Below are 144,179 nucleotides of genomic sequence, written 5' to 3'. Positions count from 1 at the left end.
CCCTTTTTCGTGCGTTGAGAGTTTGTAAGTTCATTAAATTCATCGGTTACTTTTTGCCAAAACATAGTAGATTTTTGGCAATTTCCGACAATCGCATCAAATGTGAATTTCAAATAAGAATTAGTAAGTACTATATCTTCATTGATAGTATACGCAACCCGTTTATTATATTTCTTGGTTGAAGTCGTTCCTTCAAACTCGCAAGAATCATCTAAAGTTTCATCTACCGCCGAGGGAACTCGTGAAGAATCATTAAAAGTTTCCTCACTTTCAAATTGGCTAGAGTGATAACCGAGATTTTGATTTTGAAGGAGATTCATAAATAACTCATTATTATTGAAGGAATCCATTGAAAATGATTGAAGAAATTAGTAAGAGAGTTGGAGAGATAACATGAAAAAGAAAGAGTTGAAATAGAGTGAAATTAGAGAGAGATGAAGGATGATTTTGAAGGAGATTCATAAATAACTCATTATCATTGAAGGAATCCAACGGCCAGATTTGCTCTCCAATGTGACCGTTGGGGAACCCCAACGGTCCCTTCGGAAGCAAGGGGCCGACCCTTATTTTTCTCAGCCCTCTAACCGTTTGTACTCCAATGAGGAGGATGGGGTGCCCCTGGCCCTTAATTTGAATGAAGGGTCCGGGACCGCTCCCCATTGGACTTGCTCTAAGCCTTTGCTCCCATCGGAAGAAAGTTTTAATCATACCAAAGATTAATTTTATTAATTAAGAGTATTTAACAGCTGGAGTAAGATTAATATTTTATTAATCAATTATAATTTTGGTGTTAGGTTGTATATGTGTACATGCTGGAGAAAGGAGATGGTTGGAAGCTGACAAATTTATTTTCTCCACGTGAGCTTACTTAACTAATTAATATTTTAAATAGAATTTAAAAATACAATTAAACTTGTTGCAATTGAGCTCAACTACTTTTTTGAAACATACTGATTAATCATTAGAATAAGGTTTAACACATTTATCTAACCAATAGAAAGGAGAAAGAATTTACAGAGTCGGGAAGAAGACCCTTTGGGAAACTGAATTTAGTGAGAAGGTCGTGAACATTATTAGATGGGTATGAATTTGATTCAATTGATATGGTTTCTCAGACGATAGAAGCTTGGTGATGATGGGTTGTTGCTAGAAACAAGAGAGAGAAAATATATTCTTTCATCAAAAAAAGAGAGAAAATATAGAGGATGGTTAGTGTTTTAGAGAGAGACAGTCTTTCGAAAAATGCCATCTTGTTTCTGATGTAGTTGGTGGAATAAGTCATCCAAAATCATACCGAAGAACAATCGTTTTTGGAATCTTGGCCGTCACAATCATTTCAGGTATGTCAAATACAATCTTTATATTTTTGTCAAAAATAATAAATCTAAGTGGATAAACTCAATTATTCATCATTGAGGGAGGTAAAGTTAGTTATCAATTAGCGACGAAAGGGTAAACTCAGGTAATCCAATTTTACTAAAAAGAAAATCTTTCTGCTAGTATCCATTTGCATTAAATCGAATAGATACTTCTGATTTAGATGTTCCGTCATCATTATTTATCTTACCTGAAAAAAAAAACAGACTAATATTTGTAAGGGTGGTTTCCGGAGACGTCATTTAAAATAAATAACAAAGATGCTCATCAGACTTTGATATTTGAAAGTTGATTTTCATAGGCCCAACAAAAACGATGAGTAATATGTAATATGTAGTTTTCAGTTTGATAGTTGGTATTCACATTCTCCACATGAATTAAATTGGAAATGTGTTTCCGGTTCAGCTTTTATCCGCAGGTACAGACCAGAGCCGTGTTTGATGGGGGGGGGGGGGGGGGGGATCCTCCCTGGAGCCCCCACCTCAAACGGGCCTACTTTTAATTAATTTATGTATATGTAACGTGGGCATCACAGGTCATGGGTTCTGGTATACATATCTTGCTGACTCAATAGAAATGTGAAAAAATTAAGAAAACAAATTTTTTTTTGAGTTGAACTAAGAAAACAAAAGTTTACCAGAGGTCCTTTTAATTCATATTTTTGTTTCTCGGTTAGAGAACATTTATTTGTATATTTAATTTTGATCGACAAAAAATCAAAGAAACATTTAGGGCCTGTTATTCGTTAAGGTCTTTTCAATAGATCTTCAAAGTCCGGATCTTCAAAGATCCAAAAGTTTTTTTTGTGTTCGCAGACATTTTTTATTAAAATTTTGAAGGTCCAGAATCTTTTAGGTGTTAAAACTTTTTATGTTTCGAGACATTAAAAATCCCAGATCTTTAAGTTCTGGACCATTCTTATTAAAAATTTGAAGTTCTAGATCCTTTTTTGTTAGAAATGTATAAATCTAAGTCGTTCAAACAAATGGTTAAGATCAAAACAAAAGTTATATAAATATTTGTTGTTTCTTTCATTCTCTATTCCTCTCTCTCTATCTAACACTTATGTAAATACAAGACAACATAATTTTTTTTATTCTCTCTCTCACTCTTATGTAAAAAACGAGACGACATAGAAAAAATATCAAATCTCATTTATCTCTCATTATTCGTGCGCAAACGCGAGATGCTATAGAAAAAAGTGAAATATTCTATTGTTTTATTATCGTTACATTTTTCATTTAGAGCCGGAATAATAACTTGGTCATGGTACGTTTTTGCGGTTTTTAAAAGGGAGGATAATTATAAAACCCAAAATTTAAGGGATATTAGGAAATTAGGCCCAAAACTGAATAATATCGTAAAAAACTCATTTTGTGGAAATACAATTTTTCGCTCAAATCAACTTCAAAAATATTTTTGCAAATTTATGAGCAAATCTTAGTTTGCTCTTAACAATTTTGTCAATTTCTGAATTAATTCGTTTTTGCTCAAAAATTGTTTTGCAAAAATGTTTCGCATTTTGCCTTTCGCATTTGAGATACACAATCTGACACTAACATTTTGGTTAAAGTATTTTCCGATTTGTCTAGGAGTGGGAATCGGTCCGTTTCATGTCATTCACCAGATCGGGTCGGTCAGACTTTAAATCTCTCTGTCCATTCAGACTTTTGGGTTTAATCGGGCGGGTTATTTAAAAAAATCTAGTGTCCGAAATCCGTCAAACTTTTCGGATTTCTCGGGTATCGGGCGGTCGAGTGTCGAGTTTTCACAAAAAATATTAAAATATCTCGGTCGGAATAACTAAAATATTTCTATTTCGATGGTACCGAAATTTCTATCGAAACTAAAAAGTTAATTAAGTCTTTCTTAACAATGATGTGTCAAGACCACTTCGCACTTGAACAACAATATATGTATATATATCTATATCTATATTCAGGGCCGACCCAAGTATATCGGGGGCCCCAAGCGAAATTAAAAATTGGGGCCCCATAAAATGGATATTAGAGAAAAGTTAAATAAATTTAAACAGTGCAAATGGTAGGAAGCGAATCCTTCACCTTTTATCCAAGATCTATACTCTTTACCACTAAGCTACACCTTAAATTATTTTCGAAATTGGTTTGAATTATAATTAGTTTTTCTAAAGTTACATACGAAATTGAAATATGAGGTCTTTGATTATTTGGGGCCCAAAGCGATCGCTTTGGTGGCTTTGGTCATGGGCCACCCCTGTCTATATTATACACTTTAATGCTTAAAAATATATATATATATATATATATATATATATATATATATATATATATATATATACATACACACACTAGGTATAGCCCGTGCCCATAGGGCACGAAGAGGTGGGTTCATTACACAATGAGAGATTTTAAATGAAAAACAATAACTACTATCACCATTCAACTTTACGAACTACTAATTTGACTTGTTAAGAAAGTTTGATATCGTAATTGTATGGTAATACTATAAGCATCTAAATTACTCCATAACATAGTTGCCCCGATAGTCTGTTAGAAATTGAGAGGCTAAGGGCGAGAGAAAGAGAAGGGGTTTAGAGAAATAATTTCTATGTGAGAAGGGAATTTGGATGGAGAGATGGAAGAGAGCTGGGGTGGGTTAAATGAGGAAGGATGTGGAGAGGCAGATGAGATGGTTTCGTTACATGGGTTAAAGAGAGAGAGATTGTCTGGACGCTATTAGAGAACCTCACCTTCCGTCCATATTAATTGGGTCATTTGGGTGTAACTCCTCATTGGTGCGATGGTGTCAATTAATGTTCAAAATACTGAGGTTTTCATGTGCCAATATTCCCTAAATTTATTGGGAGGGAGAACCAATAATTTTTCTGGTAGAGTTATATAATTTCATGTTAGTATATTATAGAGTAACTAACAATAAAATGGCTACAAGTTTGTTACTTGCACGGTAGCCCTCTTATTCTCTATAAAATATAGAATGAGAAAGAAATGTAATATGAGATCAATTATCTATCTACACTATAAATGAGAAAGAACTTATACTCGTGTCATTATAACAATTTTTACACTAGGTCACAACCTCGCATTTTGTTTGTTTGTGTACGATAGATAATAAACATACAAGGTCTTCAACAATTTATATATTCGATATGTTGACTATACAAGCATTTATTCATTGTGCCCTCCAAAATGCAAAGCGTGACTTGGAAATTACCATAATTACATGAATGTCTAACTCATCATGATCGTTGTATTTTATTTGTCAAGTGAAGTGTGAATGAGGCTCTGAAGTGAAATTTGAGATGTTGATCCAAGTTGTTCCCTTCTGAATATGATAGATTTCTATCTGAAAGAGGCAAGACCAATTTTCATTTACATCAATACCAAGAAATAAAAATGCATAACAAACACCACAGCAAAAACAGTCTTAAGAGACAGAATTAGTACAAGAAAAAAAGATAGATGTTTGGGTGAAAGATCTTCGAAAGTCAGAGATCACCAATTCAGTTCCTGTTTCATTTCTTGGCTGTTTAAAACAAGAAAAAAAAGTTAGGAACGTATCTCTTGAAATGCATATCGATGTTTTCAACGCTAACATATTAAGTCCCCTTATATGGTTTTGTGTTCTAAGGGTTCGATCTCTGCTAAAACCGTTGGAAATATTTTCTTTCATCTGATTTGGTTGTACAAGCTCAAAGACACAAACATTACCTACTTCAATATCGTTACGCCAAGTAAGTGCACATCATTGCTTCATTGGGAACGTTATGATAGAGTTGAAATATATATACTTCAGAAAGTGAATTTCGCTTCTTACCTCACGATCCATAAGCATGTCCATCAGACTTGTTATTCCACGAGGAATGGTAAGGATTGCTTCTTGTAATCTAATATGGGAGACCAAAAAAACTTCAAATCCGAGATGTTACAATGAAACAAGGATTCTAACATATATACGCAGGGTTATATAGGATAATAAGGTACCTATTTTGAGAATGTGTAAGTAGTGCTGTCAAAAGCTGAAGTGTATAATATCGGACATAGAAATGTTCCTCTGCCTATTGAAGTACAGAAACAAAAAGATGTGTTTATTGAGAAGCAATCCCTAAATGCATAATAATTTAGACACAACTGATACTTAGCTGAAAAGTATAAAAGCAAGAAGATCTCACCAACAAGCTTAGAAGAAGAGAATTGTTTTCTGCTTCTCTAGATAGCAAATCAGAGTTCATCAATGTCGACTGAACCTCATTGTTTGGTCCACGTGCAGTAGGGATAGGAGTTAAAGCGCTTAAAAGTGTTTCTACAACACCTCGGATCTGCATAAGCTCAATGTAAGAATCAATTCAACACTAGTATGTAACTAAAAGAAACATTACACAGGTAAGAGCAAAACAAGCATGTGTTTCGAGACTTGTTCAATCAAGCATGTGTTTCGAGAAATAAACCAGGCGGCGGACTATCTGTCGAAACTGAGGACACATGAGGGAATGTCAGAATATACGGCGCATGATCTTCCTCCCGAGCTGCAGAAAATAGTGAGAGATGATAAAAGGGGTGCAATTAGAATGCGGTATACTTAGAGTTTTTTGTTGGTGATGTTTTTCTTTACGATTCTTTTGTTACTTTCTTATTCTTAGTTGTTTTTTTGTTCGGGGTCGGGCCCTTTAAACCCGTTGACAAATTCAAATAAAAAAAAAACAATTAAAGAAGGTTGATAATGAAAATTTCCAAAAAGTAAAAAGAAGGGAGATAGCATTGAGTTATCTCTGAAAACGTCATCTGAGGTAAGAGACAATCTGTTTTTCATGTGACACCGAATAAACAGTCGCAATAACGATACTGCTACACAAGTAGTATATAAACAACACTCCTCAGAAGCGAGATACTGCATATCTTCCAAGGAAACCTTATAAGGATAAATTGCTTTAGGAATTGCTTGTCGGACTAATTTTCTTTGAGAGGAAAACTATCGAGTTCACAAGCTGATAAGAATGGTCGATCAAAATATCAAATCAGGGAACTGAAAGCAAAGGCAGATAAAAGGTAAGATCACAAACCATCTCTACATCATCACGCTCTTCCCTTAAGACACTCATAAGCACAGGAAATCCTGTCACAAGTAATAAGTGAAACGGGTTAGACATGTATGGAATACAAGGGTAGGAAACACTAGTTAGTGAGCCTCACAAAATTAAGAAACATACCCATTGCCCCAAATGCTAGCTAGGCAGAAGGGCTCTCTGCGACGATAGATTGAAGTTCAGTCATAGCAGCACGTCTATCCTCTGCTAGGACACCATTGCTTATCCGATCAAGCAACCGTTCAACATGGCTATCAAAAAATAAAAGTACAAGCCAACACAAGATATTGTTTCAAACCCTGCTATTGGTTTGAACTTTGAAACAATGACAACAACATGGAGTCCATATCTTTAACAAGCTATTGGTTCAATACCAGGTCTTGTTAAACTAAGTTGTTTATTTGTATAGCTATTGGTTCAAACAAAGTTTGCTGTAATGGTAAATTATCAAATATGATGAAATTGGTTCAAACTCAGCTTGTTGTCATTCCCAATTAAAACCCTAATAGATTCATCTTTTAATTCAACTAAAAGTAAGAAAATTAACAAGCTTAATTGCCTTTATCTCTAAGAATATTACACCTTTACAAATCTCTCACTGAAATCTCATCAATACATCTCCATCAACATTTCAGATCCAATAATAACAAATGAATAACTAAAATCAAAATTAAAAGAAACTAAAATTTACAACTCAGTTATTGATGACTCGAATTAAATGTTGCTTAGACGTCAAATTTCTCCAGCCTTTCAGATTATGTGCTTCGAATCTAAAAACCCTAGTTTCTTCGCAGTCTGATAGATCCATTTCTTTTTGTAATCGCAACGAAGATTCCAGGTTTATGGTCTGAAAATGACCTTCGATGATGGTTTGGAGTCTTGACAAGATTGGGAGATTCAACAATGGCATAAAGTGAAGAAGACTTCAATGGAGTCTAATCTGCCTTTCTTGCTGGAAGACTTTAATGGAGTCGTAGAGAGAGAAAAAAGATGAAGAGTACTCAGGGTCATTTTTGGACTAAAACAGTTATAAAATGACCCAAATAATAATTACACATATGATTTCAAACACAAATAACAATTACACATATTATAATCACACTTTTTAGTTATTTGAAAATTTTGAGTGTTTTTTTAGTTATTGTGTAAAATATTTTGACTCAAACAATCATATTCCCTTTGCCGAATTCGTGGAAAAGGCCGGCTTACTATACATGTGAAATTATAATACAGATATTTCACCTATACATGTGAAATTATAATACAAATCAAGTTTATCTATTCATAAAAGTGGTTTTTGGGAGTCCACGGTTCCAAAAAAACAAAAGATTCACTTTTCAAATTCACCCTTGTGAATGTTATTGTCAACCGATGATGCGCAGAAAAATAATGGATTAGAGTTTACTCCCTCTATTCAACATAACTCGTTAGAAGATGTTTAAATTGAGCATGTGAATTGCAAAGAGAAGTTTCACTATCCTTTATAGAAAATTAGGGTTGGTGCCCACGTGATGCTTGCTTAATGAGCAGGTGTGTGGATTTCAAAACATTTCCCCTGAAAAAAGTCATCACAATTATTATTCCCCCACAAAGTTAGTCTTTAATAATGAGGAAATCAGCCTAAAAAAGTGTATATGAAATCAGGCTGATCCTTAAGTTTAAGACGGAAACATCAGTCAACAGTTGGTAGCCCAAGTGATTCCAAAGTGTTGACATAAATTCCAGAAAGCCTTGGAGGTCCTAGGTTATTTGAATTTGGATTATGAGGGTATAAATAATGTTGTTGGGCTTCAGTCCATTATCTTGTTGGGCTTCAGGCCATTATCTTGTTGGGCTATAGACCTGGTCTCGTTAGTGTTTGAGTGCGCGGTTATCGAGTTTATCACATCTATGATGTATCAAATGCCAAACATCACGACTTACGTAGATCGTAGTCGTCTTTCCAAAAAAAAAAAACAGACGGAAACATCAAATTTGGAATGACTAAAGTTAATTTCAAATGTGATATGCCACATTTGGTAAAACTGTAAATTATATGTATTGCACATGCGTAAAATATCCTATTATTTAAACAAAATTTCAATATATATAGTTCACAAACTCATAAACTAAGCGAAATACTGAGGACATTTGTAATTGCATAGCCTATGGAAGTAATATTGCGTTTTGCGCTTTACATTTATGTGATGTACCAGAAGAGAACTGATTCTCTACAACTCTATTTTTTTGAAATAAAATACATTAAACATCAAAGCATTTTACAACAAACAACATAGAAAAACAAAATTACAGAACCAAAGAATTGAATAATATAATTTTGATTTGCATAACATTCTTCATTTTGTATCCTGCGAGGTCGACAACTCATCCTGTGAATGATATGGAAATTGATCCTAGTAGTCCTCCTGGTTAATTGAAAGATAAACTTGTACCTAACTTCCTGTAACATAGAAGATGGATTAAATAGACACCCAAAGTTCCAAAAAGAAACGATGATGTCTGCAAGAAGGAACTAAAAAATGATTCTGATTTATCTCGTCAGTACTCTCCAAACACAAAGACCATATCAACTCGAGTTCTAATGAATAGAAACAAGTCAGATACCTGGTACTGGGGATCACCTTCATAGCATGAGTATAAGTACAAAGCTAATCCAACAAATGAATTGCGCATAAAGGTCGAAGTGAAAATGTTAAGGAATTTGGATAAAGAGTTAAATCTATTCGATAACCGAAGACAATAGTAATCGACAAAAAATGATTTGAGACATGAGAAACCAAAAAGGGCCGACAAAAGTGGGAATTAATATCTGAAACATAGTGTCCTCCAGAATCGAAGATGAGATAATAGTAACCTTAAAGTGCTCGTAAGAGAAAGGATATGGGCTCATAAGACGCAAGGGCAATGATAAAGATGTATGCAAATGACTGACACAATAAGAAACCAAATCATGAAGAGTAAACATGGTTGATCAGTAAAGTGGATATCCGATGGAACTAGGAAGAAGACATATGATATCACATAGGGTAGTAATAAATAACTATTTTCACGATAAAATGAGACTTTCCAATCTTAGAGATTAAAATAAAAGACGATAAGATCTATTCATTAAAGAGAAAAAATTCATTATATATACATAAATATATTCCTTCTCTATATATCTATTATAAAAAACGCAAAGTTTTTCGCTGACTGGGACAAGTCGAAAGACAAATCCGGTCGTTCGTTGTGTTTTTCTACAAGTCTTGACCATTAGATCTATTACCTCCCTTAAAAATGAAAATATGTTAATCCATTCAATGTAAGTAAGTAAACAAGATTATTTATTCACCCTCACAAATCTTAACCATCCAAATCTTAAAACAAAATTAAATCCCAGCCTTTGAAACAAAATTAGTTGTCAAAAGTTATGGCCAAATAAAAAACGTACCTTCTCACAATCATTATTGAACCATTAGTGCTAAAAAATAGTGGAGAGAGGGAGTCTTACCACCAGTGAGTAAACCCATCTAAAAATCTATTATATAAAACGTAAAGTTTTTCGCTGACTGGGACAAGTCGAAAGACAAATCCAGTCGTTCGTTGTGTTTTTCAACAAGTCTTTACCACTAGATCTATTACCTCCCTTAAAAAGTGAAAATCTGTTAATCCACTCAATGTAAGTAAGTAAACAAGATTATTTATTCACCCTCGTAAATCTTAACCATCCAAATCTTAAAACAAAATTAAATCCAGCCTTTGAAACAAAATTAGTTATGGCCAAATAAAAAACGTACCTTCTCACAAGCAATATTGAACCATTAGTGCTAAAAAATAGTGGAGAGAGGGAGTCTTACCACCAGTGAGTAAACCCATCTTAAAACCAATTTATGCTGGGGTCCCTCCTTATATAAAAAGGCCAGCGCTTTGGGGAAAGCTAAATAGTTTCCGGGGTGTGAAGACTTAGTCAAAAATTGGTCAATTTTGTTTGACAATTTTATTTAGGGGGAAAGCAAGATAGCTTCTCCACCTCAGCTCTCTCTCTCCACCTCACTTCTCTCCCTCCACCTCAGCTTCTCTCTCCACCTCATCTTCTCTCTCTCTTCTCCGATAGGTCGCCGGTCGGAAAATTTCCGGCCGGCGACCATGAAGAAAAAAAAAAAAAAAATTTTCTCACATCTCTCTCTCTCTAAACTCCGGCGAAGGGGGTTTCCCTTCGCCGGAGTTCCGGTCTGTTGAAGACTTCAACAGACCGGATCTGTTGAAGAACAGAACAGACCGGACTGGTCTGTTCTTCAACAGACCAGTTCCGGTCTGTTCTTCAACAGACCGGAACTCCGGCGAAGGGAAACCCCCTTCGCCGGAGTTTAGAGAGAGAGAGAGAGATGTGAGAGAAAAAAAAAAAATTCATGGTCGCCGGCCGAAAATTTTTCCGGCCGGCGACCTATCGGAGAAGAGAGAGAGAAGATGAGGTGGAGGGAGGTGAGGTGAGGTGGAGGGAGGTGAGGGGGAGAGTTTCTTATTTTGAGCCATATTCCCCATAAAATATGTTTCCCCGGAAATTTTTCAAAATTTTGCATATTCCCTTTAAAATTTCAAACCCCGGAAACTATTTAGCTTTCCCCAAAGCGCTATTCCTAGTTAGAATAGGATTTCCCTTATTCCTTATTTAGGGAGAAATAGAAGTTTCTATTTCTAGCCTAAAAAGGAATCCTATTTCTAATAGAATACCTCCTTATTTATCATAATAAATAGGGAATGAAAGGGAAGAAATTATTCATACTTTCAGGTTAGAGAGTATCCTCCCAGTTGGGAGAGTTACAAGAGAATCCTCTCAGATATATCTTCTCAGGTTAAAGAGAGATAAGAGAGATGAAACAACTTCCAGAACAAAGAGAAGTCAGAGAAAGAGAGATTTCTGAAGTGGTTCTTTCAAGAGAGATTGAAAGAGCAGAATATTGGTTTGAAGAAAAGAAGATTATTAATCTTGTGAAGCAATTTAGTTTGTGGTTATCTTCTTCAACCTTTAGTAATCTAAGGAGTAAGAGATTTTTATTTCTTTGTTTCTTTGTTCAGTTTATCCACCATAGGTTTGGTGAAGAGTTGTGTAACCCATTATTTAATTATAGTGGAAGATTTCTGGACTAGGTCCCGTGGTTTTTTACCTTCTAGTTTGGAGGGGTTTTTTGCCACGTTAAATAATCTTGGTGTCTCTACTTTTACTTTCGCATCGTTTATCTTCATATTCCTGAACAAGTTAATTAGGTTATTTTTCCTAACAAGTGGTATCAGAGCCAAGGTTAGATTTATCGTTCAGAATATGGAAGGAAAACATGAGTGCACTTTACACATGATTCAAGCGAATTCGTGAATAAGAGTTGAATGCAGTTGGAATGTGAGTGATCAGGGGATTCAAGACGTATTAAAGAAAAAAGTGTTGGATATCAAGAAAATCCATATAGAAGACAATACTTCAGATATGATGGCAAAAAAAAATTGTTCAACGGGAAGCATGAGCTACATAGTAGTATTGTTGTGTTTGGAATGGTGGGACCCATTACTATCATTATAGTGGAAGATTTCTGGACTAGGTCCCGTGGTTTTTTACCTTCTAATTTGGAGGGGTTTTTGCCACGTTAAATAATCTCGGTGTCTCTGCTTTTACATTCACATCGTTTATCTTCATATTCCTGAACAAGTTAATTAGGTTATTTTTCCTAACAAGTGGTACCAGAGCTAAGGTTGGATTCATCGTTCAGAAATATGGAAGGAAAACAGTAGTGCACTTTACACATGATTCAAGCGAATTCGTGAATAAGAGTTGAATGCAGTTGGAATGTGAGTGATCAGCGGATTCAAGACTATTGAAGAAAAAAGTGTTGAATATCAAGAAAATCCAAATAGAAGACAATACTTCAGATATGATGGCAAAAAGATTGTTCAACGGGAAGCATGAGCTACATAGTAGTATTGTTGTCTTTGGAATGGTGGGTCCTTTTCATAAGTCGGGAGGGGGAGTTTGTCGGGGTCCCTCCTTATATAAAAAGGATTCCTAGTTAGAATAGGATTTCCCTTATTCCTTATTTAGGGAGAAATAGAAGTTTATATTTCTAGCCTAAAAAGGAATCCTATTTCTAGTAGAATACCTCCTTATTTATCATTATAAATAGGGAATGAGAGGGAAGAAATTATTCATACTTTCAGGTTAGAGAGTATCCTCCCAGTTGGGAGCTCCCAGTTGGGAGAGTTACAAGAGAATCCTCTCAGATATATCTTCTCAGGTTAAAGAGAGATAAGAGAGATGAAACAACTTCCAGAACAAAGAGAAGTCAGAGAAAGAGAGATTTCTGAAGTGGTTCTTTCAAGAGAGATTGAAAGAGCAGAATATTGGTTTGAAGAAAAGAAGATTATTAATCTTGTGAAGCAATTTAGTTTGTGGTTATCTTCTTCAACCTTTAGTAATCTAAGGAGTAAGAGATTTTTATTTCTTTGTTTCTTTGTTCAGTTTATCCACCATAGGTTTGGTGAAGAGTTGTATAACCCATTATTTAATTATAGTGGAAGATTTCTGGACTAGGTCCCGTGGTTTTTTACCTTCTAGTTTGGAGGGGTTTTTTGCCACGTTAAATAATCTTGGTGTCTCTACTTTTACTTTCGCATCGTTTATCTTCATATTCCTAAACAAGTTAATTAGGTTATTTTTCCTAACAAGTGGTATCAAAGCCAAGGTTAGATTTATCGTTCAGAATATGGAAGGAAAACATGAGTGCACTTTACACATGATTCAAGCGAATTCGTGAATAAGAGTTGAATGCAGTTGGAATGTGAGTGATCACGGGATTCAAGACGTATTGAAGAAAAAAGTGTTGGATATCAAGAAAATCCATATAGAAGACAATACTTCAGATATGATGGCAAAAAAAAATTGTTCAACGGGAAGCATGAGCTACATAGTAGTATTGTTGTGTTTGGAATGGTGGGACCCATTACTATCATTATAGTGGAAGATTTCTGGACTAGGTCCCGTGGTTTTTTACCTTCTAGTTTGGAGGGGTTTTTGCCACGTTAAATAATCTCGGTGTCTCTGCTTTTACATTCACATCGTTTATCTTCATATTCCTGAACAAGTTAATTAGGTTATTTTTCCTAACAAGTGGTACCATAGCTAAGGTTGGATTCATCGTTCAGAAATATGGAAGGGAAACAGTAGTGCACTTTACACATGATTCAAGCGAATTCGTGAATAAGAGTTGAATGCAGTTGGAATGTGAGTGATCAGCGGATTCAAGACTATTGAAGAAAAAAGTGTTGAATATCAAGAAAATCCAAATAGAAGACGATACTTCAGATATGATGGCAAAAAGATTGTTCAACGGGAAGCATGAGCTACATAGTAGTATTGTTGTCTTTGGAATGGTGGGTCCTTTTCATAAGTCGGGAGGGGGAGTTTGTTGGGGTCCCTCCTTATATAAAAAGGATTCCTTGTTAGAATAGGATTTCCCTTATTCCTTATTTAGGGAGAAATAGAAGTTTATATTTCTAGCCTAAAAAGGAATCCTATTTCTAGTAGAATACCTCCTTATTTATCATTATAAATAGGGAATGAGAGGGAAGAAATTATTCATACTTTCAGGTTAGAGAGTATCCTCCCAATTGGGAGCTCCCAGTTGGGAGAGTTACAAGAGAATCCTCTCAGATATATCTTCTCAGGTTAAAGAGAGATAAGAGAGATGAAACAACTTCCAGAACAAAGAGAAGTCAGAGAAAGAGAGATTTCTGAAGTGGTTCTTTCAAGAGAGATTGAAAGAGCAGAATATTGGTTTGAAGAAAAGAAGATTATTAATCTTGTGAAGCAATTTAGTTTGTAGTAATCTTCTTCAACCTTTAGTAATCTAAGGAGTAAGAGATTTTTATTTCTTTGTTTCTTTGTTCAGTTTATCCACCATAGGTTTGGTGAAGAGTTGTGTAACCCATTATTTAATTATAGTGGAAGATTTCTGGACTAGGTCCCGTGGTTTTTTACCTTCTAGTTTGGAGGGGTTTTTTGCCACGTTAAATAATCTTGGTGTCTCTACTTTTACTTTCGCATCGCTTATCTTCATATTCCTGAACAAGTTAATTAGGTTATTTTTCCTAACAATTTAAATCTCAGCCTTTGACACAAAATTAATTGTTAAAGTTATGGCCAAATAAAAAACGCCTCTCTGCCCTCATTCATACAAACGTTATTGAACCATTAATGCTAATATTAGTCGAGAGAGTATAGAAGAAAGAGTGATTCCTTCGGTTATCATCTCCATCTAGCTCATATACCGTTCTTCTTCTCCCGAAAACCCTAATGCCTCTTCCTCATCTCTATCTTCAGCTTTCTTCAACTTCATTCCCCTCATTAACTACTCCAGTTTCGTTATTATATATCTCCTGAAGATGCGACTTTCCCTCTCCATAAAGTTCTCCACTTCCCGTATTTCATCTCCATCTTCGTCCCCCCAGGTATCATTTTTTTTTTCGAATTTGATCTTATTTCATCTTCATCTCCTTCTTTGAAGGTATGACTTTTTTCTTCATTTAGGTAATTGTTTAATACATCTGTGTTAATAGATTTGTCTAGGTAATAGATTTGTATAGGTAATTGTATAATAGATTTGGTTTTCGAAACAAAACAGAAAAGTCTTGCACAGTTACAATTTAATAGATTGAGTTTGATAAACTTTTGATTACTCTTTTCTCAATTACTTCAAAAGACGGAAAAACCGATTACAAAGCACTCTTCGGTTTGTCCCTCATAAAACTTTTGGCTGCTTTCGGTATTATTTTCTACTAAATGTAGGGTTATTGACACCATTAGACCTTAGGAGTGTCTGTGTATCGGTGTGTGTTGTAGTAGGTTGTATCTTAAAGCCTGTGTTTTGCGGTTGATTCGTTTTCTAATTTCTCTAGCGTATTGGTGATTGGTGCAGACAAACACTATTGCAAAAGTCATATCTGCTACCATTACTGGTGATACGGTGCTTGCAGCTGCTTACGCGCATTAGCTTCCCTGTTATGGCGTTGAAGTTCGGCTTACACACTATGTCGTATGTATAGATATTGTAATCGTTCTTATTTGTTTGAAAGAATTTCTTGTGCATTCTGACAACAATTACGGACAGTTGGACACTTCATCTTAGTACCAGTAGTTTTCTTAAAAACACTAAAATTGGATGTTGGGTACGAGGGAAATGTTGAGGTAAGTATTGGAACTTAGTTTAACCTAATTGGTCATGCAAATTATAAAATGTCCTTGCAGAAGCGTTACATTCCATTACCACTTTTAATCACTTAAACTCATGTAAACAGGTCTGATAGATCAATATGGGTTACAAATATTTAGTCACGGAAGTCTGACAATATAGATCCAGTTTATAAGAGAAGTTTTTTCAGAAGTTGCTTAAGATCAATGACTTTAGGCATATCTCCAACGCTTGTATGGAAAATTCGGAAATGTTAATTACATTGCATCTTCACCATCGTGTACGGCAGGAGGAGATGAAGCGAGGTGTTGGGTTATAGTTTGTAGGGAAGTATAGTATAAAGAAGGAACTGAGTAAAAAGAAGTGGTTGTTGCTTGGAAATCTTTTGTGTTCCTTAAATGCTTAAAATTTATGTATCAATATAATAAGATTAAAAAAAAATGACTGAACATCTCAATAAGTACTCATTACATGTAGACAATCATAATTTGTTCAAAAAACTATGCACTTTTCGGTAAAATCTCAATAAACTCAACTTAGTCTATGTTATGCCAAAGTTGAGTAGTGGTTGTCACTGTCATCTAATTCTATGTAAAGTCTATTCTTCTATATTTTGAGTTGTAAAGTCTTTTCTTTTATATCTACATGTGAGTTTGTAATTTTCGAATTTGTTTCAAATGTTTCATTTCCCAAATTATCCATCTATATTGTAATTTCTTAGAGTTCTATATATTTGCACAATTCTGATCATCAAATTTTTTGTTTCTGCATAATTGTGAAATCTTAATGAATTTTAATCTCAAGAGTGTAATCATGTTCTTACTAAGTTCAAATTGTAATAAAAATCACAATATACAATCTATAATCTAAAAAAAAAAAATCTATATAATAAAAACTATGACCGAACTTGAAGTTGATTTATTTGAATATTTTAGAGTTGTTTTAGATTGATGAATCAATTCCAAATACCGCAAGAAATTATTTAAATTGTTATTGGTATTTAAATTACGAGTTGTTTATTATCTCAGTTTCGTCTGATGATGTTTTTACAAATATGATGAAGAGTGGAGAAGCGAAAATAAGTCGAAAATGGCCTATATGTAAGGAATGCGATTCACTAATAACATATAAATGTTTGGTTCTTTTTATTTGAAAAGATTGGCAGTTTTTGTTCATCTAATATTCTTATTGAATGTGTAGTTTCACAACCATTACTCAATTCTTTTTAAAAAATATGAATTTATTTTGATTCTTTAGTTGAAACCGTAATCTTTATTTTGATTCTTTCTATAAAATAAAAAACAGTAAGATCTATTCATTATAGAAAAAAAATTCAATATATATAAATAAATATATTCCTTATCTATACATATAAAGAGTGGCGATTCTAAATTAATTATAATAATACTTTCTATAAAATAAAAAACTAGTAAATCTATTCATTATAGAAACAAAATTGATTATATATGCATAAATATATTCCTTATCTATACATATAGAAAGTGACGATTTTATATTAATTCTAAAATTACTTTGAGTTAATTTCTACTTGGCCACCTACTTTGTGACCAACTTCTTTTATGGCCCCTTATTTTTCATAAATTCAAATATGGTCACAAAGCAGGGGGCCAAACAGGAATTAACTCAAATACTTTCTATAAAGATCCGTATAAGTATTTTTTTATTGTTTCTATAATTTCATCATGAACAATATAATTAATTCAAATATGGTAAATTTTGTTTTAGAAAGATTCTTAACTTTAATCAAATATTTCCAACTTCTATACGACATAATATAATATATATACACCTAATACTTCCAGGATTATTCAACACGAATAAGAAGTAAAACAAAGTTAGAGAAGCAAAAAGAATCGATAATGAGTGGTTCAGCAGCAGCTAGTTCAACAACAGGTAGTTCGGCAACAGGGAGTTCAGCAACAGGCAGTGAACTTACTCTACTTAGACCAAGTGATTGGCCAATACAAAAGAAATTATCACAACATGAGATAACTAACAATCGTGTTGCATTACCAGTTAATCTAGTTAGGTCACAGATCTTGCCCTTCTTGGGTACTACAGAAGAAAAGAATGTTAATCTTGTTATATGTGATTATGATGATGGTACTAAATATGATATGATATTAAATCACGATCATACCACGTTTCATTTGAAGAAAAGTGCTGGAATGGCACTCAATGATATCAAGAATTTTGAAAAAGGTCAATTCTTTAGAATGGTTTGGAATGCTAAGAATTCTTGCTTTTACTTCTCTGTTAGGAACGACTAGAGAGTTTAGGGATGAGAGAAAGAGAAAGAGAAAGAGGCACTTGTTTAACTATCAATTTATTAGTATTAGTAGGTTATCAATTTATTAGTATTAGTAGAAAATGGTGATAGGATCAGAACTAGAAAAATATGAAGATTTGATTCTTTAGGTCTTTCCTTATGGTTTGTTTTATTTTATTTTTTTGTTGAACAATGGTTAGTTTTAATTGAATAAATAAATGAATATCAATTTCTATTTTATGTTTTTTTATTGTGTTTTTCCATCGGTGATCGTTGTCGAATACAGTATTCTTCTCTAATGGTTCTAATTCTTTGTATCTATTACATTTACTTCTACATCAATGTGATTCTCTACAACTTTCAATATTTTATGGTTTCTATATCGATTATTATTTTATGATTATGTTTTTCAGACAAGCTTAGTGCCATTTACTTGCTAATTTGCTCTGTTTTACAAATCAAGTTTTCTATTCATAAAAGTGGTTTTTGGGGAGTCCACGAAAAAAAAAAGATTCGATTTTCTAATTCACCCTTGTGAATGTTATTGTCAACCGATGATGTGCAGAAAAATAATGGATTAGAGTTTACTCCCTTTATTCAACATAACTCGTTAGAAGATGTTTAAACAGAGCATGTGAATTGCAAAGAACTGTCCTTTATAGAAAATTGGGGGTTGGTGCCCACGTGATGCTCGCTTAATGAGCAGGTGTGTGGATTTCAAAACATTTCCCCTGAAAAAAGTCATCACAATTATTATTCCCCCACAAACTTGGTCTTTAATAATGAGGAAATCAGCCTAAAAAAGTGTATATGAAATTAGGCTGAACCTTAAGTTTAAGATGGAAACATCAGTCAACAGTTGGTAGCCCAAGTGATTCCAAAGTGTTGACATAAATTCCAGAAAGCCCTGGAAGTCCTAAGTTATTTGAATTGGGATTATGAGGGTATAAATAATGTTGTTGGGCTTCAGGTCATTGTCTTGTTGGGCTATAGACCCGGTCTCGTTAGTGTTTGAGTGTGTGGTTATCGAGTTTATCACATCTATGAAGTATCAAATGCCAAATAGCACGACTTACGTAGATCGTAGTCATCTTTCCAAAAAAAAAAAACAGACGGAAACATCAAATTTGGAATGACTAAAAGTTAATTTCAAATGTGATATGCCACATTTGTAAAATTGTAAATTATATGTATCGCACATGTGTAAAATATCATATTATATAAACAAAATTGCAAAAGATATCGTTCACAAACTCATAAACTAAGCGAAATACCGAGGACATTTGTAAATGCATAGCCTCTGGAAGTAATATTGCGTTTTGCACTTTACATTTATGTGATGTACCAGCAGAGAATTGATTCTCTACAACTCTATTTTTTTGAAATAGAATAGATTAAATATCAAAGCAGTTTACAACAAACAACATAGAAAAACAAAATTACTGAACCAAAGAATTGAATGATATAATTTTGATTTGCATAGCATTCTTCATTTTGTATCCTGCGAGGTCGACAACTCATCCTGTGAATGATATGGAAATTGATCCTACGAGTCCTCCTGGTTGATTGAAAGATAAAACTTGTACCTAACTTCCTGTAACATAGAAGATGGATTAAACAGACACCCCAAGTTCCAAGAAGAAACAGTGATGTCTGCAAGAAATAACTAAAAAATGATTCTGATTTATCTCGCCAGTACTCTCCAAACACAAAGACCATATCAAATCGAGTTCTAATGAATAGAAACAAGTCAGATACCTGGTACTGGGGATAGCCTTCATAGCATGAGTATAAGTACAAAGCTAATCCAACAAATGATCACAAATGAATTGCGCATAAAGGTGGAAGTGAAAATGTCAAGGAATTTGGATAAAAAGTTAAATCTATTCGATGACCGAAGACAAAAAGTAATCGACAAAAAATGATCTGAGACATGAGAAACCAAAAGGGGCCGACAAAAGTGGAAATTAATATCTGAAATATAGTGTCCTCCAGGATCGAAGATGAGATAATAGTAACCTTAAAGTGCTCGTAAGAGAAAGGATATGGGCTCATGAGACGCAAGGGCAATGATAAAGATGTATGCAAATGACTGACACAGTAAGAAACCAAATCATGAAGAGTAAACATGGTTGATCAGTAAAGTGGGTATCCGATGGAAAGGTGAGGTCGAGTATGGCCTATGACGGTTAATGGTTTTCATTGGTCGGATCTGAGTACTAACACAAAAGAGTTAAGAAAATAGAACTTGCGGAAATTAGAATGCAAGCGCAAAAGGTATTGAGATAGAACTAAGCTAATACAAAGGTCAGGAAAGATTTAACATGAATAAAAGAAAATAGTTAGGGTTCATCATCATCATAGTGAGCATGCAAGGAAGATGAAGTATAGGTGCGAAAGAAGTCGCATCAACTTCAATATTGGATGATATTAAAGAGAAACTGTAAAGCTAAAAATGAAAAGAGTGAGGGTCAGATATTTACTTCCCTGGAGTTATCAAGTTTTGAGCATTATGGGTTTCATCTTGCATCAGTTTCCATCTTCGTTGGTCCACATGGTCAGATCTTCTTTGCGAGTGAGTAAGCTTGTACAGATATGAGTTTTCCGTCTGATTCACGTCTTCTTAGCAATTTGATGATAAATCCTAGATCTATGGTTTGTCTTTTGTGTGTTTTTGTTGGTGGTAAAACCTTAGATCTTTGATAATGAAAAGATAATACAGTAAGGGGTAGTTGATTTCTTTTGAGATAGGTAGAGGAATAAGTAAATCAAAGATTAGGGTTCATAAATTGGATTTGGTTTTGGGGGTTTTCCCTATCTCGTTTTTATGTATGTACCTCTACAACTATTATGTATGATTTTTTTGTTCATGGACTTTACATTTTCTTTTTGTCAGTTCGAACTTGACATTTAGGCCCCGCAAGTTATTCTTATTCCGACTTGGACCTTTATCTTATTTATCTTATCCTTTTAGACCCTTTGCCCAATGACCTTAAACAAAATCCCTTTAAATAAATCATCTCACTTTGAAAACCCAAACAAAATCAAACTTTGTACTCTGAAGAAATTCTATAGAGGTTAACAAAAAGGAAGGGTTGGAGAGAGAGAGGGGATTGGTAGATGGAGTTAGCAAATAAGAGTGATCAAGCAACCCAAGCCAAATTTGAAAGCATATCTATGGTTTTGTTGAACCACTAACCCTAAAAGCATCAAATAGTTGATACAATTCAAAATCATGGAAAATTCATGACTCTAACTGAGTTATCTTCTCAATTATCAAATCAACCAGTCAACTCGGACAGATTATACCGAGTCTTGCGTTATTTAGTTCATATGAAATTCTGTCAGAAACATGAGTACTCCATTAATGGTGAATATAAATACTCTCTTTTACCACCTGTAGAGTTTCTGTTAAAGGGTAGTGAGAAATCAATGGTTTCATCAATTCAAGCAAAAACGCATAAAGATTTCTTAGCTCCATGGAATTATTTGAAAGAAGGGTTAATGGGAAATTGTGATGCTTTTGAGAAAGCATTAGGAAAAAATATTTGGGATTATACGAGTGAGAATCATGAAATGAATCAACTTTTTAATGAATCAATGGCAAGTGATAGTAATTTAGGATCATGAGCTTTGGTTAATCAGTGTGAAAATTAATAGGATACGTGATATAATAAGGATCAAGATGAAGAGATCCGACGATGAAGATGATGCAGCCGCATAGGCGTGTGGGCCCACGTCCACGCGTGCCCACACCCTATTAAGTCTATTTAGTAGAAAAGAAGTTACTATAATTTGATATTTCTTTATTTTAAAGTTTCTATGTTTGAGTAGTTTATTATTTTAGGAATCCTAGTTTGAGTCTATCTAGGAAGGTTTATTATCTTATAAAAGGGGGTCTAGTCTATGTTATTATTCACCTTGAAGAGAAATACAATTGAATTATTAAGAATTTAAGTTTAGTTTATCGTTTCTTACAGTTTTCTTTAATTGTTCTTAGTTTATTTTATTGTTCTTTAATTATTCCGCTGCGTCTACATCAAGTGGTATTCAGAGCCATTTTTTTTAACCAATCACAATGGTTAATTCTACCGTTCCTACTCCAACAATCAAAGAGAAGACACCAACTTTTGCCTCCGAATGGGACAACATCAACAAGAAGTTATCCTCGGTTACAAAATTGGAAGAAGCTTTCGAAAATTACAAGAAGGAAACTATGGAAAAATTCGATCAAGTCAATGATTCGATCATGAAGCTATCTAAACAAATCGAAGGCATATGTAAGTCTCCCTCTTTTACCACTACTCCTTCTTCTACTACTTCCATTCAAGCATCATTATCACTTCCAACCACAACACCAACTTCAAATTCCCTACTTGGACAACCTAACACAACCCCGATTCACATCAACCCTACATCACCACTATCACCGGTTTTCCCACTAACATACATAAACCCTTCAACCTCCATGGTCGATACTGTTGAAAGAAATTTTCTTCATAAAATAAATACTAGTTTTTTAATGAGGGATGAAGAGAAATTCGTTGAGACAAACAAAGAAGAAGATGTCCAATTAAATAACACAAGCTCCGACAATTTATTTGATCCGTATATAATTTCGAGAGAAGAATTAGTTGTTTCGAATCACAAAATTCTTCCACATCAAATTGTGTCGTCATTGGTGTTACCTCCTCATTATCATGAACTTATACCGATCACGTCTTCGATACAATGTCCCTTGATGGGGTTTCACCTACTCGATTCTTTCCATTCAAGGAAGAAATTAATAGGACACCGGTTCTTGCTTCACAAAATACTTCTACTATAAAATTGAATTTTTGTGATATACTGGCTAAGGTGGTTCCAAACGTGACAATTTGTGATGAAGTTTTGGTTTATAAGCTTCACGAAGATGAACGTGGGAAAATATCTAAAGTTTTGGTCCATTATTGTCTTCTTCTAATTTTCAGGAACTTTCGTGAAAAATGGGAATTAAGGATCGGTATGGCGAAATTCATCGTATGCGGTTGCATCAAATTGTTTTCTTCATCGAAAAGGATCGGTATGGCGAAATTCATCATATAAAGAGTGGCGATTCTAAATTAATTATAATAATACTTTCTATAAAATAAAAAACTAGGAAATCTATTCATTATAGAAACAAAATTGATTATATATGCATAAATATATTCCTTATCTATACATATAGAAAGTGACGATTTTATATTAATTCTAAAATTACTTTGAGTTAATTTCTACTTGGCCACCTACTTTGTGACCAGCTTCTTTTATGGCCCCTTATTTTTCATAAATTCAAATATGGTCACAAAGTAGGGGGCCAAACAGAAATTAACTCAAATACTTTCTATAAAGATTTGTATCAGTATTTTTTTTATTGTTTCTATAATTTCATCATGAACAATAGAATTAATTCAAATATGGTAAATTTTGTTTTAGAAAGATTCTTAACTTTAATCAAATATTTCCAACATCTATACGACATAATATAGTATATATACACCTAATACTTCCAGGATTATTCAACACGAATAAGAAGTAAAACAAAGTTAGAGAAGCAAAAAGAATCGATAATGAGTGGTTCAGCAGCAGCTAGTTCAACAGCAGGTAGTTCGGCAACAGGGAGTTCAGCAACAGGCAGTGAACTTACTCTACATAGACCAAGTGATTGGCCAATACAAAAGAAATTATCACAACATGAGATAAATAACAATCGTGTTGCATTACCAGTTAATCTAGTTAGGTCACAGATCTTGCCCTTCTTGGGTACTACAGAAGAAAAGAATGTTAATCTTGTTATATGTGATTATGATGATGGTACTAAATATGATATGATATTAAATCACGATCATACCACGTTTCATTTGAAGAAAAGTGCTGGAATGGCACTCAATGATATCAAGAATTTTGAAAAAGGTCAATTCTTTAGAATGGTTTGGAATGTTAAGAATTCTTGCTTTTACTTCTCTGTTAGGAACGACTAGAGAGTTTAGGGATGAGAGAAAGAGAAAGAGAAAGAGGCACTTGTTTAACTATCAATTTATTAGTATTAGTAGGTTATCAATTTATTAGTATTAGTAGAAAATGGTGATAGGATCAGAACTAGAAAAATATGAAGATTTGATTCTTTAGGTCTTTCCTTATGGTTTGTTTTATTTTATTTTTTTTGTTGAACAATGGTTAGTTTTAATTGAATAAATAAATGAATATCTATTTCTATTTTATGTTTTTTTATTGTGTTTTTCCATCGGTGATCGTTGTCGAATACAGTATTCTTCTCTAATGGTTCTAATTCTTTGTATCTATTATATTTATTTCTACATCAATGCGAAGATTCTACTTCTCTACATCTTTCACTATTTTATGGTTTCTATATCGATTATTATTTTATGATTATGTTTTTCAGACAAGCTTAGTGCCATTTACTTGCTAATTTGCTCAGTTTTACAAATCAAGTTTTTTATTCATAAAAGTGGTTTTTGGGAAGTCCACGATTCCAAAAAAAAAGATCCACTTTTCTAATTCACCCTTGTGAATGTTATTGTCAACCGATGATGTGCAGAAAAATAATGGATTAGAGTTTACTCCCTCTATTCAACATAACTCGTTAGAAGATGTTTAAACTGAGCATGTGAATTGCAAAGAAGAAGTTTCACTGTCCTTTATAGAAAATTGGGGGTTGGTGCCCACGTGATGCTCGCTTAATGAGCAGGTGTGTGGATTTAAAAACATTTCCCCTGAAAAAAGTCATCACAATTATTATCCCCCCACAAACTTAGTCTTTAATAATGAGGAAATCAGCCTAAGAAAGTGTATATGAAATCAGGCTGAACCTTAAGTTTAAGACGGAAACATCAGTCAACAGTTGGTAGCCCAAGTGATTCCAAAGTGTTGACATAAATTCCAGAAAGCCCTGGAAGTCCTAGGTTATTTGAATTGAGATTATGAGGGTATAAATAATGTTGTTGGGCTTCAGGTCATTGTCCTGTTGGGGCTATAGACCCGGTCTCGTTAGTGTTTGAGTGGGCGGTTATCGAGTTTATCACATCTATGACGTATCAAATGCCAAATAGCACGACTTACGTAGATCGTAGTCGTCTTTCCAAAAAAAACAGACGGAAACATCAAATTTGGAATTACTAAATTTAAAATGTAATATGCCACATTTGGTAAAATTGTAAATTATATGTATTGCACATACGTAAAATATCATATTATATAAACAAAATCTCAAAATATATCGTTCACAAACTCATAAACTATGCGAAATACCAAGGACATTTGTAAATGCATAGCCTATGTAAGTAATATTGCGTTTTGCACTTTACATTTATGTGATGTACCAGAAAAGAACTGATTCTCTACAACTCTATTTTTTTGAAATAGAATACATTAAACATCAAAGCAGTTTACAACAAACAACATAGAGAAAAACAAAATTACAGAACCAAATAATTGAATGATATAATTTTGATTTGCATTGCATTCTTCATTTTGTATCCTGCGAGGTCGACAACTCATCCTGTGAATGATATGGAAAATTGATCCTACGAGTCCTCCTGGTTGATTGAAAGATAAAACTTGTACCTAACTTCCTGTAACATAGAAGATGGATTAAAAAGACACCCAAAGTTCCAAGAAGAAACGGTGATGTCTGCAAGAAAGAACTAAAAAATGATTCTGATTTATCTCGCCAGTACTTTCCAAACACAAAGACCATATCAACTCGAGTTCTAATGAATAGAAACAAGTCAGATACCTGGTACTGGGGATCGCCTTCATAGCATGAGTATAAATACAAAGCTAATCCAACAAATGATCACAAATGAAATGCGCATAAAGGTGGAAGTGAAAATGTCAAGGAATTTGGATAAAAAGTTAAATCTATTCGATGACCGAAGACAAAAGTAATCGACAAAAAATGATCAGAGACATGAGAAACCAAAAGGGGCCGAAAAAAGTGGAAATTAATATTTGAAATGTAGTGTCCTCCAGGATCGAAGGTGAGATAATAGTAACCTTAAAGTGCTAGTAAGAGAAAGGATATGGGCTCATGAGACGCAAGGGCAATGATAAAGATGTATGCAAATGACTGACACAGTAAGAAACCAAATCATGAAGAGTAAACATGGTTGATCAGTAAAGTGGGTATCCGATGGAAAGGTGAGGTCGAGTATGGCCAATGACGGTTAATGGTTTTCATTGGTCGGATCTGAGTACTAACACAAAAGAGTTAAGAAAATAGAACTTGCGGAAATTAGAATGCAAGCGCAGAAGGTATTGAGATAGGACTAAGCTAATACAAAGGTCAAGAAAGATTTAACATGCATAAAAGAAAATAGTTAGGGTTCATCAGCATCATAGTGAGCATGCAAGGAAGATGAAGTATAGGTGCGAAAGAAGTCGCATCAACTTCAATATTGGATGATATTAAAGAGAAACTCTAAAGCTAAAAATGAAAAGAGTGAGGGTCAGATATTTACTTCCCTGGAGTTATCAAGTTTTGAAACATTATGGGTTTCATCTTGCATCAGTTCCATCTTCGTTGGTCCACATGGTCAGATCTTCTTGGTGAGTAAACTAGTACAGATCTGAGTTTTCCGTCTGATTCACGTCTTCTTAGCAATTTGATGATAAATCCTAGATCTATGGTTTGTATTTTGTGTGTTTTTGTTGGTGGTAAAACCTTAGATCTTTGATAATGAAAAGATAATACAGTAAGGGGTAGATGATTTCTTGTGAGATAGGTAGAGGAATAAGTAAATCAAAAATTAGGACTCATAAATTGGATTTGGTTTTGGGGGATTTCCCTATCTCGTTTTTCTGTTGTACCTCTACAACTCTTATGTACCAGAACAAATGATTTTTTTGTTCATTGACTTTACATTTTCTTTTTGTCAGTTCGAACTTGACATTTAGGCCCCGCAAGTTATTCTTATTCCGACTTGGACCTTTATCTTATTTATCTTATCCTTTTAGACCCTTCGCCCAATGACCTTAAACAAAATCCCTTTAAATAAATCATCTCATTTTGAAAACCCAAACAAAATCAAACTTTGTACTCTGAAGAAATTCTAGAGAGGTTAACAAAAAGGAAGGGTTGGAGAGAGAGAGAGAGAGAGGATTGGTAGATGGAGTTAGCAAATAAGAGTGATCAAGCAACCCAAGCCAAAGTATGAAAGCATATCTATGGTTTTGTTGAACCACTAACCCTAAAAGCTTCAAATAGTTGATACAATTCAAAATCATGGAAAATTCATGACTCTAACTGAGTTATCTTCTCAATTATCAAATCAACCAGTCAACTCGGACAGATAATACCGAGTCTTGCGTTATTTAGTTCATATGAAACGCTGACAGAAACATGAGTACTCCATTAATGGTGAATATGAATACTCTCTTTTACCACCTGTAAAGTTTCTATTAAAGGGTAGTCAGAAATCAATGGTTTCATCAATTCAAGCAAAAACGCATAAAGATTTCTTAGCTCCATGTTATTATTTGAAAGAAGGGTTAATGGGAAATTGTGATGCTTTTGAGAAAGCATTAGGAAAAAATATTTGGGATTATACGAGTGAGAATCATGAAATGAATCAACTTTTTAATGAATCAATGGCAAGTGATAGTAATTTAGGATCACGAGCTTTGGTTAATCAGTGTGAAAATTAATAGGATACGTGATATAATAAGGATCAAGATGAAGAGATCCGACGATGAAGATGTTTCCAAGCAAAGAGATACGTGTGTAGATTTTATATAATTTTCTAGTTTGGTTAGGAAAAACTAGGAAACCCTAAGTTATCTATAAATAGGAGAAGGTTTTACGGATTAAATCAGAGAGTTATGTCTGACCACTGTAACCGATCCACCCACAATTGTATGTGGTGATTATTAATAAAGAAACTATTTCTCCGTGGATGTAGGTCATGATTATCCGACCGAACCACGTTCAATTATCGTATTTTTACTTTACGTTCATATGTCCGATTATAATATAATCGTGAATTTAACAAAAATATTTTCCAAGGAATTCAAAATCTTGTTGATGTTGGTGGTGAACTGGAACTCCTATGAAACTTCTCTGCAACGTCTGATGTACTCTTATGTGGATGTTTTCTAATATGTTGACCGATGAAATTATCGGTCAATTCAATAGACAATTTAGGTTACTAGGCTTTATAATAGCATCTGCGCGGCGTTTTTTTTTTTGTTGAAATATCAAAAAGATCCGAGCGAATTACACTTATGTTCAAAAAGATATAACAATGTCTGTAAATCTACAAACATAAGTGTCAAATGTTTTGATCTCGGAGCAATAAGAGATTTAACTTTAAAATTTAGATAGTTCATTACGTTCCACGTGACATAGTGCAGTATTAAAAAAAATTGTACGTAAGAACTAGGAAGAAGACATATGATATCACATAGGGCAGTAATAAATAACTATTTTCACGATAAAATGAAACTTTCCAATCTTAAAGATTAAAATAAAAGACGATAAGATCTATTCATTAAAGAAAAAAAATTCATTATATATACATAAATATATTCCTTCTCTATATATCTATTATATAAAACGCAAAGTTTTTCGCTAACTGAGACAAGTCGAAAGACAAATCCGGTCGTTCGTTGTGTTTTTCTACAAGTCTTGACCATTAGATCTATTACCTCCCTTAAAAAATGAAAATCTGTTAATCCATTCAATGTAAGTAAGTAAACAAGATTATTTATTCACCCTCATAAATCTTAACCATCCAAATCTTAAAACAAAATTAAATCCCAGCCTTTGAAACAAAATTAGTTGTCAAAAGTTATGGCCAAATAAAAAACGTACCTTCTCACAATCATTATTGAACCATTAGTGCTAAAAAATAGTGGAGAGAGGGAGTCTTACCACCAGTGAGTAAACCCATCTTAAAATCTATATAATAAAACATGTTGAAACATGCTGACTAGGACAAACCAAGAGATAAGTCTGGCCGTCCATGCCATATCAGCAATAATATTAACTGTTGGATTGTTTTGATTAACATAACACATGTCCCGTGGTTATTATTCTAAACCGTCGGATTTTTCTGATTAACGTTGCAATGCCATGTCATTAATGACTCAAATCGTAGGATCATTTAATCGCATTCATGCTCTAAATGCTTTTATCCTCTTGGGACCTTAGATTCATGCTACTGGCACCCACAAACTAAATCAGATCTCCAACCACAACCCAAATTAATCTCTGAATAATATTCCATTGAAAGGTTACCACGAAAATCTGAATTTATTTAGAGATAATTATGATTTGATTAAACCAAAATCAGGCTTCCAAAGTCGATTGGAGCGTTACAACCAAATCAATTTTCCAAAATCGCCTCAAATTCCCCACCATCAAGCTCTTGGATTATTCCATAATTAATTCAAAAGAAAATTACTCACTGAAGAATATTCGATTTTATAGTACGTTACACACAATTATCAGAATAATTTCCATCTTCACATCCTTCCATTCCTCCAATCATGAATGCAAAATTATTAGAAAAAATTTCGTTACAGCGTTACTGGCGCCTTAAAATCTCACATCCTTATTGAGACAATTGCTTCATTCTACAGTTTTAATCTCAACTAAGTTATCCTTCAACTCAGTTTTCATTTTTTTGATGTTAGTAGAAAATGATGACTTAGTCGTTTAATGGATTCAAATGTTCAACTGTTCACCAAATTTTATGGTTTTTTCATGGTTTTTTATTGTCTGGTTCAGAATTTAGTAAATCTCTCGAAGCTGGTTCAGAGAATTTAGTATTTTCTAATGTTCTAATCCTCTACCAACATATTCATTTTGAAATGCTTATCACATGTTTGATGAAATTCTTTAGAGAGTTGGTTATCACATGAATGCTAATTTTTTTGAAGGAAAACGTATTATTGTGTTAAGTATTTTTATGACTTCAGTAGTCCAACAATTAACCAGATGTTTTTGAAAGTCTATGATGAATAATAGGTTAGTTGCTATGAGGAATGCATTATTAACATTGATGTTTTTCAAAAACATCTCTCATTCACCGAGTTTCTTGCTATTATGGATTGTTTAAACACCCCATTGATGATGCTTTTATACACATCGGTGATGGATTTATCATTTTTGTTTGTTGTACAGAGTTGTTGTAGGCAGTGAGCTTTGTGACAACTTGAATCTTCTTGTGCGGCGGTATATCTTGAACTTTAGTTTCTCTTCCATATCTATCTTTTTTGCAGCCTCTAATGTGTCGTTAGTCAATGCATATTATTTAATTTGTTGTAAAATCTAACATTGAGTAATGATTTTTAGTCCACGCACCAATACTCTCTCATAACAATCTATAAAACTTTTTGCTCATCATGTGCATAAGAACCTACATACTCAACATTACCATCTCTCTATGTGATACCTATAGTAGTAGTAATATGTATGTATCACTAATTAACATCATGTGCAAATAGGATGAAGACTGATCTATATATATATATAATTTGGAAGAACATGTGTGTGTGTGTATATATATATATATATATATATATATATATATATATATAATTTGGAAGAAGATAACATGCATATAAACAATTTTGTATGGGTCGAATGATGAGAATCCTGATTTCAATTAAGCATCCATTCCTTCATTTGTTTTCTTTTATAATTTGGAAGAAGATAACATGCATATAAACCATTATGTATTAGTCGAGTGAACGAGAATCCGGATTTCAATTAAGCATCCATTCCTTCCTTTGCTTTCTTTTATCAATCAGAAGGCAGTAAAGCTAAGTTGTAGATCTTTAGTAGTTGCTTCTTATTTGAATTTGATTTTATGGCTTGGAATGAGAGTCAGATATTCAGTAGTTTATATAACTGATCATATAAAAGAAAGTATATAGTTATGTCTGGTTGAACGAAGTTGGTCAAGTTTGGTATACATTACCAATATATCAAGTTCCATTGTGACAAATTGGTCGGAGTCAGCCGATAACAAGAAGTTCAACAAAAATAAGCGTATAGGTCTATCACGAGACATTCCCATGCATCACTGAGATCGCTACAATAGAAAAACAAAAAGATTGGACTTCTAGGTTGCATTTTGTCGAGTTGTGCATACTGGATCAGAAAACATTAGGCTTTATTTGGTTATTGGTTTTAGTTGATTAGTTTTGGTTAGCTACAATTTCCATTTCAAAATGTATATAAGCTTAATCTGTAAACATCGTTTATATCTTCTCTATATTTTCTTTTTTAGGTTCTCCCGATAAACAATGAAGCTTTTAATTTCGTAACACAAAACAAGGTGGTTGAAGTCGCATTTTAAAATTGTGCTCATGTTGAAGAAGCGATAAAGTGTGCCAAGCTGAAATCCTTACAACTAATTTCTTTCCTTTTAATCCTCTTAGTAATTTAGATTCAAGAACTGAAGTGTTTGTGTGGGGTATGTGCAGAGAGGGATAGGATGTTCATGTGTTTATGTGGGGATATGTGGCAGAGAGGTGGTAGGATGAATGAACATGTGAAACTCTTTAAACAAATATATACAACTGTCAGAAATCGAATGAAGGTATCAAATTCTGGATAGAAATTTAATTTTTCCAATGAGAAAGAGAGATCATGGTTAAAATGAACCTATTTCTGTTAATGTTTTATTTGAAATTGTTTCATTTACTAGCTCTTTAAGTGGGCTACTGAAGAATGTTAGGCAATTCAGACTGGTAGGCAATTCGGACTAGGTTTGCATACACCAGAATGATTATCAAGCTGCAAACTCTATAGATAAGTACTCTGAAGATATGCATTTACTTTTGTATTCTACTCGAATATTAATGACCATTTGTTGAATTCATTATTATTTTTATTAATTTAAATTGATTCGAAATACTTTTTCCACATGCAGATTGGTGTTTATACAATTTGGACAAAAATGTTGTTCAATCTTGTCTTCTAACCATTACAAGTTTCGATCAATCCTTAGGAGAAGAGGGTGTTGTAAATTTTCAACAATGGAGTTTTTGTTATGCAATACAGGGAATACCTTAATCTTATAGCTTTCAACAATGGAGAACATATTGTAAACAAATATAAGATAAGAGTGAGGAGGAAAGAGATAAAAGTTTTTCTGTAGAGGATTCAGAATAAACGTTTTATCTTATGGTTTCACTCAAATTCTTTTGTGCATTTTCATCTAGAATAACCGTTTAACAAATCTCACCGTGCCGGAGGCACGGGCTATACCTAGTCTATTATATAAAACGCAAAGTTTTTCGCTGACTGGGACAAGTCGAAAGACAAATCCGGTCGTTCGTTGTGTTTTTCTACAAGTCTTGACCACTAGATCTATTACCTCCCTTAAAAAATGAAGATCTGTTAATCCACTCAATGTAAGTAAGTAAACAAGATTATTTATTCACCCTCATAAATCTTAGAGAAATGCTAGGGAGGGCAGAGATTTGAGGCCTACCCCAGACCTCATGTGACGTGGCGCCTACATGGCGTTCCACCTGTGTTTATAAACTGAATTGGCATTGGGTTCAAATATGCCCTTCAGAAAATTGATATTGAGTCTTTCATTTTACCCAGTTTTCAACCCGATCCCTGCATTTTGCCAATTCATTTTTCAAGTGAGATTCTATGGGAGTCGCTCCAGATGTGATTTTGAGTTGTGGTTTGAAGATTTCTTCTTTCTTCTTTTAGGATTTCTTCGATCTGGGTTGGAAGAACATTATCATACTCTCCATTAATGGGTTCTGTTTTTTTTTTTCTTTCCATCTCTAGACCAATACTGTCATACTCTCCATTAATGGGTTCTTAAGTTTTGATTAGGTGGGTATCTACTTTTTTCAATCAGATGATGTTGGACTTTGTTCCCATAACTTTCCTCAAATGGGTGTATTCATGTTTCCACTTATTTTGTTCATCTTTACATCTTGAAACCCTAACTCTAAGGTTGTGATTGAAGTGACTTGTTAGCATTAAAGAAATTTGCTAGAAATCTCACAAATGGATCCATTGTTTTATCTTGGTCGAATTCATCTATCCCTTGTCAATGGGATGGTGTTATTTGTAACAATAAAACTAGGGTTGTTTAGTTGGTTCTTCCTCACTGAAAAAGATTTCACTGACTTCAAGTGATTAGATGAGCTGAAATTTCTTGATTTTTTTTTATTCTCCTTGAAGATGAAATACCCAAAGATTTCTCTAACTTGAAGAACTTAGAAGTTATTGATGTTAGTCACAACTCACAATATATTATCTAGGTTATCAATCTCAAACAACTTCACTGGTAGTAAAAATCAAATGGTTTTTTATTCTATCTCTAGAATTTCTTGCGGCAAATCGAAGTGATACGTGGAAATGGAGGGCGAAAAATGCTTCTTCTTCTTCACTTGTTGTATGCTGCTGGTTAGAGAGAGAGATTGTGAGTTTTGCTCGACAGAGGGAGGCGGTGATTTGGGTGTTAATCTAATCTTGATCTAGATCATTGATCACGTTCAACGGTCCAGATCAAAACTAAATGAAGGGACCGTGATGAAAACTCTGTGAAGTGGAGGATGTAACACCAAATTTCTCAATACCCTCAGTAAACCCAACGCAAATAAGTTTTTTCATCTTACATGGCGTGCCACGTCATCGACACGTCATATAAGGTCTGGGGTAGGTCTCAATCTCCGCCCTCCCTAGCATTACCATCCAAATCTTAAAACAAAATTAAATCTCAGCCTTTGAAACAAAATTAGTTATGGCCAAATAAAAAACGTACCTTCTCACAATCATTATTGAACCATTAGTGCTAAAAAGTAGTGGAGAGAGGGAGTCTTACCACCAGTGAGTAAACCCATCTTAAAACCAATTTAAATCTCAGCCTTTGACACAAAATTAATTGTTAAAGTTATGGCCAAATAAAAAACGCCTCTCTGCCCTCATTCATACAAACGTTATTGAACCATTACTGCTAATATTAGTCGAGAGAGTATAGAAGAAAGAGTGATTCCTTCGGTTATCATTTACATCTAGCTCCTATACCGTTCTTCTTCTCCCGAAAACCCTAATGCCTCTTCCTCATCTCTATCTTCAGTTTTCTTCAACTTCATTCCCCTCATTAACTACTCCTGTTTCGTTAGTATATATCTCCTGAAGATGCGACTTTCCCTCTCTATAAAGTTCTCCACTTCCCGTATTTCATCTCCATCTTCGTCCCCCCAGGTATCATTTTTTTTTTCGAATTTGATCTTATTTCATCTTCATCTCCTTCTTTGAAGGTATGACTTTTTTCTTCATTTAGGTAATTGTTTAATACATCTGTGTTAATAGATTTGTCTAGGTAATAGATTTTGTTGGAAGAAATTCCAACATATGTGGGCTCACATATGTATAGACATGTGTATGGCTATCTCAGTAAATTGTCAAGTCGTAAAGTGGTCTAATATGGATTGACTTGACCAGTAGGTATCAAAGTGTCATGGAATAAACGTGTAGAGACCATTAAGTGATTTCTAATTTGATGAGGGGCCAAATTAGAAATAAAAGTCTATAAATAGGGGTTATGGTCCCCATTTGGGCTTCTTCCCTAATCTCTACAAGTTTGGTTAAAGTGTGAAATCCCTTCATCACAAGAGAGGTTCTAAAGGAAGAAGAACTAAGTGGAAGATCAACCCTACCCAACCATCTTCAAGCTATGGATCAAGGTACGCTTCCGTGATTAAGTTTAATCTCTTTGAATCTTGTGGAGGTATGTGTAGTTTAGATTATACATGTCATACTCAATGGTATTTGTATATGGTTATATGCATGTATAAGGTTAAATATATTTACTAACAATTGGTATCTAGAGCCACTCCAATTTTAAGGTTCATTGAGAAATTTAGGAGTCTTTGGTGTTTGATTTATCTTATGAACCATATGAAGGTTTTACTGTGTCCAAAATTAAGGTTATCATGATCTTCCATGAAAATTAAGTCCGGATAATTTGTAGATAGGTTATCTAGACATATAAATATTTATATCATGTGATTTGGTTTCATTTCAATGTTTAAGAATCAAAGCTTTGATATAAATTAAGTCATATTGATCTTAGGTAAAATTAGTTTTTGAATTGAGTATAAACTTAAGTTATCAAAGTTTTGTGGAAACCTATTGATTCAAACAAATTATTTATGAAAATTTGGTGTTAAGTTTTTTTTTTTTTTTTCAATGAATTAAGTTCCTGCTTTTTTTAATAAAAAAAAAAAAAAAACCAACAGGGTGGTTTAATTCCCCACTTTAAAGTGGGGAATTAAACGGCACCCCCACTTTAAAGTGGGGTAAGAGCAACTCCAACGTGGGGCTCGGGCTCCCAATTTTGGGAGCCCTGAATTTTGGGAGCCCCGGGGCTTTCCTCAATTCCAACGTTGGGCTCCCAACCGGGGCTCCCAAATCAATATATTATACGTGTGCGAAGTATGTGTAAATTTCGACTATAAATTATTAGATTTCGACTATGAATTAAAATGTGATATTATTCGAGAGAGATAATTTCAAAAAGATAAACACAAAAAAAAACACAAAAATAAAAATTAGAGAAAAATACTTAAAAAAGTAGTATTTAAAATAATAAGAATATTAAAAAAAAAATTAGTTTAAAAAAAAAATTAAAAAAATTAAAAAAAAATAAAATAAGGTGGGGTGGATCCCCTTTTTAGGGGATCCACCCCAAAATAGCCGTTGGGAGACCCCCAACGGCTATATTTGGGGCTGGGAGCCCCCCAGCCCGGGCTCCCATTTGGGAGCCCGGGAGCATGGGGCTCCCAGCCCCACCGGGAGCCCAGCCCCGGGGCTCCCGGGTTGGAGGGCTGGGGCTGGGGCTCCCAAAATTTGAATTGGGAGCCCCAGCCCCACCCACGTTGGAGCTGCTCTAACGCCCCCACTTTAAAGAGGGAGGAGTTACTGCCCCACTTTAATGTGGGGCGTTTTAAAGTGGGGTAAGTGGTGCCCACGTTCCAATATGGAACGTGGGCAGTCCAACGGACTGAGTCAGACAGATCTGACTCGGACCGAGTCAGACAGATCTGACGCAGATCTGACTCGGGCCGAGTCAGACAGATCTGACTCAGATCTGACTCGGACCGAGTCAGACAGATCTGACTCAGATCTGACTCGGACGGAGTCAGACAGATCTGACTCAGATCTGACTCGGACCGAGTCAGACATATCTGACTGAGATCTGACTCGGGCCGAGTCAGACAGACCTGACTCAGATCTGACTCGGGCCGAGTCAGACAGACCTGACTCAGATCTGACTCGGACCGAGTCAGACAGACCTGAATGGTCTGACTCGGTTGAGTCAGACATGTTTGATTGGTCTCAGTCAGACAGATCATTTAGTGTGTTAGACCGGTCTGACTTATTGAGTCAGACAGATCTGACTGGGTCAATTACAGACCAAATTAAAGGTTCTTTTTGAACATTTATTTTGTAAAATTTAAACAACTAATAACTGATACATCCCTCAAATAATATCCGACATTCGATAGAACTAATTGAAGTAAAATGTCGCCAAAGTGACCTCTTTTATGTAGATTAGTTCCATGACAATGTTGGAGTAGGTTGTGTATATGTAAATTCATGCGGATATTAAGTCGACCCAAAGGTAGTTTAATATTTGGCCGAACTACATATACACCTGCGGTGATAAATGTGAGATGATTGTAAGGTGTCCATGTGAATAATGAGTCGGTCCAAAGATAGACTTATTGTTTGACAGGATTTATCGTCTATGTTTGATTACTGCAACAGAGATGCCACTTACAAATTAGTATTACTGTCCAAAGACTTGATGCTAATGTTGTGCTCGGTATTCTGCTTTGTATCTAGTTATTGTTTAAATTTAAATCTTACTTTAGTTATGATGTGAACATGTAAATTTATTATGTCTATTCTCTGTGTAGTTGCTGCAAATATACCAATGAATGCTAACAACATTCCCATTCTCAATGGGAGCAACTTTAAGGACTGGAAAGAGAGCGTTCTGATCGTTCTGGGCTGCATGGATCTGGATCTTGCACTTAGGGTGGAGCAACCTGCCCCTCTTACGGATGATAGTTCTCCTGATGAAAGGAGACACTATGAGAGGTGGGATCGCTCCAATCGCATGAGTCTCATGATCATTAAGCGCGGCATTCCAGAAGCTTTTCGAGGCGCAATCTCTGCTGAGGTAACTAAGGCCATTGATTTCCTTGCCGAAATCGAAAAAAGGTATGAAAAGAACGATAAGGCAGAAACAGGAACGCTTTTGGCGAACCTGACTTCTATGAGGTATAAAGGCAAGGGAAACATAAGGGAGTGTACATCATGAAGATGTCTCATATTGCTTCCAAACTTAAGGCACTGAAGCTCGAGCTGTCTGAGGACTTACTCGTGCATTTGGTAATGAATTCTCTTCCTGCACAATTTGGTCAATTTAAGGTCAGTTACAACTGTCAGAAGGAGAAGTGGACTCTTAATGAGCTCATTTCAAACTGTGTGCAAGAAGAGGAAAGAGTGAAGCATGAGAACTCTGAAAGTGCTCATTTGGCTAGTACCTCAAAAGGGAAGGGCAAGAAAAGGAATAAGGATAATGAAGCTGCTAAGGGTCCAGAGCAAAAGAAGCCTAAGGAACAAAACGGTTGTTTCTTTTGTGGAAAACCTGGGCATATAAAGAAAGAATGTACCGAGTATGCCACTTGGCGTGCCAAGAAGGGGTTGTCTGAGCTACCGAAAGCCAATTGATGGTGAAAGATACATCTATGTGGGAGACGGGCAGGCGGTAGAGGTCGAGGCAATAGGTCATTTCAGGATGTTATTAGGAACTGGATTTTATTTGGATTTGAAAGACACTTTTGTTGTACCGTCATTCAGACGGAATTTGGTTTCAGTTTCTGTTTTGGACAAATCCGGTTATCATTGTTCATTTGGAAACAATCAGTTTAGTCTTTCTTTAAATTCAAATAATTGTGGTACTGGTTCCCTAAGTGCTTATGATAAGCTATACATCCTTAAAGACAGCAGCTTACATCCTTAATAGAGTACTATCTAAAGCAGTTGCTAAAACACCTTATGAACTTTGGACTAGGCGAAAGCCAAGTCTTAAGCATTTACATATTTGGGGATGTCCATCTGAGGCAAGGCTTTATAGGCCAAATGAAAAGAAGTTGGACTCCAAAACAATAAGCAGCTACTTTATTGGATACTCCGAGCGATCTAGGGGCTACAAATTTTATGATCCCACAAGAAAGACTATTTTTGAAACGGGAACTGCAGTATTTTTTGAGGATGTTGAGTTTGGGGGGAGAAATACGGTTAGGGACATTGTCTTTGAGGAAGAATCAGTTATGATTCCTACTACTACTTCTGACAATGTACCAATTTCCTGCGTACGATTGTCGAAGAAGGAGGTTTGGAACCCTCAGAAGACAATGTTGAACAACTCCCCACTCCAGTTCAGGAAGTTGTTCCTGAAGGACAAACTCAACAACCTCAAGAGGAAGTGCCATTAAGGAGATCCAACAGAGAGAGGATAAGTGCTATTTCAGATGATTACGTAGTATATCTCTAAGAACATGAAGACACTGGTGGATTGACAAAAGATGATCCAATCAACTTTCGTCAAGCCATGCAGGATTCTAACTCTGAAAAATGGATCAACGTCATGAATGAAGAATACAAATCAATGCAAGACAATCAAGTTTGGGATCTTGTCCCATTACCTGAAGGTAAGAAACCCATTGGTTGCAAATGGATTTTTAAAATCAAAAGGGATTCGAAAGGTAATGTGGAGAGATATAAGGCTCGTCTTGTGGCTAAAGGCTTCACTCAAAAGGAAGGCGTAGATTATAAAGAGACTTTCTCTCCGGTTTCCTCGAAAGACTCTTTCAGAATAATTATGGCACTTGTAGCACATTTTGATCTTGAGCTACATGAAATGGATGTCAAAACGGCGTTTCTCAATGGAGACATTGATGAAACAATATATATGGTTTGCAAATTAAAGAAATCCATCTATGGGCTCAAGCAGGCTTCCCGACAGTGGTACTACAAATTTCATCAAGTCGTAGTCTCATTTGGTTTTGAGACAAATATTGTTGAGGATTGTGTGTATCACAAGTTCAGTGGGAGTAACTTGGTATTCCTGGTTTTATATGTCGAAACCATGAGACCCCCCAGTCGCTAAAGGAGACAAATTTAGTCTAAACCAGTGCCCTCAAACCAATCTGGAAATTAAAGAAATGCAACAGATTCCTTATGCTTCAGCAGTTGGGAATCTGATGTATGCTCAAGTTTGTACACGTCCAGACATAGCATTCATTGTCGGTATGTTAGACAAATATTTAAGTGATCCTGGAATGGATCACTGGAAAGCAGCCAAAAGGGTTTTCAGATACTAAAAGAGAAATAAAGATTATATGCTCACATACAAGAAGTCGGATCCTCTGGGAGATCATAAAGCATTTGATTCCGACTATAGTGGATGCAAATAATTACAAAATCAGTATAAGGCTACATTCGTCTATTTACTGAAAGAGCTATGTTAGGAAGAGTGTTAATTAAACACTCATAGCTTCTTTTGGATCATGTAATAGAACTTGTAGCAGTTTTAAGACATCCAATTTTGGATTAGGATTGCAGTATTTTGTCACTAAAAATGTCATTCTAAGGGTATTAAAATACCATTAAAGTCATATTGTGACAATTATTTTGCATCTGTTTCATATTAACAACAATGAGAACTAAAATTTAAAGTTCTCGGTTGTGAATAAAAGAACATAGAGTGGGTTTCTTATAGAGCATATTAAGACAAACTCCATTATTGCGGATCCGCTAACTGAGGGATTAACACCGAAGGTATTTAATGAGAACATTGTTCTCATTGGTGTTATATCACTATATGGTAATAAGGTTTAGTGGGAGTTTGTACACATATAGTTTGGTGTTATTTAGACATTGCTCTATGTTTGGGTATTTTCTGCAGAAATAAGGTATTCAGTTATTTTACACTCTGTGATATTATGTTAAGGTCGATCTCAATAAAGTTTCGGTAGGACCAGTTGGAAATAGGCATGGTAAGATCACATTGCATGTAATTTCCATGCTACGCGTCCATGATTGATCTATGTCATTTGGTTATGTTGGTATGTGTGACTACTGATGGATTTAGTGACGATTGAATGTTACGAAAGTCCCTTTAATCCCATACTAGCACAACTGATGGACCAGATTGTTTGGGATACCTAATATTTGATAGCACATTTTGAGCTCATAAGGATGTACACATTTTTAAATAGCATATGTGGCCCAAGTGGGAGATTGTTGGAAGAAATTCCAACATATGTGGGCTCACATATGTATAGACATGTGTATGGCTATCTCAGTAAATTATCAAGTCGTAAAGTGGTCTAATATGGATTGACTTGACCAGTAGGTATCAAAGTGTCATGGAATAAACGTGTAGAGACCATTAAGTGATTTCTAATTTGATGAGGGGCCAAATTAGAAATAAAAGTCTATAAATAGGGGTTACGGTCCCCATTTGGGCTTCTTCCCTAATCTCTACAAGTTTGGTTAAAGTGTGAAATCCCTTCATCACAAGAGAGGTTCTAAAGGAAGAAGAACTAAGTGGAAGATCAACCCTACCCAACCATCTTCAAGCTATGGATCAAGGTACGCTTCCGTGATTAAGTTTAATCTCTTTGAATCTTGTGGAGGTATGTGTAGTTTAGATTATACATGTCATACTCAATGGTATTTGTATATGGTTATATGCATGTATAAGGTTAAATATATTTACTAACTGATTTGTATAGGTAATTGTATAATAGATTTGGTTTTCGAAACAAAACAGAAAATTCTTGCACAGTTACAAATTAATAGATTGAGTTTGATAAACTTTTGATTACTCTTTTCTCAATTACTTCAAAAGACGGAAAGACCGATTACAGAGCACTCTACGGTTTGTCCCTCATAAAACTTTTGGCTGCTTTCGGGTATTATTTTCTACTAAATGTAGGGTTATTGACACCATTAGACCTTAGGAGTGTCTGTGTATCAGTGTGTGTTGTAGTAGGTTTAAAGCCTGTGTTTTGCGGATGATTCGTTTTCTAATTTCTCTAGCGTATTGGTGATTGGGGCAGACAAACACTATTGCAAAAGTCATATCTACTACCATTACTGGTGATACGGTGCTTGCAGCTGCTTACGCGTATTAGCTTCCCTGTTATGGCGTTGAAGTTCGGCTTACACACTATGTCGTATGTATAGATATTGTAATCGTTCTTATTTGTTTGAAAGAATTTCTTGTGCATTCTGACAACAATTATGGACAGTTGGACGCTTAATCTTAGTACCAGTAGTTGTCTTAAAAACACTAAAATTGGATGTTGGGTACGAGGGAAATGTTGAGGTAAGTATTGGAACTTAGTTTAACCTAATTGGTCATGCAAATTATAAAATGTCCTTGCAGAAGCGTTACATTCCATTACCACTTTTAATCACTTAAACTCATGTAAACAGGCCTGATAGATCAATATGGGTTACAAATATTTAGTCACCGAAGTCTGACAATATAGATCCAGTTTATAAGAGAAGTTTTTTCAGAAGTTGCTTAAGATCAATGACTTTAGGCATATCTCTAACGCTTGTAAATGTTAATTACATTGCATCTTCGCCATCGTGTACGGCAGGAGGAAATGAAGCAAGGTGTTGGGTTATAGTTTGTAGGGAAGTATAGTATAAAGAAGGAACTGAGTAAAAAGAAGTGGTTGTTGCTTGGAAATCTTTTGTGTTCCTTAAATGCATAAAATTTATGTATCAATATAATAAGATTAAAAAAAAATGACTGAACATCTCAATAAGTACTCATTACATGTAGACATTCATAATTTGTTCAAAAAACTATGCACTTTTCCGTAAAATCTCAATAAACTCAACTTAGTCTATGTTATGCCAAAGTTGAGTAGTGGTTGTCACTGTCATCTAATTCTATGTAAAGTCTATTCTTCTATATTTTGAGTTGTAAAGTCTTTTCTTTTATATCTACATGTGAGTCTGTAATTTTCGAATTTGTTTCAAATGTTTCATTTCCCAAATTATCCATCTATATTGTAATTTCTTAGAGTTCTATATATTTGCACAATTCTGATCATCAGACTTTTTGTTTCTGCATAATTGTGAAATCTTAATGAATTTTAATCTCAAGAGTGTAATCATGTTCTTACTAAGTTCAAATTGTAATAAAAATCACAATATACAAGCTATAATAAAAAAAAAATATCTATATAATAAAAACTATGACCGAACTTGAAGTTGATTTATTTGAATATTTTAGAGTTGTTTTAGATTGATGAATCAATTCCAAATACCGCAAGAAATTATTTAAATTGTTATTGGTATTTAAATTACGAGTTGTTTATTATCTCAGTTTCGTCTGATGATGTTTTTACAAAAATGATGAAGAGTGGAGAAGCGAAAATAAGTCGAAAATGGCCTATATGTAAGGAATGCGATTCACTAATAATATATAAATGTTTGGTTATTTTTATTTGAAAAGATTGGCATTTTTTGTTCATCTAATATTCTTATTGAATGTGTAGTTTCACAACCATTACTCAATTCTTTTTAAAAAATATGAATTTATTTTGATTCTTTAGTTGAAACCGTAATCTTTATTTTGATTCTTTCTATAAAATAAAAAACAGTAACATCTATTCATTATAGAAACAAAATTCAATATATATACATAAATATATTCCTTATCTATACATATAAAGAGTGGCGATTCTAAATTAATTATAATAATACTTTCTATAAAATAAAAAACTAGTAAATCTATTCATTATAGAAACAAAATTGATTATATATGCATAAATATATTCCTTATCTATACATATAGAAAGTGACGATTTTATATTAATTCTAAAATTACTTTGAGTTAATTTCTACTTGGCCACCTACTTTGTGACCAGCTTCTTTTATGGCCCCTTATTTTTCATAAATTCAAATATGGTCACAAAATAGGGGGCCAAACAGGAATTAACTCAAATACTTTCTATAAAGATCCGTATAAGTATTTTTATATTGTTTCTATAATTTCATCATGAACAATAGAATTAATTCAAATATGGTAAATTTTGTTTTAGAAAGATTCTTAACTTTATCAAATATTTCCAACTTCTATACGACATAATATAATATATATACACCTAATACTTCCAGGATTATTCAACACGAATAAGAAGTAAAACAAAGTTAGAGAAGCAAAAAGAATCGATAATGAGTGGTTCAGCAGCAGCTAGTTCAACAGCAGGTAGTTCGGCAACAGGGAGTTCAGCAACAGGCAGTGAACTTACTCTACTTAGACCAAGTGATTGGCCAATACAAAAGAAATTATCACAACATGAGATAAATAACAATCGTGTTGCATTACCAGTTAATCTAGTTAGGTCACAGATCTTGCCCTTCTTGGGTACTACAGAAGAAAAGAATGTTAATCTTGTTATATGTGATTATGATGATGGTACTAAATATGATATGATATTAAATCACGATCATTCCACGTTTCATTTGAAGAGAAGTGCTGGAATGGCACTCAATGATATCAAGAATTTTGAAAAAGGTCAATTCTTTAGAATGGTTTGGAATGTTAAGAATTCTTGCTTTTACTTCTCTGTTAGGAACGACTAGAGTTTAGGGATGAGAGAAAGAGAAAGAGGAAGAGGCACTTGTTTAACTATCAATTTATTAGTATTAGTAGGTTATCAATTTATTAGTATTAGTAGAAAATGGTGATAGGATCAGAACTAGAAAAATATGAAGATTTGATTCTCTAGGTCTTTCCTTATGGTTTGTTTTATTTTATTTTTTTGTTGAACAATGGTTAGTTTTAATTGAATAAATAAATGAATATCTATTTCTATTTTATGTTTTTTTATTGTGTTTTTCCATCGGTGATCGTTGTCGAATACAGTATTCTTCTCTAATGGTTCTAATTCTTTGTATCTATTATTATTTATTTCTACATCAATGTGAAGATTCTACTTCTCTACATCTTTCAATATTTTATGGTTTCTATATCGATTATTATTTTATGATTATGTTTTTCAGACAAGCTTAGTGCCATTTACTTGCTAATTTGCTCAGTTTTACAAATCAAGTTTTTTATTCATAAAAGTGGTTTTTGTGAAGTCCACGATTCCAAAAAAAAAAAGATCCACTTTTCTAATTCACCCTTGTGAATGTTATTGTCAACCGATGATGCGCAGAAAAATAATGGATTAGAGTTTACTCCCTCTATTCAACATAACTCGTTAGAAGATGTTTAAACTGAGCATGTGAATTGCAAAGAAGAAGTTTCACTGTCCTTTATAGAAAATTGGGGGTTGGTGCCCACGTGATGCTCGCTTAATGAGGGGGTGTGTGGATTTCAAAACATTTCCCCTGAAAAAAGTCATCACAATTATTATTCCCCCACAAACTTAGTCTTTAATAATGAGGAAATCAGCCTAAAAAAGTGTATATGAAATCAGGCTGAACCTTAAGTTTAAGACGGAAACATCAGTCAACAGTTGGTAGCCCAAGTGATTCCAAATTGTTGACATAAATTCCAGAAAGCCCTGGAAGTCCTAGGTTATTTGAATTGAGATTATGAGGGTATAAATAATGTTGTTGGGTTTCAGGTCATTGTCCTGTTGGGCTATAGACCTGGTCTCGTTAGTGTTTGAGTGGGCGGTTATCGAGTTTATCACATCTATGCGTATCAAATGCCAAATAGCACGACTTACGTAGATCGTAGTCGTCTTTCCAAAAAAAAAAACAGATGGAAACATCAAATTTGGAATGACTAAAGTTAAAATGTGAAATGCCACATTTGGTAAAATTGTAAATTATATGTATTGCACATACGTAAAATATCATATTATATAAACAAATTTGGATCGATTACACGAACATTTCAAAATATGAATTCTCGGAGAGGTCAAATGCGTTTGTAATTGTTGATGTATTATTAATTAATGAATATAAATGCGCACTCCCTAAGTGAAAATTCTGGATCCGTCCCTGTCCATCTATATTGTAATTTCTTCGAGTTCTATATATTTGCACAATTCTGATCATCAGATTTTTTGTTTCTGCATAATTGTGAAATCTTAATGAATTTTAATCTCAAGAGTGTAATCATGTTCTTACTAAGTTCAAATTGTAATAAAAATCACAATATACAAGCTATAATCTAAAAAAAAATATCTATATAATAAAAACTATGACCGAACTTGAAGTTGATTTATTTGAATATTTTAGAGTTGTTTTAGATTGATGAATCAATTCCAAATACCGCAAGAAATTATTTAAATTGTTATTGGTATTTAAATTACGAGTTGTTTATTATCTCAGTTTCGTCTGATGATGTTTTTACAAAAATGATGAAGAGTGGAGAAGCGAAAATAAGTCGAAAATGGCCTATATGTAAGGAATGCGATTCACTAATAATATATAAATGTTTGGTTATTTTTATTTGAAAAGATTGGCATTTTTTGTTCATCTAATATTCTTATTGAATGTGTAGTTTCACAACCATTACTCAATTCTTTTTAAAAAATATGAATTTATTTTGATTCTTTAGTTGAAACCGTAATCTTTATTTTGATTCTTTTTATAAAATAAAAAACAGTAACATCTATTCATTATAGAAACAAAATTCAATATATATACATAAATATATTCCTTATCTATACATATAAAGAGTGGCGATTCTAAATTAATTGTAATAATACTTTCTATAAAATAAAAAACTAGTAAATCTATTCATTATAGAAACAAAATTGATTATATATGCATAAATATATTCCTTATCTATACATATAGAAAGTGACGATTTTATATTAATTCTAAAATTACTTTGAGTTAATTTCTACTTGGCCACCTACTTTGTGACCAGCTTCTTTTATGGTCCCTTATTTTTCATAAATTCAAATATGGTCACAAAGTAGGGGTCCAAACAGGAATTAACTCAAATACTTTCTATAAAGATCCGTATAAGTATTTTTATATTGTTTCTATAATTTCATCAAGAACAATAGAATTAATTCAAATATGGTAAATTTTGTTTTAGAAAGATTCTTAACTTTATTCAAATATTTCCAACTTCTATACGACATAATATAATATATATATATACACCTAATACTTCCAGGATTATTCAACACGAATAAGAAGTAAAACAAAGTTAGAGAAGCAAAAAGAATCGATAATGAGTGGTTCAGCAGCAGCTAGTTCAACAGCAGGTAGTTCGGCAACAGGGAGTTCAGCAACAGGCAGTGAACTTACTCTACTTAGACCAAGTGATTGGCCAATACAAAAGAAATTATCACAACATGAGATAAATAACAATCGTGTTGCATTACCAGTTAATCTAGTTAGGTCACAGATCTTGCCCTTCTTGGGTACTACAGAAGAAAAGAATGTTAATCTTGTTATATGTGATTATGATGATGGTACTAAATATGATATGATATTAAATCACGATCATTCCACGTTTCATTTGAAGAGAAGTGCTGGAATGGCACTCAATGATATCAAGAATTTTGAAAAAGGTCAATTCTTTAGAATGGTTTGGAATGTTAAGAATTCTTGCTTTTACTTCTCTGTTAGGAACGACTAGAGTTTAGGGATGAGAGAAAGAGAAAGAGGAAGAGGCACTTGTTTAACTATCAATTTATTAGTATTAGTAGGTTATCAATTTATTAGTATTAGTAGAAAATGGTGATAGGATCAGAACTAGAAAAATATGAAGATTTGATTCTCTAGGTCTTTCCTTATGGTTTGTTTTATTTTATTTTTTTGTTGAACAATGGTTAGTTTTAATTGAATAAATAAATGAATATCTATTTCTATTTTATGTTTTTTTATTGTGTTTTTCCATCGGTGATCGTTGTCGAATACAGTATTCTTCTCTAATGGTTCTAATTCTTTGTATCTATTATTATTTATTTCTACATCAATGTGAAGATTCTACTTCTCTACATCTTTCAATATTTTATGGTTTCTATATCGATTATTATTTTATGATTATGTTTTTCAGACAAGCTTAGTGCCATTTACTTGCTAATTTGCTCAGTTTTACAAATCAAGTTTTTTATTCATAAAAGTGGTTTTTGTGAAGTCCACGATTCCAAAAAAAAAAGATCCACTTTTCTAATTCACCCTTGTGAATGTTATTGTCAACCGATGATGCGCAGAAAAATAATGGATTAGAGTTTACTCCCTCTATTCAACATAACTCGTTAGAAGATGTTTAAACTGAGCATGTGAATTGCAAAGAAGAAGTTTCACTGTCCTTTATAGAAAATTGGGGGTTGGTGCCCACGTGATGCTCGCTTAATGAGGGGGTGTGTGGATTTCAAAACATTTCCCCTGAAAAAAGTCATCACAATTATTATTCCCCCACAAACTTAGTCTTTAATAATGAGGAAATCAGCCTAAAAAAGTGTATATGAAATCAGGCTGAACCTTAAGTTTAAGACGGAAACATCAGTCAACAGTTGGTAGCCCAAGTGATTCCAAAGTGTTGACATAAATTCCAGAAAGCCCTGGAAGTCCTAAGTTATTTGAATTGGGATTATGAGGGTATAAATAATGTTGTTGGGCTTCAGGTCATTGTCTTGTTGGGCTATAGACCCGGTCTCGTTAGTGTTTGAGTGTGTGGTTATCGAGTTTATCACATCTATGACGTATCAAATGCCAAATAGCACGACTTACATAGATCGTAGTCGTCTTTCCAAAAAAAAAAAAACAGACGGAAACATCAAATTTGGAATGACTAAAAGTTAATTTCAAATGTGATATGCCACATTTGTAAAATTGTAAATTATATGTATCGCACATGCGTAAAATATCATATTATATAAACAAAATTTCAAAATATATCGTTCACAAACTCATAAACTTAGCGAAATACCGAGGACATTTGTAAATGCATAGCCTAGGGAAGTAATATTGCGTTTTGCACTTTACATTTATGTGATGTACCAGAAGAGAACTGATTCTCTACAACTCTATTTTTTTTTTAAATAGAATACATTAAACATCAAAGCAGTTTACAACAAACAACATAGAAAAACAAAATTACAGAACCAAAGAATTGAATGATATAATTTTGATTTGCATAGCATTCTTCATTTTGTATCCTGCGAGGTCGACAAGTCATCCTGTGAATGATACGGAAATTGATCCTAGGAGTCCTCCTTGTTGATTGAAAGATAAAACTTGTACCTAACTTCCTGTAACATAGAAGATGGATTAAACAGACACCCAAAGTTCCAAGAAGAAACGATGATGTCTGCAAGAAAGAACTAAAAAATGATTATCTCGCCAGTACTCTCCAAACACAAAGACCATATCAACTCGAGTTCTAATGAATCGAAACAAGTCAGATACCTGGTACTAGGGATCGCCTTCATAGCATGAGTATAAATACAAAGCTAATCCAACAAATGATCGCAAATGAATTGCGCATAAAGGTGGAAGTGAAAATGTTAAGGAATTTGGATAAAGAGTTAAATCTATTCGATGACCGAAGACAAAAGTAATCGACAAAAACTGATCTGAGACATGAGAAACCAAAATGGGCCGACAAAAGTGGAAATTTATATCTGAAATATAGTGTCCTCCACGACCGAAGGTGAGATAATAGTAACCTTAAAGTGCTCGTAAGAAAAAGGATATGGGCTCATGAGACGCAAGGGCAATGATAAATATGTATGCAAATGACTGACACAGTAAGAAACCAAATCATGAAGAGTAAACATGGTTGATCAGTAAAGTGGGTATCCGATGGAAAGGTGAGGTCGAGTATGGCCTATGACGGTTAATGGTTTTCATTGGTCGAATCTGAGTACACAAAAGAGTTAAGAAAATAGAACTTGCGGAAATTAGAATGCAAGCGCAGAAGGTATTGAGATAAAACTAAGCTAATACAAAGGTCAGGAAAGATTTAACATGAATAAAAGAAAATAGTTAGGGTTCATCATCATCATAGTGAGCATGCAAGGAAGATGAAGTATAGGTGCGAAAGAAGTCGCATCAATTTCAATATTGGATGATATTAAAGAGAAACTCTAGAGCTAAAAATGAAAAGAGTGAGGGTCAGATATTTACTTCCCTGGAGTTATCAAGTTTTGAACATTATGGGTTTCATCTTGCATCAGTTCCATCTTCGTTGGTCCACATGGTCAGATCTTCTTTGCGAGTGTGTAAGCTAGTACAGATCTGAGTTTTCCGTCTGATTCACGTCTTCTTAGCAATTTGATGATAAATCCTAGATCTATGGTTTGTCTTTTGTGTGTTTTTGTTGGTGGTAAAACCTTAGATCTTTGATAATGAAAAGATAATACAGTAAGGGGTAGATGATTTCTTGTGAGATAGGTAGAGGAATAAGTAAATCAAAGATTAGGGCTCATAAATTGGATTTGGTTTTGAGGGTTTTCCCTATCTCGATTTTCTGTATGTATCTCTACAACTCTTAAGTACCAGAACAAATGATTTTTTTGTTCATTGACTTTACATTTTCTTTTTGTCAGTTCGAACTTGACATTTAGGCCCCGCAAGTTATTCTTATTCCGACTTGGACCTTTATCTTATTTATCTTATCCTTTTAGACCCTTTGCCCAATGACCTTAAACAAAATCCCTTTAAATAAATCATCTCACTTTGAAAACCCAAACAAAATCAAACTTTGTACTCTGAAGAAATAGATCGTGTGACCAAGATTTAACGAAAAACACAATAGACGGACAGATTTATCTCTGGGTGTGTCCCAGTCAGCACAAAACATTGTGTTTTATTATACGGACAGAGATAAAGTAAGCAGTGTCTGTAGGAGTGATAAAGTAAGTTGTTTTTGAAGAGAGATAAAGTAAGTAGTCTTTGTAGGAGATATAAAGTAAGCAGTCTCTATAGGAGAGATAAAGTAACTTGTAGGTTGCTTGCGAGGGAATTTGATTCAATGTATGAGAGAGAAGCATGTTTGCTTTGTTGTCAGAAAGAAAGTAAGACTATGTGAGTTATTAACCAATTGTCAGATGTAGTGGTCGATAATTGGATGCTTGTATCCTTTTTTCCTTGGCCATCTTATAGTGTTTTGTGGTCTTCAATGTGATAACGTACGGATCTGTCATCTTTAAATACGGATAGCGTAACCCCCTATTCTCCATTTAAGTATATGTTGGTGATATCCAGACATATTGGTAATATCCTTGATTAGTTGTCATCTTGAATGACTAGTAAGTACTAACGTTTTCAACAGATATATGGGAGAGGAAGTCTGCTTAGGAGGTGATGATCGACCTATTTATCCAGGTTAGACTCTTTGTCAAAAGCGCGTGTGCATTTTTTTGTTGCTTCGATTTCCCGAAGATGAATGGGTCGGACCCATTTGTCATTTAGTTCATGGGCTTGGTTGGCATGTAAGTTTGTTGATCATGGATCTCTAAGGGCACTCTTAATAACGGATTTTGACCTATACACTCTCTCTTTCTCCTCTCACCGGCTAAAGAGAGGATCCCCCTTTGCCAACGTTTTGGCTTACCAGACCCTCGACTGGATCTGGAGTTCTAGATCTAAACGACAAGAGCTACTAAACCATATTCAAGGTTTGGATCGTCCCCTTGTTTATTCATCGATTTCTTCTATGCTCTTCCCCACCAATATCCTTAATCACTGAATCAAATTTGCTCTTACTTTCAATAGCATCTCAGCCCATGTGTGCATGTATTAAGAAACATATTGTGATTGAGGTATTCATTCTTTTGTTATATTACCTACTCTTCTTTCCTTATAATTGTGTGGAAAAAGATTATCATCTATCCTTGATATTTTCTTTTTTGTTTTTATTGTAGGAACTTAAAATATGTGTAATATAAATGATAAGGGCTTATATCTCTCACATTTTAAGAAGCGGCTAGTTTTTTTAAAGGACGATTTGTTAATATAACACAAATGTGAATATAATTTTCTTTTTTGTGAATATAATTCTTCTTTCTACCACTAATTTTAATTTTATGTTTTTCACGACTAATTATTCGCGCATCTAAATCAGGGTCGGTCCTGGGCCTAGGCAACCCAGGCGCCTCTGCCTAGACCCCAATTTCTACACCATCATATAAAGAGTATTATTATATTTTTAATTTGTTTATGCATACACATATCAAGTCTGTAGGGTAGTAGAGGGGGTAGATTAGTTTGTTAAGAGAACCAAAGTACTAACTACCTCCATATTTTTAGTTTCACCACACGATTGTAAGCAGTTTTAGGTTGAGTAACTTATGAAAAATGTATTTTTATTTATTTACCCTCAATAGTAATTAGAAATAACCTCTATGTTAACTTCTCAAAATTGAGTTAAAGGATTAGTATTGTCATTTATATTTTCCCACCTAGAATAGGGGAGAGAGTCGTGGGAGGGAGAGAGAGTTGCACAAACCTAATTTAGGAAATGGTGGATTGAGTTTCCGTATTAGGGATTAGTTTTAGGTTGCTACCACTTAGAGCATCTCCAATGCAAAACTCAAAAAAATCTCTATTCGTCCTATTTGTCAAGTTCCAATTGAGATTCTCACTCCTAGGTGTCGAAAATAGAGATCCTCAATTCTTGTATGTCTCCAATGCAACACTCTAAACTCTTTTATTTTACTTACGTGTCATGGTTATTTTTGTAAAAAATAATTAGTTATTTTGGAATTATACGAATACTTGATTTCTATTGGTTGAAATTTAAATATTGATGAGTTGGACAATTAAAGATATCTCAAGAGGACACTCTGAAAATAGAGTGTCCTCTTGAGATATCTCTATTCCACTCTCGACACATCATCCTTGAGATCTTAGTGGAGTTTTGCATTGGAGATGGTTTTTTAAGAAAAACTCAGAAAATCCTATGTGGCACTCCGAGTTTCTAAGATTGAGTTTTGCATTGGAGATGCTCTTAATCTTCATCTTCTCCTCCCTCTAACTTTGTTAATTTTCATTTCATAGATTCTCATTGTTTATCCTTCATCCAGTTCCATAGATAATAATAGTTTTGATGTTTTATTAGATTTTTGCCAAGAGGTTCAATAATTTGTGCATTCTTCATCAAGTTTCAAAGCTATGTCGAGTTCCATTGTATTATGTGAAAGAGAAAATCAGTTAAAAGACAAGAGAGGGAAAAATAGAATGGGCAAGATTTATCTTATTCTTTAATTTCATGCTCTCTCCTATCAATTTTCACTTCAGTGTTATGTAGATCTATGAGTTTCCTCGTGAGGATGTCATTAATGTTGTTGTCTTTGTATTTATGTTTCTGAAAATTAATTAAATATGTTGTTAATTTGTTGCTTCTAATGTATGTAGATGTTTGGAAATGTTCTTTAGGAGTTGCTAACGAACTTATCTACCCACTTTTGTCTTTAAGGATAGTTTTTCTAACTCTCTAATTTCATGGACTAATCTCCTCACATTTAGGAGGCAGTCAAAACTATAATTCATAAATCTCTTTCATTTAGCAAAGGTAAAATTTCGGTTGGAAGTAATTAACACTCCTCTTCACAGTTTATTTTTGTTAATTAACCTCTTTTTTTCTTTTTGCAGGTAGTACGATCTCAAAGAAATCTGTCATTCACATAGAAGTTCTTATCCATTGTCATTGTCTCATGAGGATATATAATTTGTTAATTTCTTAGAACGTTTTGGATGTAAATTTGAAGGACATTGATCAATTTGTTAGAACGTTACTAAATGTTGTCTGAAAACTTTTAAGTCCCTCCAATGCCAACTACTTTTCTTTTTTATCTTTTTTTTTGGGTTTTTTGTACGATTTCATTATAAGAATTGTCCTAAATCGTCAACCAATAACACATCAAAATGAGTTAGCAAAGAATGATAAGACTTAAAGAACAACAAATTTATTCAAGAAATAGAGAAAGAACCATCTCCATATTTTTCCTTATGTGTTGTTTTTCATAGTAACGTTAATTCAATGTTTATTTTACATCTACCTAATTATTTTACTCTAATTACTAACTTTTTAGTTGTGTCGTCCTTTCATTAAAGATTACGGGTTGTTACTATAATTTATTTTCTTTCAACCATAGTTTTTGTACTCATTTATTTAATATATTTTTCTTATGTTTTTATTTTAAACAAGTGTCTGTGGCATTTTACTAGCATGGTCAATCTTGCCGCCTAACACATAAAACGCAAAGTTTTTTGCTGACTGGGACAAGTCGAAAGATAAATCCGGTCGTTCGTTCGATTTGATCTTAAATCTTGGCGGTTAGATGTATTACCCACCTAAAAAATATCAAAATTATTCACTCACTCCGGGGAAGAAGGTAAACATATTGACGAATCTGGACCGTTGGAAAAGAAAAAACTTTCTACGTGTTCCATCATCTCCACCGTTACTATCTTCCTTCTTCACAGTCCCTGATCTGGTCCGCTGAAATGTATAGGTGTCCACTTGAGATTTTTCTAGCCGTCCGATCCCAACATTAATGCCTTAATGGTAAGGTTTTTCAGTTTCAATTTCACAGGAACATTAATGCCTTAATGGTAAGGTTTTTCAGTTTCAATTTCACACGAACATACTTCTCCTTTCCCTCTCTAAGTCTCTCTCTAATCAAAGGAGCAAATTTGTAACTGAAATGACTATGTAATGGGAAAATGGAATGGGTCGGTTTTGATTTTTTCTTTTCGAATTCTGTCTTTGTAACCCCCTTTTTTGCAGCATTTTAAGTTTTATAGATATTTGCAGTGTTTAATCATCGTTTGGACAACTCCCTCAACACAACGAATCCAAAAAACTAATAAGACCTACTACTTGTTTTTGATAGATTCATTAATAGTGGTGATCAGTTTCTTGGTATTTGGTGTTTTTCTAGATTCGGTTTGCTGTTTTTGGTATTTTGTTTCTTGGTATTTTACTGTGATTAGTGTTCTGATTTATCTCTCTTCATGTTTCTATTTTGAGGGTTCAGAGGAATCAAGGTGAAGAAAGGTATGGTTCTGATCTCTTTAGCTAAACCTTAATCACAGTGAGTGGGAGATATTTTTTTTTAATTCAATTCGAATGTTTATTACTACTTAATTAGGGTTCTGATATACTCTATATATATCATAATTTTTTTACTTTCAATTTTGTTACTTGGTTAGAAATGTTTAATTGGTTGAAAAGTGTTTGATTAGTTTGGTCTGTCTGTTAAAAGTTCATAACCCTAAAGCTATAACACCTATGGTAGAGACAACTGAAGCCTTCTCATAATCTAAGTGAGTCAAATTTAAGTTTTGTTATGAATCTGGATTTCCTCTTTAACTCAATGCTATACTGCCCTAGAAATTTAAGCAGTACATTTTATACGGTTTTTTGTTAGGCTTCGCTCATAGAGAGTAATGGAATCAACTGTTCTTTACTACTAAACATCTTGGATATACTACTAACTTGGAACATCTTGCCCTTTTACTTCTATTACTGCTGACTTGTGACTATAATTTCATATTTTCATCTGGTTTTTTCTACTTTCTTCTCTTTTTTTCAGGGCTCTGCCGGAAACTTCGTTGCACTCTTTGTTCGATATGTCATCATGGCACACATTGCTGAGATGTATACGCAGAAATCTGGTACTATATACATCAAAATGCGCTATCCTATTATACGCAGAGATCTGGTACCATATGCATCATGGCACAAAATGCTGATATGTATACGCAGAAATCTGGTACTATATCCTCTGTACAAGTAAGCTTCCAAATTTCCGTCCGAATATGAGAGATGTGGTAAACAGGTTGATGTTGATCCTTCTATAGTAGTCATAACTGCTGAAAAAATCAGAAGTATTGATAGTTTGTAAGTTTTTCGTGGTATGAAAATCGCGTTACCGATTTTTTTTTCAGAGTTCAACTTAATGGGAGCGTGTCAATTTTCTGGAACATCATTTGTGCACAGAATGTTGTCGTGGATTCTATATGATGAGGCAGATAGGTAGGTTTTATTTAGTAGTGCAACGACAATTTCTGTTTCTTATTTATTTCATTTTGCAGTTCAATGTCGTCAGTCTCTTTCTGCAGTTCATTAGATGTATTATGGGACTGACCAACTAAATGTTAATTAATTAATAATGTATGTGGCATATGATGTTAAATTTGCTTATCCTTCTTCATATCAACTTTAATCAGCAATCCATTGTCGATAACGACAATTGGTTTCTCCTCATCCATTGTCTGCTTTCTAACTCAACCTGTTAAATTTATAGAAAGCACCCGAATTTATCCAGATTGTTGCAACGTTGGGGTTTCCATACAACATCTCGAAGACTCGTTACTCTATGTTTATCAAACAATTGGCTGCTATAGTCTACTTTTCTAGGCATATATTAAATGAACAGTGAATCAGTAATTGGTGCAAGTATGTTCATAAAAGACTAATATTATTTGTATTTCTAATAGTTTGATGTTTTTGGTTGCAGCATGTTCAACCTTGTATTTTTGCATGTATTGGGTGTGCCATTTTGATGTGGAGAAAACTTGAATAAACTATTACTTCGTCTTCGAATTGGCTCTTTCCAAAGATCTTACTTACGGAGGTACTTCATGATTTGTACAACATCAATTATGTCATCACTATCTCTCCAAAATGAGGACTTACATGGGAAGTATCATTGCCATTTATTATAGAGATTGGTTTTACATTTTCCTTATGTGTTTTGAGTTTTCTGTTTATTGTGATATTTTGGAATGTCAAGTTGGAATCAATTACCAAGTGAGATAAGTTGGTAATTTCATGTTACATCATTTGGGTAATCTGGAAAGGAAGAAATTGTGCGATCTTCGAATGGAAATCCGTAGATGTTGATCTCTTTGAGTTATTGATTCCCTTATGAGTCATGAAAGTCTTTTTTAAAAAGTGAACAAAAAACATCTGTTTTTTTTTAATGTGGTTTTAGTTCAAGGAGCTGCTGGGGATGCCAAATAACTGATGATGGTCTGTACAGAATATCTTTATCCAAGTGTGTCGGAAACCTCATATAGATATCCTTATGGGGTATGTCTGGTATCACAGATACTGGTGTAGTTCATTTGGTACGTAACGATTTATACTCTTTGTACACAGACCCAACACATATATAGACTTGGGAAAGTTGAAGTGTCAATTTGTTACTGGACTATGTTTTTGCAGGTTTCAAGAGCTGCTTCCTTGCAATTAGTGAAGTGTTCGTACATAGTGCTTTCAGTTAATCTTATTGTTCACCTCAAGGGTGGAAACATGATTTCTATCGAGGAAGACTGGTTTGAATAGGCTGCTCTGATTAAGTTGACTCTGGAGTCTGGACTATAAACTCCCAAATAACTTAAGTGGTGTCTTTTTTATTTGTCTGAGTCTGACTCGTCCAAGTCTGAGGTCGTCTGGGTATGACTTGTTTTATTCCGACTTAGTTTATTTTTTTACTCAAATCGACCAGAAATCTGACCGAGACAGCCATAGAAAGTTAGAAACAACAAACAAGGCAACCCCATGAGTCATATTAAAAAAACAGTCTGAAATTCGACTCGAGTCAATTCACATTACATATTATGTCAGGCCTTCTAAAGAGAACCAATACTAAGGTACCCTGGTCTAGCCCATCAGTAGTTCAACCTATGATTCACCTGAAAGGATTGGGACGAATTATTTAGTTAACATTGTTTCTTTCGTCTGTTGCAGACTACTGTTTTATGGAGTTGTCGCCACGTTACTGAGAGTGGGCTTCTCACGCTTGAAAATAACTGCCTTAAGCTCGAATCATGCAATGTTTGGGGATGAGACTTCCATCAGCTAGCTTCATTGGTTTGCTTCCTATCACACCTGCTCTTCAGATAAAACCTAGAAGTGAGCATCTAAATGTTGGAATTGGTCCTCTTCCTCATCTATGGCCAATGCCATGAAGTTGTGAATTTACACTTCTATCACACCATTGAGTTTTGTAAATATCATTTATGTAATCACCTTGGTGAACACTCATTCTCAATGTTTGCTTGACACTATCTATACTTGTAAGATATAATTATAATAATTGGTTCACCTGTAATAATTGGATACATAAGTCAATCCTACCAATAAAAGAGTTTTCTTTTTCTTTTATTTATAACAAATTTTGTTGAAGGTTGGGCATCAAGTATCATCTCTTTTTTTTTTTTTGATGAAAGATAATAAATTAAAACCAAGCGTCTATTACAAACCCACTAGAAATCAGAAAAGAAAGAGACAACATCATTCCAAAGTTTCTTACACCCGAAAGCACGTCCCCGTTTGGCTAACGCATCTGCATAACTATTACTGTTCCTAGACACATGAGAAAATATAATTCCTGAAAAGTTATCCTTGATGTCTTTGATCTGTCGAATGATACTATGCGATTGCCATTGTATACATCCTTCCTCACCATTGAGAGCTTGGATTATTGCTTTATTATCACTTTCTAAGTGCACATAAGATAGTTGCATTTGTCTCGCGCTTAGCAGACCATGCAGTACCGCTAAACTTTCACATTCTTCAACATTTTGCCCTCGAACACTATCTGCTACCGCCATAATAAAGTTGGCTTCTGCATCACGCATGATGTAACCAATTCCTGCCTGTTCATGTAAATTAACAAAAGAGGCATCTACATTGATTTTTATATAAGGTGTCGATGGAGGTCTCCATGTTTGTATAACCGTTTGATCTTGACCCTTCGTGGTAGTGCATTTCTCAGTTCTGAGAGGAGTAGTAGTGGTTTTGTTGATCCTTTCTATCATTTGCATTGGAGTCTGTTTAGTCGTCGTAAAGCAGTTTTCACATCTGGCTTTCCACAGAAACCAAAGAATTTTAGCATACAGATTAATAGTTTCTTCGTCCAGGGATTTCCATTGGATTATCCATTGAATAGTGGTACTAATGTGATCAGTTCTCACTTGGTAGTGAAACCAAGTAGCTTTCGCAAACGGACAATGTAACATGACATGGTCTATGGTCTCCTCGTCATTACAGTTCACACAGGAGTAATTATTACCGATGAATTTGCCGATCCTTGATTTTACTGGTAAGCTATTCGTACAGCACTTCCAGAGAAATAGTTTGATCCTCGGGATAGTATTCATGTTCCATATAAAGAACCAGTCCATCTGTTCATTCGTATTGTAGATAGTGTTGGTACGTAAAAAATTGTACATGGATTTAAGGGAAAAGTTACCTGATTTAGTCAAGGTCCATATAGCTTTATCTTCATCGTTGGGATTTAGATTGATGCTAAGAATCGCCCTGCAAATCTCATTAGTAAAGTACATATTAATATCAGTTAAATTCCATCTACCGTTCGTAATTAGTTGGGAAACTCGATCATAGTTACAACCTCTATCATTGATAATAGGTGGAGGATGGTTAGGTATCCAGTAGTCAGTCCAGATATTGATTTGATCACCTTTGTTAATATTCCAAAAAATCAGACTCTCGCTCTGATCATAGTATTTCGAGATAGATTTCCAAGGCCACGAGTAATGATTCTTGGGGGGTTTCGGTTTCTGGGATTTATGAAAATACTTCCCTTTCAACACTTGGACCCAAATAGCCTTCGGGTTGCTGATAATACGCCAGTTCAGTTTGTGAAGGAAAGCTTGATTGTCTAGTTGCGGAAGGCGAAGTCCAAGACCACCATATTTGCGAGGTTTGCAAATAGCATTCCAGTTGATAGTATGGAAAGTTTTGGATTTTCCCCACCAGAAAGTCCGTTGAATAGACTCAATGCTGTTGCTTATACCTTTAGGAAGGGCAAAGCACTGCATTTGGTATCGGGGAACAGCCGCTGCGATGGTTGATATAACTACCGAGCGGCCAGCTTGCGAGAGGAGATGAGATTGCCATTTGGCGAGTTTATTCTTGATTTGGGTGACAAGGGATGTGAAAGCTTGTTTCTTATTGCGATCAATAAAGAGTTTGGTACCGAGGTATTTATCCCCAGACGAAGATTGATGGACCTTAAGTTCTCTGATAATCATCCTCTTGAATTTGGGATGCGAATTTTTCGAGAAAAAGATATTCGACTTGGCGTAGTTAATCATCTGACCGGAAGCATCGCTAAATTCCTTCAGAATTTGCTTCAGATTGAATATATTCTCTAGAGAGTTCTGCCCGAAAATGATGCAGTCGTCAGCAAAAAGGAGATGTTTGATCGAGAAATTCGCATTGGGGATGGGGAAGCCAATGAAAGAGCTTTCATTTTGATTCTTCTCAAGAAGCCGACTAAGACCTTCCATGGCAATGGCAAACAGAAACGGAGAGAGAGGATCACCTTGCCTAATGCCCCTACTTACATTGAAAGTACTGCCCGGACGACCATTGATAAGCACCGCCATCGAACTCGTAGTAAGACAAGTGTTAATGAGATTGATCCATTTGCTAGAAAAACCCATCAGATTCATAACACTCGCCAGATAGCTCCATTCAATTCTGTCGAAAGCTTTAGACATGTCTAGCTTTAGACCAAAGTAGCTTTTGGGGCCCTTAACTTTCTTGAATGAATGGATAATCTCTTGACTGATAATAATATTATCAGTGATTTGTCTGCCAGGGACATAAGCTCCTTGAAAGGGGGATATGATATCCGTCAGGATGGGTTTAAGTCTATTAGCCAGGATTTTGGTAATGATCTTATACGTGGTGTTCAGCAGACTAATAGGACGGTAATCAGCCGGCGATTGCGGAGTTTTAGTTTTGGGCAGAAGGCAGATGTGAGTGTGATTCGCCATCTCCGGAAGCGTGGAATACTGAAAGAAAGAATTGGTCATGAGATGAATATCCTCCTTAACAGTCTCCCAATTAGATTGGTAGAAATAAGGAGGGAAACCATCAGGCCCTGGCGCCGCTCCAGGCTTCAGGGAGAAAATAGCCTTCCGAATCTCGTCGGAATGCGGAATAGCAGTAATAGACTCATTTTGCTCATCAGATATCTGAGTTTCGAAGCAACTGGTAATTTTTGAGGAGAAAATAGAACCCGCGGTGGTGGAAATCTGCTGAATATGTCTCGAGAAAAGCATCGCAATTTCCGCTTCGTCATTCACCCACGTATTGTCTTCCTTTTTAATGGCCAGTATCTTATTTTTACGAAGTCTAGTGGTGGCTTTGGCGTGAAAATACTGAGTATTTCTATCACCCAAATTGATATTAGCAATACGAGATTTCTCCTTCCAAAGACTCTCCTGCTGAAGAAGAAGATTCTCGATCTGGGAGTAAGTATTTCTGAACTCTTCAATATTGTTTATCTTCTGAAGATTCTGCGTGAGCTGTTTGATTGTCATCTCCAGATTTCCGAAGACTTCTTTGTTCCACTTTGCGAGCTTGATGGCTAGAGAATTAAGCTTGAGCTGAATTTGAATGGGTTGTTTGAGCCAAGTGGAATTGATAAAACTAGCGCAATTGGGGTGAGACATCCAAGTGCGAATGAATTTGAAGGGTTTTCTGCCAATCGTCGAATGATTCTTGGTAGCAAGAAGAATAGGTTTATGATCAGATCCTAGAGTGTCTAAATGGTTGATTCTAGAATGCGGGTAACTGCTGATCCAATTATAATTCGCCACTGCTCTATCCAGACGCTCTTCAATCAGATTCCCTGCAAATTGCCTGTTAGTCCAAGTATACGGGTACCCAACATAACCTAAGTCATGAAGGCCCAGCTCATTAATCATATTCTTATGCAGCTGAATCGTAGGGAGATGCGCCGGTTGCCCACCCCGCTTCTCCGAGGGATCAAGAATACAGTTAAGGTCACCTATGACAAGCCACGGACTATTACCACTAGGGGTCAGACTAGCAAGACATTCCCAGGGTTTCATTTTATTATTTTTATAAGGAGACCCGTAGAAACCCGTGAGAAAAATCTTACTACCCAAAACATCCTGTTTAATTTTGACATGGATCATATTAGTATCAGCATGAATAATTTCCACGTCAAAATTGGTATTCCAGAAAAGGGCCAGACCTCCAGCTTTATTCACCGGATCGACCACATGCTTATAGTAAATGTTATTGGTGTTCACCATTTTGTCAATGTCAACGTTCATGCATTTAGTTTCCGAAAGGAAAATGATGTCAGGATTGTGGTCTTTAATCAGACTCATGAGATGTTTCCGGTTAGCAAAATTATTGCACCCCCGAACATTCCAGGCCAACACTTTTAAGTCCATAAGTCCGAACACCCTAACAGTCCATAAGTTGATGCTAGTTTATGGATAAATTACGAGTTACTATAATCTATAATTATTGTGGCTAACATAAAAAAATTATGGGTGTTTTGCTTGAGTGAAAAGAGAATTTTAGAGAATCATATCCTAAATAATTGATTAATCTTTTTTCTATTGTTCAGCGTGTGCCTCGAACCCTTGACCTCTAAGGTGAAAGCTTATACCTCTTACCACTCCAACCAAGGGTTGTTGACAGTAGTTGATTAATCTTAGACTAGGCATCTCCCGCGCCCTGCGGGTGCGGTCAATTCCGTTGGGCTTAAGCCAGCCGTGGTCAAAAATTTCGTAGTACAAGCATAGTCTGTTCAAGCATTCACTCAGGGTGCACGTAACACGATGTCTACGTAAACCCCGCGATTGCCGTCACACCTAAACGTGCTAGCATCACATGATTAAAGAACATGCACCATAGTGCTAGCACGAGGTTGCGTTCCGAAGGACCTAGGTCTTCTTCGCCCTAATGGCATTGCTAGGTCGTCTTCTATCTAACAACTAAGATTTTAATAATTAATTTCTTAGAATATGTTTCATATGCTTGCTCTTTATCTTATTACTAGGGTATATCCCGTGACCCACGTCACGAACAACATCAATCAAATTTGACAATTTTCTTTTGTTTCTTTTTTCTTAAATTAGTTATTTTATTGAGAAATAGAGATTTCAATTTACTTTGTTTAACCCTTCTAATATCTTTTGTTTATTTTTTCGTAAATTAGTTATTTTATTTCTAAGAAGGACACACTTTTATTCAAAGAGAGAGATTTCAATTTCTTTTTTTATAACCTATGCAATTTCTTTTGTCTCTTTTTTCTTAAATTAGTTATTTTATTTCTAAAAATGACACGGCTATTTTTTTTAAATAAGTTATTTTAGTTCTAAGAAGGACTATATTCTGAATTTTGGAAAGAGTTTCTAGACAATATTCTTTATAAAAAAAATGTTTCTCCCTATCAACATTTTTTCCTTCTATTTTATTATATGGATTCTTTTGAAACTTTATGGGGAATACAGAATACATTATTTTGAAATACTGACATGAGTCCATGTAGCTCCACCAACATATTTGAATACTGACATGAAAGTCCATAGACATGACTTAAACAAAATTTGTTTTAAGAAAAAGGCAAGATTTTGGAACACTCTCATGTTTCTCTAAAAAAATGATATGATTGTGACAACTTATTTTCACTAAACAAAAATTAACTGAAATGAGCAGGTGCTAATTCATTCTTTTATTTTATTACTTGTATTGTATATTGAACAAATTAATAGATGGACATTCAATAGTTCAACAAAAAAAAAAAGTTCAACAAAAAGAAAAGATGGACATTCAATGATTATTGTAAAGCAAATGTGTTATGTCGGAGGGCCACTAGTGTTGTGTTTATTAACCACGTGTTCAAAATATATTTCGCTTCTAACAAATAAAAATGCAAGCGTCTCTTAACAAAAAAAAATAAAAAATAAAAATGCAAGCGTTAAATTGTGATTAAAAAAACAATTGTGATCGATGATCTATGGTATAATGAGGAAACCCGAAACCCTAGTTACAATTGTTATTATGTGATCAATAAAAAATACACTTGTTATTATGTGAGAAAGAATAGAAAACTACGAAAATAAAAAACAATCATCATACAGATAAAAGTGTTATTGTTACTGTATTATAGTACATTAACAACTATTAATGGTAATGAGAAAAATGTTCTTCGAAAATAGTAAAATCTAACAGATAACAATGACTATGAAAAAATTATCGGTTGTATTAACAAAAGATGGAATCTAAAAATAATGCATGAAAAGAAGTTGAGGTTATCACAATTGTTTTTTATATTGACTAGTTTTGGAACACGGTGTGAAAGAGAAACGTTATCATTGTTAACATTTTAGTTTATTATTACAAATTCAAGTTTGGAATTAGATTATGATATATTCTCACCCATGAGTCAATTATGTTGAATTAAAAGATACCCTACAGGATATCTTTTAAATTTCGCATTTTGGAGACTATACCATCTGTATGTTTATATGAAATACTTTTTTATTATTTTTTAATTTTTTTCTTATAGAATATAATAATATCCGTGTCTGGAATCATATGATCATATTTTGGATCCAAAGTTTTATTACAAATATATTGATCTGAACTCTCGAACATCCGCAAAAAAAAATCCAAAAAAATAAATAGTGGTAGGCTCCGAAGCTTTCTTCCTTCTTTACAATATAGTGAGGTTTACATAGTGTTCTCACGACATCATTGTCAAACTACACTTTCAAAAATAAATCATTTAAATTGTCAAAGAATTGTTAATTTAAAAATTTTCGGACTTTGCAGATAACTTTATATCTTGATTAGAAAAGAGGGAAATGGGTAATATTAAACTACAACCAAAATGATTTACATTTCGTCTCATTAATTATATATAGGCGTTACAAGTACAGTAAACCGTGGAAACAAGAAAAGAAAGATCTAGACGAACTTAATATCTAGGAGTGGGAATCGGTTCGGACGGGCTGGAAACGGACACTAAATCAATCGGTCCGAGCAGAACGAGCACAAGTTCTAAGTGTCCACTCGGATAGACATTTCAGATTTTTCTCCAACAAAGTGTCCGTCTGTGACCGTTTTGATAGTCAGACAAACCGGGTATCGGCCGATCGGGCAAACTGGGTATCAGTCGGTCGGGCACCAGTCACTAAAGAACAAATAAAGAAATTTTTATTCCAAAATTAAAAATATTTAGTAGATAAATACAACTTTCTTAACTCTCACTTTACAACGTCAAAAAGTAAATGAATACAAATTAAAGGATAATCATTGAGATTTCTCATTCTCATGGATACGATCGGTTCTATTCTTTTTCTCATGGATTACGATCGGTGTATTGTGGATCCTAGGTTACTGTTGACACGTTGTAGCTAACAAAGACAAGATTAAGACAAGTGATTTTTAGAGTTATATATTTTTACTCTTGAATCTAACATTTGTAGCTAACCCCACAAATCTAGAGACTTAAAATCAATCATATAGACGGGCGAGTATAACATAAATGGACGGGTATGGACTGCTTCGGTCGGGCGGACTATATAAGCGGACGGACTCAGTTGGGTCACCAGTAAGGACCTATGCCCGCGTCCGTCCGCTTAAGCTCTTTCAGTTGGGTGGATACGGACCGATTAAGAAAAGTGATTTCTAGAGTTATATATTTTTACTCTTGAAATCTAACAATTGTAGTTAACCCCACAAATCTAGAGACTTAAAATCAATCATATAGACGGCCGAGTATAACATAAACGGACGGGTATGGACGACTTCGGTCGGGCGGACTATATAAGCGGACGGACTCGGTTGGGTCACCAGTAAGGACTATGCCCGCGTCCGTCCGCTTAAGCTCTTTTAGTTGGGTGGATACGGACCCATTCGGGCATCGGACGGTCACGGACCCTTCAGACTCGGACGGTTGTGGGCGACTTCCGGGTTCCGGGGCCAAAATCCCATCCTTACGTGGACAAAGATAAATTAGGAATTCTGACTTAATTACATTGCACACAACTGTAAAATTAAGGGTTATATCCATTTTGGCCCCCTAAAGATGACCAACTCGTCAAAATGACCCCCTAAAGATGACCAGCTTCCAATATAACCTCCTTTTGAGTTTTTCTGTTAGTGAATTTTAGTCAACTTTAACAGCTGACGAATTGTTTCCTTTTATACCCCTCTTTTAAAAAAATCTACAATATTTGTCTTTTCTCCCTCTGTCGATGAGGAAAGTCGTCGGCGACGGCCGTCACCTCACCAACGACGGTCGTCACCAGAAATAAGAATTTTGTGGGCCTACATTTTTTTCTCCCTCTTATAAAAAAATCTACCATATTTGTCTTTTCTCCCTCTTTTAAAAAAATCTACATTTTTTTCTTTTTCTTCTTCCTTTTCCCTCTTTCTCTCTTCTCAAATTTTGGGGATCGGAATCTAATTGTGCTTCATTTATCCAGAAGGCAACCTTAAGAATTCTTTATCAAATCGTTTAGAAATTTCTTGGTCTTCATCAGATCGGTAGCAACAAGATCGAAATTTAGTACATGCGGACATTTTGTGGGTCTTCATCAGATCGATGTGCTTTCGCTGTGTGTTATGCCTGGAAAAAAAGAACGATGATGTAGATGAAACGTCCAAGTGAATTTTGATTTCATTGTGCTTCATCAGATCGATGAGTCTTCATCAAGAATTTCATTGTGCTTCAACCTAAAATTTGATGATGAATTAACGAATTTCTATGTTTTAAAACGTCCAAGTGTTGAAGAATTTCATTGTTCATCCATAGAGAAGAATAGTAACAACCAGATTAACCCACTTTCTCTGTTTGTCTCTCTAGATTTTTCATCCAATAAGTCCATAAGATTCTCTAGATTTCTCTCTCTAGGTTTGCTCTTTATCTTTAAATCTTGTACTCAAAATCCCTGATTTTATTATTTCGCATGTAGTTGTTGTATCAAATTAGGGTTTTGATTTGTGATTGAAGCTTGAATCTATAAAAAAGGATAGGGTTTTTTGTTGTTGGAGCTGGGAGTTAATGGTGATAACTTGAAGGTTTGTTTCTCAAAAAAAAAAAGGTTTGCTCTTTCTCTAGAATAATCATCAACCACATCAAGGGATCCTCGAGCACTTCTGGTGACATCTGATTTACAACCTTGTTGATAATTTCGGGTTTCCTCACTACGATCAATCTTCACATCAAGAAAACATACACAAAGAAAGTGATGGAGAAGATAGAGAGAGATATCCCCAAAATTTGAGAAAGATAGGAAGAAATAGAAAGAGGGAAAAGGAAGAAGAAGAAAAAGAAAAAAAACGTTTTTATTTTATATTATTTTTGGTGACGACCGTCGTCGGCAAGGTGACGGTCGTCGCCTGAGATATGGTAGATTTTTTTAAAAGAGGGGTATAAAAGGAAATAATTCGCCAGCCGTTAAAGTTGACTAAAATTCACTTACGGAAAAATTCAAAAGGGGGCTATATTGGAAGCTGGTCATCTTTAGGGGGCCATTTTGGCAAGTTGGTCATCTTTAGGGGACCAAAATGGAATTAACCATAAAATTAATCACCTATCATTGGCCGCTTATGTAGACCAATAAATGTATGCCATGTCTTCTCTTGAAATAAGAAAGACTTCACTCCACATATTATCGTTACTTTACTCAAAACCAATTGACGATGAATAGAATAAAAAACATATTTATATCTACGAGAATATCCTACGTCTTCTCTTGAAATAAGAAAGACTTCCCTCCACAAATTATCGAATGTATGATTCTAATATTTGTACCCATTTTGAGTTTCTATCCATTTCCTTGTATGTTAGAGAATTTCTGATAAATTCAGCTACTTCTGTAACAACAAATCCCTCATCGGTACTGTGGTTTTTATGCATTTTGTACAATTTCATCACTTGATATTACCCATAATGGGTTCGTAAATATTTCATGGCCTCAGAAGTTTTGGACCTGAATTCGACGCCATCCAAGATGTCGTTTCTTCAACGAGCAGATCAACTTCCTTTGAGATTCGTGCACAAAGGATATTCGAGTCAATGCCTAATGTGTTTCCAACTTCTCTACCTAATGTTTCCCATGGCGTTCCCACTGTTAGGTTTGCCAAAAGCTCGCTTCCTCGGTTTACAGCCTCTGCCATTGCTGGTGGAACATCTGGGAGAACCTGCAAGTTACACATTGTTCGAGTTCAGTTGAGGCATTTAAATTATATAATGAACTTTATGTATCTCTTCAACCACGCTTATAAGGTTAAAGAACTGTTTTCACTGTCTATAGTTCATTAATATTTCAGTAAAAGATAAAACAGCCGTACCGGGAAAATGATCTAAATAAAGACTAGGTGGCAAAAATGAGTTTTTCTTTAAAAGACTGAGTTCTTTCAGAAAAAGGCAAAAAGAAAAAAGTGAGAGGATGTCTTCGAGAATTTGCTGTTACTTTCCATTTTATCGACTGTTTTATAAGCACTGAATTCAAACAAGAACGTTAGGTCACCTGTTGCAATGGAAAGTCCATGATCTCCAGGCAGTGTACGGATAGACATATCCAGTAGTGAACTTACAGCAGATTCTGAACTTAGAACCTGTGCAAGTGTTGGAGTGTCGTCTATGGTGTCATCTTTGAAGTTTATTAGAAGATTTCTTGACACTCCATAATACGACTTTATCTGCAAAAATTGCAGGCATAGGCACGTTTAAATTTACTACCAACATTTAAATGAATAAAATATAATAAGAGGTTTTATTCTTGCCCAAGAGTAATACAAATATACTTTTCATGAGTTCCAACTTAGGATCCATGAGTCCTACAAAGGTCATGAGCTGATTGTCCTAGGACCTTATCTACCGGGTTCATTTTGAAACATATAAATCTGCATTACGTGAGTTTTTGGGTGATTTTTGTGAGTTTTTTGTATGTAAATTTTAAGTCACATTTCTTGAGTTGTTAGGTTTTGCCCATACCCATATGGATATCTTACCTACGTAAGGAGCATGTGGTGAGGGGTGTCATATGTGCGGGTGCCCAAAGCCCCTAACACTAGAGCCTCCTAATCGAGACGAATGTGCACTTTATTATTTAGCTGGGTCAAATTACGTTTTCAAAGTGTTACCTTTCACAACTGCGATATTTATTTAGAATTTCATATATCGTGATGAAACACATTGCAAATGCAGTTCAAATAAATCATAGACATTTAGGTGTTTGAGTTGTGGTTTTGATTTACAGTACAATTCTGCCAATGAATATGAAGAAAAACATGGGCTCTTATTTCCGAAAGTAAAAGAACCAGGTGCAGAACTAGGGTTTCGTCAGTGGTGAAACTCTTCGACCAGGTTACCTCCTTTCCGTTTATTCCTTCAATTGTAATTTTCAAATTTCTTTTTTTCAAAATGGATGTTAGATCTTGATTGATCGTATTCAATTTCTTCTAATACTTCTATTAATTTCATTATGTTTCTCATGTTACAAATTTTAGTCAAATGTGATATTTATTTGATGATTCGACAATTAGGTGTTTCTCATTTCCGAACGGGTTAACATTAAAATATTTGTCATGGTGTAACTCTTTTGTCAATGCACAACAACATTAGTTAGGGTTAATTGTATGAGGAAGAAGAAAGGGTCTCTTTAGCAATAACAAGTGCACCTTTACAAGTTCCCTAAGGTGAATAAGCTATAACCTTTTGTGTTAAATGACTATTGAAAATTAAGCTATAAGGTTAAGTTTGAGTACTTCTATTTAGTGTTATTAAGATAAGAGTGTTAGTTAAGTAGAAAGAGAGAAAAAAATTAAAGACTCCTTCACATTCTTATTCTTGAAAGTTGACATGTTATATATAATAATCCACCTATTTGCAGGTCAACTCAAAGCTTAAGTTATATTTAATAGCTAAATACCATCTTTCAAGACTTCAAAGTTTATGGTGAAGTTGATATTTAGTTCATTTTGTTATAAAAATTAGTCTAATGTCTCTAATTATCTCAGTTCCCCCTCTCTATATAGTTTGCTAATTTTTTTGGCATCTTTGTCTCTACAGTTTGTGTGAATTCTTTGTCTGTTAAAGTTCAGTCTGACTTCATCCTTCATTGCAACTGTCGCAGGTAAATATTTTGTCAGTCTTGCCATATAAGTATCACCTCTCTCTATATATATATAGTACGTGAAAAAATTGAGCCTATTTTTATAATAGATAGTGTAACTTGGTCCTTTATTGCAACTCTCTCAGGTGAATATTTTGTCGCCCTATACAGTTTGCTGTATTTTATTGTCTTTTTACCTCTACATTGCTACTGAATTTTTGGCCTCCTAGGCTTCAGTGTGGTTTAAGTCATTATTTTGTTGTTCTATCACCATTTGGCTCTTAGAGTTTAGTAAAGCTTCGAGAATCTATATGTTTAAGCTTGCATCTTGCCGATTTTATTTTTTGAAGAAATATGTGTGAAAGGTTACTATTTGTTGATTTTGGCGTTTGAAACGATTCATCTATTATGACTAACTCAAAACCAACATTAGCTGAGTTCAAGATTTCATTCTTATTGTTTGAAGCCTCTCTTTATATATTTTGGTACTGCTTGGCTTACTGAATGTGATCGATTACTGATTTGTACGTTTGTGAATAGGTTCTCTTACTCATCAGCTCAATTTAGGGTTTGCTCGAGCGAATGGATTTATTAAAGAAAGAACCTCCTGCAAAAAACTCATTGGGGTTCATAATTCGTTGAGCGAAATTCAACACTTAAATATCTTCACAAGTATATCTACAAGGGTGAAGATTGAACGACTGGTTGTGGAAGGAACCGCGAAAGGTTTGTCACAATAACCTCTTCCAGAAGATCGTACGGTTGGGGTTGTGGAAGCGACAAACGAGATTCAAAAGAGTTCTATTTTCTTATATGAAATGTTTATATGTTTGAACCTATTAGCTTAAAACTATTTTCAAATTGTGAATTTCAGTTGGAGTTTATTTGTGCTACTCGGTTTTTGTGGGTAAGTGGATTTTTAAAATTGAATTGCATAAATTGAAATCGAGATATCCTCGCGTTACTGTATTTGCATTAACTGTAACCATTAAAGCGTTCTATTTATTTTGGAGACTTAACAGAACACGACTCATTTTTGCCTATTTTTGTTGTTAATTTACACTGTCAATCTGAAAGTGAAAAATCAACACCCTCGCGTAACGCTTGAAAATACTGTCTGTGTCTGTAAATTTACACTGTCAATCTGAAAGTGAAAAATCCACGTCTTCGCGTAACGTTTGAAAATACTGTTTGTGCCCTACGGGCACGGGTTACACCCTCGTGTATATATATATATATATATATATATGATGGGAATGATGGATGACTGAGATTTAGTAGTTAAGTTAGTTCCATGTTTGTTGATATTGTAAATGCATGTGTAACAAAAGTAAATAGCGTGGAGAATTATAACTTATTAGTAGTTAAGTTAGTTCCATGTTTGTTGATATTGTAAATGCATGTGTAACAAAAGTAAATAGCGTGGAGAATTATAACTTAATTTAATAGTTAAGTTAGTTCCATGTTTTTAAGTCAAAAATGGGAAATTTTGTTTATGGGAAAATGTCACAGGTGGTTCGCTTATCCAACCGATCCAAACCGTTCATGCATAGTTCGGATCGGTAACCGAACCATGAACGGATTGGTTCGGATTTAGATTTGAAAAAACGAACCCTTCGGTTTGGACTTTGGATTGACTCAGAAAGTCGGTTATCCAACCGATGTTCACCCCTACCACCCACCACCCCAACCTCTCTCTCTGTCTCTCCAAAACTTTGACTCTTATTCTTTATCTTCGATCGAGGGTCTGAAATCCTCGACCAAGGGTCTGAAACCCTCAAGAAGGGTATCATCGGAAATCCTCCTCGCGGGTTTTAAGGGCTTGAGAAATCGTAATGGGTTTCGCCAAAAACCTTGCCTTTGATGGATAAAGAGAGTCAAAATTTTAGAGAGAGAGAGATTATCTTTCTAATTAAATTATCAGACTCACCGGGATTAGGCACGGAAAAATCTCACATATAACATCATTTTTGTATTTAAATCTGTGAAATTAGGGTTTTGAAGATACGAGAAATGAGGGATTAGGGCAAAATCCTCTAGCTTTTATATTTAGGTCTATCTTGACCAAGTCTTCAGTCAAGCCAAGTCTATATATGGAAGTTCTCTGCCTAGTCAACCTTGACTCCAGCTCTATCTCTGACCAGTCAATCTCGACTTCATCCTATATATAAAAATAACAATAAAAGTTAGTTACAACTAACTTAGTTTAGTTGACTAACTAACTTTTCTGTTTTCTCTTCTTCTTCTTCTTGTATTTTCATTAGTATAAATAAATGAATGTAAGAAACTGAGATTTATTGATTGAAAAATAAAATTCGAGTTCTTAGAGCTTTCTCACATGGTATCAGAGCTAGGTTTTCTTTGGAATCCAAAAGCTAGGGTTTTCTCTTCCAGAACTCAATAACAATCATTATCTCGCAAAACAAACAAGAAGAACATTTAACATTCAGAAAATTTAACATTCATCATCGAAATTCAGAAGATTCTCATCAAAATTCAGAAGATTATCATCCCCATTCAGAAGTTTTATAAACATTAACAAAAGATTAGAAGATTACTTACAGTTTTTTCAAGCATTTCTTCAAGCATTCTCTTCAATGGCTTCAAGTACAGGTAATTTGCCTCCAATCTCATCTGTTACTAGTTTCATTACTGAAAAGTTAGATGATTCTAACTATCTCATGTGGAAAGACCAAGTTGAAACTCTTCTTAGTACTTATGAGTTACTAGGGTTTGTCACTGGTACTATTGAGGAACCTCCACCACTTAAGCATATTCATTGTGTTGAGAAGTAAATCCAGACTATCAACAGTGGAGAAGTAAAGAAAATTTTGTCAAATCATATCTGAAAAGTACTCTATCTAAGTCTGTGTATTATGATACCTATGGTCTTCAAACAACAAAAGAGATTTGTAACTATCTGTTTCTTACAAACAATGAAAGTCTTGAATCTCAAAAAGACCAATTGAGAAGAAAACTACAGACTATTAAGAAAGGAAATTCTACCATTTCTACTTATCTTAGAGAATTAAAACAACTTTCTGATTCATTACTTTCTGTCAATGATAAGGTAAATGAATCTGAGTTAGTTAGAATAGCCATTTAGGGTCTAAGTGTTGATTATGATCAAGTCACCATTATTGTAAGAGCAAATAATGAGCATCTATCTCTTGCTCAACTCAAATCCAGACTTATTCAACATGAACAGTGGCTATTATCAAGAGAAGTAGACCGAGAGGCCTATTATGTAAGAAGATATAATCAACAACAACAATCAAGACAAAGTTTTAAACCTCCACCTTCTTACTATAAACATCAATCCTCAATAAAGAAAGATGATACTGTCTCATCTTCTCAGGTGTCTGTTCCTTCAAATCAACAATATAAAATGAAAAGAGCTGATGATTTTGATTTCTCAAAAGTTCCTTGTGGAATTTGTAAGAGATGGGGTCATTCAGCTGGTGTTTGTTATTTCAGATACCAACCAAATAAAACTCATATGGATTATCATTCTGAATCTCAAGATAAGCAAGATTCTTCTATAAACAATACTGACATTGTGCCAGATTCTCAGTCCTATCTTTATGCAGATGAAGCCTTATTAGAATGTAATAATGGTGAGCTATATGATACTTATCCTCATTTTCAGGGCAATCAAAGTTCAAATGATGATGATGTGTTTCAGGAATGTCATACAGCAATTGTTACTGATATAGCAGAAGATGTCTTTTTTTATTGTGAAACAAATAATAATACAGCAGAGGAATGTCATGTTGTTACTGAGACTGCATCTGTACAAGATACAACCTGGTTGGCAGATACAGGGGCTAGTAGTCATATGACTCACAGTGCTTCAACTCTAAGTTCAATTAAATCTTATAAAGGTACAGAAGCAGTCATGGCAGGCAGTGGTAAGTTTGTACCTATCATAGAGACTGGGTCTTCCACACTTTCTACTGCTACCTATACCTTTGAGCTTAATAAGGTATTGTATGTTCCAAATCTCCAAAGAAATCTTTTGTCTATCTCCAAATGTACTAAAGAAAACTCATGTTCTGGCAAAAGGTCCTATGAAGCAAAATCTTTATCCTATTAGTATTCATAACAGTATATTGAAAGATATATCTTTTTCAGCTCACCTAGCTCTTACTGCAGTACATTATGATATATGGCATGCAAGATTGGGTCATTCCCATAGTGGTATTATAAAACAACTACATCATTAGAACAAAATTTCACTATCTTTTACAAATGAGAAAATTCTCTGCAAATCTTGTGTCATGGGTAAAAGTAAATGTCTTCCATTTGAGGATTCAACTACTACAACTAATACTCTTTTATATTTGGTCCACTGTGACATTTGGGGACCAACCTCTATTGCAACACCAAATGGGGCCACATTCTATTCCTTGATGATTTTAGCAAACACAGTTGGATATGTGTTATGAAAGCTAGGTCTGACAGTACAAAATGCTTTATTCATTTCAAAGCTGCAGTTGAAAATTTATGAAAGGAGAAGATGGTGTATTTTTCAGTCTGATGGAGCTCCAGAACTGAAACAGGGTGAATTCAGAAAGTTTTTAGACACAAATGGCATCATTTTCAGGTGTTCTTGCCCATACACTCCACGCAAAATGGCAAATGATGAGACATGGAAATGTCCCATCTGAGTCTCTTAATTTAGACGAGTTAGTCTCTCTAGAGCAGTTACTCTCACGAATTACTCTCTTTTATGTTCAGGTACCTTTTTACAGAGTTACGCGTGCAAAACGGATAAAGTCGGAAAGAATACAGACTAGGGGCATTTTGGTCATTTGTTGACTCTGACTTCTTGGTGAGGATTAGTGTTCTGATGGAAAGTAGAGTCCATGACGAGTCCGTAGGCGAAAACGGAAGTGAAATCGGAGTCCGGAGCAATAAAATATTCAAGGTCAAAGTTTGGGTCAAAGACAGTTGACCAGATCAAATAGGACACGTGGCAAGCAGACGCGAAGAAGATCTAGCGGTCCAAATCGCTAGCGGGACCTATTCTGTCACGGTGGGACGGCTTCCAGGATTTCTAAACGTCTTCGATACCATGTTTCTCGAAGCAGTGTAATTGCGTGTGCCCGAGTGCATCCAACGGTTGAAACTCTTCATGCACACATGGCGTCATCAGCAGTGGGCGTTGCACCTTGATTCATCCAGCCGCGAAGCACAGAGTCTCCCATTCTTATAAATCAAAACCGTACGTGATTTTCTTCCGCCCTTATCTTCTCAACTTAGATTTAAACAGAGAAGGAGGAGTAGAGAGATGAAGGAGATATGGGGAGATTGATTCGAATTTAAATAGAGAGAAAGATTGAAGAAGATATTCTCGTAAGAATCAAAACGGAAATAGAGAGAGATTTCGATTAGCTTTGGGCTATAAAACAGAGAGAAACAGAGAGCTAAAAGGGGGAGCATCATCACTGATTTTAGAGAGAGAGAAGTAGAGTTGAGTCTCGGCTGGGAGCATCATCACGGATTTTAGAGAGAGAGAGAAGTAGAGTTGAGTCTCGGCTGGGAGCATCATCCTCCTCTCGAGCTCAACTACAAACAGAAATCAGAGAGAGAGTTTGGATGATCGGTTTTATAGAACAGTTTAGAGAATGAGAGTTGGACTCTCGGTTTTAGAGATATAACAGTAGAGAGAGAGAGAAGTTTTTAAACCTGAATCATTATATTTTGTTTCTTTTTCGATTGTAATCTCTTTGTTTGTGAGAGATAGAGAGATTACAGAGAGAGAGATTGTAGAGGGATCAATAACAGAGAGTATTGTTTAGAGTTTTTAAATCAATCAATCTCGGTTTTATTCTTGTTTTCTTTCTTTTTGTTTCTTGTTTAGTGAGAGAGCAAGAGATGACATAGATAGAGAGATTAAAGTAAGATATAAAGAGAAAAACAGAAAGTTTAGAGAGAGAAAGAGAGTTAAGGAAGGTGAGAAAATAATTTTCTCAGAGAGGAAAATATTTCCGGGAAGACGAGAAAATCGTTTTCCCAGAGGGTGCGTTTGGCAGAATCTCGGAAAATCAGAAGGAAATCACTTCCTTAGGCTCTGTTTGGTGGGAAAATCACAGAAAAGTAAGTTTCTTTCTTCTTTTTTCTTACATTACTTCAAATATTTATCGTTTCTAGCATGAGTAGCTAAGTCCTTTATATCTAGGGTTTTAGATGAGGTTTTAATAATTATTCTAATGATAAATTTATTACAGTTTTTATTATTTTAACGATAATATCTTCCGGGTTTTTAGACCGTTCATGGACTGAAAATCTGAGTTATACAAAGAACTATCGAATTAGACCAAAATTAATTTGTCCTTAGAATTGTTAAGAAAACGGATTCGAAAACCCTAGGTTCCCTTTTTCTGAATACCTACTTATTTCTTTATTTATTCTTGAGTTTTATATTTTATTTCTATTTTACTATCATCAAACCAATTTTAAATCTCAATAGTTTTAAGGTTAGAATTTAGTTTAACTTAGTCTCTGAGGAACGAACCGGTCTTACCGGAATTATTACTTGACGCCCGTATACTTGCGGGTGGAGACCTTTTAGGGTAACCTTTTAGGCCCATCAAGTTTTTGGCGCCGCTGCCGGGGACTTAGTTTAAATTTAATCTAATTTTATTTCTATTTTTTAGTAAGTTTATATTTTTGGACACTTTTACTTGCTTTTCCGTTTTTGGTGTAGAAAAACACTAAGGAGCAAAGGAGAAGGCGCAACAAGGAGAGGAGCTCAAGAAGAAGAATTTACATTTTTTGTTATTTTTTATTTTTATTTTATTTTTTTTTTGTGAGAGAAAGACTTTTAGACTTTCTAGTTTTATTTTTTATTTTTAAGTTTTGACCCTAAATTGGAGGGCTTAATTAAATTGTAACCGAAAATCAAAACGAAGCCTCGGGTCGGAACATTCGCGGGTCATCTACAAAGGTCATCGCCCGTCTTGAACGGGAGGTAAATTTCTTGAACACCCACGAATCTCCTGTCAGTGGGATTTGGTGTGAATTCGTGTGCCTAATTGCTTTGATCGAACTGTTAGTGTAATCATTCTAGTAAGGGCACTAACCCAGTTACAAGATAAGAAACGGATTTCATCACCGTTCTCTTGCCCACATAGGTAACAACATTCACGAACCCAAACCTCACTTAAAAAAGCTAAAATATAATTTAGACATCAGCCCCTAAGGTATCGAGCTCATAAGACCCTTCAAAAACAACTCAGGAAATTGACTTTTATCTAGGCATTCTCAGAGGAAAGTTTGTAAACAATTCTTGTCAAAAAGGCCGCCTCGAGAAAAGGAAACGTTTGCCGAAGGAAGACGGCTGTCACAACGTTCATCGTTGGTTGTCTTCCTGGAGAATTGTTTACCGACTACTCTGATCGAGTAACCTTTATAACAGTCAAAGTTCAAGTGTTGTGGCGAAGTAGGAGCTGTCTAGCTTTTTAGGTGAATCTGACAAACCCACTCATTGCTAGATTTTGTCTAGGTTGCTTGGTGAAGTCAGCCTGATTGTGTTTGCTTTCCTATAGGATCTTCGTAGGGCTTCCTCGGTTTTCGGTCTAAAAAAAAAAAAAAAAAAAAAAAGAGAGAGATGGATAGATCGTGGTCCCAACATAATGGCAGAAGGGACGAGAGTTCTTCAAATCTACCATGGTGGTATTTAGCAAATGGGCAGAATAGTGGTAGTCATCCTAGAGACAATGTGCATAATGATGGTCGTAGGAATTATTATCAACCTCAAGAAGGTTATGAACCATATTATAGATATCCTGACAGATCATCTTACATGCATTATAGTAGAGAGTCTTATGCTCCAAATGTGTCCCAACCTCAATGGGAAAACATTGAAACTAATGACTCTTACATGCAGTATAACGAAGAATTTTATGCTTCACACGTATCTCAACCTCAATGGGATAACGGTGAAACCATTGATCCTTCATCTTTAGCATCACCTTCGTTGGCCGAAACTATGAGTATGTTAAAGAAGGTTCATGAAGAGTCTATGAGTGCGCTAAGGAGGATTAATGGAGAATCTTCTGCTCCACACGTGTCTCAACCTCAATGGGATAACGGTGAAAAGGTTGACTCTCCATCTTTAGCATCATCTTCGTTGGCCCAAACTGTTAGTGATCTTCAAAAGAGTACTTTCGAGTTTTGTCAGACTTTAGAAGAGAAGAATGACAATACCTATAGAACTCTACAAGAAATAACAACTAGTATTATAGAAGAAGATCACCATGAGAATGTAGAGTACGGTCCACAGTGTCCTGTGTACTATGATGACGAGGATACAATTTTAGAGGAGTATAGTTCTCCCGACAACATCGTTATTGAGACTAAAATCTCAGAAACGATGGATCCCGATATTGAGATATCCTCTCATTGTATCGAACTTGAAATACATTCAGACCATAATGAAGAGTTCACTAGAGTTGAAGATGATTTGAAGTCGTTTGACTCAACTGAGGATGATGAATCATGGTTGACCAATTTGCTAAATGAGAGGATTGACTCGCCTGATTTAGGCGAAGATTTAGAATTCTTTAGGGACACCGATGATAACATGATAAAAGAAATTATAGAAGGACTATCTAACTCGACTTCTAGGGATTGTGAGTCTGATAGTAGGGTTTCTCCATTGAAGGAACCCGAAGTACCTGTTTTAGAGAACCCTAGTTTAAGTCCGGGTGTCATTGATAGTCCTCTAGATTGCTTTGTATTTTTTCCCTCAAAACCATGTGTAGATTTTGAAGCACTCACTCCCTCTGTCGATCATCCATATGAAGACCCATTCTATCCGGTCTGTGATCTCTCTGGTGCAGTACCAAACTTAACGACCTTATTGTCGTCTAAGTTTGGGGATTGCCCTTCTATCTTGATAGTCTCACTTACACTATCACCAAGTTACGAAAATGTGAGACTATCGTTCACTGAAAACTTTGTGTTTTGGGTGGACCCACAGATGTATCGATTATTGGTTTATAGTTAATCACATATGTGTAATCCAGTAGGTATAATTCTTTCTATTTTCAAGTCATCTGTTTCGTCTGGCTGAAGACGTTAAACTTAGCGCTTTCTGGGAGGCAACCCATGCAGAGGACGCTGAACCGGGTAATATCTCTCCCTTCACCCTGTTATTTTTGCATAGTCTTCAGAACATTGAGGACAATGTTCGGTTTAAGTTTGGGGATGGGGATTGAATTTTTATTTTTAGTCCTTATTTCAAAAATTCAAAAGGGTTTCAAAATTTTTCAAAATTTTTTAATTTTTGGATTGGAAACGTGAGTCTAGTTGTTTTTGCTTGTTAATAGTTATAGAGTCTAGTTGGTTGTACTATGCTTTTGTTAAAGGTTTTTCCACGAATTTCGAGTCTTGAAGTTGTCTGTGCACTAGCCATGTGAGTATTAGATAGGTGAAGAGTAGACTTTTCTAAGAGAACTTAATCGATCATTAGTGGAGACTTAACCCATGTGAGATTCTGAGCCTTTCTTTTTGTTTTGAGTGATCTCTTCTGAGCTAATTCTGAGTAGAATGAAGAGCTACTCAACCTCGCAGAATTCCTTAGAACTCAGTTGATCTCTTGAGTTCAAATTTTACAACCACTAGGGATGTCATCAGGAATGCAAACCTTCTCTTGTAGTCTGAGAAACTTGAAAACAGTGTCAACTATAGGAAGATAGGAAATTAATCATTTGGAACCCTGAGAATAAGGCATGAAGCAAAGTGAATAGAATTTTACCCAAGGAAAGAATAATGTGAAGAAAGTATGTTATGTATCTTGAGTTTTATTACCAGAGTCAGTAGCAAAAAAAAAAAAAATGAAAAAATGAAAGAAAAAAGTGTTTATGTAGTTTTGTTTGAGTGTTTACCCCTTGAAGTAGTTCTTGAAGATTTGAAGACGTCGAGTTCTCAGGAGTTCTAGTAAGATCCTCATTAGTGTCTATCGATCTCTAGGAAGCATTGTTAGATAGTAGATCAGGTGAGAAGAGTTGGTTAGCTTCCCCATTCCATATTAGTGGTTGTTTCCTTCTTTGAGATCAGTCGTCCACAGAATTTTAGTCCGTCTTTTTCATGTGTTGAGTTTTCTTCATATTCATACCAACACATAGAGTGAACCATTCTTGAGTGACTTTGATTTTTGAGTGTACCGTGAGGCAGTAGTCGAGGCGAAATGTATCGAGACGGTAATCGAGGTCTTGTCTTTTCAGAACCGAAATGATACTTATATTGGTTAGTCACGTGCACTTCGAGTCTTGATTACTAGTGAAAAGATTTTTAGCGTTTGTGTGGTTCGATTGCTTTGGATTTCATTTCTATTAACTTCCGAAAATCTACCGGATGAACATTTTTAGTCCACATCATATTTAGACCCTTTTGCATTTTTTATTTTTGAATTTTGTGGGTATATTCACTGCAAACCCTCACGAGACAAAACTCGTCCTCTTGGGTAACCTAGAGGTTTAACGGCTTGTTGCACGTGCTAAGTGCAATCGGGCGTCAAGTAATAATTCCGGTAAGACCGGTTCGTTCCTCAGAGACTAAGTTAAACTAAATTCTAACCTTAAAACTATTGAGATTTAAAATTGGTTTGATGAAGTAAAATAGAAATAAAATATAAAACTAAAAAATAAATAAAGAAATAAGTCGGTATTCAGAAAAAGGGAACCTAGGGTTTTCGAATCCGTTTTCCTAACAATTCTAAGGACAAATTAATTTTGGTCGAATTCGATAGTTCTTTGTATAACTCAGATTTTCAGTCCATGAACGGTCTAAAAACGCGGAAGATATTATCGTTAAAATAATAAAAACTGTAATAAATTTATCATTAGAATAATTATTAAAACCTCATCTAAAACCCTAGATATAAAGGACTTAGCTACTCATGCTAGAAACGATAAATATTTGAAGTAATGTAAGAAAAAGAAGAAAGAAACTTACTTTTCTGTGATTTTCCCACCAAACAGAGCCTAAGGAAGTGATTTCCTTCTGATTTTCCGAGATTCTGCCAAACGCACCCTCTGGGAAAACGATTTTCTCGTCTTCCCGGAAATATTTTCCTCTCTGAGAAAATTATTTTCTCACCTTCCTTAACTCTCTTTCTCTCTCTAAACCTTCTGTTTTTCTCTTTATATCTTACTCTAATCTCTCTATCTATGTCATCTCTTGCTCTCTCACTAAACAAGAAACAAAAAGAAAGAAAACAAGAATAAAACCGAGATTGATTGATTTAAAAACTCTAAACAATACTCTCTGTTATTGATCCCTCTACAATCTCTCTCTCTGTAATTTCTCTATCTCTCACAAACAAAGAGATTACAATCGAAAAAGAAACAAAATATAATGATTAGGGTTTAAAAACTTTTCTCTCTCTCTCTCTCTACTGTTATATCTCTAAAACCGAGAGTCCAACTCTCATTCTCTAAACTGTTCTATAAAACCGATCATCCAAACTCTCTCTCTGATTTCTGTTTGTAGTTGAGCTCGAGAGGAGGATGATGCTCCCAGCCGAGACTCAACTCTACTTCTCTCTCTCTCTAAAATCCGTGATGATGCTCCCCCTTTTAGCTCTCTGTTTCTCTCTGTTTTATAGCCCAAAGCTAATCGAAATCTCTCTCTATTTCCGTTTTGATTCTTCCGAGAATATCTTCTTCAATCTTTCTCTCTATTTAAATTCGAATCAATCTCCCCATATCTCCTTCATCTCTCTACTCCTCCTTCTCTGTTTAAATCTAAGTTGAGAAGATAAGGGCGGAAGAAAATCACGTACGGTTTTGATTTATAAGAATGGGAGACTCTGTGCTTCGCGGCTGGATGAATCAAGGTGCAACGCCCACTGCTGATGACGCCATGTGTGCATGAAGAGTTTCAACCGTTGGATGCACTCGGGCACACGCAATTACACTGCTTCGAGAAACATGGTATCGAAGACGTTTAGAAATCCTGGAAGCCGTCCCACCGTGACAGAATAGGTCCCGCTAGCGATTTGGACCGCTAGATCTTCTTCGCGTCTGCTTGCCACGTGTCCTATTTGATCTAGTCAACTGTCTTTGACCCAAACTTTGACCTTGAATATTTTATTGCTCCGGACTCCGATTTCACTTCCGTTTTCGCCTACGGACTCGTCATGGACTCTACTTTCCATCCGAACACTAATCCTCACCAAGAAGTCAGAGTCAACAAATGACCAAAATGCCCCTAGTCTGTATTCTTTCCGACTTTATCCGTTTTGCACGCGTAACTCTGTAAAAAGGTACCTGAACATAAAAGAGAGTAATTCGTGAGAGTAACTGCTCTAGAGAGACTAACTCGTCTAAATTAAGAGACTCAGATGGGACATTTCCATGTCTCATCAGCAAAGCAAAGAGCAAACAAAGACACATCACTGAACTAGGTAATACTATGTCTTTTCACTGTCATTTACCAAAATATTTATGGTATGATGCTTTCAATACTGCTGTATACATCATAAATAGGATACCCACAAAGCAACTTCAGGGTATTTCTCCACATGAGACACTTTTTCATGTGTCCCCTGACTACTCTCAATTCAAAGTATTTGGTTGTGCTTGTTTCCCACATTTAGGAATACTTAGACATGATAAAATCAGTTCCAAGAGTGTTTCCTGTGTTTTTCTGGGCTATAGTAGTGAACACAAATTATATAATATTATGATCCATCTAGTAAGAGAATTTATATATCTAGACATGTCATTTTTATGAAGGTACTTTTCCTTATGCCATCATCTCTCAGACACAGTCTAGTGGTGATCAGCAAATGAATCCACATATATCATTACCTCTCCCTTCTTTGCTTCCTATCCAGTCTTCTTCCACTGAATTAGGGACACCTAGTAATTCTACTAGTACACCAACAAATTCAATATCTAGAACTATTAGATCAAGTGAATTGGGCATTTCTAATTCTAGAACTACCAGCAACTCAGCTTGATCCAGTTCAGATTCGGCAGATAGGTCAGGTCACTACTAGAGGGAGAAATGGTATAATCAAGAGTAAACAGCTTCCCTCTGATTTTGTGGCTCAATATACATCCCCTCATACTTTAAATGTTGCATATTTGTCCATTTTACAATTACCCACTGAACCAACATCTTACAAAGAAGCAGCAAAACATATTGAATGGACAAAGACTATGCAAGAGGAATATCAAATACTTTTAGACAAGGAAACTTGATCTCTAAGACCATATGTTAAAAGTATGAATGTTCTTGGTTGCAAGTGGGTTTTCAGACTTAAGCAGAAAAGTGATGGTAGTATAGAAAGGTACAAGGACAGACTTGTGGCAAAGGGTTTTCATCAACAAGAAGGGGTTGATTATGCTGAAACCTTTAGCCCAGTAGTTAAGTCAAATACAATCAGAACAGTTGTTGTTACTAGATCTTGGCATATAAAACAATTGGATGTGTCAAATGCTTTTCTGCATGACACACTTGATGAAGCTGTCTTTATGGTTCAAGCATCTGATTTTATTCAATCAGGAAAAGAATCATATGTCTGCTATTTATATAAAGCTCTTTATGGGTTAAAACAAGCACCCAGAGCCTGGTCCACAAAATTTGCTACTTTTCTATATTCATATGGTTTTCATAAGAGCAAGAAAGACCATTCAATGTTTGTGCTTCACTCAAGCACAGGTACAATGGTCTTGTTATTGTATGTGGATGATATCATCCTTACAAGTAGTTCTGTCACTCAGATCAACTGCTTAATCAATGATTTGAGTGTTGCTTATAAAATGAAGGATTTGGAGCCACTAGCTTATTTTTTGGGTATAGAAGTTACTCATAATCAGCAGCAAAGGTATATGATGCTCACACAAAACAAATATGCACTTCAATTACTTCAGAAAGCAGAGTTGTTAAATTCCAAACCTTCAAAACTACCAGTGTCAAATGGTCAGCGGATCTCACTTACAGATGGGGATGAGCTTCCAAATCCAACTGAGTATAGAAGTTTGGTGGGTGCCTTGCAGTATCTCATGCACCTTAACTCGTCCAGACCTCTCATTTGTCGTCAATTATGCAGCACAGTTCATGCACAAGCCAACAACTACTCATTTAGTACTGGTTAAAAAGATCTTAAGATGTGTTGAAGGTTCAATGGGTTCTGGTCTTAAAATCTCTCATGGAGATTTTACTTCCTTAACAACCTACTCAGATTCTGACTGGGTTGGTTGCCCTGACTCGCGTAAGTCGACAGGAGGGTACTGTGTGTTTCTTGGATCGACTCTCATCTCATGGTGTTCGAAGAAACAAGCTACTGTCGCTAAATCCTCAACAGAAGCAGAATACAAGGTCTTATCAAATACGGCTACAGAAATGGTTTGGATCTCGTACCTTATGGATGAACTTGGTTGCACTATGAAGAAGGCCTTGCTTCTTTATTGTGAAAACATTAGCGCCAAGTATTTAGCCTCAAAATCCGATCCTTCATGCAAGAACGAAGCATATCGAAGTGGATTTCCATTATGTTTACACCCTTTATTCTCTCTAGATCAATCACAATATATTCATAATATTCCTTTGATTACTAGAATTATTCTTTTAGATTTGATTTTTGAATTTTAAATCCATGTAATCTGTCCATATATAGATGTATTGTATTACTATATAATGAGAACCTCACACACTGATTTAGTGTGCAAGAGAAAATTCAAATATTTATTTCTCTACACCGTTTAACTTTAGATTCTGAATCTTCTGCCTTCTGGTTGGCTAATGAGGCCACAAATTCTACATGTTGTCTACCAAGTTCAGCTTCTTTCAGAGTTACCTCCATTCGCTTCATACATGCGATTACTTGACCAACTGTCGTCATATTTTCAGTCACCTCTTTCCGCAAGCTTGTGAACTTAATACGTATGTCACTTGGAGACAAAACACCAGGAATATCATTGGTTAATGACTTCCATGCCATTAGTTCATTCTCCAACTTTCTCACATCAAATTGAGTCTCTTATTGTTTAAGTAACTCGAATTTCGCACACTCTCTTCAATCTTTTTCTTCCAATAATTTTTCTTTTAATAACTCATTATTTTGATGAGATGATTTCAACTTCCTTGCTTCCTCAACTTCAGACTCATAGTTCCTTAATTTTTCTTGCAACTGCTTCACCAAAATTCTTGTATCTGCAGAAGTACCTTCTTGAGATAGAGAGCTAGGACTTGATAGTTTCTTCCCCACTTCGCACTTTTGGTGCAGGCACTCGTTTAGTTGATTTATGAGATTCTCTAACTGCTCCACGTAGCATAGTTTATCTCTAAAGTTCTCCCTTTTCGTTTTTACGTTACCTGTAGTGACTACCATTGTTGAAGCTTGCCTAACAGTTGGATTTTCTTCCTCTGTCTCAACTAGTGCAGCTACAAGGGGTTTCTTAGAGTTTTTATTTCGATTATGATCCCACCACTCAGGATAACCTACTACTCCCTCTGTCCCAAAAAGAATGACCTATTTTGAAAACCCAACTTATTAAGGGAACATCATTAATTGGTGTTTGACTTTCAAAAATAACATGGTTTTTCCAATTGTATTCTCATTAACTATTATAATTTACAATGAAAAAGTTGAACTTACCTTTAAATAAAGTTGTCATTAAATTTATAATAATTGGTATTATTGGAAAGAGCGAAAAGTTCATTTCTTTATTTTTAGAATTAGGACACTAAAATGGGACAACCCGAAATAGAAATTAGGTCGTTCATTTTGGGACTGAGGGAGTAATTCATAACAATGATTTTTGGTATGACTAGTTTTGTTGCAGTGGGTAGGTACACTTATAGAAAGATTTGTCGGATTGACAAATAGCTTTAACAATATTATTTTTTGTCTTATTTCGAATCATCATTGCGGAAGCATCAGTTGTTCCAGATTCATTGTTCATCGGTGTGCGTCGAATTAGCTCTCGACGAACCAAAGGATAACATCCTTCTAAATGAGAATGGGATCCTTTCTCAAAATTTCACCATGAATTTGTTCAAATTCACCATCTAACCCTGCAAGAAAAATATGCACACGTTGTCGTTGAATTGATTTATGATAAGTTTTTTCCATGATCACTTTATCACGGTGATCTAATTCACTAAAGATCTCAACCAGTTCACCGTAATAAACCGAGAGTATATCCTCCCATTCTGTTTGGCAGAAATGTCCTCTGATTCAAAGAGAAGGCTTGCAATTCATTAGATCCATCATAAAAAGTTTTAGATAAAGCTTTCCAAATATCACGAGTTGTAGGTAAAACGAATGTATCTTTTCATAATTTCTGGAGTCATAGACATCAACAACCATCCTTGACTTTTTGATTTTCTGCATACCACTTCTCATATTTAACGTCATCTTCAGCAGGTGGTAATGAATTACCTCGAATAAACGAAAATTTTTCTTTTTCGGCAATATGCATCTCCATGATTTGAGACCACATATCATAATTTTTTTCATTCAACATAATCACTAAATTAAAGGATCCTCCTGACTGAAAAATTGTACCAATTGTCTGATCCATATTTTCTACTATAGTAATTATGAGGAAAAATTTATATTAGAAAATTTTAGAAATTGAATCTTTGAGACGATGTGTTATACCAACTCAAAGATTTGTAAATTGTGGAACAATATAGATCACACAATAACAATTAAAGTTGTTGTTTTGTCTTTTTGCCTTCTTTTTAATACCAAAACTGATGAAGGATTTTTTTTTCCTTCTTTCAAATTAAGATAGGAAAAGAAGATGAAGGTTCCTTCTCCTTCAATCGACAAATTTTTTCACAAAAACAAATTTAAGATCGTTAGCTCTGGTACCAAGTTGAAATTGATCAAAGAACTTGTTTTATTCCTTGATGGTTTACAAAGAAAATATAAGACTCTATTTATAGAGTTACAATACCACTAGTTTCTAATTTTACTAATTCCTAATAGTTTACTAGTTTCCAATAGTTTTATGCTAATATATTTACTAGTTCCTAATATCTTACTAGTTTCTAATATTTGATATTTCCTAATATTATTATATGGTATATTTTAACATATGGAAAGATATTCAACAAATTAAAAGCTAAGATGACATACTATCATATCTCAATATCATATCAATATCTAGTTGGTGAAATGCTATCACAAGAGGAAGGTAAGATACATAGAAGAGGTATTTGAAGAGTTAAGTAGCACCCCTAGACTTGACAATCTCTAAAAGATGAAATACTATCAGTAGATCTCTTGATTATATGGGGTTGTTCCAAGGCTCTTCAAGGAGCTCGCAAGCTGAGATAAGCTTTATTTCAACCCACAATCTTGAGACTCTTCCAGGGATATAATGGCCTTCTTCATCATAGTTGAGTAGCCCATAAACTAATAATGATCCAGAGAGAGGGAGTCGAAAGAGAAACATAGTTTGTACATGTGATCTGCTTCTATCTCTTTGTCAGCTCATAAACTAATTTAGATATGATGGAACTAATTGATATTTAGATACTGATTTAGATATTATGAAACAACATATGATCATGAAAACACCAAACTAATTCAGTTTGGACAAATTTGATTCCACTTTGAAGTGAGGTTGCATAACCAATTCAACCCGAATTCTTTTTCATGATTTATTATTTAAGTATACTAAGAAAAGTTAAACCCAATAAAATTAAGAACCATATAACCATGAAAACCCATTTTAAATGAACATTTCTTGCAGATAGTAATCAAAATAAGCAAAATTATGTGGAAATTTGACCTATTTATTCCAGCAAACTAGCAAGTACATAAGCAGCAATTAGAAGAAGTAAATGAACAACAGTTAGGGAAAATCTGATCTATTCCAATCTGCTGAGCTTCCTTTAGTTGAAGAACCTAGAGAATTTTGATCTGAAGCACAAATGAAGTTTTAGGTTTTATGTTCTAAGTTCGGCCTAGGATTAATATGGCAGAGGGAGAGGAGAAAAAGACATGTTAGTCGTGTGAGAGAAGATGATCTAGGGTAACATGACAAGGGAAGAGGGAGAGAGAAGATCGATGATCGAGGGGTTGACTCGTTCAATCAAGAGAGAGAAAGAGTCGTTTAGCAGACCCGTGTTTTCTAATGGTTAGAAAACCATTTTACCACCTATTCTATGGTAAAATATTTGTAAGGATTTTCCAACCTTTTTTTCTCATAAGAATTCGGTTTTCCCAACCTTTTGTTCCTATCAAACAGCGGAAATCCAATTTCGTAAGAAAATCGGTTTCTCGCAGTCCTTTCCCATGTATCAAACAGACCCTTAGTTACCTAAGAGCATCTCCAATGCAAAACTCAAAAAAATGTATGTTTATTATACGTTTCAATGAAGATTTGCACTCGTATGTAGGGAAATAGGGATCCTCAAAAAAAATTTGTCTCCGATGCAAAACTCCGAACTCATCTTATTTACTTATGTGGCATAGTTACTTTTGTAAATAAATAATTAGTTATTTAGAAAATTATTGAATACTTGGTTGAAAATCAAATATTGATGAGTTGGACAATTAGAAATATCTCAAGAGGACACTCTATAAATAGAGTGCCCTCGAGAGATATCTCCATTCCACCCTTGACACGTCATCTTAGATATGCGAATAGAGTGTTGCACTGGAGAGAGTTGTTAAGAAAATTCTCTAAAAATTATATGTGAAACTCAAAATTTCTAGAGTTAATTCCTATATGGCCCCCTACTTTGTGACCAGCTTCCTTTTTGGCCCCCAATTTTTCATAAATTCAAATTTGTCCCCCTATTTTTATGTAAATGGCGTAAATACCCTTCCTAATTTCTAAATAAAATATTAAAAACATATTTATTTCCACCTCACCTCTCTCTCTCTCTCCACCTCACCTCTCTCTTTATCTCTCTCCACCTAACCTCCCTCTCTCTCTCTCTCCACCTCACTCTGTCTTCTCCGATTAAGTTCGCCGGCCGAAAAAATTTTCGGTCGGCAACCTTTAAAAAAAAATTCTCATCTCTCTCTCTCTCAAAAGATTCCGGCGAAGGGGTTACCCTTCGCCGGAATCTGTTGGTCTGGTTCAACAAAAAGACCTTCAGATCTGAAGGTCTGTTTCGAGCAGACCTTCAAAGGGTCTGCTCGAACAGACCCTTGAAGGTCTGTTCTGAACAAACCTACGAAGGTATGTTCTGAACAGACCTTCGAAGGTCTGCTCGGAACAGACCTAAAGGTCTGGTTCAACAGATTCCGGCGAAGGGTAACCCCTTCGCCGGAATCTTTTGAGAGAGAGAGAGATGAGAGTTTTTTTTTTAAGGTTGCCGGCAGGAAATTTTTCCGGCCGGCGACCTTGCCGGGAAGACAAAGAGGGAGAGGTGGAAAGAGAGAGATAGAGAAAGAAAAGTGGAGAGAGAAAGAAAAGTGGAGAGAGAGAAAGAAAGGTGGAGAGAGAGAAAGAAAGGTGGAGAGAGATGTGAGGTGGAAATGAGGTGGAATGTATTTAATTTTATTTTGAAAAATTATGAATAGGAAGGACAATTAGGACATTTACTTGAAAATAGGGGGTCATATTTGAATTTACGAAAAAAATGGGGCCATAAAGGAAGTCGGTCACAAAGTAAGGGGCTATATAGGAATTAACTCAAATTTTTAAGATTGAGTGTTGCGTTGGAGATGCTCTAATTTACCACAAATACCTGAGTGGTACACCAAAGGTTGGTCGTGTCCTATTTTCTCGTAGGGGTATATCATGTCAACCGTCTCGCTACACCTCAAACCCAACTATAACACCACTTAAACGTGCAAATGGTTCCTTCAACCATCAAGTAACTTGATAAATTATTTCATCAATTAAAAATGTTCAACATGTTTCCCATCTCTTCACAAGAAATAAGAAAGGGAAGATAAGGGAAAGAAGAAAGGGAAGAGAAGAGGGAGGAGAAGAGAAATAATAAAAAGAAAAAAGAGAGCTAAGAAAATGTTGCGATAGTCACGTAGAAATGAGTGTTCGGAATGAGTGGTCGGTCCGGGATGAAAAACAAGAAGTCTTGTTGTCCCTAAAAATTCAACATAAACCACATTTTTTGCTTTAAAATTTTATATCCCATAAAATCCGACAAAATCTATATATTCTCTTGAAAATTTTGCGCCCGCTTCTATGGTCTATGCGAGTACTCAAAAGGTGTTTTATTTGTTCACGGGCAACATTAAACTACAGGAAAGAAGCTATTGAGGAGGGGTGCCAACGGGTCGGTTCCGATTCGGGTATCTCACTACCCAGAACCGGAACCTATTAAAATTTACAGTTCCGGATCCTAGCGGTTCCGAGTCCGGTTTCATAATTTAAGGATCTAGAACCGGAACCTATAAAAACTGCGGGTACCCGTCGGGTATCGGATATTTATTGATTCTTTTTAAGACTTCTTATTTAATCATTTTTAATGCTAATTAGGAAGGTTATACTTCATTCAAAAACTCAGATAGTTTTTGTAAAACCTATTTAATAAAAGATACATGAATGAGTTATTAAAATTTTATAACAAATCTCATTATTATATATTATAAGTTGCAATAAAATTTGTTATTGAATATGATTTGATTACCAATTAAGAATGTTATGTTAAGTGAGAAACTCAACGACACGATTAGAAAATAATTATCATACAATAAGTAATTAGGACCTTAAAATTTGTGAAAATCAACTAATTACGTATTAAAGTTGGGTATCAGATACCCATCGAGTACCCGTCGGATATACCCAATAAGTACTGAAATCTTATCGGTTCCAATCGGGTAATACCCGTCGGGTATTAAATTCTTATCAGATATCAAAATAAGGACCCAAAACCAGCATAAACTGTTCCGGTTCCGGTTCCGGTTCCGGTTCCGTTCCGGGTAAATGGGTACCCGTTGCCACCCTATTGACCTTTCCTCGCGGGCTTGTTCTTGTTACTCGTTTTCGTCTAAACACTCCGTATTCTTCCCTAATTCACATCAGAATATCAGAATATCAGAGAGAGAGAGAGAGAGAGAGACTAGAGAGAGAGAGAGAGAGAAAATGGTGGGAGTGGGTAGCGAAGGTCAGAAATATGTATGGGAAGGATCTATCCCTCTTCAGATACATCTTCATGAATCTGAGATTACAACTCTTCCTTCTCCTCCTCCCGCGTTGGTATTTCCTTGCTCCATCCTCTCCACTACTTCCATCATTAACGACCCTCATATTCCTATTTGTATCTGTTGTTTTTTGATCTTGCTTACTTATTCATATTTATTTTTCCCAGAAATATGTTCTATTTTTAGCAAAATTTGCAGCCCTAATCCTTATTTGTATTAAATAGAGGTTTCATAATAGTATATAATTTAGTTAATTTTAATTGGTGAGGAACTTTTGATTAGGTTTTCTCTAGAATTCTTCACTGACTCTTGCCAACATTGAGAACAAAATATTCAGACACATGTTTAGTCTTCGATCTAGAGTAATGCTAACCTATGTGCATGGTAATGTAAATCACTTAATAACTTTAGCAGCTTATATGCTAAAGTTATGAGAGTATTTGATGAGAATATATAGTAGAATAACTATCTCGTAATGGGTATGTCTAGAAATATCTCAAGAAGACATTGCCGTTGGTTGATGCTAGACTGATCAACTAGAAGCTATAAGTGTAAGTTAAAGATTAATATAGACTTTTCAAGAAAGAAAGACAGACATAACCCAGATTTCGGTTATTCATTATGTAACTGGAACATATTGGTATAGCTGGTACCTGGGTTGGAGTGAAAGAAAAATTGTACGTCCTAGTTCATCACAATACATATAGAGTCTTAGACAATATTTACGTCAAATAGTTGAAAAATACTCTAATGTGGAGTCTGCCTTGTGAGAGCAGCAGAATGTGTAATTATAGCGTAGTGGCCTTGTGCTTAGTTTCAATTAGCAAGTGTTGGTTATAGTTGCAATATGCAAAATTTCACCAACGGAAAAATGTCTGAATACCCACATTTTTTAGCATGATCTTCACACTCTTACATTTGGACTTTGCATGTGATTTTTCAGATTATGGGGCCTCGGATAGGATACCTACCGTTGTTGGTGCCTCTAATAAAGCCTTATTTCAGTGGGACACTTCCTCCAGGCGCAGACACTGTTTGGTTTGACTACAAAGGGATGCCTCTGAAGTGGTATAAATATTTTTTCTCATTATCCATTATGTCTTTTTATTCAGTTGGGGTAAAGCGTAGTTTGGTTAAATACATGACACCATAAAGAATAAAGCGAAAAAAGAAACTACTCGTTCAAATAAATATTCTTAATGTTGATGTAGATCGAGCTTGTTTTCATATCTTCATCTCTGCAAAACCTATCATCTATGCTGTGCTCTACTCAGCCCAAGTTCCTTTACTAAGACTTTTTTTATACATTAGCCATAGGTCTCATGTTTGGGTGGTACAAGTGTTGTTTCAATTTTGGGAGGGCCATCTCTTGACTGTATGGTAGGATTAAAGCCTTCCCATTGTCACTTTAACTATCAGAAGTTGTACTTTGACAAAATTGAGATAAAATGAGGAAGTTGTACTAATATCATTATAAGGTAAAGCCCCATAAGTTGAATTACACATATGGGGCCGATGGAGACTGCATACTCGTCCTGACTTCAGCTTTCATGGACGACGTATCAATTTTTGCACATGAACGCATACGTGGTTGATGAGGAAGATGGAAACTAATATGATAAAAGAAAGCAAGAGCCATTATATGTCAAGAAATGGATGTGGAATCAGTTCATAAAGCTTCTTCCTAATTTTAGCCTCTGAAAATTGTCGCCTCCTTGATTTCTAGCCATATTGCCTTGGTTTGAGGCTTTGGGCTCGAACTTTGATCATGTAAGGACATATTTGCGCCTGTTGCTGCATCCATGGTTCATCCAACTACCTGGCGAAATGCTTTTGGTTGCGGCTCAGACTCTCAGGGATATTCCCTTGCCTGCCATCTCATTCTTATTTTCTTTGTAGTTATACCTATTAAAGGTCGGGGCATTAGCCGAATTACATACTTAGCTATTGAAAATGTACCTCTTTCACCAATCTGATATGATAATAAACCCGCATTAACTGCATCTTAGCTTGAAAAGAATGATATTTTTCAATTTTAAACCGTTTAAGACAATTTGTTTTACCACATTATTAAGAGAACGATCGTGAAGTAGATTCTTGCTCGTCGCTTGCAGGTATATACCAACAGGAGTTCTTTTTGACCTTCTCTGTGCAGAACCAGAAAGGCCTTGGAACTTGACGGTACGATGTTTGAATTTGCAGACCTCTTTTCATATACAATGCAGTTTAAAATTTCAAGTAAACAGTTTTTCTCGTTGACAACATGCATGGAAATATGGTACCACATCACTACCATTACATCAGTTCTTCTCACAGTGAGAAGTTGATAGTCTGTGCCATCTTTACGCCATAAAAGCTTTTCTCCGTCTTACACTAGCATAGGAAGTTTTTAGAAATCATCTTTAGTCAGTGGTTACATCTTCTTTAAATGGACTTCATAGTTTCTAACTTTCTATGTCAATCAATGGAAACCACTTCTTGTCCTCTGGACTATGAACTGTATTTTGTATCTAAGTTATTAAAGTCGATATGTCATATGCTTCCATTTCTTATTCGCAGAGCAAGTTGACTTAATATGAATGTTTAACAGGTTCATTTCAGAGGATACCCTGGAGATCTTCTGAGTCCTTGGGAAGGTGAAGACAGCGTGAAGTGGAGTTTCATTAATTCCTTAAAGGAGGTTAGGTATTGTTTGAAAATTGTTTTTGAACGATTTTCTTTACGGTTAAAGTTAGGATCTGAAAAACTTTGTTTTATCATATGTTTAAGTTTTCAATTTTTTCTCCCTTAAGCCAACCTAGTTATTGCCATCTATATCATTAAATTACTTCATAATAAATGGTTGGTCTATGCTATTTCGGTCTGTTTTGGCCATTATGTGAGATCAAGTTCAATAATCTTGTTTGAAATATGGCATTCAGCTATAGCTCATAGATAAGTCATAAGAAAAAGGTAAATACATTCAGCTATTTGACTTGGCTTATTAGAGGGACTCTATAGCATCATAAAGATGACCCTTGGAATATTCATCATTTGAAATATGCGTTAGCCCAGACGGTAAGCCGAAGCACGAAAGGCATTTGTCCTCATGCCTCAGCCGACCGAAGAATAGAAAGAAATTCTTTTTACTATTTACCGCCCGGGTCTAGACGTCTTCCAATCCGTACTCCCATAGGGCCTAATTTCCCGACCAAGATCTGCTTTCATTATATGGGCAATACCGATCTACTTTAGTAGATCATATGGATGTAGAAATAGCTTCTGATTTTGATGAATTGGAGACATCTCTTTTCCATTTCCATTTACCCAGTTCATATCTTTGTTTCGTGTGTTCCCGGGAGGAATTCGATCTCTTCAATCTCGGAATACCACCTATTAGATGGAAGAGAAAATTCTTTAGTGATTGGTGATTTTAGTATTAAAAAGCACTTTTGAGCTTAACACATTTTGCGAGGCAAAGCGATGCGTCAAAGCACACGTCTCAAGCCGGTGATAGGCGTAATACACAGTTTGCTAATTCGCTGTAATGAATAATCATTATTCATCACGACTCACGAGAAACTAAGATACGGAAGACCAAGTGGCCCAGGTCTCTTGTCAGGGCTTAGAAAAAGGTGCCTAACATCCATTTGCATGATTATGTTTGTGAACTTCGTTAATTTATAAATACACTGTCCTATGAACATATTTGCATGGTTATGTTTGCCAAACTCACACAGAGGGACATGTAGTGAAGCAAGTTTTCTGTACTTGTGTGTTTTAATTTTATCAATATCTTTTATAATGTGTTAATGAGTTAGTGCTTACTGCTGAGTACTCTTCCATTTGATCTTTGAGTGCTTGAAAGTTAAGCAAAATAGACTTTAATCAGATATCGTGTTTGCTGTGTAAGTTGCTTCTGTGTTCTCACACTACCTACTTTCTTCAGGCAGCGTATATAATCAATGGGAACTCCAAGAATGTCATGAACATGTCCCAAGTTGATCAAACTGATCTCTGGCGGTCTATATTAAATCGTATGTCTACTTCCATCTTAAAGAATCATAATTTGTTCAGAGCTTGTATTAGTGATTGTTTTTTGAAGAAAAGAATGAATAAATTGAAGATAAATATAGTACAATAGGTAGAAAGGCCTACTAATACCTGCCTACCCATGTAAAAACAACTATACTACACAGGCAGACTGATAATCACCATGTAGAACAATGCCCACCCTTTTCAACAGCAAGGTCAATAAAGATATCTGATATTCTGAGTAGGTCAGTCCTGAATTACTCCAATAGTAAAGGATTGTGAGCACCCCGAGGATAGACTTCTCCTAGTAGACTCTTCCCGTTCAGAAATGGCCTTGTATATCTCTTTGTACCCTTTTTCCCAATCTTCAAAGCTTTCTCCCTCTCTTAGTGATGTAGATTTAAGCCATCTGTGGTGGAGGGATTTGACTATGAGACTTTGACTACTCCAGTTGGCCGTTCTATTAATGGATATTAATAATGACCACAAGCATCTGACCTTCTACGATGGCGACCACAATTACCGTAATTTTGATTTCCGTCAAACATGATGATTGGAAAAGCTAATTAAGAAAGGCGTTGGATGACAAGCAGATGGCAGAAAAAGTAATGCTATTATGGTTACCTTTTTGCATGTGCAAGTCAGCATTTTTCATTATTGATTAACATATATATCTTTGTCATCAGGTGACATGGAGGTGTACCTCAGGATATCATCAAAGCTTAAGCTTGGAACAGTTGGAGAAGACCATGCAAAGAAAGTGATGTCACCTCGTCAAGCTGATCCTGAATCTACTGGCTCAAGTCGATCAGGTTCGTCCTACTAATTCAAATAAATAAGTCACATGTTCTATGTTAAATTTTCAACTGATAGCCTTTGGTTACTCATTAATTTATTAATCACATAATGGACCATGCAGTTCGACTTTATGTTGGAAACTGACTCTAATTGAAATGCATGCCTGAAAAGTCATTGAATGTGAATACAATCTAATAGTTTTGTTTAATTGAACTCAAATAAAATGACACCAAGGTGTTGTTTAACACTTTAACTTCAGGTTTAGAGTGTGCGTTCTTAGTTAATTTTCAAATAAAACATTTTGTGGTAAGGCATTCTAAGTTACCCATAAGTGATAAAGCTACCACCTGTGTCAATGCCAGTAATAGGAAACATGTGCATCTCTCTCTCTCTCTCTCTCTCTCTCTCTCTCTCTCTCTCTCTCTCTCTCTCTATATATATATATATATATATATATATATATATATATATATATATATATAATATATATATATATATATATATATGTATATTATTTGGATTATGTTATAGTCTTATTATTAGAACTCTGGTCAGGTAGAATTCCTGTTCGTTTGTACATACGAAATGTCGGGGAGTATATTGGTGATCTTGAAGATGTGCCTCCACTTGATAGCTGGGACAGAATATCATACGTAAATAAACCTGTTGAGGTTCACAGGGGCGAAGAAGGTATGCTTACAACCTCTTTTATGGGCATACTTAGAATTGACTCCGATATTGTGAATGAGTGCGACCAAAACTGAATCACTGATTATAAACAAAGTATTTGTGCGAAAATTATGGGCAGAACTTGTTGACTATAGAACAGTTCAACTAACCCAACACATCTTTCATGATATCTAAATTGATTTGGTGTAGTACACATCAAGAATGTTTAGCATGTCTGGGAACCAACAAATAGCTTCAATAGGAAAAGTTTTTAGTATGAGATAGTCTTGTGTTTTAAGATGATTATAACGGAGGTTCAGGATTCTTAAAAGGGTGGGATGAGGGTCAACTAAATGGACTACTTTACTGAAGTATCACACATGACTTACATCCATGAAGGAAAAAAGTAAAGTTTCAAATAGAGTTGAATGACAAAACTTGATATGCCTCATTGTATAAGACATTATATGTAGCTCTTGAGTCTTGAAGGCCGACTAATCTTATGTTGGTTGTTTCAATGCCAAAAAAAAAAACTATGTTGGTTGTCCCAAGGCTGACTTCTGTGGTAGAAATATGACACTTTTTCTTGCTTCCCTATTTTGTTTACATTACCTCCATTGCAGGTCCCCCTGTGTCAATGAGTACCCAAGTACCACAATGAACCCAAAACTGATTTCCCTTAAAATCTAGTTCGACATATCTGAGAACGAGAACTAGACTGCTACACGTTACTTTGATAACCAACGACACTGAAGCCGTCAAAACATCATCGCTAAACTAGTTTGGAACAACTTTCTTTCTAGTCAAGAATTTAGGCTACAGTAGAGTAGGTTGCCCACTGAATTCAGTTGTATGAATCATAGATAGATTATACATATAATGTCGATGAATAACCTACAATTGTAATAGAGTGAGATCTGATAGTTTATCACCCTAAAGAAGAGGACTGACGTGATAATATGAATGTTTTGAGCTGCAGGTAAAATCTTTACTCTACAGGATGCAGTTAAATTCCTATTACCCGAGTTCTTTCCAGATGAGCCGTCAATTGATGAAGAAATTTCGAGAATGGCACTTGAGGGTGAACTACAAACTACTGAGAGTAATACGGGTGACCAGGATGTGAACACAAATACTGCAACAAAAGCAGAGGAAGGAGCATCTACATTCCCCCCTTCCATTAAGTCTGAAATCAAACTGATACGGATCCAAGGGATTGAACCCAAGTTGGATATTCCCTTCTCGTGGGTAGTAACAAACTTGATGAATCCCGAACACTTCCTTCATATCTGCGTTTGCGTCGGTGTTTCAGAAAATCCTTCAGAAACAAGGTGACAGCAAATCACCATCCACCATCTGTGTTATGTGGGATCTTCATTTCATTTTAGCAATCTTTGATTATATTTCATTGTGTATAAAAATGTACAGAAAACAAAAGTTGGGTTTGGGATCTTTAGTCGTGCACATTTTAATTCCTCTGTCTACTGGTTGTGATTTAGAGTTTGTATCTGATCAATTTCAATGATGAGGTAAAAAATTTTAATTTTGGGTTAGGGCTGTTCAATGAATATTTTCTCAATGGAGTAGCACGGGGGATAGGAAGTGGGCGTTCCAAAGGAAAATGCATATTACAGTTACCGTGTGACACGATCCTGAAACCTCAGTTTTCACTCTTGAGAATTAAGTACGAAAAAAGTGAGCATTGAATATATGGTCTTAAAGTGTCACATAATTAAGTCATTGAGATGTTTTCTTGGATATGTAGATATAATAGCAATCACTTGCTCTGGTTTTATTTATGTTTATGAGATGTTTGAAGGGAAGTGAAGGCTGAGTGCCCAAATTTGTCACTTTGGATGAAGAGATATATGGAGAGAGAAAGTGTTGCCAAATATCTTTGTGACCTTTGCATTAGGAAGAAGATTCATGGCCTTTAAATCATTTCAAGATCCTATTTATGAGAATATCTTTTTTGTTTCCTAATATCAGTGTTAGTAGCTCCATCTTCTTCTTGGATACTTTTTTAATTCACTTTTTGGAAGTAAAAGGTGGTATTTAAAGTAAGGAGAAATAATCATGGGTTACTTGGTGAATACCAGTAACAAGAAGAAAACCTGCTTTATGGAGATTTTGCTTTTTAGTAGATGACAAGTGACTATTATAAAAAATAAAATAAAATCATAATAATATTAAGGCCATGATGCTTCATCAAGCTTGAGCTTACAAAATGTAGATTGGGTTCACATACAGTCTAGATGAGATAATTTGTTGATGAAATTTTGATGGGCTTGACCCCTTGGGAAGAAACTTCTTTTTGTCCTAGAAAAAAATTGACCAAATCAAAGCTGATTAGTGATAATCAATGAGAAACTTTAGGGGTCTAGTAGCTAATGGCTTTCCATTGTAGACCCAAGAAATTCTCTCACATGGAAGATGATTAGTTGGGAAAACATGAATTGGTTAAATAATTGAAAGCTAGATAGAAGTAAAAGATGATTGGGTAGGGGCTTCCATGAAGATGTAAAATTGCTATTAATCAAAGTATGGTTGGTGGAACCATCTTGGTTGGTTTGGTGGGTCTCCCTTGAGATGAGATTAGAATTTGGGTTTGGGAAAAATATATATATATATATACACTTACCATTTCTCGAGTCACATTCACTTGTCACTTGACTTGGTCAGTTACGTTGACTAAATCAATTTATATTCCCACTTACCGCCACCACCATGTTTTTTCTCCCATATTGTTAAAGCTCCTCAAACTCTCTATCTAACTTTGGGTTAAATGAAAAAATTTCTTTGTCAGAACTCACCTGTCTCGGACGAAGAGAATCTAATCTGTTCATAAAGAAAAAAATTTGAAAAAAATTTAAAACCTGTATTACTGGAGATGAAAATGAAAATGAGGAGAGATTTGGAGGAAAAAATGGTGGTGATAGTGGAAGGTTACGATGAAGAGAAGGTAAGGAGAGAGATGATGTGTTTTTTCATTTTTTATAATTACGAGGTTTAGAAATTTATTTTACAATGTTACAAAATCAGTTTTTTTTTTTTTTTTTGCTTGTTGTGTTCGAGCGTTCTTTGTCATTATCAATATGTTTTAACGTTCCTCCAGTCTTATAATTTCTAACTAATCTCGATCGAGACGGGACAAATAATGTTTTAAAGATAATGTATATCGTACACATTTGTGATCTATGTACCTCTTATTTATATTTTCGAAAAATAACTTTTTCTAGCAATTACAACCTTGTGGGAATACTTGGTGCATCCGACCAGCTGGTTGTAACATGATGGTCAAGTATCCCATTTTTCCCTTCAAGGCCAATGCAAACATTTGATTCTACCACCTCTACATCCTTAATTTCCAGCCTTATATGATGTTTGTTGTGTAATCGTTTCCAGGTTTTGTAGGACAATTTTAGGGATTTAAGTTTTTTATGTTTTGATATTCAGATTCAATATAATCTAAAGCCTCCCCACGTAGTAAGGCTGGATTTTATGTATATATGTATATTTTTTTTTGTTAATAAATGTATATATGTATATATGTATGGAATATGAATATTGTCAATTTGTTACAAAACAATATCATCTGTGTAAAATAGTGGAGAGACAAAGGGATCCCAGAGACAAATTGTCAGGTGTTTTTAGTTAGGGTTTGACAAGTCTGAACAACTGTAACAAGTGGGAAGAGACAGTATAATGAATGAGTTTATGAATAGTTTTAGCTTGTAGTAGGCACTTGGCAGACACTCTTAATCAATTTTCTATGTCATCACACTCTTTTAGAAAAAACTATTTGACAAAAAAACCTATCTATCTACAACTTTCTTAGACTTGGCTGGTTCCATGTGACTTTTTTTTTTTATGAAATGACCATTCAACTTTATATGGTCTTTCCTCAAATATTTCTTTTAGGTCAAAGTATATTTTGCTCCATTCATTATTTTAAAATAAGATTTGATCTATTATTTTATTTTATTTATTATATAGTGTAGCTAAAGATCTTCCATGATCTGGGATAAGACCTGAATAGATGAACATAGATTTGCTTTTACTTAATTGTTGTTTTTTGTATTCCCAAAAATTTGAAATAGAACACCTCATTCATGTTTTCGTGCAAAACTATCAAAAATCAAGAGCACAACGAAGAGACGTACTGATACGTTGAGCTCGATCTGTGAGGCTCTGGATTGCCATCTGAATTCTGACCAACAACGTTTTTCCTTTTGTTCTCTTAACACACTTACTTTATGTGAACCAGTAAATGGAATTTAAAGGTAAAATTTGGTACTAGTGGATTATGACACTTATTGCACATTTGGGAACAAGGGATACAAAATAATATTGGGAGATTGTTTCTTTGCTAATGCATGTCTGTGTGTGCATGCATGCATGTCTAGCTGTTGTCTCAAACAAAAATTCATACAACTATGTACATTGTAACTTGTCCACTTATGTATTTTATAAATATCATTTTGGATTTTTATGGGCTCAACTTTTATGTCTCCAACCAACTTTCAATTTCATGATAATTTCAAGATTTATGATCATCAATGTCAAATTAAGATGCATCTATTATTTTTTTTTTTGTTGAAAAAGATGGATCTATTCTGTGTGCATGTATTTTAGATTTATGATCTTAGAGAAAAGATGGCTGAAAGAGCTCCAAGTAGCGAGTGTGCCACTAGACACCTACGGGCCTAGCCGGCTATGGGCCCCTTAGCACTCTATCATTCTCTCATCACCATCCTTACTATAGGTATGTAACTTATGTCTACAGTATAAAATATTTTTTTTCTACTTGCTGTGGGATTAACTTTAGCTAATACATTTATTTAGCCCTCTACCCAGCGACATCAACTCCAGAAAATTCACTGATTTGAAATCGTTTTTTGACAAACTTTAGATTCTGAATAAAGAGCTCTAATCTAAAATATACCTAGAGCCAATAAAGAGATAAATGAACCCACCAGGATTCCAATGGCAACACTAACTAGGTAATTCCTCTTTTTTAAAGACAAATGCTAAACGAAACTGCATAATTGCTTCATAAAGCTATTTGCTAGACACAACTATTTATTTTTTATTAAATTGCTAAACAACACTAAAGATCGATTTATTGTTTTATCTAGCAAATAATTTTTTGAATCTTAGATTGCTAAATACAACTATGTTTTGACTTCCCAAAATTATTTACTAGACACAATTTTTTCTTTTATTAAATTATCAAACAAAAATAAAATTGGTTGTATTAGTGTTGTCTAATATTTTAAAAAAAATACTTAAACGTGTTATAGGTTTTAAAAAAATATACATTATTTTTATGTAGTATGATTTTATGAAATATACATTATTAAGGTTTAAACTAAGCTTAAAAATATACATAGTGATTTTATGTTGTATGATTTTATGAATATACCATGTGATTTTATTTTCTTTTGAAAATATATCCGTTAGATTTTTTTTTGTTGAACAATACCCGTTGGACTTGATAAACCAAAATTCTAATCTATAAATACCCGTTGGACTTGATAAACCAAAATTCTAATCTATAAACACGATTTGATTTAATGAAACATACACTATTAAGGTATAAACTAAGCTTGACTAAGTCATAGTAGTTAGGGTTATAGAAGATACTTGGTGATGTATGATTATATGAATGAATATCCGTTGGGACTTTTTTTTGTTGAAAATATACCCATTGATGAGGAACCAAAATTTAAACTAAGCTTGACTAAGTCATAGTTATTAGGATTATAAAAGATACTATCTCTATCTCTTTGAACCCAATATTTTTTTGAGAAAAAATTCGGTTATATTTGATTTTTTTTTTCTTTGGATTTTACCTCAAATAACAGCTTGGAATGCTCTGATTGAAATATAATATTTTTTTGTTATTTGTTAATATTTGGTTAACTTTTTAGTTTAATGTTCGAATAAATTTTATTTATAAATAATTAATTATGGTAATAGAAATTTGAATTTTGAGAAAAAATACAATTATATTTGATTTTTTTTCTTTTAGTGTTGGGTTTAGCAATTTAAGACAAAATTCAATTAATTTTATTTAGTTATTTTGTGTAATAATTTTTTTAGAGTTGTGTATAGAATGGAAGAGAGATTCGGTTATACTTGATTTTTGGTGTTGGTGTTGGTTAGCAATTTAGGACACAATTTTAGTTAGTTTTATTTAGTCATTTTTTTCTAATAGTTGTCCTTAGCAGAATTGAAGTTGCATATAGTAGCATCCTTTTTAAATGGGAGAAATCTTTTTTGACTAAAAATAGTGTTCATAGGATATCACTAATTGATTCTCTTTCTTGTTATAAAATTTAGATTTCAATACTTCTAATATTCCAATAGAATTTCATACCTATTTTACCAATAAAAATAAACACATTTGTTAAAACTAATCTTTAGTATTTTCATGATGTCTATAATTAAATTTGTTCTTATATTTATAATCCCATAAATTCACCTTAGCCACAATGATTCAGGACAAATAATTAAACATTCTAAAAATGTTAGGTCAATAATAAGTAATTCATCATTTTCCCAACTATACACCTAAAAAAGGTAAATGAATAGGAATATAAATCTTAAAAAAAATATTTTCTAAAATGAGCAAATTTGATTGTGACCATTATTCAGCCTAGGCATAGGAACAGACCGACGGAAAAAAAAACCAGCCCAATTTCCTGTCTTCTCTGTTCTGTTTTTAGTGCTCTTGTTTGGTGTAAAATCTAATATAAAAACTGTTATTTACTTTATTTTATTATTTTTTTCTCGTGTGTCTATTGTTTTTTTTTCTTCGAGAAATCGACTACGATTCACATTAGTCGTTACAAATCATTGATACGTCATGAGGATGTGATACACACAATTCTGCCCTACGACTTCATAGACTTAAGAGGAGTGTCCAATCACTACACCTACAACTTTTGAACGGATGGACTTGTGTGTCTATTAATGTTTCCAAGAAAGATGATAAGTTATGGGGATGTATAAAAAAAGGAGATGGATGCACATGGATGCACACGGGTGAATGGATTTCTTCCAGTTATTTTAACCAAGTTCTCTTTTCCCTTTTTCAGTCTCTCTCTCTCACCAAGCACGAAAAAGAAGAAGAAAACACAGTCTCAACTCTCTGCCCATAACAATTGATGATTTATCACAATCAAGAGAGAGAAAAAAAATATTACCCTCTCTCTCTCTAACTCCTAACTCTCTCTCTCTCTCTCTAAAACCCTCTCTTTCTCTTTCTCTATTACTCTGCAAATGTAGCAGGGGAATCTGTTACCTTAGAACTTACTTCTCTTCTTACATTCTCTTATAAAGGTTCCTATTTATGAAACAAAACCCTTATTTCCTCTCTCTACTATTCTTGTCTTTAATTTCCATGAAAAATCTAACTGGTTGTTGTTAACAAACAAACAAACATAGAAGAAAAATGGGTAAAGATTCCATGACAATAACAATGACACCATCAACCACCACCAACACATCAGGAGTTCCTCTTGACAGAGAAATTGAACAGGTTTTTTCTTTTTTTGCCTAGAATTTCCATTTTTCTAATTTCTCCAATCCATGAAGATTTTAAGTTCTTCTTTATTTATTAAGGGTTAAATTTAATTTCCATTTTATTCTATTAGACATTGAAAAAAAATGATTTGTTGTTTTTGTTCTTTTGTGGGAAAAAGTGAGATGATTAATGTGTGAAAATAGTGTATATACTATTACTCAATTTGGGTTCAATTAGCATTTTTAATCAACTTTGAAAAAGATGAAAAAAATGTTTTCTTTTGTTTTGGAAATTGAGAGGAGAAGTTCTAAAAATTATCTCATTTGAGGATGGGACAATTCAATTTAGTAAAGTTAGGTTATGATCCTGCAATTTTTGGGTAATTAGAGAACTCAAAAAGTTGAGAAAACTCAAGTAAATGAGAAGGGAATCAAGTAGTTTTAGTTTAGAATACTTGTTAATTGAAGAGTTCAAATTTGCTTGATGATTCTTTGTAAGGAGATTACTTGGACTCAAGTATTGTTTATGTGCTTATAATTAAGTTATATTAAACATATTGTATTGTTCGATTTTTAGTAGCTCAATTCATATAATGATTGGTTCATTAAGTGTATAATTAACTTTGGGGTATGTAAATTCTTATGTGTAAAAATGTAAGTATTGAATGTTAAAAATAAACCCCATATCGAAAAAGTCATACAATTTTAGTAATCTTGATTCTAGTTGCTTATATTGATTAGCTACTCTAGTATGTTCAAATTTATTAGACATTTCATTAGACCGTTTCGGTTAGGACTATCTCCATTTCAAGTAGAGCTTGTCATTGTTGGTCCCCGTCTATTGTTGACAAGTTATTTTGAATAAGAAGTATTGTGAATTTGAGATTTACTAAATTGTTTTGTAACCCGTGAAGGCGATTGTCGCCTTGAAGAAGGGTGCACAACTTTTGAAGTATGGAAGAAGAGGAAAGCCCAAATTCTGCCCTTTCAGACTTTCAAGGGTAAGATTGTCATTTTTCTCATGGCTGAAGTACTTCCTTCTCCTTTCTCTTAGTATCTACTTCTTCAGCATGAGCAATGACTAAATTTAATGTTTCAGGATGAGAAGCATTTACTATGGTATTCTGGAAAAGAAGAAAGGCATTTGAGTCTGGACTCGGTTACAAAAATAATTGTTGGACAAAAAACTGTATATCATCTAACTTCTGTAATTCTGGTTTCGATTATATTATATTATGAAATCTCTTAATCATACCTTTTTTTTTTTTACTGCAGGTGAATTTTCAAAGACTGCCTCAACCAGAGAAGGAGTCTCAATCCTTTTCGCTCATCTATGCAAATGGTGAACGTTCGCTTGATTTGGTAGACTCTTGTTTTTTTTTGTTTCCTTCTCATGCCACAAATTATCTATTTTTTGGTTATCATGTCTTTGTGTTTCGAGCTCTATTTCGCTTGAGAAAATATATAGTTTGAATTTTCGGAGCTTTTCCTATATCTTTATGTTTCTTTTTGGTTAGATATGCAAGGACAACGATCAGGCGAAATGTTGGTGTGTTGGTTTGAGAGCTCTAATCACTAGGTCTCACCATTCTAGACCTTTGGGTACGTTGAGAACTCGAAGAGGCGCTCAAAGCTGTATCAACAGTCCAGCCGGATTTTCTCGACGAAAGCGTAACCTAGGAATTCTAGAGGACCCTCCTGAACTTTTCCAGGTTTAAATCCAAACTGATCTTGTCTTTTATTCTAGAAATTTTCATTCTTCAATAATCTGATGGTGGTAATACATTTTATAAGGCGCGCAGCTTATGTGGAAGTCCAACACGGTTAGTAGCAGAGAGATGTTTATCAGATGGCTTGGCATACACTTCAAATAGCTATTGCTCTGCCGAACCAAGAACTTTCTCAACAGAAACTGACTTACTCGATAATGTCGTAAAGATAGAAAGAGAAATATCTGCTAGCCCAGACCGACTAATGGGTTCGCCTAGTCCATACGCTTCTCCTGCTCACGCATTTCCACTAGCGGAGAGAAATGATATTTTAAGAGATGTATTTATGTGGGGAGAAGGGATAGAAGGAGGACACTTAGGCCCCCCTGCTGATATAATATTTTCGCATAATAGTACATCATTCGATTCTCTATTACCCAAATTACTTGAATCAACTGCAAGATTAGATATAAAGAACATATCCTTCGGAGGAAAACACGCCGCCTTGGTTACAAAGCAAGGAGAAGTCTTCTGTTGGGGACAGGAGAATGGGGGAAGATTGGGACATAAAAGTAACGTGGATGTTTCTCACCCGAAAATCGTTGAATCCTTAAGCGGTTTTCATGTAGAATCTGTTGCTTGCGGTGAATATCATACATGTGCTGTGACACTTTCCGGTGAACTTTACACGTGGGGTGATCACAATGGTGTCGGTACTCTAGATAATAGTAGCAATAGTTTTAAGTGGGTTCCGAGGAAAGTCTATGGTCCTTTGGATGGTTTACACGTGTCTAGTGTTTCGTGCGGGGAATGGCATACGGCAATTGTTTCCTCATCCGGGCAGTTATTTACTTATGGGGATGGAACTTTTGGGGTACTTGGGCATGGTAATCTTGAAAGCGTTTCTCAACCAAAAGAAGTTGAATATTTGAAAGGGCTAAGAGTTAATTCGGTTTCATGTGGAACATGGCATATGGCTGCTATTGTGGATAAAATGTCTGATCATTCGGAGAGCAACTCTCCTAGTGGGAAATTGTTTACATGGGGAGACGGAGATAAAGGAAGACTCGGGCATTTCGGTCAAGATAGAAAGCTCTTACCTACATGCGTTGAAAGTCTTGCCGGTCATGATTTCGTTCAAGTTTCTTGTGGTAGAATGCTAACTGTCGTATTATCAAATACCGGTATAGTCTACACTATGGGAAGTTCGGCTCATGGTCAACTAGGGAATCCACTGGCTAAATATAAATCGATAGCGATAGTAGAAGGGAAGCTTAAAGGGGAAATAGTTAAGGATATTTCGTCGGGATCATATCATGTAGCTGTCTTGACGACTAGGGGTAGAGTCTATACTTGGGGAAAAGGTGCAAATGGACGATTAGGTTTAGGAGATACCGACGATAGAAACTCTCCAACTTTAGTGGAGGCCTTGAGAGATAGACAAGTTGAAAAAGTTATATGCGGGTCTAGTTTTACAGCGGCAGTTTGTTTGCATAAATCGATCTTCCTTAGTGATCAATCAACTTGTAGTGGGTGTAAAATGGTTTTTGGGTTTACAAAGAAGAAACACAATTGTTATAATTGTGGTTTTCCGTTTTGTCGTTCGTGTAGTAGCAAGAAGGTAATAAATGCAACATTGGCACTAAATAAGGACAAACTTCATCATGTTTGTGATTCATGTTTCAATAAATTGACGAAGTCGAAAAATTCAGATAGACAATCCTTGATAAAACAAGAAATCCCCAAGATAAACACAGATCGGCAAGATTCAATTGCACCACAACCTTCACCTAGACTTTCTAGTCGCGTCGATGCTAAATTTGTCGAAGGGCAGGCGTTTGATAAGCAAGGGTTCAACAAGAAGATTGTGGGTCCTGTTTCACATCTATCAAGTGGATTACCAAGATGGGGTCATGTTCCGTGCCCTGTGTCATTTACAACTTCTGACAGAGATTGGTCCACAACATCTTTAGATCTTACAAAGATTGAACCATCGGCTGTTTCTTCGGGGTATGCTGGAGTTCCTCCTACCATGAAACCAAGGAGAAGCTTATCAGATCCAGACGCAATACGTTCGGAAGTGCAAAGGTTAAGAGCTGAGGTAAGTTTTCCATTTACGGGCTTAAAAAGTATATACGTTTCTGTGTCTCTTATTGTATATGAAGTTATGCCTTATTTCAAGGAATTGAATCATTAAACTCATTGATATTGTAATAGGCTAAGAGGCTTCAAGAACAATGCCAAGCAAAAAGTGACATGCTTAAACAATATCAACAAAAGGTTGATGAGACGTGGTTGCTAGCCAAGGAAGAAGCCGCTAAGTGCAAAGAAGCCAAGGAAATAATCAAAGTTTTGTCTTCTAAGGTAATCTTCTGACCTTCGACATCCTTCTAGCTCATTTCGTAGATTGTATATCACATTTTAATGAAAAAGACCAAGTCATGCCTGTGCTAATGAAACGGCTCTGATCGGTAATCAACAAGTTATTATACTGTATAATGTAAACAACTGATATAAAATTCATTGACATTTCGAATCATGGTTAGATAAAAAATGAGATATAGACGTATATTCATTTTTCTAATATGAAATCCTCATTGTCTTGTAAATCTTGTTTGATGCAGCTGTATACAATGTCGGAAAAGCAGTGTGAAAGGAGAGAATCAAACGTGATATCTGTACTATCTGAAGGTGTTCATCTCTATCTACCTCAAATCAGACCAATCTGTACAGATGCTTTAAATATGGAGGATGAAGGATCGATGCTTTCGACTACTCAAGTGTCTCCTATAGTTGGATTACCTCAAGAAAGACTACTAGATGATTTATATAACTCACCTATTCGATTCCGTAATACACTCTCAACTACCCACCAGAGAGATAAATCGGATGGTTGTGTTATATCGGATCCTTCTGTCGAAGAGTCTAATTTTAGACAAAATGTTAGTAAACCATCAAAGTCAGAATGGGTAGAGCAGGATGATCCTGGAGTTTATATCACTTTCGTGACTTTGCCGAGTGGACAAAAGGGTCTCAAGCGCGTGAGATTTAGGTAATCTTCTCATTCCATGAGCTGAATTTCCCATCTGTGATATCTTAGAACTTTCTATCTAAATCTCTATGCAAATGTATAACCCTTTCGGATTGACTTAAAACAAATTTTTTGTTCGTTTGTAGTCGAAGGCGATTCAGTGAGAAGGAAGCAAAGAGATGGTGGGAAGAGAATATGTTAAGAATTTACAAGAAGCATGACATTGAAGAAATAATCAGTCCAGACAGAAGCAATTTGTGAAGCTGAAGTTTCTCTAATGTTTTTTTCCGTATGCCCATGGCACGTGTCGATGACACATTATGTGTTTGCCAAAAACAGGATTTCAACTGAATCGGATCGATAGGGGGTTGGAGGTGAGATGATTGTGAATGGGTGAAAAGGATAACTGGTTGTGGAGAATTGGATTTGTTCCTTTGGTTTTAGAAGGTGGATTTATCTAAGTTATTAGTTGTATAGGTTTTATGTTCTTTAACAGGGAATTGTTTTATTGTTTATTTTTTTGTAATCCTTGACCAAATACAAAACACAATTTATTACAAAATCTAGGTCTTCAATGGGCCTCACTTGCCCCCAAAAGTGATTTCCGGTTTATCTCACTGCAAAAGCTAGTTCAAGGGGTGATGCTTTTTTTCAAACTTATAAATTGATTTCGGGTTTATCTCACTGCAAAAGCTAGTTCAAGAGGTGATGCGTTTTGATTGAAAAGTGTGACAAATGTTTCTCTTCGAAAGAGCAATCTCCTATGCAGGTTATCACCAATATCCAAAGTTCATTTACTAGTCCAGACCGCAGACAAAGCAAGCAAGACAACATCCATCCCCTTTGGACTCCTCTCGAAACGCCATTTCTCAAGTGCAATGTGGACCCCTCCTTCTCGTCTCTTTTAGACCCAGCCGGCTATGAATGCATCTTTCATGATGACAATGCGGACTTTATAATGGCGATGGCTGACTCGATCAGAGGTCAAACGGCAAAAGAATGTGAATGTCAAACCATTTTACAAGCAATGCAATGGGCGGCACACCTTAAGATCACTCATCTACACACGGAAAGCGATAACCAAAACCTCATCCGCTACCTGAACAACAACAGTTCGGCGACAGATTGGCAATCGGAGAAATTCATGGACGACATTGATAACCTTAAGAGACATTTTGATTCCATTAAATTCACCCACATCCCGAGGGATCAAAACAATTTAGCGGACAAACTCGCAAAGTGGGGCAAGAAAAATCTCTATAAGTGGACGTGGCACTTCCTTCATAAGCTTCAAGACTATCTGGGTGCTTAGTTTCCTTTTTTTTTTTGTCAACAAAAAAAAAAAAGTGACCACCACCCCCTCAAACAACCAACATGAGACTAAACACCAACAACTTTTCCTCTTTTATTCCTTAAATTCAATAAAGTTGGAGAGTAATGAATGTGAGGTTGTCCTTTATAGGAATCAATATCATCTATAGGCAGTGAAAGGCAGGTGTGAGGGGTGTTAACAATTTAGGAATGTATGACCCAATAGCCCACATAGATCCATTTATGCTGACTTTGCAAAGTTTGAGAGAAAATCTTATAAGCACCGCTCTAGAGGCATGCTCCACAAAAATAATGCAAGGCCATAAGCACCGCTCTAGAGGTATGCTCCACAAAAATAATGCAAGGCCATAAGCACCTTCATAATCGAGGTCACCAAATCAATGTCCTGAAAAATATCGATAATTTATTGATTCTGCGTTATTAAAAATATAATTACTGGCCTATAAGGTAGTTTCTTTTGTTGTTGAAAAATAAGGTAGTTTGTACAACCATTTATACGTATTAGCATATATCATGTAAAATAGTTTGTAAGACCTTTAGAATGTTTGAGTGTCGTTTGAACAATTTATGTTACTAACATACATATTCTATCATTTTGATGTGGACAATATATAAAAGAAAAATGAATGGATAACAATGTTATTATGGTAAGAGAAGGAATGAGTCATTTCTTATAGGAGTGTTTTCATAACAATTTTTCCCTCTTTTATTGTTAAAATTCATGTGAGCAGAGAGAATGTGGAAGTGCAAAAGCAAGGCTGCAATTTTTAGGGATCAACATTTCATCCATAGTCTTCATCAAAAAGAAGAAAAACATTTCATCCATAGGAAAGGAAAGGTGTGTGGTGGTGGGGGCATTTCCTTTCGGCCAGATATTCTTCCTTTGATCTATTAAAAATAAAACCCTAATCTGCTTTTCTTTACTAAACAATGACTTAAAAAAATAATAATTCAATATTATATGTATGTGGAAACTACATATAATATTGAATTCGATCCACACTCATCATAACATGGATTTTACAAGATTTTGATTCGATCCACACTCATCATAACATGGATTTTACAACTCAAGATTCACAATTCCTTAATTATATGTTGGATAAAGTCTAGATTAGAATTCTCAAACAAACTTTAGTTTTCCCATAAATACATTATACATCATAACGTATATGTCAATTGTCAATTCATGGTGTATCACTTTTAAAATTTCAGTTGAAAAATGGAGATCCGTCAGTTTTGTGTTGGTCTTAGTTAAAAGACATCATTTTCGGGCTTACCTAAATTGTACAAACATGTGTGAATTTGTGCGATTATGTTCAGAATTTGGATGAAATTACACAAACCATACTCTTGCAGGTTTGTAATCTGTATACCCTCTGCGTAATGAGCTAAACCCAAAAAAATTGATGAATTATGTTAGACAAAATTAAGAAATTTTGGCTTTAGAGAGTTCTGAACTATCTATCTAATTTATTTTACATCTACTACAAATAAAAACACATGTAATGCCAAAAACATCCCTAAAGTGGGCAGTTAGAAGAGAGAGAAAGAGCCAGGTGGTAGAAAAATCTTGCTTCCGTTTTTAGGGTGGCGCCTCCTCAATGGGGTAGTTACCCATAGTTATTTTTCCATGGTTTTAGTTTTTCCCTCTTTTCTTCTTCCATTTCTCTGTTTCTGTAGATATTATGTGGTGGAGTCTTGTGATGTTTGGTGGTGATCGATTTGCTCATGGAGATGCGATTGGTTTTGTGATTGATGGGTTTGGTGGTTGTGGTGGGGGTGGTTTGTGGCTACATCCGGTGGGGTTTAGTGATGGTGGTTTGGTAGAGACATGGGATCTGTGATGATGGTTTGTGATGGTGGTGGGATGGTGGTGGTGTTGGACAGGAGGGTCTGGTAAAGGGTGGCGGTGGTGGTATTTGTGGTGGTGTTAAATGTTTTTAGAGGGTGGTGGTTGATGGTGGAGGTGGTGGTTCAGAGACAAGTAGAACAGAGAAATTCTTTGTTTGGTGGCAGCGGTTTTCCGGCGAAGGTTTCTGGCGACGGTTTTCCGGCAACAGTTTTCCGGTGACGGCTGTGGTTTGCCGATGACATTGTTTTTTTTCATTTTTTTTCTTTTTTTGTCGACTTTTAGAGTCTTTTCATTCGCGACCTTTAGGGTCTTTTCATCCGTGATCTTTAGGATCCTTTTATTTTTCGACTTTTACGGTTTTTATTGAGTCTGTCTAGTCCAATTTCTTTCTCTTCATGAGGCACTTTGCATTTAAAGGTATGTAACTCTCATGAAGTTTTCAGAGGAGAGAAATAAGAATTCATCCATGTAAACATTGTGATTTAGTCACTTATTAATGGAAATTGTTCCCTTGATTTAAAAAAAAAAATAAAAACACATGTAGTTTTAGACTTTAATATAATGGCCCGTCGGAGATTTTTTTATCATAGTTTGTTTAGAGTTCTTCTTATTGGCCTTTAGGGCGATTATAAATACTTTTTTGTTGTTTAATGAAAGATATGTGCATATTTTCAATCATAATGGAGATGTCTTAGTGAATTTTTACAAAGAGAATTATATCACATTATCAGTCTCTTGTACCAATTCTTCAAGTCCCCCATTAACAATCAAGAAGCTTGGAAAGTTGGATCATGTGGGGTGAACTTTGTTTTTGTCTAGCCATGTGGGAGGAGGCGGGTTGGGTTGGGTTGGTGTGCATGGTTTGGTGCCCCACAGGCCCCATGCCTATACTCTTTCCTGCATGTGATTAATGATTTAATTCTAATTGATTAATAGTACAATATTCTGTTTTCTATCAAAAAAAGATAAATAAAAATGAAATGTTCTTGAATTTATGTACAATCTTCTAACTATTATGAGAATAACTTCTTGCAAGCATAGTTTCAATTATAGAAATTAGCTACTAAGGATATGATTCTAGTGAGATTTTAATGTCTAGATAAACTTGAAATTTAAAACCAGACAAGTTTTTGAAATTTATTACTTCATCATTGTAATCTAGATTAGCATATTTACATATCTTACAAACTGAAAGTTGAGTAACTGCCAGGGAAGTCAAACTTCTGATCTTTGAAGAGCTAAATCATGAGGTTAACTCTCAAAAATAAGAATAAATGTTGATTTCTTTAAATTCTTCAAACCAATTTTTCATAATTATCTGTCATTATGGACCGTGATTACAATACATCAGAGACAACCATTTATTATTATTATTATTATTAACTTAACTACATAACGATCACAATTCGTGATATTTGAACACATATACTAAACGACTCATCATTTGTGTAATTGTATCTTACAAAATTGAACTTTAATTATAAATCATGAATGTGGTACTGAATGTTAAATACGTCTCTACCGGATAATTGAAAAATCTAAACTTCAAACTGAATCAATAAAAATATTTAGTCATACGAGGAACACATATGAATTGATTAAAAACATAACGGTGAAGAAGGCACATTTTCTTTAGAAATGAGGTAATTTTACGAGTGATGCGATATTTTACAACTTAAACTAAGGAGAGGAAATATATTCCAAACCTAAATACAAAATTAATAGTGATGTAAGTGAGAGAGGAGGAGAAGGAAGGGAGGCATAAACTAGAAAAGGAGAAAAGAACCTAAAGATACATAGATTGAGGAAAAGCATTGGAATAGGGAAGAGAAATTGAAGAATAGTGTTCAAAAGTATGAGGGACCAACACAAGTGATCCTGTTCTCTCACTCCCTTTTTACGTCACATGTCAAAAGCTGGTTCCCTTCTTCCATTGCTCGTTTGACGACCGTAGTCTTTCAAATCCTCGGCCCCTATCTGGATAGTGGCCCACACAATTATATCAGGATCCCACAATACATGGGCCTACTGCCCAGTAGGCTATGCATCTCGTGGCATACTCAAAATTCAATAGTCTTGGGTTCTTGGTCTTGGAAAGTGTGGTCTGCCCAAAGGAGCAACTGGGGTCTGGGTAGAGATATTTGTGGGCAGTTTCTTCTAGATTATTGAATATAGTTTTTTTTTTTTTTTTTTTTTTTTTTTTTTTTTTTTGAAACCATTGAAACCCTTTTCATTCATAAGTGATTAAATCACTAATTTACATGGCAAAAGTAATTCCTCTCTGTTCAGCGACATGAGAGTTACATAAGTAAATTCTAAGAACTTCGAATGTAAAGTACCTCGTGAGGTGAGAGAACTTGGACTAGACTCTGACGAAAAAGATAGAAAAAAGATGAAAGGATCCTAAAGATCACGAATAAAAGAACCCTAAAGGTCAACAAATTATTAGATAAAACAAAACAATAATTTAAATCTCCGTCGCTCGTCGCCGGAAAACCGCCATTGTCGCCGGAAACCGTCGCCGGAAAACCGCCGTCATCACCGGAAAACCGCCACCACTATAGAAAAAACCGCCGTCATCATCGGAAGACATAATTAACTCAGCAAGTCTCAACGAGTCAATTCCTTCTTCTTTGTTACAAGTATTCGCCAACCACCATTGAAGAACCGGCAAGTTTACAAACCCTAGTTTATATCTATCATCTTTTGGAATTGCAACTCCCGGATCAGATTTAAAGACAGATAATTCTCTTGGCGTTACAAAGCCATAATAGACTTGTTTATCAAGTTTATTCTCTTCTAGATTCCTCGACTCTTCTTAGCCTTTTTCTCTCTCTCTCTAAAAATTGCTTTTCTACAAAAGCACAACAATCTTCATCTCCATCTTCTTACTCATAGAGAACAAGAAGAAGAAGAACCAGATATGGATTTGTCAGAGAGGATGAAGAAATGTCAAGATTATATGGAATCTTTTAGAAGAAGAACGTCGTGAAGAACAGAGAACAACAACCCCCATCCTTCTTTCTTGTCAACGCCGCCACTTTAAGATTTCGTCTTCAAGAAGCAGTAATACTTTGAGAGATAAATTGTTGTTTGTACACGTACTAATTTTTAGGGTTTACCAAATCCTAGAAAAAATCGGTGGGGAATGGTGGACATTGGTAAAGCAATATTTTCCAGATTTTATTATTATAGGTCTAATAAGATAAAGCAAACTAGCAAAGAGGAAGATCCGGAGGAGGAATCCCTCCTCCGGAAAACAACAAGATCTAAGTTTCTCTCTCTGAAAAAACGGTTATTTCTCTCTCCCCATTATTGAATATAGTTTGATAGAAGGTTAATAGACAAAATGTCTTGTGGACGTTGCTAAAGACATTTCAAAATAGTGGGTCTACAGATAAAATATGTAAGGGACGTTCTTTTTTCACCACCACTTGTTGCAATAGTAGGTGCATACAGGAAGTCCCAAGTTTGATTCCAATATCAGTGGAAGTCTATAATTTTTTGAATTTGAATACAAATAAGATAAAAATATGAATAACTGACTTTCATGTCCCAAATGATGCTTTAGTTGTATTTATACGGATCTTAAGACCCAAGATGTCTTCGAGATGATAGTTATTGAGTAACGTCGTGTAACAATATAGTGGACTTTTGAGCCATATTGAAAAGACTGTAATAATAATGTATTTTATTGATATTTCAATATGTACTTTTGATAAAATGACTCAAATAAAAACAAGGGTTCATGGATATAAGGTCCAAAATAATGTTCAAAAAGAGTTTAAGGTCCAATCTTCCCAAAAAAATGGGTCCTTTTGCAATTTGGACATAGAGACCCTTACCATATAAAACCAAATTCCGTCCATATCCCCGTACAGATTTCACGCTTTTTTTTAGTTAGGGTCGGACCAAAATTGAAACAGCATTTTTGTTGCGTGATTGGGGGGATTAAATAGGAACTAACGGATATTTCCAAATCAATTTTCTCTCTCTTGTTTACAGATTTGGAAATCAAATCAATTTTCTCTCTCTTACTACGTAATTTTTTTTGTCGATTCAAATCATTTTTCTCTCACTTAATTTTCATATTTGGAAAGAGTATATTTTCTGGGATCAATTTAGCGTGATTTGGGGGTTAATATACAAAACGTATATATCAATTTTTTTCACTTAACTTTTAGATTTGGAAATAATATATTTTTTGGGATCAATTTAGCGTCATTTGGGGGTTAATATACATAACCTACGTAAGACTACGAAACTAAAATCTGATGGTAGGAACAAAATATTTACTGAAGTTGGTCAGTTGTTTCGATTTCCATCAGAGAAGATTCAGTTCGTTCGTCAAGAATGATTTAAAACGTGTAACTGCTGTTTGTTGAATGACTCAGATAGTTGAGAAGATACTGCAGTGTACCTGTATAAAAAACATTAAGTTCTGGTATAAATAATGTGAACCATTGAATAAATTATGTTGTATACATGACAAATGATGGTTTCCTCGTCATAAATAACACATAATTTGTATTTGATGTGTGGTTATGTATGAGTAAAAACGAAAACAAATGTTGTTGTAATGTTCGTACATTGTACATAATTTATGAACATGTTTCATAATTTGTAAGGGATGTTTGGTTATGTATAAGTAAAAACGAAAATTAAATGAGAGAAAGTGATATATACGTTATGTATATTAACCCTCAAATCACGCTAAATTGATCCTAGAAAAATGGACTCTTTCCAAATATGAAAGTTAAGTGAAGAGAAAGTGATATATACGTTTCGTATATTAACCTTCAAATCACGCTAAATTGATCCAGAAAATATGCTCTTTCCTAATTTGAAAGTTAAGTGAGAGAAAGTGATATATACGCTATGTATATTAACCCCCAAATCATGATAAACTGATCCGAGAAAATATAATCTTTCTAAATCTGAAAGTTATGTGTGAGAAAGTGATATATACGTTTTGTATATTAACCCCCAAATCACGCTAAATTGATCCCAGATTTGGTCCTTGATCTGATTCGGAAAGAGGGAGATTCGATTTGGTTTCCAAATCCTGAAAGGATGAGAGAGAAAATATGTTTTGAAAAATATCCGTTATTCCTATTTAATTCCCCAAAATCACAGTAGAATGTTGCTGTTTCAAATTTGGTCTGACCCCAATTTTAAATTAGCGGGAAATCTGTTGGGGACATGGACGAAAATATTTATTATATAGTAAGGGTTATTATGTCCCAAGTGCAAAAGGACTAAAAATCTTTTTTTTTTTTGTAAGATTGGACCATAAACCCTTTTTGAAAATTATTTTGGGCCTTATACCCATGGACTTTTCTGTTAATATGATCGTGATTGGAGAGAGAAAGTGAGAGATAAAAATGGAAAACCAATATTTGGGGATTTTGAAAGAAAATCAATTTTTGTTTATATAGAAGGTTAGATTAGGTATTATGATTTAATATAAATTCTAAGGATTTGTGATTTCTTTACAGATGGATACAAATGGACTAGATATCCATTTATGTTAATATTTTAGTTTATAAACCTATTTTAGGAGAGAGGATTAAAAGTGTGTTTAATGGTAGATTTTTGGATCATAAGCATAAAATTTCTGAAAGCAAATATGTGAAAAATTAGTTTGTATGTACTTTAGATCCCTTTGAAATTAAATCAAGGGTTATCTTGCTCTTTTTTGCCTTTCAACCAATGAGAACTCAATTTTCTCCTGTTATACTAAAGGAAAAGCTTATCCCTTCCCAGATCATCCAAGGCTGGTCGTATTTGACTCATCAAATCTGGGTTTAGAACAAAAGAGATGAGAACCATTATAATAAGCATGTGTGAAATACCACTTCCAATTCTTTCCTATTTTGGATTGGAGAAGATAAAATAATCGGCGATCATTGGTTTGGAGTCGGCGTGTGAAATGAGAAAAGAACAAATCATCCGCCGAAATTCAGTTAAGGAGGTGATAGTGATACTCTTGTCTCTTTCCAACCATAAGTTGAACCTGTCTTTAACTATAAAATTGAAGGGTTATTTTCAATTTGATCCCAATTTATGACCAACTAGAAAATTTAGTCTATAATTTGTTGACTTAACAGAAAATTTAGTTTATATTTGTTCGACATTCGAAAACCATCTCAATTACCATATCCCGGTAATCCGACCTATCAATTTGATTTTATTTTCTTTTACTTTTTCTTTCAAAAGTATTTTATTCCTAACATTTGTTTCCTTCTTTTTTTATCGGAAATCAATTGTCAAAAGACGACCGACCAACCGACTATATGTCGGCAACGATCGATCAACTGACTATATGTTGGCGATGACCGGCCAACCCATCTGCCGACGACATTCAACAAATCTTTTTTTTTTCTCTCCTCTTCTACCTTTCTCCTTCCTCTACCACGACCATCTCTCTTTACTATTTTGGAATGATGGAATTGTATAGGGTTCAGATTTTAATATATTACAAATTGAGGTCTATATTGGAATCAAGCCAAAATAGAATTGGCCGGCTATCGTTTCCAATCATTTATTTCCATGTGTCATAAGGTTCCAATGAAAGTACAATACATCAAGTATGGGATCTTTTTAACTCGGTTAAGAGGGAGAGAGAGAGAGAGAGAGAGAGAGAGAGAGAGAGAGAGAGAGAGAGAGAGAGAGAGAGAGAGAGAGAGAGCTTGAAGTGAAAGATAAGAAGAATCTCTAAGGTAGTCAGTGATGGAAAGACATGTTTAAAAAATTAAAAAGAAAAGCAAAAGAAAAGAGACAAAGATGAAAGAGTCGATGGGTAGACGGCCGGCCTTTTCTTTTCTTTTTGTCTCTTCTTATATACTCCCTAACTATTTCCATTATCCCATCCTCTCTCTCTCTCTCTTCCAACCTCTTAACTCCTCTTTTGGACCTTCTTCTCACCACAGGTACTCTTCTGGCCTCTCTTTCTCTCTCTTTCTATCATATGATCTCTTGTTCATTTGTTTGATATTTCATTGTAGGTAAATTGTAGAGTGTATACTTTCAAGTTGGTGATCCTTGTAATTCTTGGTCACCCTCAATTGCCTTTTCAAAGTTCTACCTACAATCACTCTTTATACATATATATAGAAGAAGGTCCAAAATCTCCACAAAGTCATTTCTATTTTACTAATGGCACCTGTATCCTTGCCTCCCGGTTTCCGTTTCCATCCGACCGATGAAGAACTCGTAGCTTATTATCTTAAAAGAAAGATTAATGGAAGGAAAATTGAATTAGAAATCATCCCCGAAGTCGATCTCTACAAATGCGAACCATGGGAATTACCAGGTATATTTTTTTTATGTACAGTAAGATTCGAACCCTGGTCTTTGAGAAGTTTCATGCATGATTGCCAAAAGGAATGGATATATAATAATTTGAAGGGCATGCAATTTAATAAGAACCATATATTTGATGTGTGTGAAAGCATTGACTGATAAAGAGATTATTGTTGCTTTGCTTTGTATGAAGAAAACAAAAAGATAAAGTAGAATACATAAACTACTTTCACTCCTTTGAATGACAATTAAGTCCAAAAATTGCAACTTAAACTTGATTTCATAACTTGCTTAAAAGTTGTTTATGATCAATGTGTCTCCATAAGAAGACTTCCACCCCTCAAAGATTAACCCTTCTATTCTTCTTTTTGTTTTCAGTATATTACTAGCTTGCTTTTTTTATTTCCTTTGAATTATTCTTTTTTGATAAGATAAGCTTTCTTAAAGTATAAAATTTCATGTCGACAACACGATCGTTTTTTTAGTTTTGAGATTAATAACCTAATACTTCATATATGATATTAATTAACTTTTTTTGCTTCTTGGACTGTTTTTTGCAGAGAAATCATATTTGCCTAGTAAAGATCTCGAATGGTACTTTTTTAGCCCTAGAGATCGCAAGTACCCTAATGGGTCAAGAACTAACCGGGCTACTCAAGCTGGTTATTGGAAAGCCACAGGTAAGGATCGAAAGGTGAACTCGCAAATGCGTGCTGTGGGCATGAAGAAGACCTTAGTTTATTATAGAGGACGGGCGCCTCATGGTACTAGAACTGATTGGGTTATGCATGAGTATAGACTCGACGAAAAAGAATGTGAAACAGCCTCTGGCTTACAGGTGCAATATTCTTACAACTATTTCTTTTTATCAAGTTTTCGAACATGTATATGCAATAAGAAACAGAAACCCTAGTCAAGGTTCCTGTGATCAACTCTATGTACTTTTCCTTATGTAACTTTGATTGTCACTTTAATACACGTACATTGCGAGTAAGATTGCTAACTAGGGTTATTGAGAGTTCTTCCCTTACAATCTTTTCCAATTTTCTTCAGGATGCTTATGCGCTTTGCCGTATCTTTAAGAAGAGTGCATTAGGACCTAAAACTGGGGAGCAATATACTACTACTAGAAGTGTTAACCATTATCAGCAGCAATGGACACCTACTCACCATAATCGTTTACCTAATGTCGAAATGTCCTCCAATGGAAGAGCAGAAGATGTGGAATATAATGGCTATCCTTTCCCAACAGAGGCTAGCTCAATGCAAGTTGTTCATCATGGAACTTCGTCGTTTGATTTCAATGGTTCAAGAGATGGGAAATGGATGGAATACTTGACAGATGATGCATTTGAAACCACAACCCGACCATTTCCTAGCCATGGACACACAGCTTATCTCCCTTCTAAGGTAAAAAAAAATATCATTTAAGAGGGAATTCTATCGATTTACAACTGCATACGTACTTATAATATAGCTTGATATAACTGTTCTTGCAGGTTGACATAGCATTAGAGTGTGCAAGGTTACAGCATAGGCTCTCATTACCTCCATTAGAGGTTGACGATTTCCCCGACTTCGACTTCAAGGACCCAAACTTGCTGCCACAACCCACGGAACCTTATCGGCGAAATACTAATGGAGGTGATATCTTGCAGGAAATACTTTCAGTTGCTGGTGCCTCTCAAGAATTGATAAACCAGCAACCAAGTTATCACCAAGAAACATGGCCTTCTGGAGATTATTCTAATTACTTAAATGAGTTTACACCTTTACCTGAAATTGGACAGACGGAAGGTCGCCAACTTGGGGGAAATATCGGTTCCTCGGTTTTACTAGAGAAGACATGGCAAGAAGAACAGACAAGGTTTATAGATATAAATGACTTGGAAGAAGAGTTCAAGACTGAAAGCAGGATGGTGGAGAATCTAAGAGGTGTAGGAATGTCAAGCAAAGATTTAGAGAAGGTATGAATAGTCTTCTAAAATTCATTTCGATTGAAGAGTGAACTAATTAATTAAGATCAATATCGATATTCAAAATTCGGGTTACTTTGATTTCAGAAAAAGAAAATCTTAAACAAACTCTTATTTGTTGGATCAGATCATGTTGGAAGAACATAGGATGGTTCCTACAGAAACTGTCTCAAATTTCCAAAGAAGAGAGGAGGAAAACATGAGAGGTTTCTTTCAAAATCTCATCTCTTTGTTATTTCTTTAGTAGCTAGTGTGTCATTTTTAACAACTTCTTCAGAGTATTTGATTGAAAAAAAAACTAAAATTACAGGAGAAACTATCCAAAACAACAATTATAATCACTTTAATGAGGATGATGGAGATGATTTCTCACTTGGGTTTGTCAACAATGAACAAGAGGGAAACATGGATAACTTCTCAAGTATGCCAACTTTTGAAGTTTATGAGAAGATTGAAGTTAATCATGGAATGTTTGTTTCAAGTCATCAAGTAGCCGAAACATTCTTTTACCGAATAGAGCCCTCAAAGACAGTTAAAGTTCATCTTAATCAAGTAACAAACTACCCGATTACGAAACCAAAAGCAAATATTGCAACGCGAGTGAAAAATCGAAGTTCATCTAACATTAGTAACACTAAAGTCATTAAAACCAATAATTCAACCAAGTCGAAGACATGGACAAGTTTCGACCTTATAGGGGAGACAATGAACGTTATCATTTTTATCGTTGCAATGTTATTAACTTCTATCTACATTTGTGAAAACCGGGTGAATGCGGAAATAAGAGATGGTTTGTCTATGAGTAGCAAAGCTATAATGGATCAAAGAGAAGAAGGTTGTGAGTTTCATGAGGCCAAGAAGTTGAAAAATGTTGGAGGGGCTAAATGGGGCAGTGTTACTGACAAGAAGAATAACATTTGGTTTTCTAACATTAAAGAAGGATATATTTCTTGTGAGTTTTTGAACAAGAAATGGCCTTTCTTCGCAACTGTCGTGGCTCTCTTTGCATTAGGGTTTCACAATATCACATGCTTCCCTTAACAATTGACAGTCTCTTTGTTCTCTTTTATACTTACAGTGTAATACATTTAATCATTAACATATATAATAACCTAGCTATACATATTTATAGCTTCTAGTACTGTTTATTTCATTTATAAAGATTTATTGATTTGTCAAGACAAATACTTGTCAGTTTCCACTTTATTAGCATCTTGTTATTCTCTCGTTTTTCGTGTCTACGACTGGATTAATAGCTCGCAGCCTACAATTCCTGGTGAAAGAACAACATTTCTAACAAAAATAAATAAATCGATAGCTATATGTTTTGCTGATCGTGAACATCATGTAAATCTAAGTGCACTGGTATAATAAAATAAGAATTCTGACTATTATTTGTTACTGTTACGAATCTCAGAACAATAGTAAATTAAAATTAATTATTGATTCATATAAGAAGTATACGAGCATTCTAACAAAATATTATACAGGATACTAATTTTTTTTTTGAATCCAAGTGAAACAATTTCATTTCATAAGTGATAAAATCACAATGTTACATGGAATAATTCTTATTTCTCTCATCTGAAAACTTCATGAGAGTTACATACCTTTAAATGTAAAGTGCCTCGTGAAGAGAAAGAAATTGACTCGATACTGACTCAAAAAAAGCCTTAAAGGCCGACAAAAGATCCTTCCGGTCGAGAATGAAAAGACCCTGAAGGTCGAGAATGAAAAGACCCTAAAGGTCGACAAAATAACGGAAAAAAATTAAAAAGAGTCATCGTCGTTGTCACCGAAAAACCGTCGTCGGAAAACCGCCGCCACCATGGAGAAACCATCAACCATCCCAGATCTTCCATTAAATCTCCAATCTCTTATCATCACGGAGACTTCCATTACATCTCCAATCTCTTATCATCACGGAGACTTCCATTGCATCTTGAGGATCATATAATGTTGGAAGCACCCATACAATCACTGAAAACAAAAAGATGGCTACTAAATTGCCGTTTCTTTTCTTTGTATAAAACACTGGAAGCAAAAAGATGGGTACAAAACCGATCCGAAGAAATAGGAATGCAACGAGTAATTAAGAACAAACTTGATCTTCAACCATTAAGAACAAATCTGAATAACTCGAGTATGTCCTACAAACGAACAGTTCTTAAGATCTATTTTTGTAAAGAAAATCGAACCACTAGATCTAATACTGTAAACCTTTTCGTCTATATGAAGTGGGCGATTAGATGAGAGGTATTGGATCTTCGAAGTTAAGATTTGATGAGTGAAGATGGTACAGTTGTAGAAACCCTAGATTTGAATAATGTACAAAGGGAAAGAGATAATTTCGGCTTCTTACGGAATGATTTTCGAAAAGGATAGAAGACAACGATGGAAGATGACGATGAGTGAGAGAGAGAGAGAGAGAGAAAGGGAGAAAGGGACAAAACCCTCGCCGGATCTGGCGAGGATTTCTGAAAAAAACCGGTTACTTAAAACTCTTTGTTCGTAGGAGAGAGTAAGAGGAGTTTTTAGAGAGACCTTAATCCAGGATACTAATTGAGAATAATAATCGAATTGAAAATAACTTAACAGAAAATCATAAAATGAGCAAAGGACAAAGACGAGCGGGTCGTTCTTTCCTTTCGAACTAACAGTATTACGATTGCCTCCTAGGATAGGATTGTGTTACCTTTCTGATCTAAAAGTTCTCTAGAGATCGGTGAACTCTTGCAACCAATATGAATATCGTCTTGATTCTTTCTCTCTAGATACTTGTTACTTCGAAAAGTGAGTAGAATAGTATGAGTTAGGTAGTGTCGTAGTGGTGAAACCGGTCGGTCCGAGTGGTCTGACTTTTTGACATATTTGAACAGGTACCTATTATAATGGTCAGTTTTTATATGTAAAAAACCGACCAAAAGCTCGTATAGAATAAGAACACCCATTTAAAATTAGTCTTCGGTCCTGTTTTCCGGTTTAAACCTAATTTAAATTTTATTTAATCAAATATTAATAATCAACAAATTATATTGAGGTTAATGTCCTGCCCAAGGGATCAAGTTAATATAATCCAACAATGACAACCATGAGATTTTTGGATGAATCTCCATGTTTGCGTTAATGGCTAATTTAGGTGATCTTAGTTTCAACTGAGTTAAACATTTAGATTAAATTAAGGCCCTAATCTTCATCTTCTCTCTCTCTTTCTCCCTCTCCCTCTCTCTCGTTCTCTTACTTGCTATCTCTCTTTCTTTCTCCCACCGTCCCACATTACCTCTCTCTATTCTTCCCTCACTCTCTCTCATCATCTCTTTCACTCTCACTGACTATCTTTGTCGTTCTCACTCTAAATCTTTCTCTCTTTCATTGTAGATCACTCTCGTCTCTCTCATTGTAGACATATCTCTCTGTAGATCAGTTTTTTCTTTTTTTTATCTCTCTCTCTCTTTGTCTCACAGTCTTTATCTCTCGTTCTTGCATTCTCTATCTCTCCCTCTGTCTTTTGCGGTTTGTGTAGGTCTCTCTGTGGAGATCACAGAGTTCGTGCCCATGGAACGTTTTCTAGCCACAAGATGGTCTGGGTACAAAACGTTTTTGTGGCCACGAAATCTTCGAAGGGTTTCACGAAAAACCCTCATCCAGGTCCGCTTCTGGCGAAGGGAACACTTCCCTTTGTAGGTGCAGTGTCTGAGAGAGAGAAAAATAATAATCAGAGCTCGATCAAGAGACAAAGAGAGATTAAGAGAGAAACAATGAGAGATCGAGAAACATAGATAGTGAAAGCAATAGAGAAAGAGTGAGAGAGACCGAGAAAGAAGATAACCATAAGTGTGAAAAGAGAAGAAAAAAAGAGAGAAGATGAGACGATGGTGGTGGTGGCCAAAATGGTGGTGGTGGGAAGTTGTTGTGGTGAAGGTGATAGAGAAGATGAAGATTAGGGGAAATGTTTGATCAAGTTAATTTTTAAGTTAAAGAATAACATTCCTCCGAGAATGTACAAAAAAACATGGATTCCCTATAGAATTTATTCTCCGGATATTATTCCTTATTCCCCAAAGTCGCGGCCATCTTTTATTGCTCCGAGATCAAAACATAATAACATCCAACCACCATCCATTTGACACATAAGTTTGTTGATTTACACACATTGACACATTGTTATATCTTTTTGAACATAAACTGTAATTAACTTGGATCTTGTCCACCACCCTTTGCGTGTAGCGATAGAAAATTTCTCTTAAGCTCATGAGGTCTTGGGATCGAGTCTCGGTGGAAGCTGTTTATCACCAAGATTTATCTCATGTAATTCATACACTAAATAGAGTAAGTGTCGTCGGGATTTAGGCTCTTTCTTGTCGGGCTGGCCTTTTTAATAATCGGGTTAACTTAGTCGGTTATTGTGTTTATCACACATGAATGATGTATATGCCTTATAACGACTAACGTGGATTGTAGTCGATTTCTCAAAAAAAAAAAACACGATTCCATCATGAAATATAGTATGTCCGGCCTGATCTTTCTAGAGGCATATTGGGCACTGCTTCTTTATTTACAGCAACAACAACGTCACCAATATGAGCATTACGGCGATTACTAGCTCCTATGATTCGAATACACATCAATTCTCGAGCCCCGCTGTTGTCCGCTACATTTAAATGGAATTGCAGAGGCCCATTCAGGAACAAGAAAAGAATCTTTTTGGCACATAATGGATCAAGAGATGGAGGAAGTTTTAAAAGAGTCCCTGATAATTGTTAAATGCGGCTCTTATTCCGGCCAATCAAGGAGGTGCAGCAGATAGTAGCTGATCGTCGTGCTCAAGCTCATCGCAACTCGCCACTAGAGATCGAGTACTTAGTGAAGTGGAAGGACCTGCTAGTACTGTTAAAGTCCCCTCTCTCAAAAATAACTTAAAGGAAACTAATAATAATTATAATTATAATTTAAAGGGAAACTTGTGAAAGACGGAGGTGCCTCTATCACTTATTTACACTTAAATTCTCCTTTTTAAACTTATATTTGAATTTCTTGATAACACCTTGTTAGTAAATAAGCCCACTGTACCAATTGAATGTAAAATAAAGTTTTTTGTGAGTAGGAAGGTTAGATCATATTTTTATCATTGACGATTCCAATTAGATAAATATATCTTTGACGTTATTACGCTTTTCGCATAACCGCCACTCTTTTAGGCAGTGCAAAACTCAAAGTGTGGAGCTCAACTCAGCATGCTTCCATCCTCTGTCTCTTTGGTCAGAGTGGGGTCTTCGGGCAAAGCTTTGTTTTTTTTTATGTACACCAAAGTCCAAGGTGCCTCGAAAAATTGTTCTAACCTCTCTACAACTGCTTTGGTTAGAGTAGGGCTCAGGTGGTCATGTGTTTGGGTCCATCTCTCTACACGAATTTTTCCGCAATGATTAAACTCAAGAAATAAAAATCAACAAGAATATGAAACCCACCTTGATAATCTTAAAAATCTACTATAAAAATCATCTTCAAAACTTTGAAAGTTGAAACTATAAAAAACTCTAGAAATCCTCTTTCAGACTTTGTGTAGCGCCCCAAATCCCAAATCTCAAGCTAACCGCCTTGAAATCGAAGATTTGAGACCTTCAAACTGGATCCACGAGCAACACCTACCATGAGTGCACAATAATTACCTGAAAAACAAAATAGCTGGGTTAAAACCCAACTGCAGTAGATTTCCTCAAACCTAAGTCTCGGGTAGGCAAGCTCAATCCCCAATCAAGGAAGCATTGCATTCATATTCATTATTGGCATTATCTGAAATTTAACGGTGAATACTAACATAATATATCAGATTTATCCAATCCCTCTCGAAACTAATAATTTATGTCATTTGATTAATTATTAGGTTTTCCGGTTCTCGTATTATTTTAATCTAATACTAACCCTGATAATACAACGATCTTTTTTTTTTTCAGCAGATAGAAAATAGCATGCCTTTAACTAAGGTAAACCTTTATGGCCACAAACTTGACATGTACGTCGACAACCACATTATGTCGAAATACACAATCATCAAACTCTTGTTCAGGTATCTCAGACCAATACACAACAAACATTGACTCTTATCAAGACTTACAAATAAACTCACCAAACAATTCAAGTCAACAACACATGACAAGTCAGAAGGGATGATGCACATAGTAGATCCTCACGTGGATCGCAATCTCAAACAAGCAAATAAAAATATTAATTAACAAACATAGGCTCACCACTAGAAGGTATCTACCTAGGAAATACATTGCCTAAAGAACAGAAACCATGTGAATTATCTCAATAAATTCGTCCATCGGAGACTGTTCTGACACCTTGTACGAAAACAATCATAACTTCTCACTCGAAAATCGGATTAATGAACCGTTTGAACTACTAAAAAGTAGACGAACAGACCTTTCCAACCATATAAGAATCAAACTTAGATAAATTATATATCTACACCAGATTTAATTTTAATATAAACCGACGTGCAGTAGACACTGTTCTGGCACCTTGTACGAAAACTATCGTAACTCTTCACTCGGAACTCGGATTAACGAACCGTTTGAACTACAAGAAAGTAGACAAACAGACCTTTCCAAACATATAAGAATCACACTTAGATTCATTATATATCTACACCAGATTTAATTTTAATATAAACCGACGTGCAGTAGACACTGTTCTGACACCTTGTACGAAAACTATCGTAACTCTTCACTCGGAACTCGGATTAACGAACCGTTTGAACTACAAGAAAGTAGACAAACAGACCTTTCCAAACATATAAGAATCACACTTAGATTCATTATATATCTACACCAGATTTAATTTTAATATAAACCGACGTGCAGTAGACACTGTTCTGACACCTTGTACGAAAACTATCGTAACTCTTCACTCGGAACTCGGATTAACGAACCGTTTGAACTACAAGAAAGTAGACAAACAGACCTTTCCAAACATATAAGAATCACACCGAGATTCTTCATATATCAATACCAGATGTAAGTTGAATTTAGACCAAAATATTGTCCTCTCTATATGTTTTATGAAATTCTAGATAAAACTAGTCTCTAAGCCATTTAATCGTTCTTTCATGTGATTAACAATACTATACCTATCATAGAATAAATTGAAAGAGCTTACAAAAAAATTAGGAGATAGAAAATCTACTTCTTTTCGCGTTAGATGACTTTAAGACCACAACCATGGCTTGTTCTCTCACTAGAGAACTCTATTTCCATCACTTTTCTTCTTTATTCCTCCTCCCGTCACTAAGGAGCGGCTGCACCCTCTTTCTTTTCTATAGGGTTTCCTCAAAAGTGAAGAGAAATAGGGTTTTTAAACCCACCAGTATTTCATCTAAACAAAACTGACCTAGACTTTTATGATTTCCACCCAATTTGGTATATCAAGAAAATAGGGGTGTTACAATCTTCCACCCTAAAAAGAGGATTTCGTCCTCGAAATCAAACATACCACAATCACAAACAATATGCAATCAAGTGTAGCAAATGCTAGAACATAAATGTTATACAAGCACAAGAAATACAACACAACTGAAGTCAACCTGTTACACGGTTGAAAAGATTCATACAATACAACTTCCCTTTTGGAGGGGCATAACCAATTTTTTGAGGTCCACAAGATAGCTTCACTTAGCATCCGTGTTTGCATCGACTTAAACCTCTCAATAAACCATTGATACCTCCCAAAGAGGGGATCCGTGCAACACGAGCACTTTACATATGAGCAGGAGGCGAGCCAAGCTCTAGTTGGTAAATTACTTCTCAAACTAGAAGTATGTGGTCCACAAGAATGAACTTGTGTTTGCATCGATCATCCTGTCGAGCCAACCACCGATCACTTATGGATTATAACCGTCAATCCATATTAGAACTCAAGCCCCTGGTCCACTGGGTTGTCCAATGTCACATTGACAAACCCGTGTTTGCAATCGATCCACATGTCGAGCCAACCAGTCTTAGTTCAATTCATTACTTCTCAAACTAGAAGTATGTGGTCCACAAGAATGAACTTGTGTTTGCATCGATCATCCTGTCGAGCCAACCACCGATCACTTATGGATTATAACCGTCAATCCATATTAGAACTCAAGCCCCTGGTCCACTGGGTTGTCCAATATCAAATTGACAAGCCCGTGCAATCGACCCGCATGTCGAGCCAACCAGTCTTAGTTCAATCCATTAACGAAACTCAAGATCATGATCCACCAAGTTATCCAATATCGCGTTAGTAACTAGTGTTTGCAATCGATCCACATGTCGAGCCAACCATTCTTGGTTCACTCCATTAAGTAGAACTTAAAATCATGGTCCACGAGGTTGTCCACTATCACGACAACAAATTCGTGTTTGCATCGACCCACATGTCGAGCCAACCATTCTTAGTTAACATTTTCTCATCGAAACAAATTTTTAAGTTGATTCATAATCAACTGATACACTATCACACAACACACATTCAAACAACCCAAAACCCCATAAAAGTAGGGATTTTCAGTACCCTCATGTATATCATAAATATATGTATTGCTACAATCACAATCACATACCTTAGGTTTGACATCACGGTCAAATAAGACATTTACTCGCACGCATCAAAAACAAAAAGTACATCACATCAATAGCCATTATCCTTCCCATAGAAAATTTGCAATCACAATTTAGATTCCGAAAACACAAAGACAACTTCTTTCAAATTTTCACAAGAAAGCAATTCCAAAAGCACATTCTAGATTCAACCGGTTGTGCAAGACACTAATTAAAGTGTTCATAACAATGACGTGTCTAACGACGACAATCAAACCCACAATACAACCCTAGGACCACTAAACCTAGAGCTCTGATACCACTTTGTAGCGCCCCAAATCCCAAATCTCAAGCTAACCGCCTTGAAATCGAAGATTTGAGACCTTCAAACTGGATCCACGAGCAACACCTACCATGAGTGCACAATAATTACCTGAAAAACAAAATAGCTGGGTTAAAACCCAACTGCAGTAGATTTCCTCAAACCTAAGTCTCGGGTAGGCAAGCTCAATCCCCAATCAAGGAAGCATTGCATTCATATTCATTATTGGCATTATCTGAAATTTAACGGTGAATACTAACATAATATATCAGATTTATCCAATCCCTCTCGAAACTAATAATTTATGTCATTTGATTAATTATTAGGTTTTCCGGTTCTCGTATTATTTTAATCTAATACTAACCCTGATAATACAACGATCTTTTTTTTTTTTCAGCAGATAGAAAATATCATGCCTTTAACTAAGGTAAACCTTTATGGCCACAAACTTGACATGTACGTCGACAACCACATTATGTCGAAATACACAATCATCAAACTCTTGTTCAGGTATCTCAGACCAATACACAACAAACATTGACTCTTATCAAGACTTACAAACAAACTCACCAAACAATTCAAGTCAACAACACATGACAAGTCAGAAGGGATGATGCACATAGTAGATCCTCACGTGGATCGCAATCTCAAACAAGCAAATAAAAATATTAATTAACAAACATAGGCTCACCACTAGAAGGTATCTACCTAGGAAATACATTGCCTAAAGAACAGAAACCATGTGAATTATCTCAATAAATTCGTCCATCGGAGACTGTTCTGACACCTTGTACGAAAACAATCATAACTTCTCACTCAAAAATCGGATTAATGAACCGTTTGAACTAATAAAAAGTAGACGAACAGACCTTTCCAACCATATAAGAATCAAACTTAGATAAATTATATATCTACACCAGATTTAATTTTAATATAAACCGACGTGCAGTAGACACTGTTCTGGCACCTTGTACGAAAACTATCGTAACTCTTCACTCGGAACTCGGATTAACGAACCGTTTGAACTAATAGAAAGTAGACAAACAGACCTTTCCAAACTTATAAGAGTTACACTTAGATTCATTATATATCTACACCAGATTTAATTTTAATATAAACCGACGTGCAGTAGACACTGTTCTGACACCTTGTACGAAAACTATCGTAACTCTTCACTCGGAACTCGGATTAACGAACCGTTTGAACTACAAGAAAGTAGATAAACAACCCTTTCCAAACATATAAGAATCACACTTAGATTCATTATATATCTACACCAGATTTAATTTTAATATAAACCGACTGTAGTAGACACTGTTCTGACACCTTGTACGAAAACTATCGTAACTCTTCACTCGGAACTCGGATTAATAAACCGTTTGAACTACTAAAAAGTAGACAAACAGACCTTTCCAAAAATATAAGAATCACACTGAGATTCTTCATATATAAATACCAGATGTAAGTTGAATTTAGACCAAAATATTGTCCTCTCTATATGTTTTATGAAATTCTAGATAAAACTAGTCTCTAAGCCATTTAATCGTTCTTTCATGTGATTAACAATACTATACCTATCATAGAATAAATTGAAAGAGCTTACAAAAAAATTAGGAGATAGAAAATCTACCTCTTTTCGCGTTAGATGACTTTAAGATCACAACCATGGCTTGTTCTCTCACTAGAGAACTCTATTTCCATCACTTTTCTTCTTTATTCCTCCTCCCGTCACTAAGGAGCGGCTGCACCCTCTTTCTTTTCTATAGGGTTTCCTCAAAAGTGAAGAGAAATAGGGTTTTTAAACCCATCAGTATTTCATCTAAACAAAACTGACCTAGACTTTTATGATTTCCACCCAATTTGGTATATCAAGAAAATAGGGGTGTTACACTTTGAAACCATAAAAACCCTAGAAATCATCATCAAAACTTTAAAAGTATGAAAAACCTTATAAACCCACCCTAGAAATCCTCTTTAAAGCATGCAAAAATCTAGAAATCTTCTTCATACTAAAAAAATAAAACCTTTGTGAGAGACAGAGAGAAAGAACCAGTCCGAGACCTTGGTTTTGGGCGAGGATTGACAAGTCATAGGCCCAAAGCATGGCATCGGGTTGGACAGTCCGAATGCTCCCAGATTGGACAATTTGAGTCTGTTCGGACTGAGGCAGTGCAAGATTGTGCTTTGAGCCTCGGACTGGACAATTTGAAAGGAGAGCGCCTACAGTTGTCGCCAGTGGCGGATTTACATGCAACTTTGTTAAAATTTATTACATGACTTATATATTTTAAATAATTAAAATTAACAAAAGTTAGCAATCTATGGTGGTGTGTGTCGCAACTTATACAGAACTTGATTTGTGGTGCAATGGTTATAGTTTCTTAGTAACAGTATTAGAGACCTGTGTTTGAGTCCCACAATCAACATTTTTTATTGAGGAATTTTAAGTTACACAAAAACTTTGATTATATTCAAAATCACCATAAGATATTAACTTGTTCATGGAGGAGTGGTTAGAACTGTTGCATAAGGTTGGAGTTGACCTTGTTGTGATCATGAGTTCAATCCCCTCAACCCTCTTTTGTGTGGTAACTGGATTTTTTTAGACATTTAAATAAAGTTCCCTAAATGTTTTAAGTCTTTCTGAATACAAAAAGTCTAAATTATAAATGAATCCCAACTAATTAAGAGGTCCCATAATTTTTTCCAACAATTTTATTTTTCATAAATTCATAATTACTTATTAAAAATTTCTAAAATCTTAGGAAGGTCGGATCTCTATTCTATTGAATGATTTTTTCTTTGTTTTAATACAAAGTACCAAATAAAACTAATAGACCTCAAGAACTAAGTCTCCACCAAAACAATCTTATGATTTTTGTCATCCTTTGAAATTATAATAACTCATAAGGGAAAGGCATGCAGATTGAAGAATATAAATTAGTCTTTAGATGTTGTGCTTTACTAAAGACGTCTCCCAATTCGACAGAATTGGTGATGCTGCTAAAAAATTGTAGATACGGAAGCTTATTTGTCTTTCGACTTTAGCACTAGTCTTATCTGTTGAAACATCTACAGTGAGAGATCATTTACATCAATGAACCTCATCAAAAGCAAATCGCGCAATCTAAAGAGTGATGAATGGTTGAGTGTATGTCTGAATACATAGATAGAAATTGATAATGAGATAACAATGAAGAACTTCCTAACAAAGAAAATTCATAGAAGTCAATTATGAATGTATGATTTATAAATTTATGACATAGTCTAAAACGTTAAGTTTTTTAATTTCTTGATATCAAATATAGCTATTAATTTTATCAATAACTTATTTTATTTGCTTAAGTTTGTATTGTTGTAATTTTTATAATGAACACAGTAACTTTTTAGACCTTCCTAAAGGTATATTCTAGATATGTAGTTGTGGGGTTTGACAGTGGTCAAACTCTTTTGAGATAGAAACGTGAAATGCTTGCATAAAATAGGATACTAACATCATAATCCTTTATGAACAAAGAAATATGAAAGAAGATAATTTATAATACATTACAAGCATATAAAGGCCTCGTTTGGGTACACACACACATATATATATATATATATATATATATATATATATATACACTAGGCATAACCCCCGCACTACGTGCGGGGGCTATGCCATTTACCAAATGTGAGTTGTAGAGTATTGAAATTGGTACAACTGGATACAATTTTACTTACCTAACGCATCGTATGTATTTACCGATACAACACATTATATACGAGTTAAAAATGATTAGTGTTGTGCTTCAAAAAAATATCGACAAAGTTGTTTGTGTGATGAGTAGGATAAAACAAATACAACTTGAGCAAAAATGCAAGAATATCTATAGTTTGTAATGACATTCAAATGCCGAAAGTGAACTCCAGTCTCCGTATGCATGAGAAATTCGATAAATTTGTTTATCTCCAATAACCAACAACTACAAAAGTGAAAAATTAAATACTAAGAATAAAATACAAACCTTAGCTTTACATTCACTTGTAAACATAATAAAATTGCGTTATCAGTTAAGATCGGCCACAATACTCTCCGTAGCGCTCTTGCTTCACATAAATAATTATCTGCAAGGATATAATAAATGATTGCCTGAGGGTGCATAAGGGTAAAAAAAGACAGAAACAATTTAACTTATTATACAACAATTGAGGGGAATGCCATATGTAGCATCTTGTGAAACACCAATTTTTAATACTAAAAATTTCTTTCTTACCTCGAAAGTGGCGGCCAAGAATTGCTCCTCGCTTTAAAAATTCCCCTAATTTAAAACTGTTTAGTAAAACTGTTTAGTGGAATTGAGAAATTACTTGTAAAGTCATTAACCAGTCTTATTTTTCTTAGTTTTATTCTTTTTTTTTCTCCATGTTTGTTTTTATTTACAATTGATTTTTGTTCAATGTACACGTATGCACAACTTCATATAATGTGGTAGACAGAACACTGAGCACTACTGACATTGTCCTTAAACTGCCAGTAGTATGAGACATTGGCTCTGGTCACAGGCTTCCCAACAAGGTAGGTTGCATTTTGTCCAAATTTGTTGTTTTGGCAAATTTGTTGTTTTGGTGGCGCAATCACCATACTTCCATGTTTGCTGGTAAGGAATGTTTCAAGTTCTTCTAAATCTATTGTTTTCTTGAGGCAATCAATCTACTCTTAGACTTGCTGGTATGTACAATTATTGGAGTTTTGAAGTGGTTTTATTTGCATCGGTCTGACGTTCAGTTATTTGTTTGTTTCGTATAGGCTTTACTTATGTATGTTAAAGATGTTATTTTAAAATTTTCTATTAGATTTCTTTATATGATTTTTATGTCATTTTAAAATTTATTTTATTTGTTTGTTACTTTTTTATTTTTGTTTTGATTTCTTTGTGTAAATGTATGTATTAAATAGTTCTAATTTATTAAAAGATAATTGTGTAAGGTTGGTATAAGGCCCACGACTTCGTTGACTGTGGTTGCTAACTATCTTTGCTAATAGGACTTGCAACGTTCATATTTTCGGCCAGTTAAGTTTCTCATTTCTGTTTTCCTTTTCATGTTCTCTAAAAATATTTTTTTTTATCATCATTGAACCTTAATTAGTTTAGGTAATAATGGATATCATAGTGAAGTCTTGTGCAATGAACTATTTATTTCACGCAATTCGTGACATTATGGAGATGATTCTCTAAAAACATACTACTTGTAGACAGATACATAATTCTATGTAGAAAAAGTTTGAGGCAACACAAGAGTAAAACGACAACATTTACAAGCCCTTCGATAACTTATGCACACGAAACAAGAAGAGTATGTCGATAATTATTTCTCAAAACCATACAATAGTAAACAAGACATGATTCCAGAGTGAAAAAATTAACTAAGGATCAAATTTCTTTTATGAATAACTCCTAATTCCTCTTATGTTGAATGCTTTATTGAAGAGTCAAAATACCTAGATGAACTATTAGTTGATAAGTTGAAAATTTCATTGTTGTTCAAGAACAGATAATGATAGAAGACTCATTTGAAGAACAAACTTTGAAGGCTTCTAACTCACGGTGAAAATTCTCTAGAAGAGGACTAAGAGGTTGTGGTAAAAGTAGTACTAATTAACTCGTAACAATCTGAAATATCATATTTTATTTTCATGTATAACATCATATGAATTAAAAAATCGTAAAAGATTTGGCTATGTCTACTATGGTTAACTCTCTACAATAATATTATATTTTCCGCATTGCATAAAGGGCATTCTCCCGCCCGTAGGGCGGGAGTTATGCCTAGTATATATACAAACCCATTCGTTCTCACCTCTGACCTCATTAATCACCTTCAATAAATTTGATTATCTCTCTTAAAACAAAAAGCAAGCTCCAGACAAGTTTTAATGGCGGAAACAAACCCTAATAATCATTCTTCTATCGATCCAAAAAGTGGTTTCTGTTCATCAACTAAAACCTTTCACAGTCTTCGACCTCACGTTCCTCTTCCACCATTAAACTCTCCTCTCTCTATTCCCGATCACGCTTTCTCTCTCCTCCGCAAATCTCTATCATCTTCTTCTTCATTAACAAACACAACTTTCCTCATCGACGCAACTACCGGAACTCGCGTTTCTTACTCTGATTTCATTCGCTTAACTGAAACCCTAGCTTCTTATCTCCAAAACTCCATTGGTCTTTCTAAAGGCGATACAGCTTTCATTCTCGCTCCTGCTCTGGGAATGCCCTTTGCGCAACGCGACGTGATATGCATTAAACTTATTGGACATGTAATCTAGATAAATTTACTCTGATAAAACACTGTATATTGATGGGTTTTGCTTAAATTTAAAAGAGTCAAGAGCAGAGTGTGATTTACTATATCGATAAAGAAACTCTCAAGAATTTTAATGTCAGAAAAAGACTTATTCTTTAAGGTACGACCAAACTTCTTTTTATCCACCTTATTATCTCATCCACTGCACTCTCCTGGTTCTTCTACTTCAACTGCCCTTTCACTTGGTCTGACTTGTGAACACCCCAACATCTTCTTCGTGTTTGGCTACTCCTTGTTATAAGTCCAAGTAGTTTCCTAGATATATAACATGTGCTTGCGACACATGGTATTTGTTGGACACAATTACCTGATGAGAAAATACAACTGTTTAGTGCCACTCCAAGTTCATTTGTCTGACTTTTTTTTAGCAGTGTTCTAGTAGTTTTTATAATTCCAGTACCTACTCTGCAACAAAGAGACAATGGTGAAAAGAATTAGAACTCCATATTAAGAAAAATATGAAACTTACATATGAAGCAAACCAGAAAGTAAAACACAAAAGAATTGCGAAATAGAAATAAGAATTAAAGACTAAACTAAGAGTTTGTAGAATTATCATCACCAAACAAAGCGACAATTCCTAACGAGTATCAAAGCAAGGAGTTTCAAATTACTATTTTTGATAATGGAAAAAGATGAAACAATTTGGAGCAAAAGAGGGAAATAATTACCGAAGAAGAAGAACAAAGTAACTACTTGATCAAGAGGAGGAACATCGGTGAACAATTCAAAAGGCCAGCGTAATTATTAAGGATTTGACAGAATTAAGCATTAAAGTTGGTTTCTAACTCCTTATTTGTGAACACTTGGACTTAACTCAGAATAAAAATCAGATGGTGTAGGTTTATCCAAGTACAAATCTATTCTGCTTACAGATAAAATTAAAGTCATGCTTGAGACAAACCAATGTTACCAGAAGTCCAGAACTCATTGTAGTTTGGTTTTCAGTTGTAGTCTTAGACAGACAGTCAAAGATAGCTAGATAGAAAAAATTAGGGTGATAACCCCATAATTTTAGGCAACCAAGAGGTAATATAAGTTTATTACATGTTAAATAGAAAATCACCGGAGTATACATCTTAGAACAATTTTCCTTTCTAAGTTACAAAAAACTCCCTTGAAGGATTGTAAGACTGGCGAGTTCTTTTACTACATTGAAAACAACTACAACATGCACAAAATGGCCATCTTCGTAAGGAGAGTGGACAGCTAGAAAAATATGTTTGGATATAACAAATATGTTAGTCAATGTATTTGAAAACCTATTTTGATAGAAAATAATAGAGAACAAGACATTAAGTGATTCATTTGGGAACTAAGAATTAAGGATGAAGTTGTGTGCTACCAAAAGAAACACAAGTCGTTCAGCAATGTGAAAACTTGAATGGGAGTTGTATAAGAAATCTTTGTACCTGCTGTCAAAGAGGTGAAGAACTTCAAATTAGACAATGAATAAAAATAATAATAAACTAAAATGATACATTAAACATGAGCTATGAAGTTAATTGATGAATAAAAAAACTATCACGACAAAAAAAACCTAAAAAATCCTACAATATCAAGATGGATAAGTTAAATCTCACCAGATCATAAAATTCAAATGAAAAAACATATTAGTCAGTGTAACTTATAAAGAAATTGTACCTGAAAGAGATGGTTGATCTTCGGATCAAATGGTTTTAGTTTTGCTAAAATCTAAGTCATTGTGTCATCTTAAGAAATAATATTTTGTTCTGGTAGTGGGAAGAGATTGGGGAAAAATGGCAGAGATGTAAGCTAGGATGAAACAAACAAACAGAAAATAAACAATGTATTGAAACTATGGTTACTTGAACAACTAAAAATCCAAAAGATACGCAAGACAACATTAGAAAAGTCAATTTACTCACTCAAGTAAAGAAAAGTGGAAGCTAAAAGATGTTTACAAATTTTAGATAGATCCAAAACGAGAACCTTGCAAATTAGAGAAAAGAAACTGCACTTAGTAACAATTGAGATGATTTATATTCTCTCCCTTGATTCTCCTCGCCTGGTTAATGACAATAACGGAATCAAACTACTATACGGTCGTGCACAAGGAAACAGAGATAATGAAAAAAGGACAGCTTACCATAAGTTTGTGATGGGGCTCATCTGTATCGATTAACATCTTTTTGTACGGGTATACAACGTCCATGATAAGAAGCGGCAAGACATGGCTGTTTGAGTGTTTCCAACTTTCGTGCTCCGATTTCCTTTCAGTATATTCCTTTGGAAAGTTCTTCTTTATGATGTTATCCAATGCCAGACTAATAACCAATACGAGAACTTGAAAATGATTGGGGTTTCAATGGATTACTAATATGACAATAGAAGAGGAATACCATTTGATATTATCGACTAAAACAGAAATTTGATAAATGGGCAAATAGTAGGAACCCAATAGATTTATCACAAGCAATTTAGAACAATAATATGGTATCTCTCCTGAAATCTGAACTAATATGAAGATTATATGAAGTGTTGTATTATAATTGTATCGAGTTGTTACTACAGGGAAGGTAACTCTGGAACAAAAACAAAAAAGATTGTCAAAGGAAGACGAAACTATGCCGGGTACAACCTTCAATTTCCACCACATAAATTTTAAACGAATACACATAATTCAACAAAAACATTAGCCAAATTTACTATCAAATATAAGAAAAATTGTGGAACATCTAACAAAGTATCCATAACATAAAGCTGTACACCAACCTTTGGAAGTCCAGTACTCCCACTGGTATACATAATAACTGCAATATCAGCTGACACGGGCAAATCGGCATCAACAGGGTTTTCTCGGCCAATTTTCTCCACTTCAGTAAATGAAGTAATTGTCCAGCTAGTGCTTTGCAACGAGAATTCTGATGGGATCCCATACTCATCAATGTATATTACACGTTTTACTGTGTCAAGCTGTCCACTTATTTCTGCAAGTTTTTTAAGTTCTTTTTGCCCACATATGACAGTTGAAACTTCCGTCTGCAAACCAAGAAGGAAACATGAACAAAGTTAGATTCACATCACAATTTAAACTCAAAGTATTAGACAGGTATGAAGGCCGAAGGTGCCACAATCTATAAAACTATATGTAATATAACCATTATCTATATGACGTGGGCACCCAGTATGCCCCTCTTACCAAACCTGCCCGTCTCCTGTTTAGACCTATGCAGCTATGATAACAAGAAAGTAGAAACAAGTTAGTCATTTATAAGGTTCCCTGTTCAGTTGTTCCATTCATCTCCAGATCTTCTCAACTATTTTTCAACTAAAAACATATTAGATGTATGTGATATACAAAATATATATATATACGTATAAGTTCATAAATATATTCTATATTGGGAGCTCCAATTTAGAGTAACTCAGCTCGCTTGGGGCTCGGACACTGAGTAGGGACCGAGACCGAAGCAAGTACTTAGTTTTAGATTCCTCTGCCCAACCTTGTGCCTCACCCCTGACAACCTTCACTCTAGTTTGTAAAGGTAAACGGCAATACAGAATACAACTAATAAAACTAACCCAAGACATATGTTGATGAATCTTTGTGTATCACCAGATAGAGGAGCCCCTCCAGAAAGCAGGAAGCGAATGTTTCCACCCAGAATTGGTCGAACCTTTTTGAAAACAAGAATGTTCCACAGAATCCTCTCGAGTCCCCACGCCCCAAACCAACTTCGGTTCATAGCTAACAGTCTACGACTATACGCAATGTCAAAAAGTTTCTTGGAAAGACCACCTTTTGTATCTACCTGAAATGTCATAAGAAATCAGTAGTCATTTTATTAATCTTAAACTTTTCTGTCTCATTTCGACAAACCAAGCTGGCTGAGAGAGAAGAAACAAATAAGCATTGCTAAACAGACCTTTCTCCTCACACCATCTCGAACACGATCAAGAATGGCAGGCACTGCAGTCATCAAAGTTGATCCTAGCATAGAAGCATCCCCCTTTGTTCCCCTTTTTATCTTGTTTGATGTATCAGTAAGAATCAAAGGTGATCCATATCCAATTGAACTACCAACAGCAACCATTACATTCTACACTACAATGTCCAAATTAGTTGCAAGTGATAATAGTCTTAACTAAGATACTAAAAAATGAGCATCAAGTTCTCTCACTTCGCAAGCTCGGGTGATTACAGAATCAATTGTACCTCAGCAGCTAGTTCTAGAATATGAGCTAATGGTAGGTATGCTAAGTACACGTCTTTGCTTCCGAGGCCAGGAACAATAGTCATGACTGCAGAAATTGTAGCTAGCACGTTTCCATGGGTCATCATTACTCCCAAAAATAACATCTGATATTTACTAAAATCTCTTCAATTAAAAGTTCGTATAAAAAAATATAAATTTTTGGAAGTAGGAAAAAGTATTGGATGAACCACAAAACAAAATAAGCAAGTTGCTAGTTAAGTAAACAACTACGGTACCATTAATTCTATTCCCTTCAAACATCTTCTTCTTTCCAACATTCTGATTGAGGCATTTTATCAAACATCTTGGCCACAATTTCTAATTTACAAGATATAATATCTAAAAATATCTGGTGAAGCTCAGATCCAATTAAATGGGCGAAATGCAAATAGAAAAATAATATTAAAATGGAAAATCAGAAAACAAAAATTTATATCTTCTGTGATGAGGTTTTCACCGCTATCTTCTTTGTTGATTCGTCATGAAGATTTCGACGTATTTTTCTCTCACCCGTGCAACATCTATGGAGTGAAAAGATGTTTCATAGGAGACTATTAGGTGAAGAAGAGTAAATGAGGAATTTACTGAAATCTTCACCCTCTTCTGACATAAAAGAGGCAATGAATAATGAAGCAACATATTCACGGAAGAACAGTCAGGAATACCATCGGACAGGAAGGATTGAACGAATTTACAGAGAGATGAGAGGTTTTGGCGTTTCAGTTTCACAGAAAGAGACGTGCAGTAGTAGTATGTGGGGCGTTACATCAAAGGGTTGGATCCACGTTAGATTAGAGGGTAGGATCAATGTATATTAATTATGTCCTAGTGTCATGTCCATATATCTAGATTTTATCCTAGTCATATTGCCAAGTCACATTCATTTACATTAATTATGTCCTAGTCATAAGGATCTGTTTTGTATAATAGATATATATATATATATATATATATATATATATTATCAGTTCTATTAGCCCATGAATAAAAGCGTTATTTAAAAATCCACATCGATCACAATGCAAAGAACAAAAAAAACATAAAATAGAAGTATATATTCCTTCATTATTCAAATAAAATTAACCATAAGAAAATACATCAGGATTCAAATCTTCACATGTTCTTTGATCCTATCAATGATTTATCCTACTAATTAATACTCATAATATTTCTAGCTACCCAAATACTTCTTTCTCTTTCTCTCATCCCTAGTTTCTCTATTCGTCCCTAATACAGAAGTGAAAACAAGAATGAGTTTCGTTCCAAGCCATTCTAAAGATTTGACCTTTACAAAATTTCTTGATATCATTGAGTGCTCTGTTGGAAATTAAAAACACTTGCACAAACAAAGAAGAATAAAGAAGATATTTAACTTGAATTGAATTACTTGACTTGATTTGATCTAAAATTAACTACAAAGACTTGTCTATTTATAGACTAAAACTTCAAGGACTAACTAAGACCACTAGTAAAATCATCCCACTAACTAGCACATTAACCCACTTACTAGTACATTAACTCCACTAACTAGTACATTAACTTCACTAACTAGTACATTAACCCCGCTAAAGTTAACTCTATAATTACTTAACCAATAAAATATATCTACTCATTAATTTTGAGTTTAAATAAATTTAACACCCTCCCTTAAACTCAAACGACATAATGTCCATCATAATCTTCAACTTGAAAGATAAATGGACCTTCGATGGCTTAATAAAAATATTAGCCACTTGTTCTTAAATTTAAAACTGCATATTAATCTGGTTCTTGATCATACTCTTTCACAATTAATTTGTCTACTTGACCATCATCTGATTTGTACTTGTTTTTGAAAGACCATTTCAACCCAATTGGCTTATTTCCTGTGGGAAGATAATTTAACCCTGAATTATCATTTTTCTCAATTGAATGAATTTCGTCATCCGTAGCTGAAATTTGCACCACATTTTTTCTGATTCTTTAAAAGTGATAGGATTGCAATCTGCAAAAAATGCAAAACTTGCAAAATCTTCGTCAGAATCATCATTATCATTGGTTACAACGTATTCATCAAATCTCGAAGACATAACTGTTGGGATTTACACCCTTATACTAATGTCAATGGCGGAAATAAGACATCTAATGTCTACATTAGTATTCTCAGGATCACATGCATAAGCCTATTATAATACTAAGCAAAACTAGATAATCGATTACCTTAATCGCTAGTTTTTCTCTCGAACTTTTCCGATCGCTTTTGAGAAGACGAAGAGCTTCAAGCGTAGCTCCTCTACTTGGGACACGATCAATCAACTTGATCTCCCACCTTGTTGTTTAGCTAGCTCACCAATGGTGGTTGGAAGAAGAACACCTTTCTTCTTGACTAGATAGATAGTAATGGGAATTAACTCACTTTCTCCTCTCTACTTGATGTGGTAGAGTAAGACAGTTTAGAGAGAAATTCCACACCTTATTCTCTGCCCTAAGAGTGTTTATATAGAACCCTAATAAATATCCACCTCCTTTTAGGTTTCCTAAAATACCCTTTAGAATAAGATTTAGAGAAATTGTCGAAAATAGGAACTATTGATATTTTTTCAATTCCCTAAGGAGGAGATGTCCAAACACCACGAAAATTGGCATATATAATTTTTATTATATCAGCAACTAACCCTCCAAAATTCAGCCCAATCCGAGTCCTAGAAGTACCCGAACCGGTCTAGCCCAAAAACCCTGTTTTTGGCCTTTTTGTACTATCTTTGCCTAATTCCTTTTTAGGCCTATGAGATATGTTTATGGGACACCCCCATGATTATATCTCACTCCCACTATTCATATCCTAGATCAATTTGTCACTCTTGTGTGTAACCCATTGTAGGATCCGATCGAAGTTAGCCGCGAATTACTTCGTAATTCGACGATCGTAGTTGGTCTCTAGCTACAACTCTACGATCCCTAAATCAATCGGACTTGATGATCTTCTACATCAATTGTCCTATCCGACAAATTGTTCGCATTGTCACCTTGGTCGAAGGACATCTCCTTCAAACTCCCACTTGGACTTAGAACAAGTGCAATGTTCGATTCCCGTGTCAATTAGTATCCCATCTGATACGTCACGTCATTCAGATTTTCTTGATATCCGAGTACAACTGTAAAAGACAAACGATTAACTCCTAATCTGTTTGAGCGTTGCCACGCATTTTCAGTTGCTACTCATCAAGTGGCCTTGAGACACTTTGTACTTAATGTGATTAGGATGATACAATCCATTCTTGCGCTCCCACTTAACTTCATGTCTATCCTTTCCTTCCTAGTATCCGCCTTTATAACCTCCTTTTACGGTCCGGCGTTTAACGGAACCAAAGTCGGACATTCCTTACATAAGATGAGTGAAACACTCATGTTTTGAGGAATCTCTCAAATCTTGTCTTTTGAGAAGTATTTGACGTTCATCAAGAGTGATGTACTTCTCATTGAGGGTCATCCAGTGTATAAACCTTTTACACACCCACGTAGTCGAATCGAATACACTATTCCTATAGCCCATGAAACTGCGCTATCCCATCGACTCCCGTGCTAGTCTTCGTGAGTCATTGTTGTCCATGCAATGACCTGGACCAGAGATTTTGATAATAAATATTCCAAGTTCACTTAATAGGGTTTCATTCATTAGATCACCTATCTGACAAACCTATTCGAAATATTTTATTATCGGTGGACTGTCATTTAAATACTAAACCAAATTTAGCGACTGTGAAATAACTCTATTATTTCCGATAACGAGAGTTGTAAATCTGAGCCTCTTCGGTAAAACTCCTTTTACCCACTCAGTTTTACTCGTCGAGGTTTATTCCAAATTTACCTCATGCCTTAGACTGTCTATGAGTCTCATACTATGTCTTAGGTGACAGTTTAGTTTGACTACGTATGTAGTCCGTTTTAAACTTTGCTAATTATCAATTAATTTGAAGATTGCTTTCTTCAACCTTGATAATTTCTAGTAACTTTTACTAGAGTTAAGGCTATTAATTCTTTGTGTAGTATTTGCAACAGTTTCCGGCTTAAACAATTTTAGCCTACTTTTCTTCCATGTTTGGAAGTTTGCTACGATGACATGTGCAACTTTTGTTCTACTTTATCCTTTAGCCTTCTAGGATATTCAAAGTGGTGTCTTCGGTTTTCCAATCCAATTTTGGATGTCTAAATGCTAATCATGTCCAACATGATTGACTTTATGTTTTCGAACATAAATGTCTCTCTCATGCGTGCTTGCTCATCGGTGTCTTTTCAGGCTCCGAGTTTTGCAACGCTCTCGGTCATGAGCTTTTGGGTCGAAATTCTTTTAGATTTTTCCGAGTCTTAGATTTTCGGTTTCGGATCTCAAACATCTCAGCGTACTGAGTCTTTCTAATCCTATCATCTTTCTGATCTATGCTTATAGATCTTCAGATGCCCAAAATGACATTTTATCCTTGTGTGTGGTCCTTTTTATTGAGTCAGTTTGTTACTCTTATACAACAT

At 34.9% G+C, this 144,179-nt stretch overlaps 5 protein-coding genes, 3 long non-coding RNA genes and 1 pseudogene across 13 annotated transcripts; 6 read left to right on the top strand and 3 right to left on the bottom strand.

Moving 5' to 3' along the window:
* Positions 1-4,401: 4,401 nt before the first annotated feature.
* On the bottom strand, positions 4,402-7,599 carry LOC147564103 (golgin candidate 6-like). 3 transcript variants are annotated; one of them, XM_086643298.1, is made up of 7 exons: positions 6,584-7,597; positions 6,437-6,489; positions 5,549-5,695; positions 5,361-5,434; positions 5,194-5,263; positions 4,824-4,902; positions 4,402-4,722 (listed from the first exon to the last, which is right to left on the bottom strand). In XM_086643298.1, the coding sequence occupies exons 1-7, from the start codon at positions 6,585-6,587 to the stop codon at positions 4,616-4,618; spliced, it is 534 nt and encodes a 177-aa protein (XP_086499424.1). In that variant the 5' UTR covers positions 6,588-7,597; the 3' UTR covers positions 4,402-4,615. The 3 variants fall into 3 exon arrangements, with proteins under 3 accessions (XP_086499424.1, XP_086499418.1, XP_086499412.1); XM_086643292.1 differs by having other exon boundaries at positions 6,437-6,711; positions 7,152-7,593; XM_086643286.1 differs by having other exon boundaries at positions 6,437-7,599.
* Positions 7,600-29,292: 21,693 nt separating this feature from the next.
* Positions 29,293-32,165, top strand: LOC147564102 (uncharacterized). The gene is made up of 5 exons (XR_015236770.1): positions 29,293-29,431; positions 30,129-30,179; positions 31,240-31,337; positions 31,436-31,551; positions 31,660-32,165. It is a non-coding gene; the product is annotated as an uncharacterized LOC147564102 (long non-coding RNA).
* Positions 32,166-34,531: 2,366 nt separating this feature from the next.
* Positions 34,532-37,773, top strand: LOC147564101 (uncharacterized; annotated as a pseudogene). Its single transcript, XR_015225916.1, has 2 exons — positions 34,532-34,672; positions 36,911-37,773. The product of XR_015225916.1 is annotated as an uncharacterized LOC147564101 (transcript).
* A 16,168-nt stretch (positions 37,774-53,941) lies between these two features.
* LOC147564100 (uncharacterized) lies at positions 53,942-57,025 on the top strand. Of its 2 annotated transcripts, XR_015236769.1 has the most exons (7): positions 53,942-54,021; positions 54,560-54,759; positions 54,915-55,002; positions 55,487-55,603; positions 55,964-56,099; positions 56,197-56,624; positions 56,722-57,025. It is a non-coding gene; the product is annotated as an uncharacterized LOC147564100 (long non-coding RNA). The 2 variants fall into 2 exon arrangements; XR_015236768.1 differs by having other exon boundaries at positions 56,197-57,025.
* A 9,540-nt stretch (positions 57,026-66,565) lies between these two features.
* Positions 66,566-67,499, bottom strand: LOC147564099 (uncharacterized). Its single transcript, XR_015236766.1, has 2 exons — positions 67,314-67,499; positions 66,566-66,984 (listed from the first exon to the last, which is right to left on the bottom strand). It is a non-coding gene; the product is annotated as an uncharacterized LOC147564099 (long non-coding RNA).
* A 22,340-nt stretch (positions 67,500-89,839) lies between these two features.
* On the top strand, positions 89,840-97,034 carry APG5 (autophagy protein Apg5 family). Its single transcript, XM_086643269.1, has 8 exons — positions 89,840-90,055; positions 90,944-91,068; positions 92,115-92,181; positions 92,591-92,680; positions 93,929-94,016; positions 94,701-94,826; positions 95,368-95,502; positions 96,461-97,034. The coding sequence occupies exons 1-8, from the start codon at positions 89,942-89,944 to the stop codon at positions 96,814-96,816; spliced, it is 1,101 nt and encodes a 366-aa protein (XP_086499395.1). The 5' UTR covers positions 89,840-89,941; the 3' UTR covers positions 96,817-97,034.
* Positions 97,035-102,433: 5,399 nt separating this feature from the next.
* LOC147564097 (Regulator of chromosome condensation (RCC1) family with FYVE zinc finger domain-containing protein) lies at positions 102,434-108,313 on the top strand. The gene is made up of 9 exons (XM_086643257.1): positions 102,434-103,027; positions 103,926-104,012; positions 104,111-104,200; positions 104,287-104,373; positions 104,529-104,723; positions 104,806-106,821; positions 106,938-107,084; positions 107,345-107,772; positions 107,898-108,313. Exons 1-9 carry the CDS (start codon positions 102,941-102,943, stop codon positions 108,010-108,012), a joined length of 3,252 nt encoding a protein of 1,083 aa, XP_086499383.1. The 5' UTR covers positions 102,434-102,940; the 3' UTR covers positions 108,013-108,313.
* Positions 108,314-117,588: 9,275 nt separating this feature from the next.
* Positions 117,589-121,404, top strand: LOC147564096 (NAC domain-containing protein 54-like). The gene is made up of 7 exons (XM_086665444.1): positions 117,589-117,870; positions 117,946-118,253; positions 118,804-119,081; positions 119,297-119,653; positions 119,743-120,210; positions 120,347-120,425; positions 120,530-121,404. Exons 2-7 carry the CDS (start codon positions 118,097-118,099, stop codon positions 121,258-121,260), a joined length of 2,070 nt encoding a protein of 689 aa, XP_086521570.1. The 5' UTR covers positions 117,589-117,870; positions 117,946-118,096; the 3' UTR covers positions 121,261-121,404.
* Positions 121,405-137,563: 16,159 nt separating this feature from the next.
* On the bottom strand, positions 137,564-140,356 carry LOC147564095 (long chain acyl-CoA synthetase 9, chloroplastic-like). 2 transcript variants are annotated; one of them, XR_015236761.1, is made up of 4 exons: positions 139,344-139,511; positions 139,000-139,229; positions 138,190-138,456; positions 137,564-137,741 (listed from the first exon to the last, which is right to left on the bottom strand). XR_015236761.1 is itself a non-coding variant. In XM_086665429.1 (3 exons), exons 1-3 carry the CDS (start codon positions 139,509-139,511, stop codon positions 138,399-138,401), a joined length of 456 nt encoding a protein of 151 aa, XP_086521555.1. In that variant the 5' UTR covers positions 139,512-140,356; the 3' UTR covers positions 138,067-138,398. The 2 variants fall into 2 exon arrangements, 1 of the variants encoding a protein (XP_086521555.1); XM_086665429.1 differs by lacking the exon at positions 137,564-137,741 and having other exon boundaries at positions 138,067-138,456; positions 139,344-140,356.
* Positions 140,357-144,179: the final 3,823 nt, after the last annotated feature.

The sequence above is a fragment of the Eschscholzia californica genome, unplaced genomic scaffold (genome assembly GCF_041429995.1).
Source record: "Eschscholzia californica isolate CP2 unplaced genomic scaffold, dmEscCali1.0.p SCAF_1, whole genome shotgun sequence".
NCBI lineage: Eukaryota > Viridiplantae > Streptophyta > Magnoliopsida > Ranunculales > Papaveraceae > Eschscholzia > Eschscholzia californica.
The sequence above is the reverse complement of the archived record's forward strand: the minus strand, read 5'-3'. Positions and strand labels throughout refer to the sequence as shown.

Excerpts from the sequence above, each read along its gene's own strand:
- LOC147564096 (XM_086665444.1), top strand. The coding sequence starts at position 118,097 with ATGGCACCTGTATCCTTGCCTCCCGGTTTCCGTTTCCATCCGACCGAT. Across the intron at positions 119,654-119,742 it reads CAGCTTATCTCCCTTCTAAG|GTTGACATAGCATTAGAGTG; the intron begins GTAAAAAAAAAT and ends CTGTTCTTGCAG. Across the intron at positions 120,426-120,529 it reads AGAGGAGGAAAACATGAGAG|GAGAAACTATCCAAAACAAC; the intron begins GTTTCTTTCAAA and ends CTAAAATTACAG.
- APG5 (XM_086643269.1), top strand. The coding sequence starts at position 89,942 with ATGGTGGGAGTGGGTAGCGAAGGTCAGAAATATGTATGGGAAGGATCT. Across the intron at positions 92,681-93,928 it reads TCATTAATTCCTTAAAGGAG|GCAGCGTATATAATCAATGG; the intron begins GTTAGGTATTGT and ends TACTTTCTTCAG. Across the intron at positions 94,827-95,367 it reads TACTGGCTCAAGTCGATCAG|GTAGAATTCCTGTTCGTTTG; the intron begins GTTCGTCCTACT and ends AACTCTGGTCAG.
- LOC147564103 (XM_086643286.1), bottom strand. The coding sequence starts at position 6,523 with ATGTCTAACCCGTTTCACTTATTACTTGTGACAGGATTTCCTGTGCTT. Across the intron at positions 5,435-5,548 it reads CTCTTCTTCTAAGCTTGTTG|GCAGAGGAACATTTCTATGT; the intron begins GTGAGATCTTCT and ends GTACTTCAATAG. Across the intron at positions 4,903-5,193 it reads ACATGCTTATGGATCGTGAG|CCAAGAAATGAAACAGGAAC; the intron begins GTAAGAAGCGAA and ends TGTTTTAAACAG.
- LOC147564097 (XM_086643257.1), top strand. The coding sequence starts at position 102,941 with ATGGGTAAAGATTCCATGACAATAACAATGACACCATCAACCACCACC. Across the intron at positions 106,822-106,937 it reads TGCAAAGGTTAAGAGCTGAG|GCTAAGAGGCTTCAAGAACA; the intron begins GTAAGTTTTCCA and ends ATATTGTAATAG. Across the intron at positions 107,085-107,344 it reads TCAAAGTTTTGTCTTCTAAG|CTGTATACAATGTCGGAAAA; the intron begins GTAATCTTCTGA and ends TGTTTGATGCAG.
- LOC147564095 (XM_086665429.1), bottom strand. The coding sequence starts at position 139,511 with ATGGTTGCTGTTGGTAGTTCAATTGGATATGGATCACCTTTGATTCTT. Across the intron at positions 139,230-139,343 it reads GAGATGGTGTGAGGAGAAAG|GTAGATACAAAAGGTGGTCT; the intron begins GTCTGTTTAGCA and ends ATGACATTTCAG. Across the intron at positions 138,457-138,999 it reads TTCATCAACATATGTCTTGG|ACGGAAGTTTCAACTGTCAT; the intron begins GTTAGTTTTATT and ends CTTGGTTTGCAG.